Below are 114,952 nucleotides of genomic sequence, written 5' to 3'. Positions count from 1 at the left end.
AATTGAATCTTCAAAAGAGAATGAGACATTTTCGAATTTATTGGCATATTTCGACTCTTCTTCTGGTGTTTTACCAATCGTGGACAAATTACCGTATAATATACAAGAGAAGTGGACAACACGTGCATCACAATACAAACTGAAAAACAATGTACCATTTCCACCTTTTTCGTATTTTGTGCAATTTATCAGAGAGGTTAGTGCTGTCAAAAACGATCCTGCGTTTATTTATAGTAATACTGAAGCATCATATTCTAGAAAAACAAATGATACACGGAAAGTTAACCATGGCGCAACGTCAGTGTTTAACCGAAAAACAGATGTTAATATTAAACAGAATGAAGAGAAAGAGGCTGTACGTTGTCCTATTCATAAAGCCAATCATCATTTGAATACTTGTCGAGCCTTTAAAGCAATGACTTATGAAGAACGTAGAAAGTATCTGAAGGACAATAAGATTTGTTTCAAATGCTGCCATTCGAGAACACATATGTCAAGAAATTGTACCGTAACGGTAAAATGTGAACATTGTGGAAGTAATTATCATATAACCGCTATGCATTTATCTGCAAAATCTAGTTCTCCTGACGGGGGGGGAGAAATCATCTGAAACAGCGCAAAATGCTAATGATCATACAGTGTCATCCAAGTGCACGTCATTATGTGGATTTAGTGGTAAATCATGTGGAAAAACCATTCAGGTCCGTGTGTACCCAAAGAACTTTCCAGATAAAGCCGTTTATGTGTACGCTATATTGGACGACCAAAGTAACAGGACTCTTGCTAAGACTGAGCTGTTCGATCAATTAGGTATAAATACATCAGCCATTCAGTATACTTTGTCATCTTGCGCTGGGCGCACTATCATGAACGGTAGATGTGCAGAAAGTCTGATAGTTGAGTCATTGTCTGGTAACGGAAAACTTGAAATACCTTCAGTAATAGAGTGCAGTGCAATCCCAGACGAAAAATCAGAAATTCCGACTCCGGATATTGCTAAATCGTATCCCCATTTACGGGAGATAGCTCATCAAATGTTAGATTTGAATCCAAATATAGACATTCAACTTTTAATTGGAAGAGATGTCCCAGAAGCGCACCACGTGTATAGACAGTTGACAGGACCGAAGGGCACGCCATTTGCCCAGGAGCTCTTTTTCGGTTGGGTAATTATAGGCGATGTTTGCTTAGGCAAAGTGCACAAACCAAAATTTGTCAATGTTAATAAGACTAATGTAATGAACAATGGTAGAGGAACTATATTTGAAGCTTGTATAAACACTTTGTATGTAAAGGAAAACACTGAATTGGCTCATATTAGAGATAATGTTCATTCACAAAGGTGTAATAATGACCCATTGTTTATTAAAACCAAAGATGACGACAAGATTGGCACATCAGTTGAAGACCGCTTGTTCCTTAATCTCAAGGATTCAGAATTTAAGAAAGATTCCAATGGGCACTGGACTGCACCCCTTCCTTTTAGACCAAATAGACAACGATTGCCGAACAATAGGAGTCAAGCATGGAAAAGGGCTCAAATACTCGATAAATCGTTCCAACAAAATCTTACTAAAAAGACTCATTTTGTTGAATATATGCAAAAAGTATTAGTAAGCGGAGCAGCCGAGGTAGCTCCTACAATCACAGACGAGGAGTGATGGTATCTTCCCCTTTTTGGCGTTTACCACCAGAACAAGCCAAACCAGATAAGAGGCGTATTTGATTCCTCAGCATCTTTTGAAGGAGTGTCTCTCAATAGCGTTATGATGTCGGGACCAGATCTAAATAACAACCTACTTGGTATTTTGTTGCGTTTTCGCAGTGACCAGTTTGCGGCCACTGCTGACATAGAACAAATGTTTTATCAATTCTACGTGAGAGAAAAAGATAGAAACTTTTTGAGGTTCTTTTGGTACAAGGACAATAACCCAGATAATCCGCTTATAGAACATCGGATGTGTGTCAATGTTTTTGGCAATAGCGCTTCTCCTGCAGTGGCAACATACGGATTACGTAAGACAGTTGAAAACTCCAATGAAACGTTCGGCTCAGATGTTAAGACTTTCGTTAACAGGGATTTTTACGTAGAAGATGGAATCATTTCCTTGCCTAAAAGTGAACAAGTAATTGATCTTATGACAAGAACACAGATGGCGCTAAAAACAGAAGGTAACATAAGGTTACACAAGATTACATCGAATAGTAGCGACGTAATGAAGGCTTTCCCTACCGATGATATTGGAAAGGATCTCAAGAATTTAAACTTGTGTGAAGACTATTTTCCGGTACAACACAGCCTGGGCCTCGCTTGGGACTTAAATAGCGATAGCTTTATATTTACCCCATTGCAAGACGATAAACCCTGTACCCGGAGAGGTATTCTTTCGTCATTCAATAGTATTTTTGATCCGATTGGATTTTTGTCACCACTCACAATTAGCGGAAAGATTTTGTTACGAGATGCATCTCCACCGGGTACTGATTGGGATGATTTTTTATCACAAAGTTTTCAAGAGAAATGGAATGAATGGAGAATCTCTGTTTTGTCACTTCGAGAACTTAGTATACCGCGCATGTATATACCTATGTCAACCAGTGTTACGGACAACTTAGAAGTACATATATTTTCAGATGCTTCAGAGAAGGCAGTTGCGGCTTCGGCATATTTAAGAGCTATCGACAAATATGGGAACAGTACCGTAGGATTTATTATGGGAAAATCAAAACTAGCGCCTCTTAGCGGAAACACAATACCAAGATTAGAATTGTGTGGGGCTGTCTTGGCAACCGAAATTGGAAATATAATATCCGAAAATTTAGATGTGCCGTTGGACTCTTATCAAGTATTATTCTGATAGTACAATTGTGTTAGGATATATCACTAATCAGACAAGACGTTTTCACACCTACGTGTCAAACAGAATTGAACGCATTCTGAGTGTATCGTCGCCAAATTAGTGGCAGTTCGTCCCAACACATTTAAACCCAGCAGATTGCGGCACACGTTACTCAATTATGTTGATATGGAGAACAACCCATGGCTTCTTGGGCCGAAGTGGATGAAGAACTCTGACGAAGAAGCTCAATGTGATGTCAAAACATTATATCCGTTAGTTAGTCCGGATAATGATAAAGAGATAAGAACGGATATAAGTGCGTCGAAAACTTCAATAAATGCGCTAGCGCCAGTAGTGGGGCGTTTTGAAAAATTCTCTAGTTGGAGACGACTTGTGAAAGCTATATCATTTCTGCAACATGTGGCTCAGTCATTCAGTTTAAAAAATAAGTCATGCCAAGGTTGGCATTTTTGTCAAAATGTCATGTCAGTTGATAGTTATAAAATAGCTGAATTGTTTATCTTGCAGGAATGTCAACAGGAAGTATATTCACAAGAGATAGAATATTTGGCTGGAGGCACAAGAATTTCAAAACAATCATCTTTAATGTCTCTTTCGCCATATTTGGATTCACAAGGTTTGATTCGTGTAGGAGGACGTTTGGAAAAGGCAAAGTCTTGGCTTCCTACAGGAGAAATTAACCCAATTATCGTTCCGAAAAAAAGTTACATTAGTAAGCTTCTTATAGACCGCTATCACAGTTCAGTGAAACATCAGGGTAGACATTTAACCGAAGGTGCGTTAAGGAGCGCAGGATACTGGCTAATTGGAGCTAAACGATTAATTTCTTCATTCATACAAAAATGTGTAATATGCAGGAAACTTCGAGGAAAGTTTCAGGAACAAAAAATGGCGGACTTGCCTACTGATAGACTAACACCAGGGCCTCCGTTCACATTTGTAGGTTTGGATACCTTCGGTCCTTGGCAAGTGTTAACTCGTAAGACCCGTGGAGGTTCAGCAAATAGTAAAAGGTGGGCTATTTTATTCACATGTATGACTACAAGAGTAGTTCATATAGAAGTGATAGAATCATTAAGCAGTTCCTGTTTTATAAATTCACTTCGTAGGTTCCAGTCATTACGCGGACAAGCCAAAGTGTATCGATCCGACCGTGGGACAAATTTCATAGGTGCCACAGATGATTCAAATATCGAAGCTATAAATGTTGAAGATTTGACAGTTAAAAACTTTCTATGTGAATCTGGTTCAGTATGGAAATTTAACCCTCCCCAGTGTGGGAAAGGATGATAGGTGTCACACGAAGAATATTAGACGCTGTTATCTTAACTTCTAGTAGTAAAAGTTTGACTCATGAAAGTTTAATAACATTCTTAGCTGAAGTGACCGCAATTATTAACGCAAGACCCAGTGCGCAGATATCATCAGATCCGGAAATGCCTTTGATTCTAAGTCCATCAATGCTCTTAACTGGAAAACAAGACTACTTACCTGTGATAACGGACACATATAATCTCAAGGATATGTATCATGCACAATGGAAACATGTGCAAGTTCTATCAGATATATTCTGGAAGCATTGGAGGTCAGATTATTTACAATGTTTGCAACAGAGACGTAAATGGCACGTTGACAAGGACAATATCAAAGTTGGTGATGTAATTCTTATGAGAGACAAATCTGTTTACCGAGGAAAGTGGCCACTAGGCATTGTGGAGGAAGTTATCAAAAGCGATGATGAAAAAGTACGCAAGGCTCGCCTCCGCATCTACAAGGAAGGTAAAGCTGTTACATATACAAGACCGATTAGTGAGATGGTTTTATTGGTAGACTGATTGTGAATATTGACTTCTTTGTAAGAACAATTTATGAAAAGGTTTTAGGTGAACTGTTGTTTGTATTGTTAGTGTGTTTTTTCTGCTGAAGGAATGTTCTTCGATAGCATTGATTTTTCGTAATAGTCAAAATTATGACTTATTTTTACATTTGGTATATTTGCATAAATTTGTTAGAAAATAATATCATGGGAATGATATTAGACGGGGAGTGTACTGTTACCAGTGTTGATTTTTTATTGTTTAAAAGAAATTCTATCGATTTTTTATACGTTTTCCCGGACTTTTTTGATTGCTAGATTTTTTGTACTTTGAAGTTCGTTACTTTCCCCCTTACTTTTTTGTTTCCTAAATTGAAAGCATGAACGTGGTCACACGCATTTAAAAGTATCTTAAACTACGCCGACTCACAATGTAAGTTTATAATTTATAGTTTTTAATGATTGTATGATGAAAGTTAATATGTTTTCACATCAAAATAAATATTGTGTATGTGTATATCAGCCAAAAGTGAAATATGATGATTGTTAATTTTGTCACTGTTTTTACAAAAGTATGGAAAGCCATTTGGTGCTATAATTTTTGAATGATTTGATCGAAAATTCATTTTGATACATAGATTTGAACTGTTAGTTTTATGATTTTTGTAGTCATGAGTATGATGAGTTAGCTAAGGTTATTGTGTTTGTTTTTTGTAGCTTTTTACCAACATCACAGCACATATATGTAGACTCATACTATTTCATGGTTTTCGGAATAAATGATTATACCTGTTTGTGGCTTATGGTTATACTATGCACTGAGGCAGAACAATAAGACTATTCATCCCACGGACTTCCAAAATGAGAAAAACTCTTACATAATATAGGAAGCTATAAAAGGCCTCTGGATGAAACACATAAAATGTAGTTTAGTATAATTTTCTACCTATAATGTAATTATTTGAAAATTCTCTAGTGACCTCATTGTAGTACTACAATTATCTTCCACAGAACACCAAAAACAAAAATGAATTTGTTGAAAACTGTAATTTTTCATCAGCAACAATTTTCGGCTAATACGAAAATCGAAAGCCATAAGACAATATATGAAGGAGACCAACGAAAACAAACAGAATGCATGTGTTGTTGTGTCAAGCATTCCCCCCACTCGTAATTCAGATTATTGGAATACAGAAAGTAGGTGTCCGCTAGATCTAGAAGCGCCCACACGTGACACTCATAACTGCCAAGCTTATGACTGCATATGCAGTCATTCTGTTCAATAGTACGAGCGAAATGTGTGACGAAAACAAGTAAAAGCTGGTAGGTATGAACAATGAACATGAAAACTTAAGTTTTCCGACAGTACAAACTCGAATCAAAACCCGGTGTGATAACAGGTTACTTACGAAAAGGAAAGTAGGATACCTCTACGCATACAACGCCTGCTGTATTGCAAGTATTATCAGTCATCAGTCAAAAAAAAAATCGGCTAAAGATCGCTCAAAATTATAAGAATTATGTCAGTCAGCAATTGTGATAATCGAATTATAAAGATTGAATTACTCATGATATTGGCTGTAAAACTCGTTTAGTGATGATACTTTATTTACACTTAAATGATCATTGTTTAATGGTTTCTGGGACGTTGTTGTATCTCTAGTGAGCACAAGGGCTTGAAAAGCGACCAAATTTAGTTTGCACAAAGGCCAGAAATACCGTAAGCCTACATCCATTAATTGAAAACACAACTTTAAAGTACTGATTGATTCAGTCGAGGATTATGCCAGACAATGGGCGTAACCTGTAAAAGAAGAGGAAAATACTCTTCCAGAAAGAGTTAAGTCTGTGAGGTCGTTGTAAAAAATATGAATACACATGCTACATCGATCTTAAAAGACCCAAATGTTGTTAGGCACCTGTCCTACCTCGGTCCATGAAAAATATTGTATTGTCCTCTCAGATAAAGCCCCAAACAACATCTTTTTTTGTGTGTAAATAGCATTACATAAACTGCTTGATAAAGAAATTAGGTATTGACAATACACCGCGAACTCAACTTACAAGTATACACCCACAACATTTACTAAAGAGGAAATCCTGAATATAACCATAGATCTGTACCATGCTCCTTTGAGATTTCAACCAAAGATGAAGAACTGGATCTTCCTTCATTGTATTGGATACTAGTACCTTAATTACATGAGTGTCCTACTTTGTCCCATAAAAATATGGCTTACGTAGATACATATATCTTGTTTAAGTGAGGGATGATTCATACTTTGTAAAAAAAACACTCTGATTCTAACAAAAAGCCTCTGAAACTAATATTATCAAGATGTATGATTTTTTGAGTGACAACATATTTGTATTCGTCCAAGTTGTGATGTTAAAGTTATCCCTTTTGATATTTTACGGACGCCATCTCAAGTTGATTGACCGTTATGGAAAATCTGTTACACAGATGACAATGAATATGTTTTAATTGTCGTAACTTTAATCTCGTCCTCTTGTCCTCATATGTGACATCAACGAATTACACTTATCACCGAAGTGGTAGTTACATGAGCAACACGACTGTGACATGTGGAGCAGGATCTGATAACCCCCTCGGAGCACCAGATTTTACGCCCGGTTTTTGGTAGGGTTCGTGTTGCTAAGTGTTTTAGTTTTCTATGTTTTGTATTGTTGACCGTTTTTTTCTTTTTGTTGGTTTTTGTTTTTTGCCAGGGCGTTGTCAGTTTGTATTCTATTTATAAGTTTAAAATATCCTTATGGTAATTTCCACTTCTCATATATGAAGTTTGTCGTACAAGCTTTGTTTCCAAATGTCATTGGTGTATCTTCTATAGAAAAATGATACATTCGAGGGCGAATAAAGCGCCATTCAGGATTTATCTTTATCAAGAAAGCTCAAACCTAATTGCATACACTACACTGAAATGCAGTCGAGTTTAGCGTTTGATAGTTCATTGATAACATTCTGGCGTATCACAAACAAACAACTTGTAACGTCTCATTTCATTGGCCGAAAGATTCAAATACAACAACAATCGTAGTGTGCACGTGAATTGACACAGGTGATCTGACCGACAATGGAATGTACTATGTTATTACGAACGTAAATAGTTTACAAATCTTTGGTCAAAAGAATTGAAAAAATGTTTTGTGAATTTTAAATATTATACTGGAGTTCTTTATGCATGCTGCAACACAATTATTTTGTACCGCATTATGAAAAATGTAAGGATAAAATAAAATACATGTGCCGCTTTTATACGGATGAATATATGAACCACTTTTAATTTCTTTCATACTGACGATAGGTTATTATCCTGACAATGTCGTAGTTACTTATAATAAGGATCCCATAATACTGATCCATTACAATAATTTATGATGGGTTGCACATTCCTCTTTTATTATTTTCATGCTATAAAACAAACACACAGTAGCTAAGCGTTTGGTCATTCAGAAATAACGTATCATAAAAACAGAGAAAATTGTCCCCAAAGGTAGAAACAAAACAACAATAATCGTATCATTTGTGCACGCGAAGGCATGTTGGTGTAAAAAGGATTGAAATGTTACATTGGCGAAGATTATTTCTTTTGCATGTGTGGAACTAAATAATAAATAAATACGTGTGAGAAATGTCGTAGTTTATAAGAAACAATACAAATGTACTGTTTTCGATTTTAATTGGATGAACAGTTATCTTTTAATTTCATACCGTAAGAATAGAGCTTTACATAACATTATTGAACTGTCCGCCAAAGTGATCTATGGTAGTATGCATGCGTATTTAAAATGAAATACAAAATCATCACATGTATGATAAACTTATAAACGAAATATCAAGAAATTGAGGATGACTAAATGCATGTACAAGAAGGAACTCACCTTTTTATCAATACATTTTATGAATAAACACGCTTTTTAAAACTGATTGTTTTCTATGTTTCTATTTAAATATTTACAGTATAAAATTTACGTTCGTTTTTCAACCGAGAATAGCAAAACAGTTAATTATAAATTAATGAAGTATATCGCTGGAGTTTATAAAGTACATTTCCTTCCACTGTGCCATGGTTTGCCATCTCCATTTTTTCTAAACAAAGCATGGTTGGTTACATGTTCTGAATTTACTTAGAATTTCGGGATTTTTATTCAAAATCAAGTAAACTGAATCAGAAAAAAAATCACACTATCCTATGTCGAATACCTAAAACTTGCGAAGGAATATGAATAGTGAACATGAAAGTTTATAACACAGACCCATTTACTAAAAAAAATCGAGCAATATCTTAAGTATGTAATTTGGTTATTACGGTTTCATTTCAAGTACAACGTAAATTCATCGAGTCCATTGAGTATACTTGAAGAAAAGTCAAGATGAGCAACTTGGCAAAAAAAGGCAGGATGCAGATTTATGTAAAAGAAAATCAAGATAAACTAGTAAAAAAGGCAGAACTGAATAGACTGAAATTTAAAAAGACGGGATAGTAATTACAACTAAAAAAATGCAGGACAAAATGTTTCATTCAAGTCCCCCCCCCCCCCCCCCCCCCAAATCAAAATAAAATGGTAGCTCCCTACGGACGACATCAAAAGATTAATGTAGGATAACAAAAACTTAATTCGAATAGTTTGGGGGTTGGGGTGAAAATTGCTGTATTTTTTGTTTATTTGACTCCGATTTTACATATATCCATATTGGTCAATCAATTTTCCCCAAATTAAGTTAAGAGGGGGGGAGGTCAGTGAAAAAACTATGTGAATTAAGTTTTTTTTTATCCTACATTGAACTTTTGATGTCGTCCCTTAATCCAGAGAGGAGACAGTTGAATTAAATATTTCGATGGGAAAAAAGTTCAGATTTTAAAGTTTGAAATTTTACTATTGCTCAAAATTATAAAATCAATGAATTTTACACGCACATGTATAAAAGCTAGAATTGAAATCGGATAATCAAGAACACAATCATGTACGCGAATACGACGATGGAAGCTTTTAACGACCTTGACCAGCTACGTGAACATTGATCAGTTCATTCAACGTTATAGTACGTGTGTTCTATTTTCGCAGGTGTGAGGTCGAAGGTTTGAACTGACCAATGAAAACGATCGTTCCTTAAAGAGTTAATCTAAAAAAGTTTGTTTGACTGATTATGTCGCACGACCTTTCGCTAAGCTTGGTCGCAGTTAGGTGTAGGAACAAAAAGAACCTTAAAAGAACAGCTACAATTTTATATACAAATGTTAGTCCAGAATTTTAGCATAACATTGAAAATATTCTTAGTGGATTTTGTTAATGTACTACATGTATAGAATTGAATGCTGATTTAAAAAAAGATCGAATCGAAAGAAAGTTAGGAATCCCATTTTGCACGAAACGGACATATATCTATCAAAACAAATATATCTGTTTTCTGCATTATGAACCTGAAAGTCAAATAATAAACACAAACATCAGCAAACATTGTTTTATGATATGAAGGCAGTTTTATCCCAAGTGAAATCAATAGAAAAATGTGAAATTTTCATAATGTTCAAAAGTAGATATAGATTTCAAAATAGATAGCTCATGAAATATTTATTACATTTCAATAATTATTATATAATATATGATTATATTTTATTGTTTCCTGCTAGTATTTCTATTAATAATTCATTCAAACGATAAATGAATAAAGTTCAACTAGACGTCAAGCAAAACAAAAATTGTTATTATTTCAAAAGACATTGAACCGATCGCCACAAGTACACGAACATTTAGAAAAGATAGTGTTGGTTAATTGGGTGTGGGTTTTGTAACCAAATCAAGATCAGTATCAGCATAAAAACTGGTGGTAATATTCGTAGTAAGATTAACTGTTTAGTGTTATGATGCGCACCGGAAGTGCGCATAATATTCATCTTTTTGCATGTGCATTTTTTGCTTTCCGTGCGCACAGTATGTGTGTGTGTGTGTAAAAGCCTTCGTAATTTAGTAAGTGACACTAAAGAAAATAAGAAAACTGAAATTTTCAGTCAGTATATATAGGGGCACATGTTTCATGTGATCGGGCACAGAAGACGTAAGTTCGTTTCGTTAGATATATATAGATGCGCGGGATAAACGCTATAGTATATAAAAAAAAAGATACAGAAGGAATTTTCAACTTTTCTTTTAAATATTGTTATTAATGTAAATATGATTATAAGAACCACCATAAAATCAAATTAGATTAATACCTTTGGACCAAATTCAATTAGACAATGAAATTTGCTATTCGTGCTCTGAAAGAGAATACATGTCGAGCTTATGATCTGTCCTAGGAATGTGTACAAAAATTGATATAATACAATATTTTAAATGTAAAATGTCAATAAAACGGCAACTTACAAAAACACAGCTAAGTTCAGTTTACAAGTCAATAAAGCTTCACCCTGAATAAATGACAACCTGGAATCCAATATTTATTTTTTAAAACAGTCGTCCTTGTCGGTCTATGTTTTTTTCATTCGGTTTAATCAAGTAACCTATAACTTGCAAATTCCGAAATGTCAAAAGTTTCCTGTTTCTATCTCGGAAATACGGAAATGGGAATTATTTGTTTTGTAGAAATTTGATAGTGATTAAATAAAAGTTTGCATTCATAACAAAATCATAACAAACGTACAATGTCAATTCACATTTATTGACATTAATTCATTCCTGCACTATCTTTTATCTGTTATTCATGCAAGAACAAAATAATTGTCTACTATACAAGTAGATGATACATTAAAAAGGGCAAATAACCGAAAAACGTTTGAAATCATAAATACTTAGAACAGAAAAGGCAGGAATATGAAATAGCAGGATGACTTCCTGAAAAAAACAAGCAATACGACGATTCGGTATGCAAATGTTTCATTCTAATGAAGTGCCATATTATACGTCTTGTGAAGTAACTTAATAATACATTCAAAATTTGGTGACTTTGATGAACGCATGTATCTCATCAAACTTGACATAAAGGATATCTTAGATATAGTTCAGACTGCTTTATATCTTGAACTGACAATGATGGCAGTTAAATCGTTTGTATTCTTTTTCTAATTGTGACAATTTCACATTTTGTTGAAGCGGTGCCTTTTATAGCTTACTATACGATATGGGTTTTAATCAGTTTTGAAGAACATAGGGCAACCTATTATACATGTAGTTGTTTAAATCTTCGTCCTTCAAGAATGACGTCGGTGAGCAATTGTGATACTCGATTTATAACGATCGAGTATTCATGATGTTGAATGTAAAACGCGTTTCGTGATAATAATTTGTTTTTCAGTCGATGATTATGCCAGACAATGGACAATTCGTGAAAAAGAAGATCTTTAAAGACCCAAATGTTGCTAAGCACCTGTCTGACCACCGTGACAAATATGTTATTGTCCCCGCAGATAAAGCCTCAAGCAACATCGTTTTTGTGTGTAAAACACATTACATAAACTGCTTGATAAATAAATAAGGTATTGACAATTCACTCATCTGATACCCCACTACATTTATCAAAGAGGAAATCCTGAATAACCATATATCTGTTATATGCTCCTTTGAAATTTCGACCAAAGACGTAGATCTGGATCTTCCATCATTGTATTGGATAACTAAATTACATAAGTGTCCTTACAAACAACGTTAAAGATAAATTGAAAGAATCGGGCTTACTTTGTTTCATTAAAAACTATGTTTTATTAAAAAAATATTTTGATTTAGTGAAGGATGAACCACACTTTGTCAAAAACCACTCTGCTTCTAATAAAAAGTTACTGAAACTGATATTATCAAGATCTTTGATTCCATGATTGACAAAATATTTGATACGTTTAGAAGATTTAAATAAAAAAAACAATCGACATTGCAATGTTAACCTACCGTGTTCCTCTTCTTTGCGACTTGTTCCTTTATTCATATGAGGAAGACATCATACAGGACCTTCGTTGGAAGAATAAAAAGAAGCTAGCAGTATCCTTTAATTTTCACGTTCCGCTATTTAGACTATGTCCTTATACTAAACAATTCCAAGTTTTGTGACTATGTTCGAACACATCTATATCAGGACTTACATCTAGTAATTGACATTGATGATTGGTTGAGAACGAAACTTTCCGACAAAAGAGATGATTTAAGCTTCCCAATTGTAAAATTTCTAATTATATGTAGCAAAATTCTTACAGCGCCTGCATAAGGAGTATATATATCCACGTGATACGTTCTTCCAGAGCTTGCATTCCCTATCATGATTTCCTTGATTGAGGGTTGCTGCTTACAATGATGCTATCAAACCAAGGGTAACAAGTTGTGAAGTTAAAGTAATCCCTTCGAAGATTTTACAGACGCCATCTCAAGTTGATTGACAGTTTGGACAGCGGTATACTACTGTTGCCTTTATGGCAAATATGTTTCACAGATGACAATGTATATGTTTTAATTGTCGTAACCTCAATCCCTTCCTATTGTCCTCTTATGTGACATCAACGAATTATAGTTACATGAGCAACACGACTGTGACATGTGGAGCAGGATCTGATTACCCCTTCGGAGCACCAGAGATTACGCCCGGTTTTTTTGGTGGAGTTCGTGTTGCTAAGTTTTTTAGTTTTCTGTGTTGTAGACCGTTTTTTCTTTTTATATTTTATGATTATATTTGATTGTTTCCTATTTCTATCAATTATTTATTCAAACAAAACACAAATAAATGTTAACTAAATCTCAAGTAAATACAAATGTTAATATTTTAAAAACATTAACCCATTGTGAAGCATCACCACCGGGTATAGGTACCCCCGGAGAGGTAGAAAAAAACAAATGCGAAGTCAGGTAAGGTCAAATTCTTCTTATTTTCATTATAATATTATACATTTTACTAACAAGTAAAGTTTTGTGAAACGGATTCCTAATAATATAGAATACTATTTAAGGCTGATCATGATCCCTAATTGGCTTTCTCTCCCTACAAATCGTCACAATTTGACCGGTTGGTACCTATTCAAAAAAGGATATGACCATTTCAATTTTTTTTAAATACATTTTTTTAATATCCTTCAACTATTCATTTGACGTTTTAGTAGAACAAAGTTTTATCATATTTAACATGTTTAAGCTGGAACAACACTGTATTTCGAAATACACTATTGTTTTCACAGAGAAATTCGTGTAAATAAAGCGGATAAATGAATTGTACGGCGAATAGTTTTTACTGTATGAGGAATAGATACTCTTTGCTATTCATCGCTTCGGGGTTACCTATATCCGGTGATAATTCTACACAGTGTAACCGTTTCCCGCAAGTACACGAACATTTGGAAAACAAAGTGTAGATTAAATGGGTGGGCGGAGCTAAAAACTTAATTCTTACCATGGGTTGCTTTAATATATGATAAATGGAAACATGTGACAGAATCAGGTGATTCATTTTGTAACCAATACATAATAAGTATCAGCATAAAAATTAGTGGCAACATCAAAAAGATTTGCTTATCGTGCCCACAGTATGTGTTTCTGGATCAAACTTCGTACTTTAGTAAGTGAAACCATTGAAAATAAGAAAACTGAAATTTTGAGTCAGAATAAGGGCACCAAGTCTCATATGATCGCGCACTGAAGACGCGAGTTCGTTTTTTTTCTATATATGTGTATAGATGCGTGCGATAAACGATATAGTATCAAAAATATGACACAACTGACTTTTCATCTTTTTTTTTAAATCTGGTTATTGATGTAAATATGATTACGAAAACCACCATAAAATCAATTAATATAATTAGTTTTGGACCAAATTCTATTAGATTAAAGAAAATAAAATTTAAATTCGTGCTTTGAAAGGGAATAAACATCATGTTTGATATGATATGTCCTAGGAATGTGTACAAAAATTGATGTTATACAATAATTTTAATGTTAAATGTCAATAAAACAGCAGCTTACTACAAAAACATAGCTTAGATCAGTTGACAAGTCAATAAAGCTTTACTTTGAATAAATGACAACCTAGAATCCGTTCTTTGATTTCGTTTCATCTAGTTTAATCAAGTAACCTTTAACATGAAAATTCCGCATTGAAAGACTTTCCTGTTTCTATCCCGGAAATACGGAAATGGAAATACTTTTTTTGTAGAAATTTTATAGTGATTGAATAAATTATTCCATTCATAGCCAAATCATAACAAACATACAATGAAATTTACAGACATTGTCAATTCACATATATTGACATCAATTAATTCCTGCACTAACTTTATCTGTTATTTATGCAAGAACAGATGAACATACTATACAGATGAAGGCTACTCTAAAAAGGGCAAATAATCGAAATATTAAACGCCAAACGCATTAAAGTTTGAATCATAAAAACCTAGGGCAGAATATAGGCAATGCCATGAAAGATCAACCTTATTTCACGGAGAAGGAATACAACACGATGATCTGTAATGCAAATGTTTCATTCTAATGAATTGCCATATTGTACGTCTTGTTTAGTAACTTACTTATACATTCAAAGTTTGGTGTCTTTGATGGACGCATCTATTTCATCGAGCTTGACATAAAGGATACCTCATATACAGTTCTTCCTGTTCCATTTCTTGACTTAATCTAGAAACTGATAATGAGGTTATTTGAAAACTAAACTAAATCGGGCTGTTTGTTTTCTCAGTTTCATATTTTTCATAGCTTTTTGTACCTTAGCTAGCTATACGATATACGGTATGGGTTTTTAATTAATCAAGGCGACCTATAGTTGTTTACATCTTCGTACTATGGTCTCCGGTGGATAGTGGTCTAATTGGAAATGATATCACAGGTCATTATTTAAATACTCATGTTAATATCTAAAAAACTCAACGGAGTTGATGCTTTCAGTAGCCACAATCGCATGTCTGTGAATGACTCTTTTGAAGGATTGAAATTTAATAAAATATTCATGAGACCTACATAAGGAATTTTGCTAAATATGTTCATTATTGATTCAATGGTCACGGATTCCTTAAGCTAAGGATAGCAAATTCTGAATCCGATTCGATTGGGACCAACATCAATCAGAGCCTTAGCAGTTTGGTGTTTAAGTGAAGAAATAAAACTGTAGACAATTAGCAATAGTTGAAAAAAAACTAATATTGAAGTAACCATGATAAACTAATATTGAAGTATCCATAAAAATATTACATTTCTGAAGGCATCCTCTATTTGGTTACAAGTATTTTCTTTATGTTTGTATTTGAACTTTAAAGACTTGCTATTATTAAGATTAAATAAGACAAAGTAGAAACATATTCTGCCTAGCTTATAGACGGTTTCATGTTATGTACATGATGTAATGTCTAGATCGAATGAAAAGTATTCTTAACAAGTAACAAGTACTTTCTTTTCAAATTATATTCGACGCCTTAAGATGGGAGCAAAATCTGTTTGATCATATCTAAATGTACTAAATTTGACGTCAATAGTCTGACAATTCTGAAAATTGAACACGCACTTGTCTCTAACAAATATACATACTTGTATATACCTTTAACTTGTAAAGGTACGTAGAGTATTTTCTCAGTGACAAGTGCCTGTGAAATTAATAGTAGATTATTATCCACATTAAGGCCACATTCATCATTGCCTGTCCCAAGCTAGTAGACTGTTATTCAGTTGTTGTCGTAGTTTAATGCTTGTCATATTTGTTTTTCGTTAATTGTTTTGTTATAAATCAGACCGTTAGTTTAAAATTGTTTTACACTTTGCTATGTCGGGACCTTTTATAGCTGACTATACGGTATAGGATTTGATCATTGTTAAAGGCCGTATGATGACATACGTTTGCTTAAATCCACGTTATTTTGGACTCTGGTTGTTAGTGGTCTCATAGGCAATAATACCACTCTCCTTATTTTCAAATTCATAAAAAATGTGACGGATAAAACAAGTTTATAAGCTCTGAACTCCCCCAAATTGGAGTAACAAAAAAGTATTATAACAAACTGAAGTTAAAATTAGTTGAAAGGGCATGTATCATCAGATCGGCTTTAATAGATATAAGAAGATGTGGTATGAGTGCCAATGAGACAACTCTCCATCCAAGTCAAAATATATAAAAGTAAACCATTATAGGTCAAAGTACGGTCTTCAACACGGAGCCTTGGCTCACACCGAACAGCAAGCCATAAAGGGCCCCAAAAATTACTAGTGTAAAACCATTTAAACGGGAAAACCAACGGTCTAATCTATATAAAAAACGAGAAACGAGAAACACTTATAAGCACTGAAAATCTATCAAAATGTCAAAAGACACAAAGTTCTTGCAGTTACCGAAAGCTAATTCAAAGCCCACTATCAACTAATAAAAGGACAGACTTAAATATCAAATAGTACACCTCAAACGGAGTCCGTGTATAATCGGTATACACAATCTGGGAAAAGAATGACTTCGTGCAATACTAACTATGCGACGATGTCGCGGTCTAATCTTACAAGAGACTGTTTAGAATGTTCGTCTAAATTGAGATTTACCTATTGTTTCCTATTCCCCGTCTTGACATATTTTAACTATGTGGATCGAAGGTCGGTGATGAAGCACAACAGAAGACTTTTCTGTAATTGAGATTTGCTAATTTTTTTTTTGCTCTCCTGGTCGACCTATTCCAAATACATTAACGAGTTGAGAACATATATATTCCACTTAACCCATTTGTTAAAACGCATTGGAATGAAATGGTATGATATAGAAAAAGTGAAAGTTCCGTCAGAAATATCAAATATGATACTTAAACAGAGAAAAATGTTAATATTTTTTTATTGCAACTGTTTTGTCTAACGATTATTGGAAGTACTTTATTTAACATTTTACACGCTGCAGTTTCAATAAACATGATGGATGCACATGCAAGTTTGAGTCCACTTTCAGTTAATTTGTTCATAGGTTAGCTGATTCTGTTTTACAAGAGTTGACAATAAATGATCTGAAAAGAAAAAAAAATCAGTATATAAATAAAATCATTGTCAACCATTTTATTTTTTATCTCTTTCAATTTGTCACTGAAATTTCATAGTATTTGAAAACAATAATTATTGCACGGATGCAATGTAACACCGAGTTTATTTATTCCTCTGTTTTTTTCGCTGCGTTATTGCAAAGATGGAAGAATATCGATGAAGAAATATACTTAACTTTAGGAAAGTTAGGCTATATTCTAACAATCAGTGTCAATATTAACTAGCTAGTTATGACTCGATCTTCAATTAAATGTGATAATTTGATTATTTATTCGCATTCATTTCAAATTGCATTAAATACTAAATGTTAGCACGCGTACTTTCATAATATTAGTGTCATTAACAAATTAAAAATAAAATACTTAGAAGGACATACAAACACTGAAACATCCACAGACTTAACGAAAAAACCACATTCTATAAGTGCCTGTCCCAGGTCAGGAGCCTGTATTTCAGTTGTTGTCTTGGTTCATGTCTGTCATATTTGTTTTTCGTAAATTAATTTGTTATAAATTAGGCTGTTATTTTTCTCAATTGAATTGTTTCATATTTTTTATGCCGGGACCTTTTATAGCCGACTATACGGCATGGGCTTTTCTTATTGTTGAAGGCCGTACAGTTGCCTATAATTGATAACATCCACTTCCTTTGAACTTTGGTGGAAAGTTGTCTTATTGGCAATCATGCCACATCTACTCATTTTTATATAAAACAACCTGGTTAGTAAAACTTGCAACAGAGTTTAAATGCTCTTGAAGGGTACTTTAGTTATTGTATGCATTTTATGCGGCGCCCTTCCTTTTCGACTATTGGACAAAACAAATGATACAGATTAAAAATCTGTAGTATAAAACATTTTGCGAAATATCTGAGGGACGCTCAACCATTTCACTTCTTTATCAATGTATTGGTGTAATTCAAGCAAGTAACTTGTTAACGTAAGCGCATATTCTACTTAACTTTTTGATAATATAAAGGATAATATATTGAATGATGAATCCTTTTTGAAACTCTAAAATACACGAAATTAAAAGAAACCGCTGAAAACACTCAATCGTCGCGGATGGCAATGAAAACAATGCTAATCGTAGCGGATGGCTATGAAAACACTGTTTATTTTTCGCGGATGGCAACGAACAAGTGCACGTAGTAAAGTATCTTTTCACTTTTGTTTACCTGCAACATATTTGCATCCTATTCTTCGTACACATCTAGCCAGTATTCTCAACCAGCTCTGTTTTCCTGTATTTATCCATCGACTTAACATATTTAAACACCGTTCTCCTTCAGTTTTACCAGAATTATGAAAATCGTTGATATCTTCCAACGAAAATCCTAATTCAGTAGCAAGCTCCTTCCATTTCGCTATTATATGAGGGCTTTTGATGACAGTACTCAATGTTTTCTCTACGCTGTGTACTAGTGGAAAAAATATTATGAAATAATTTATTAAAACATAACTACTGTCTATATATCGTGTAGAAAATAAATGTAGATACAAATTCTGTAGACTCAAGAATCAATTGTCGTAAAATGGTACGTTCACGGCAAAAAGTTTAGTTACATATTTCGTACAGATACAAAAATGTGTCTCGAGAGCCTGAGTTTATCCCTTACATTAGAATTGCAGCTAACTCTACCAGTTTCATGTGGAGTAGCTTCCAGTTATTCATATTTATATCGTACGATTCCTTGTTTTCCAGTTTTGATATATGAATGCCAAACTTACTCATCAAATGTTTGCGATTGATACAGTAAATACTTTCAAAACATGTTTGAATTAAGACGATATCTTCAAGAAGAGTTATGAAACTGTTTATATATTATAAGCACGTTTTGATTGGTCCAAACTGTTTAGCTCAGAAAATGAAAAATATCCATAGAAGTCAATCATCATGGTATATAAGTATAAGGCGTTTGAAAGGACAACATTGTTCAGCTGAAAATAGATAAACCTTGTATTCTTTGATATTGATGAACTATGAAAGCGCGACAACTGTATCAGGGCAATATGTTTATTCCACATGCTTTACATTTTGTATATATGGCGATGAAAATACAATATTTTTAACTCATCGAAAACGCTCTACTTTTATGTATATTTACAAGGAAGACTAACAATATCGGTACATTTTGCATTTTTATTTTACTAAGAAATTTACATGAAATATTCAAAACTATATCACAAATATATATGTACGCATGACTCTTGGGCTTTTTAAATGCTTACACTTAAATATTGCAATGTATATTACCTGTGGCTACCTTTGTTTTTTCTGTATTGTACTTTTCGTTTTCTTGTCGTAACGTATCTGCTATATCATGCTTTCCACAATTTTGCAAGACGTTGATTAACATAGAAGCCTGGAAGACGTCATATTATAAAATGAACATGCATTACAGCGGAGGTATTTTTCAATAAAAACACCCCAAAACAAATAATGTTTTCTTTACAAAATTAACGCTATTCAAAATTCTAAAGGTTAGAAAATCTTTGGTTATCTTCTTGAAAAATGGCAGCAATCTGTCATTATGCGTTTTGCACTATGTTAATTTTTCCATCAAGGCAGAAGCTTAGCAATGATGAGACAACTTCTTCGGCATCAAATCCAAAGAGTTGACTGGGTTATAGAAATTTAATCACCTCTGGACTTCTCCCGTTTCAATAATATATTGGGGCGTCCGCGTTCCGGGTTGTATAAATACGGAACCACGTCCGGTTTGAATGAGGACGTGAAATCCGATGTCTCGTGTAGAGATAGTGCCAACCTCTCTCTTTGAAGAATCCGTGCAACAACTCTCTGAGGGGTCCATAGGTGTCCTGTTACAAGGCATTTTTTTTCTATTCTAATTCAACATACCCCAATTTTCCCGTGGAAATCCAAACTTTTCATCCTTCGTCCCGGTCAACCAACCCCCACCTTACATAACCTAGCTATTGTATTTATTCAATCATCTAGGCACTTCGACATTTGAAAGTGGTATAAATGTATTATGTATTATCCGTCATAGGTCGATTACAAGATAACATAAGTGTGCCATCTGTTTATTTTTGATTTTTCTCACATACGCACCCGTTGCATCATGGTGCACTTAAGTACAAATGACAAAAAAAACTGTCAACATTACCCATTTATACATACATGTATTTATATCCGAGCGGTAGCATAACGAAACAAGATATTTTGCTACACAATTTTCATTTGTACACACGTGGCTGAAATATATATATATTGATAATGCTATTTCTCATACAAACATGTATTCATATAACATATTTTCCGATTATAATAAATTTTAGCATATTTACAGTGATATTGCGACATCATACTTTAACTGTTGTAGTGAAGTGGCCATACTGATGTTTTCATTTATTATTCAAACAATACTGGGCTGGATAATTTTCATAATTTCTTTTTTGGTGAACTATTGGCCAAACTTCTGCCCAAGCTATAATATAAAACAGTCCTCCCTTATTATCAAGAATGGAACAGATATGTTATATGGACATCCGAATACTTCTTTATTACCTTTTCTTTGGCATGAGGCATGTTTTTAAACCATGTAAACAATAAATCTCTCACAAGCTGTTTATCGCTATTTCTGTTCAGTCTTCTTAGTGATTGCAGTCTGGCATTTGTTATTTGCAATGAAGTAGCAACTTTCATCCATTGTCCTGCCAAACCGTCGGCAATGGAAGATAGAAACTGAAGTGTTACTGGACCTGTTGATATTAACATTCATGTCATTATTATAAAGCTGAAATCCTCATGTTCATACTTCCATAAAGTGCATAAAATTTCACAATATTCATAAAATAATCAAGTTAAGTTACATAGCATATAAAGCACTTTGTAGTAAAATCTGTCAGTTATTAAGTTATTCAGTAGGTTGGTAAAACAGTTACGGTTTGTTTTGGGCTCTCAAAAAAATGCACAATATTTCCTTATGATCATGATGATTTGGAAGTTTTTATGCTTTAAAAGGAATTTAATGAGTTTTTTTTAAGTTCAGTTTAAGGGATGTCCATTTTGTTTTACTCTAAACAGGATCAAAGTGAACATTCTGCCCAACAAAATGCAGTTAATAACTGTGTTTGTACAAAATTGAAATACATTTTCGCACGGCTTTGTCACCCGAAATAAATAAGCCAGCATAGCAACAGGTGAAAATGTAGATTCCAAAAGAAATAAATCTTCCTTCCCACCCCACCCCCCTAAACAAAATGGTTGTCCCCCTTCTATGACAAAATCGCATTGTACTTACACAACAATAAAAAAATAATAAAGATCAGTCGTATTACTTTCGATTTGCCATGTTCGTGAATACTTTACATTTGCCATGTTCGTGCATTTACTTTTCATTTCCTTTGTTCGTGCATACTTTACATTTGAAATGTTCGTGCATGGTACGTTAGAATTGCCGTTATTGATATCTTTCAATAGTTATTAATAAATACAACCCATAATTATATTTTGACCAGACAACAACACTACATAGTTACTTAGTATTACAAATCTATAGGCACAACAACTAAACATACAACATTCTCTTCTTTCGGTAGGTCGGTCAGTCGATCTCTCTCTAAATCTCACAAACTTACTAGACATAAAACCATTGCTATCCAGTGCTTGCAATTTTTTTTCGAGTTTCCTTTGTTAAAAATCACGGTACTAACAATATCGTATGTGACTAAATTTTTTTTTAAATGAATGAATCATCGGCTATTATAGATATTGCAAGACAAAATATAACTTTTATGAAAGAAACATCCAACCAAGAACTCTGTTATTTTTTAATAAATTTAACTAGTAATGATAAATTAACTAACCTTCTTCAATAACATTTAAGTTCGTTTTGATTGGAAGAGGCAGTGAACCAATCTGGTGCTTTGGTAATCGTACTGGAATTTCTAGTACAACATTCCAATCATGTCCATCAATAGTTTTTACTTCCTCAAAACTTGAAGGAACAGTCTTTAAACTGAGCAATTGAACAAACCCGTAATAAAAATCTAAACTCCTTTGAGAATAATCATCAACTACTTGCAAATTCCAGTTTACTCGTGTACCTTGTGATCCATGAAATCTAAATATATGAAAACGTTTCCCTATTGATGTTAAATTCCCTCTTAAATTTAGTGAAATTATATCACCCTCTTTCAAACTTGCATTTTTTGAAGATATATCGTAATCTTGTTCTTGTCGTCGACGCCATCTTGTAGCGTATCTTGACCTCAAGTCACATGTCACGGTCAAATCCTGTATCATATTCTTATTCTGCATTACTGAAATTACAACTCGTTGGTATTTGATAATTTTTAAAATGTTTAATGCTATTGATTTGATACTTGGTCTTGTAGCTTCTTTCCTTGTTTCTACTATGAGGCATCTGTAAAAAAGGACATTATAAAAGGCTATATATGAGGGTCTGGATGAGGGGAAAAGAGGGGGGTTGGTGTTCTTTATTTCTGTCTTCTTTAATTTGTTGGAGCATTTTTCATTATCTTTAAAATCAAGACTTATTCTGTAAATTTATTTCTTTAATCTCTACATGAAATCTGTAATCTGTATTGTAATACATAATTCTTTTATTTTCGACAGTTATTCTTCACATTTCTGCACCCCATTATTTTCTATGCTTTATTTTATTTGCACACATGGTTCTCTATTCGTTATTTTTGTTGTTGTTGTCATTCTTTAATCTGTAAACCCCATCCGGACCCTCATATATTACATGTATCACGTGCGTTTTGTTTAATTATATATAACAGCCAAAACATTAACTTCTTGACAGTTATACCTTTCAGGGACGCGCAGTTCATTCTTACTAGCTTGGTCGTAATCCTGTCGTCCTGCTTTTAAGTTGCTTAGTCTATGATTTGTTCTTTGGTTTGTAATATCATGCTCAACCTTGAAGGCAGTTAATTTGTGAATTTATTTATGTTTATTTCACTTTAGATATTCCTTTGGTTTCAACTTTGTATTGTTGAATCACTTCTTCGTAGCCTTCATATATCTTCTTGTGTACAACTTGATAAATTTTGTTGCTAACACGAATTCAAATTAATTGATATTATAGTAACAAAGATGCAATCATATGCAGCGAGTTTCAAGATAACATTGTTCTATAAGCGAGAATGTTTTACTTATCGTAACTTTGTATATTTTATTCCGATTCAAAGAAGAAATATATTGGAAAAGTGTTATGTCGTTAGGTTAATGTTTTCAAAATCAAATTCAAACAGTCTTTGACAGATGACCAACAATAGATTGACACTAACAGAAAACAAAAGTATTAACCATAAGTGATTATAAATAAAGGTACACAGTTGTGTAAATTAAAATAACACTTTATTAATTTCGTGCGGCCGAGGCGCCTTTCATGATGTACCTCCATCAGGGACGCTCCCCTTTAAACATTTGAGTCAGGACTGTATAAATACTTAAAAGTTTTTTAAGCGATAGTTCTAAAAAGAACTGAAAAATAAGGAAGAATCGACTAATTATTATAATTTGAACTTACGTTGTTTTTTGTTCATGTATACAAAAAGATACTTTATTGTCTTCTGTGACATCATTATAGGTCATAAGCTCACATTTTATTCGTTCACATCCACCAATTCGTATCAAATGACTCTCTGTTTCAGACCAAGTATCTGCCATAGGAAAATATTTTGAAATGGTAAAATGTAATGTCTAGCGTCAAAAGTTGAAATATTAAGAAATTGCGCGTTCGTATACTTCCCTAAATATACAATGATATGTATAAACAATTACTGATAGGTGTAAAAACAACAAATGAACTATTAAACCATTTAATCATCGGTTTGATTTCAACAAAGTACTGGTAAAATATATATAACATAATATTTCAAAGACAATCATATAGTATCTAAAAGAAAAAAATCTTAATCTTAATTATTCTATTGTGCTGTATTTGTGTTCTGTCGTAAATTGATTTTAGGTGTTCGTTGTTATTCTGTGGTTTACATGTTGAAATGTACTATTATATCATTTATTTATGTATTTCTCTGTCCTGAATGTTCTTGCATTTATTTGTACTGTATTTCTGTCACGTAATGTTGTCCTTTTAGAGTTATTTTTAACATTGCCATATAAGCGGGAGGTTTGGCTATCCAGAAAACCAGCTGGTTAAACCTAACATTTTTTCATAAAATGTCCTGTACCAAGTCAGGAATATGGCAGTTGTTATCACATAGTCCGTTTCTATGTACATGTATGTTGGCGTTTGTTTTTGTAGCAGTTCAGTGTTTCCCTCAGTTTTGGTTTGTGATCCGGATTTGTTTCAGTTAAATCGATTTATGACTATTGAACGGTATACTACTATTGCCTTTATTTAAACAAATTGGGACTCAGTGCCAATATGTAGCTAAACTTGTTTTTGTATGAGAGGTTTCATTTCAGCTCTGTTTGATAAGATATGCATCTTGTTGATTGAGACTGTAATTAATATCCTTTGTTTGGAACAAGGTTTTTGACAAAAATATATTCTAAAAGTATTGTCTGTCAAGCCGACAGACAATATTTTTAGCTGAAAGTTTCATATGATGCAATTAACAGAATTTTGAAACCATAAAATCTCTACAATGATAGCTCTTAACAAAATTTAGTTCATGAATTTTCTGCCTGTTTCTAAAATGAAGACATTCTTAGGTATGGCATTCATTAACCTTATTTTTGTTGTAGAGTTGAAGCCATAAAAATAGTATTATGTTAGTACAGGCTTCTAAACGTTCAAACACGAAACTTCACGTGATTGTATTCTCTTGTTCACGATTAATTTAATAATCAGTATTGAAATAGTTCCTTACCTACAAAATCATGCATTGCACATTTTGAAAGTCTTGACATAGTGACTATTCCAGAGTCTTGAGGACAAGGAGCACATGATAAGCGGTTTTTCAGAGCATTGAGACTTGGTCGTTCACATGGAAGACAAATAAACAGTGGCTGAGGATTCCGATAACTTTGTTCTATGATAACAACTGGACTTGCTCCAACCAAAGACTGGCAATCATTTTCAGAAGAATCTCGAGTTTCTGCTACGATGTCAACGCTTATTGGCAGAACCTGGTGATAAATTCAATGATATGTGTTTGAAAGTTCTGTTTTAATTAAATCATAAATTGGTTTGTATGAATTCGGAATTAAATGTAATTAGTCTTTCCACTACCTATTCCCAGGAATGAGAGGAAACGAGCTTCTGTTCCAACATTGTCTAAATATGCATATCGAGAATGCCTTCATTGACCCTACATCATACAAGTTATACTGTCAATATCACGCTTTATCATTGATAAACAGCTGTTGTGTTTAAATTGTGTCTATTTGGTGGTCTTGGGTCATTCGTTCATTGCTTATTCACGCATGTCCTTGTTTTCATCAATGGATATAAGTATCGTCTTTAATATTGCAAACACCTTGGTAGGTAGGGGAGAGATTGTTTGGGTTAGTTCTTTTTTTTAATCATTAAATATGAATATTTGAAAACATAATTATATACATGTGCAGAAGGTAAAAAAAACAATAAGAAATTCAATATTTTTGAAAAGTTCTAAGTATTTAAAAAACAAAATAGTTTGGGTATTAACAATGCCACGACTTGTACTATATACTACAATTTTATCAATAACGGAACTATAAACAACTTTCATACAAGTGTAATGTTTTCTTCGGAAAATGCCTGTACCAAGTCAGAAATATGAAAATTGTTTCGTTCCGTAGGTTGATATAGTCTAACGTTTTATTTTGTCAGTTTTTATGGACTTCCCCTTTTTCAATTTACCTTGTGTTAATATTGTTTAGCATATATACAGAACAACTATAATACCGTAAATTTAATAGTAACTGTGTCAGTTTTGACTCGTGATCCAACAGGACTTGATACTGTAACATCACTATCAATCCTCGAATCGTACTCTTGAAGGTTTTTATCAAAAGTAATATACTCAGCTGCAGGTCTGGCAACAACTACGTAAACACTTTCCTCTTCATTACTAAGATTAGTCTCCAAGACAGACAAATCCTACAAGTTTGATTATTGAAATGTTTATTTCGTGTAAGTTATAATGTTTTATTTAAATCAAGAATACATAATTGCTATTAATGGTTAACAGAGTTTTTTGGAAAGAGTTCCATTTAATCCCCTTGGTTGACTATATAGGAAAATGCTCCATTTTTGTTTCCAATTGTACATCAAATATATGATAGCCATAATAAAGAAAAAAGAAATAACAGAAAAATTCCAAAATTGAACTTTTTCAAACAAGCAGCATAAATCTCGGTCAATTTAAAGCTGACATATGTACTAGTATACATTTCTCCGCCATTCCAAAAAAAATGTGTTACTATCTTGACAACAAATGTTTATGATATATTTGTGTTTTTGGTTCCTGTCACATTGCCCCTTTGTTGATATGAATTATCATTGAAATGGTCAAATTTATTAATTATAGATTAACTGTTTACAAAACTTTGAATATTTCAAAATACTATGGATTTTCTACCCCGGGAATAGATTGCTCAAGCTGTATTTGGCAAAACTTTAGGAATTTTGTATCCTCAATGCTCTTTAACTTCGTACTTGATTTGGCTTTAAGATTGTTGATTCGAGCGTCACTGATGAGTCTTTTGTAGACGAAACGCGCGTCTGGCGTAAAAAAAATTTAATCCTGGTCTCAGTGATGAGTTTATTTGTTCATACATAAATAATAAGATTCTAATTGATAAAGATGTTTCTATAAAATATCCAAATATTGGATGCTTACCGAGCACCGTCTAAACAATTGAAATCTTATAACTTAACTGCTGTTCTCTGTAACATTTGTTTTATGAGAATACAGTATTGATATATAAAAAAGAGTTCTCTGAGTTAAACTTACCAAATCATTCTCATCAAAATAAATATTTTCAAAAGAATCAATGCTTATCCATGAGTTAGTTTTTGAATTGAGAATCCTTAGAACTGGCTCATGGAAAAATCTCATGTTAGATTTATTGAACGGGACTGCTACTTTTACGTATCCCTGTAATTAAAATTGATATAAATATGCATAATTAGATTTATATCGCAAAAGGTGAATAAAAGCAAAAGGCAACGATATTACATGAATGTGAAGAAAAAAAGAGAAGAACTGAGTCATCCTCATCATTATCATCATTGTCATTCTGGTTCAATACCACTTCTAGTTGGCGGTAAGTCGCCGAGGATATCAACAACACGGTAGCTTTCAGTAACACTACAAGTCATTAGCGAAATCGCGGACATGTGAATTGCACAAGCATGTTTATGTTCAAATTGTGTGAATTATCGTATAAATATGTCATAAAGAATTGCTTCATTCCGTTTGTCATGAAGTAGTTTTACCAGTCTAAAATCCATTTAATTTAATTTTTAGCACGAAGTTGTGAAATTCCTAGTTTAGGTATATGTTGTTTCATTCAGGTTTGGTTTGGTGCGTTGTTGTTTGTTTTAGTAATATGTTTATTGAAATCATGGAAACAGGAATATTGACATGAATACCATGACTGGAAGGACACCAGTAAACGATTTTTTTTTCATAAGTATTCCCCCCGATAGTCCCATCTTGATAATGATAAGTGACAAATACAACGTACACTTTGCATGCTAGCTTTAAAAACCAGGTCATACTGGTTAAACTTATCTAGAAGTAATTAAATGTGCGCTATCAATATTACACTATAAAACAGTCAAACTTGTTTCTATACTTCAATAACTATATGAACATTTACCCCAAGATGTCGTTTAATGAAATTGGATACCCTGCGTTTATCACGTTTTTCAATAACATATGGTAAAATCGCTGAAAGACCCCCCCCCCCCCCCTCCCTCCCTCAAGGTGTATCTAATGCATACATTGTTTATCTTGTTCATGATAGAACTTTAAAACCAATTTAAAATTACTTCGCACATAGGGATGCTACTTATATCCTACACAAGTATTCACAATTTTAAGTTTTACATTGACTTTCAGATCGCTTTTATAGACATGATCTGGACGTTACAGTAAACATGACTTACCTCTCTTACTACATGTTCGCCCCGAACTTTAATTTTTACAATATTTCCAATCAATATTTCATAAGTTTCGACTGTGTTTGGAAAAGACGCTGGTTTTTGAATTTCGCAATCGAATGAAATAGACGGTTGCTTCCCTTCGTCGACTAAAACAATACATCCTACGGTCTCATCTCCGAAGAGGTCATTTGTTTTACACCTAAAATTGAATAAATAGTTCGTAGATTTTACAGGTTAAAATGCGAAGCACATAATTTCATAAAATAATGTTAAAACATTAATGTTGTGTGCATGAAAAATTTTCAAATAAAAAAAAAATGCTATACTTATTATTTTTTCGAAGCAGAAGTAAAATTTCATTACGAACTGACAAACACCATCCGTTAAATGTGTAGTAATTGATATTTCAGTCTTGGAAAATATTATTTATTTATTAAATAAATAAAATTGGATTGAACTAGCTTGAAGTAACTGCGTTAAAATGTGTAAATGTTATGTCTTGTATACTCCTGCATAACAACCTTCCCATTGTTGAAGACATTGTAGCTTGACCGTAGAAGATGTGCATCGTGCACTGCACACAACAGTACATATATACAAATTTTCAATATTGTATCATATGTAAATATTCTCAGATGAACTTGATTGAAGGCCTTAAGAAGAAATAACAACAAAATGATTGTTTTCTGCTTTGTATTCTTTGTATTCGCATTTCTACCTAAACACATTGCAAACATTTTTTAATCTCTTACTTTTGAAATCCGACTTTTTACTGAGATACTCTGATGCAGGAAAAGAAAGAAGTTTTCTCCATTAACGTTAGAATAATGTCCAGTATGGGATTAAAATTGTTCAATTTCACACCAAAAAAGTTAAAACATCCAAATAACAGAAAATCGAAACCTTTAAAAAAAAACATGTGGTGCATTTTTTTTATTGATAAGTATATGTATAAGGTGGATGGCGGAAAAGCAACATCTTTGTCCCGTTTCAAAACATTCATCTCAGGCGCGACAAAGATCAGCTATATATCTGAGAGCACAATAAAGTCCATTTTTCTTTATATGTTAGGTTCAAGGGCAATACTTCTTTGAAAGTAAGGGAGAAAAAAGCTAAACAAAAACCGTCGATTTACAACTCATCCATATTTAATAGTATATAAAAATAAGTATGTCTTCGAATGTGACCTACCGAATTAGACTTATCACCGGGTTTGCACTTTCATGAGCAACACGACGAGTGCCACATGTGGAGCCAAAGTGCTCAACCTTCCGGAGCACCTGAGATCATCCTTAATTTTATTTAAACGGGGGTCGTGCCGCTCTTGCTTTATCTTTAGTGTTGTTATTCGTGCTTTTTATTTTTTTAATGTCAGTGATACCTATATCGGAAACAGTCTGGTCTATTCTTTGTCATGAAAAACTTATTTCAATTTTAAATTTCAAATTCGGTCAAGTTTCAGGGTTAGAAAATTTACATGCCCGATGGTTTATGAGTTTGGTGATGTCTTAGGGTTCATTACCAATCCTCTTTTGCGTGATGCCTTATCACATGATATAACTTATCAACACATTGTAAAGGAGTAAAACGCCGGGTGTCACATATGGAGCAGGATCTGCTTACCCTCCCGGAGCACATGAGATTACCTCCGGTTTTTTTTGGCGGGGTTGGTTTCGCTCGGTCTTTGGTTTTCTATGATGCGTTTTGTATACTGTTATTTTTTTGTCTTTTGATCGTTTCTCGATTTTTGCTATGGCATTAACAGTTTGTTTGAGTTTGAACCTCTCTTTCAGTATCGAAAGGCATGATAAGTATAATTTTCCTTAACTTCGTTATGTTTTGGAGGATGGAACGACATTCATTCGTACGTATTTCACCAAAAACGATGACAGAATAAATACAACTTGAAGTATATCTGTATCGACAACCCCTTAATGTATCTGCTATGGAAAAAAGATGGATGAAAATAGATGCGAGATGAACGTCAATGGGACAGGTACATTTCTATAGAAAGTTTTTATAAAACTAATAAGCGAAAAAACAACTTACACGTGATGTTTAAATCGGGATACATTTGCCTGCCATACAAGATCTATGACGTCATCGAGAATAGTAGAAATAACATCATTTGCAATTTCTGAAAAGATATTTTAAGAATAGTACACATTCAATGTTGGAATATGAATAATAGATCTCTGAGTAATTCATTTAATAATGTGCAAACTGAATCTATTTAAAACAAAAATATTTTAAATGATAATATCTGTAAGATGTATTGTGGTATTAATGAGTTGTGTCATAAAGCCGTTATCAAAAATATATGTATGATATGTCATCAGTCACGTTATTAAAATGATTTATAAAAATGATGATAACTAAGTCTTACAAACGTATCCCTATAGTACATTACATGTTGATAAAACTTTATTAATTTTTCAATATCCAAATTGCAATGTTTTTCGATTTATATTGACATTTGTCGTAAACTTTGCATTTACATTTTAACATTTAACAGATATCAACAGATTTGATCGCCAATAGACGTTGAAATAAAAAAAAACAAACATAACTATACATTTATTTCTCTGAATACCAGACGTCATGGACAATAAAATTTACGATAAATGTATAATTGATGACTCTTTAAAACATTCATTATCTTCTCCTGACACATGATAAAAACACTTAAAAACGGAACTTTTATTAATCATATTTTCACATTTTAATTTCAAATATGCAGTAAGAATTGCAGGAGAATGAGTAGGTTTCACACACATAAGGAATTTAAATCTACATGCTGGATGCTATTACCTCTTTCTGTATAGTCATATTCGCTAAATGGTGTCCGACTGCTTAAAGTACTCGATAAAGTAAAGTCAGTCCTCCGAGAATTTCCTGATAACATAACAGATTTTCGGGGCTTTAGTTTATCATCTCCTTCGTCAATTTCTTTTTCAGTTTGGAAAACTTCATCATCGCTTTCCGCTGCATCTGAATCGCTGTCGTCATCAACATCGGGAATTTGGAGGTCATCTTTAGATTCTTCTACATTTACATTTCTGATATCTTTATCTAGTTCATTGTCTACAAATTTAACTCCTTCACTGTGTAAAGACATTTTTGTATGTCTGTCCTTCCTAAATTCCGATGTATAGTTACAAAATTTATCTCGTGTGCCGTTACCATGCTGACCCAGTATGTTGTTTTCCTTAGAAATACAGATATTATTTTTAGACACGGTCATACATTGCGTGTTCTCACTAATTATTGTCTTAAAACAGGTATTAAAGGAATTATAACTATCATTCTTTTGGTGTGTTTGGTACATTCCCTCTAATATTGTGTTATTTATTGTGCATAATTTATTATCAGTCGAGGCTTGGGAAAATTTGACGTTTGGAATATTTCTAACATTACACCACTGTTTCGACAAAACATTATTGCGGATATCACGAGTTTTTGGACGAGCTTTTAATTTACTCGATCGTAGATGATAACCGTCATTCTTATTTTGACCTCTATGTTTGTGACATCTACAGTAACTGTATAGTTCTTCTCGACTTTTTGCCAAACTTTTGGGTTTCGATTTCAGTTGACTACCGTTATTATTGCTACTATCCGTGTTCAATTTTACGTGACATTTTCTCAAAGAATATTCATGTTGTATTTCATCTTTTTGTTTCAATTTCGGGTCTCTAATTGTTCGGGGTTGCAAGCTTTTCTTTTTCTTGATTGGTTGTTCCACATTGTAAGCGTTTTTCTGATCATCGACAATCGTTCTATATGCAATATAACCAACAGTACCGTTTGGTGTTTTACCATTTTGGTACTTTTCATTTTTCTTTTTTAAGACTTTACATTTAATTGGCGCTATATCTTCTTTTAATTCTCTGTCAGTACTTTTCTTAAAACATTTTTTATCCTTTTCATTTGTTGTAATGATATTTGAACTAACATAGTTTCCTGTAGAAATATCATAATCACGTATACACTTGCCATACTCGTCGAGTCTATATGATGAATAATCAGCCAGTTTGTCTAAATTTTCCATAGTTTCGTACTTTTTAGTATCATCACATAAACTTAGATCATTATTACTGCACGTCTGAGAATAGTTTGCATTCCCTTTTTCGAATGACCTTGTTTCCTTTACAATAGACGTTGCATTTTGGTCGTCTTCATAAATATTATCATAAGGAAGATTCTTTGAATATAACATTGATAACGTTCTTTTGGGGTTTTCAGTCACATTAATGCGGTCATATTGCAGAGACACGTTACTTGTATAATCTTTGTTGCTTTTAAATCCTTTATTTGCACTTAACATCATATCATCTTGTACGCTATTTATGTTTGTCATTTTTAATCTATATGTCAAATTTTTATCAGTTGTGGAATTGCCATCAAAACAGTGTTTACGCATTTGATCTTCTATCGCAACAGATATTAGACTTCCTTGATTATTGTCATTCTGATTTTCCAAAGCACAAGAAATATGTGTATTGTCCACAATATCAGCATATTCAGCTTTTTTACTATTATCCGTACCATGTTCGACATTTTCTGAATTATTCTCATAGCAGTTACGTGTATAAGCTGATGTCTTCATTTCAGAATAAGAGTCACAATTTTTCGGCTCATCATCGTTTGGTTTGTTAGCATCTTTTGTTTTTGAATGAGAAATTTTTGGGTCATTTTCTCGTTGTAATGCTTTGACTGTACTATTTGGTTTATCTGTTTTTTCGAGTGATGTTTTTTCGTCACGACGTTTGATTTGTTCGCTCATTTTATCAGTATCAGTCAAACTGGATTCTTTTTCATCTTCTGAAAGTTCTAATATTTTTTCATTATCATTGCATTCAGAATTATTTTCTAATAATACCTGTTCATCCGGTTCTTTGCATAGCGCATCATTTTTTATTTTGGCAAACTCATTAAAATTTATGTGTTTGCTGTCAACTTTGTCTAAAAGTTGAGTTTTTTTCACGTTTTTACTTGAATGTTCTTCTGATAATTTATATTCAACTATTTGATTGCTTTGTTGGTGTTCGTTTTCTTCTTTTTCATGAACTTGACATTTTCCAGTGGTATTGGAAATTTTTGCATTGTTTTCAACTTTCGGTTCGCCATCATTCTTTGTCAAAATTGTATCTGAAGGGACCTCATTACTTATTTCAACAATGTTGACATTTGAATTGTGAATTTCGTCTGTTAGTACTTTAGGAGTTAAACAAGAAGAAACAGCTCTACGCATAATGGTCAAATCTCTATATACGTCATGTAAAGTGTATTTCTTTTTATATTTTAAAGGTGAGAATACATTTACACCAGTATATGGTAATTTATTTGGAAGACTCAAGTTCTGACCGTTTTGAGCAAAATTGTGCGTAATTCCATTTTCCGTTGGAACAGTAAGTCGACGACCTTGAAATACAGATTCACTAAAATTCCGTTCAATATTCCCATTTGCATTTGAAATTAAAACATGTCCATTGAGATTCTCTTTTGGAACTTTGGATGCAACGATCGTGGACAGTTGTCTTTTAAGTTTAGGTGTGCTTTGACTTTTTCTAGACGCTAAAATAGTGGCCGCTGATGGCCAACGTTTTTCACGTTTTAACTCTCCTGTATTTTGGCACATGTCAGACCCGAATATCTTTCTAGTTTTTGAAAAACGTCTCGACAATCGACATTGTTCTACTTCTTCAGACAGATTAGACAGTGTTGTTTCTCCAATTGTCATTTCTCGTGGTGCACTGACAGGATACATGTTATTCGAAGAAGAAGTAGACGGCATAGACATATTTTCAATACTCTCTGGCTCCAGCAGCATCTTTCGGATTCTTTCTTTTTTCTCATCGCTCAAGTCCGTCCTATTTTGGCAAATTTCTAATGCTAGTCTCTGAACGTCATTCATTGTTTCTTGTATCTGAAAAAAGGAGCATTCAAACATGTTAAAAACAAAAAAAGCCATAAATTTGTGAGAGCCTGTTGATTACAAATTTTGTTTTTGGTAATCTTTATTCCTTGACATATATGGTACTAATATTGATTTATGTGTAAACCGGAATTTAAAAACTTCAAAGGTATGAATGAAAAAGTTCATAAATAACAGATGTAAGAGTAGATGTTGGCACATGTCACTAGTAAATGAATTTTAGTCTTAACCCGTTATTTTGATCTTTACATCAAGTCTGAACAAGCTTGCAGTCAATCCAATACTGTTCAGTAGGTTTTCGGACAATTCATTATGATGTTGATGTGTCCATGTATATAACAACTATTGAACAGTCTGAACATAGACTGAACATATCTTAATTGACTGCAATCGAATTGTCGGAAGCGTTCTAAATTTACCACAGTGGATACATCTGAAAATGCCTTTACAATATAATTGTCCAGTCTTTTAAGGGCATACGATACAGTTTTGATCCCACGGTGATTTTTTTACGAAAATTTGCATATATACTTTTTTTTCATCTAGTCAAGTTAAATTTGTAATAAAAAATATACCTTCATGTGCTACTTTTACAGATAAATGGGGTTGAAATTTTAGACATTTACTATAAACTTTCAGTTTCTTGGACATTTATTCCTTTTGGACAGACATTCAAAACTTTTTTTTTGTTTCAAAAGAAAAACACAAGCAGATTTTTGTAAAGATATCTGTAATATCTTCTGTACATACGTATGTAATATTTGTGTAACTATTTTGTGAAATAATATTTTTTAGAGATTTTAGAAAAAAATCCGGCATTTCTTGCTGTATATTTATCTAATTTTAAATTTTTTTTTTATCGGTGATTATTTTGTTCATGAAAATTGGTACAAATAATCTTCATACATAATGCAAAATGTCATTTTTAAAAAGAGGGGTCCATGTACTCGTGTTCAAGCTAATGGTTTAAAGTATGTGGAAAATACACCGTTTCCCCTATATATCACACAACATATCAGACAACAACAAAACAAATAACAAAATTACATAAAGAGAACACATCAAGTCCCAAACAATAGACGTATGACAGAAAGACCTATAGTTTTAATAAGTCCATAATCTTAACAAATAGGCAATGAATTCAACGGAGACGACATTTTCAAATGGTCATAAAACATTAAGAAGAGTAAAACAAACGACGATATGTCTTGTTGAATAGTCAAATAGTCATATTGCAGGGCTTATCTAGTACTGTCAGTAATAAGATGTTTTTCATTTTATATCGAACTACTGTGATCAAGAATAGTTTTGTTATAGTAAGGTACAATGAAATCCATCTATTTAAACATTATATCCTCATTACACTATCCCCAGTTGTTCTCTGTGTGAAATCTTTATCTAGTTATTTGTTTTGTACAACATGAAATATTTTCAGCACTGCATACAAACCAAAGATCAAAGACAATTCCAGTTATATTTCTAATCAAGTTATAGACACAATGCATCTATGCATATTATAACATGCAATATAATCACTGTGCATTTGAATGTTACTAACAGACAATCGGTCGATCTGATGCATTAATAATGAATCAAACTATTCATTACTTCCTTCATTCGAATGCAAGAATTCGATCACAAATCTATTAATAAAATTACATCCCCTAAAAGGAAATGGGAAGAAAACAAAACTAAGATTTAAGGTTCACTTATTTTCTACTTTTATATTTAAGTCTTTATTTTTGCATATTTTACACAAATATCCTTTTAGGTCTATGTCATTCTTCCGCCTTGTTTTCCCTGATTAAATTTTACGTACTTCCTTTGCGATAACGAGAAAAAGGTCAGTTGACAACAAAAGTATCAAGTGAAAATTTACACAAGGATTTGAATGACGCAACACGAAATCTGATTACATATGAATATTAAATGTTTCGCTTTAAATTGTAAGTAACAATCTTTTGGTTTCTTTTACTTTTCCTTACGATCAGGAAAGTCTTCCAGTGTGACCAATCTAATATATATGAATAATTTTAAATCTTGAATTAGAGGGGTCAACACTTTTGTGTTTCATTCAGGGGAAAATATACAAGAAATTGATACAGGCTTGCAGGAATGGATTACCGTAGCTATATTTGGCAAAACCGTTTGAAATTTTGGGTCCACAATGCTCTTCAACTTCGTAATTTATTTTGCCTTTTAAACTGTTTTTATCCGAACGTCACTGATGAGTATTTTGGACGAAACGCGCGTCTAGCGTACAAAATTTAAACCTGGTATCTATGATGATTTTATTAAAATGTATCAATTACTTGAAATTGAATAGACTCATTTTTTTAAATTTGTGTTGTTACATAGTTTTAAGTAGCGTTTTTATATTCAATCTTAAGAAATAATTACTTGAAAGAGAGAAATAATTGTTAGAACTTCTTCAATATAATGGTAATGCTTCATTGCTATTTTAATAGGATGATTTAGTCCATTTACTAGTTTATATTTTTAGTCTTAAACGGTCATTTTGATCTTAAAATCATCTGAAAAGTCTGAAACTAAAAATGTCACAAGTATTGCTTTAAGAATTTTAGTTATTTATCAGTTCCTTTCTAACAATAAATTCGGTATTGTTCAAACACATTGATTACAGTGAATCCAGTTGTGTTATGTAGCATTTCAAACAATTCTGTTTGTTGTTGTTTTAATTTTGTATAGGTAGGAAACAGTTTTCGAACAGTCTGAACAGATCTTATTTGAATTCAAGTGTATTGTCTAAACAGGACTGAATTTATCAAAATGGATAAACCTAGAAATAAACTGAAAGACTGAACATGACTTAAACATTTATTGTTCTATCTTTTATGAGATGTTCAGTTCAAAATTTGTTTACTAGTGATGCATAGTAAAAGACGTTTACTCTTAATGGATTGACAAAATTCTAAATCAATCAAACGAGAAAATTAAAGGTCTAATTTATGTACAGTACAATAAACGGGAAAAAAGCATGATATGCAGTAACCAACAACAGAACTACTGTTAGATAGAAGGGACATGGTGATTAACAGAAAACCAATCCTTATGCTGCACATGCCCAACCCAAATCAAAGGAGCAGCGATTTTCATTGTTTTTCTATAAAATTACATGCCTTGAACACTGAGCAAAAGCTTACACCGTATTGCAAGTTCAAGGCAGCAACTAGCAACATAAGACTTGATATGATAAAACAATATGAATACTGATATATGACTGACGTAGGTTTTGTTAACACCTACATGATGTTGTTTGGTTTAGCGAACTCAAATGGCCTTGTCATCCTATCTACTTTAGGAAATAATGATCTCACCCTGCAAATTATTCTGATTGTTTAACTATTGGAAAATTCATAAGGCATTAACACGTAATGCATGCAGTATTTATCCCTAGATAATTAAATTGATTACATTTCACAAATAAAATAAAAATGACAACATGCGCTTCCCATATTGCAATTAGTGGTCAATATAATTTTGACGTAAGAAAGAAACAAGAAAGGTGATCTGTAATGCTCAAACTCCAAAAATTTTAATGTATTGTGATAATACACTTAATACACACTTAAACAAGAAAAAGAAAACACCATTTACTGTATAGGTTAATAGTTCTTAATCAGATAGTAAATTAAATACAAGTATTAGATACACCTTGAGTGCGTTAGCGGAAATGGGTGCATCTAATGTACACCGATATATTATTGCCAATGCAGAATGATAGTTTTCAATAATTTAGGAGGGGGTCTTTCAGCGATTTGATCATATATTATTGAAAAGCATGATAAATGAAGGGTATCCAATTTCATTTAACGTCATCTTGGTTTAATCATTGATAAACCACTGTATTTATGTATTAGTTTACACGTTCATAAAACATATTATGATAGATTTTGTTTCAGTACGCACACCTCTTGTTTCTGGAAAACCCTTAATTACACGTTTGGGAAGCCAATGCATCAATACCTAAAATATCCCAATCAATTGTATATTAAATTCTGACAAAATTGAGCAGATAGTAAGCTAAACACATACTTATCAGATAAGAAACTTAGCGGATAACAGTATTTTTTTCATATACATATATAACAAAAATATATGATTTGAAATACAATAACAACAGAATATTCAGTACAATAACATTAACGATACCAACTTTAATTCAACATTAAGCGTCTCGTCAAAAATGATGGAGGCCAAAATAGTTGAAAGTCCAAAAGCTAATACATACGTTTAAGAGCTGATATAACAAAAAATGACTAACGTAAAGTTAAATCCGAACATAGAATTATAGCAATGCATATGGCAAATAAATTCCTTAATGCAAAAATGAACAATATCCTAGATTGGATGCTTCATAACTGGGAGGGTGAAAGAGGAGAATGTGGGCTCCTAGCATGCCTAGGTGGACAATGTTTTTGCAAGGATTTTAAACATCTACTCTATCCTCCTCTTAACTATGTGTTATTTATTTCATCTATAGCTCTAGCTTTATTTCGAACTTGAAGTCCAACTCTTACTCGATAGCAATATTTTTCCATTTTAATTTTTGTTAAAAAACTGTTAACTGTTAAGGGTTTACTAAGTATCATTTTGTTTTTCCACAGATATGTTTGAAGATATATATCGTGCTGGGAAAATTGAAAATGAAACAGCATGTACATTGTCTTCGTAATCATCAACAATCAAGTTATCGACAAAGATTGCATTTGTTATTAATGGAAAATGATCTATTCCAGTACCCTTATCGGGGTCAATCAAGTAAATTTTGTATGATTAATATTTTTAGTATTTTATCATAAAGTACTAGTAAACTGTATTACACTGTATTTTATTGTACTTTAATAACATTGTAAAATAATAACTTGTTATTGTATTCGTGAGGACAGACTAACATTGGCACAACATACGAGATGAGCTAACAACTACAGCCTTAACACTGAACGAAATTTGACTACAGTAGATTTATATAATCAGTCCTTCTTTCGACAATCCTATAATTTAATAAAAAAAAAATGAATTTAAAAATGTAGCAACTGGTTATTTGGACTATAGTTTGAAAGACATAAAACGACAGCTATCTTCGATCTAGAGTTGAATTTATCTCTTTAAATAATAAAATTGTGCGGCAAAAGGGTTTACCATTTTCCAAACATACGGGTAAACAATACAGCAATCTATGCTTACAGTATATAAATACAAAGACTAACCAGATACTAGTTACCATAAAAAGGGTTGATACATCCGTTATCTTCAGACCACGTTCGATTTTCTTTTGTGATGAAAATCATGCGTCGGAGGATAATTCATTGAACTTTGAATTAGCTGAACACCGGGAAGTATTTTTCCATTATGATTAAAACGAACAACGAACTTAAATCATCCAAATACTTTTAACGAAATAAGTAAAAACTTTATCTGCAAAGAGGATTCGACAAACATGATATTTTAACCACAAAATTCACATATTGATTTTCGAAGTTTATTGTAAGCAGAATGACATTTGAAAATAAACAGAGCAAAGACAATCATCATTTCGAGATTTCTTTCAAATAGTTATCCTGTAGGTCATGTTATCACACGTGTATTTGGCATTGTCAGCCATGAAGCACGTCGTGAACTGTAAAGAAAAGATATGAACTATCACACAATAAGCCTGTAACTAGAATATAAACCGTGGACTCAGAGATGTCGCGCCTGTATGGAATGTCGATTGTTTAGTGCAAATGTTCAAATTTGAAATGTAAACTTTACAAAACTTTCAAAGTCAATGGATCATGACTTGGGGTGGGCCAAAAAATATCGATGGCAATACTATGTACCTATCCAAATACAAATATACAACACGTGTCATTGACTTGGTACCCTTAGTAGTTATCCTTCAACTTATATAATTACAAACGTTTACATGTAAGCTGTGCAAAAGTTTTAAGTCAATGGAACATGACTGATAGGGCCAGGCCAAACAATATCTATGGAAGAGAGATGTACTAATGCTAACACATACCAAACATCACTGAAATAATTTTAGTGGTTCCCCTTTGAATGACCTAGTCACAACACGCCATCGCAGACGAAGCAAACAAATTTTAGCCTCTTTATGACTCCATTAGGATCCTTGAAAGATAAGAAATATAACTGATATAAATAAGAAAATGTGGTATGATTGCCAATGAGACAACTCTCCATCCAAGTCACAATGTATAAAAAGTTAACAATTATAGGTCAAAGTACGGCCTTCAACATGGAGCCTTGGCACACACCGAATAGCAAGCTATAAAGGGTCTCAAAATGACTTGTGTAAAACAATTCAAACAGGAAAGCCAACGGTCTAATCTATATAAAAAACGAGAAACGAGAAACGAGAAACACCCATAAACCACACCAACAAACGAGTTTATAGAACTAGGATAAACCCAGGCAGATCATTCATTGACAAATCCATGCGCACATATGGTTAAAATATTTGTAATGCCAAAATGCTAAGTTAAAAGAATATCTGATAAATATGTTGTAGTTCAACAGGTAAAAACCCAAGCAAGTTGTCTTCTTATACAAGCATCACTATTTTCAATTCCTCGTTACAGTGATAAAAATCTTGAACTATCTTTAATCAATCACCAAAATCTTTTTTTTATTGTTTCTACACTCTTTTATTCCTCACTCTAAAATCGAAAAATGCCTGTAGCAAGTCAGGAATATGGTAGTTGTTTTTCACTTGTTCCGTTGATTGATTGCGTTTGATTTTTCAGTTTTATGGACTTCCCCTAGATGACTTTGCCTTGAAGTTTGGTATTTTGGTATCCTTTTGTTTAGAAATATAGTCTACAACTACTTATCAAACAGTGATTCCTCAATAAAAATAAAAGAAGCATACACATTTTGTACTTATTTCTTCCTCTATGTCGAGGAAAGCTCAGAACCACGATGATTTCGTTGGAAATTATTGAGGTGAAATTATCGAAGCAATGGACTTTTCGTAATCAATAAGTTTATATATATTCCAATGGGAAGTAATAGTACATCCACCTTATTGTTCTTGTACCAATACGAATTAGATCGTTACATTGAAATTGACGCGTATTGACTCAAAATTAAGACCTATGATACATCTATTTCACTTTCCTGCTGACAACTTCCCATTATTGAGTAGCAAAATGTCGTTTAAGTCAAATGCCCCACCCTGTGTCCTGTGCGTATCTCAGTAAGTTTGGTATACCATAAATTGCTCCCATTATGGCAAATAAACTTCGGTATGCTCTTATCTGAAAAAGTACGTCTGTACGTTTTGAGGAAGAATGACTTAAATTATCTATTTGTCGCAAACACAGCATAGTTGGTCGACACAGTGTCTTAAAAGAGTAGGAGATAACAAGGGGGGCAATCAAAAACCATCAAGTGAAGAAAAACAGACAACACCTGGCCAAAAGAAAACAGGGGAATTAAACAGAAAAAGAACACTTGAGCAACGCGAACCCAACCAAAAGCCTTGGCTGAACTCAAGTGCTCCGACGCTTAGTTTGTGAACTAACGAATGACATTTTAACTCAATCTTTGACCCATTTGATATTATTACCCGTTATATCATGTTTCTGGTTGAGACATGACTTTGGAATCGTATGACGGGTGATGCATACAGAGCAGAATTTTCCTTTTGACGTAACCAATCTCATTCAACATATGATTGTTTTCACCTGAATTCCTGTATGGTTTTACCTAGAATTATGATGTATTTGCTAAACATCGGAATACCACCTTTATATATTATACATAAGCGAATTAATCTGTCGTAAATTACACCTGTTAGGACGGTATATACATGATTGGTTTTATCGATTAATGCATCAATGCATTAATGCATAAAGATGACGAACCACTTGATAAACAACTTAACTCCAGTATCCTTTTGATTGTAATTTTTTATGAATGTAAATGGTTTTGTCAAATGATAGATCGATTTTTGATATGAACGGTATATAACCTACCACCTGCCAACAAAATACAACAGCGATATGACGCGACGACCTCATATAAGGTATACCTTTATTGAATCCTAATAACTGCCGTACGGTCGAACTGTAATTTAAAACCTATAAATCTATTTACTTTTTAATTAGCTTTCAAAAGTTTAAATAGTCGAACTGATAATGCACATGACAAAAGACCATTGAAAACTATTGAAATGAAGTTTACAGTCTACCAAATTTAAGTGACATCCAAGCATAATTTTCGTCAATAGGTATTTTAGATTTCCATTCATTGTCTTTTCGCTTTTACTTTAATTTACAAATCTTTTATTTAAAATTCTTAGTCAAACATGTAATTTGAAAGTTGCAAATAAGGTTCAGTACACATGCTTAAATTTAAGATTGAAAAAGGGTATACGGGATAACAAAATGTATACGGTACAACCTGAAAAAGGGTGAGTAGAAACAGACTTGTAAATGTTTCATTGATAACAAATTTGTTTTTCTATATATGGATGATTATTTTGTTTTTATTCTGATTCAATATGATCTCAGTACACTCTTATCGTTTACTTATAAACATATTGTATGTACGAACTAATTATCATCAAGATTTTATAAAACAAACCCCTGCCTTTTTTACAAGTGAGTTTTAAACTTCCGAAATAAGCATGCGTACCATCACGGGTAATTGGTGAAAGATGAGTTAAAAATCAAATGACTATAATTTAAAAGTAAAATTGAAATTTCACACATTTTGACCAAATGTTGGCTCCCATTTGTTTAAATTCTTGATAAAAACTGCTTTCATCAAAACAAAATAAAAGATTTTTGTTTCTAGGATAGATGAGTTTGGTGATCTTGACACCCATATCGTTGATGCCATACCCAACCAACATGTCAACCGTTGATTATTCTGATTCTAAGATTATTGATGTTTACTTTGAACTCCTTAACAATCCAACGAACGAAATGTATTCTTAGCAATCGATATATATTTTTGCACATCTATTTTTCTTTTATGTTGTTCTTTTTTTTATTTACTGTTTATCTTTAACGAATAAACTATCGGAGGCCTCAGGGAATGAGGGAGGTACAAAGATGTATCCCTCAATATCAATTTGGGTTTAAGTTAGTGAAATGGTTACCATACGGTATGGGTTTTTCTCATTGTTGAAGGCCGTACGGTTGCCTATTATTGCTTACATCCACTTCATTTGAACTTTGGTGGATAGTTGTCTCATTGACAATCATATCACATCTCCTTATTTTTATATAACGTATAATTATTGTGACGTGTTTTTCTGTCATTTTTTTTTTTTAAATGTTCTTTAAGTTTCTTTATCACTCCAATATTGACCTTCATTGTTATAACTTTTATCTGTTAGCAGTATCAGTGATCATTCAATTTGGCTTTATGCAAATAACATAATTAAAAGCTTAGGAAATTCGATATGAGGGAAGTGTACTTTCAGAAAAAAAAAACCACCAGAAGCGCAAAAGACTCGGCAAATGCATAAATATCTCTAAATTACTTATTCATTTAACGTATTTCACCGTAAGAGATGAATGTTACTCATTCGGATCGATTCACTAGACACTAATTATATTAAGCAAACTAAGATTTAATTGTTGTATCGTTAGTAATTTTTCATAAATATTCCATTTGAACTTTTTCTAACTGATTTTCTTACATTTACATAAAGAGTACCGTGGTCATAGATTTTTAATTCCATCTGATTATTCGGAATGAAGCATTTGGTCTACATACTCACTTCCTTTTCTTTTTTTTTTTTTTGTATTTTGAAACAAATATGTTTATACATTTGTAACTATTGGTCCAGTTTAACTTGAAATTACACAATTAAGTCTAGATATCAATAAGCCCCTAAGTTTTATATTTGTTCGTCGGATAAATAGAGTAGAAGTTACAACAAATTTCCACGAACTCTATTTAGAGTGATTTAAAAAATATGTGAGTATCTCTGGAATGTTAGTGACTTGGGATTTGAAGTAGGAATTTTCTGAAGATTACCAGTATGGGTAAATTTTATTTGATAAAACCATCTGACTTCGTACTCGATTTGGCCATTTATCTTTTTGATTCGAGCGTCACTGCTGAGTCTCTTGTAGACGAATCTCTCGTCTGGCGTACAAATTATAAGCCTCGTGTCTTTGTTAAGTTTTTCTACATGTAAATATGATCATGGGTCAGAAATGAGGATATTGCTCCAGAAATCCGCCAATTTTGTGGCGAAGATCATCACGATTTTTTTTTGTTTTTATAAATTTGCATCTGAAAGACAATACAAAAGGGTTTTTTTCGATATAGCTGTGATTTTGGGATGCCTCTCTTCCTAATTTTCGATAAATCTTAAATAAATTGCTGATTTTTTAACAGATGCAGTTCAGAAAACACTGTACAGTTATAATTTGTAACATTTTTAGAATTATAATATATTGTTGTTAGAACCTAAAATTACTCACATGAAGCTATCATACTGTGAATCTTAGGAGCAATTGATATACTTTTTAAATTGGTCCTTGTGTAAAATACACTTTGGGAAAACTGACACGACCTTTGTATCCTCTGGATGGCTCAGTAGATCCTGCAACATATATGACACCCGTTGTGTTGCTCCTGACAAGCACAATTGGTTAATAAGTCTCATTAATTGATTGAAATAAGGACTGGATTGTGGCTCCGACCATTGAAAACCCCATTAAAGATACCAGGCTTATAATTGTGTACACCAGATGCGCGTTTCATCTACAAAGACTCACAAATGACGCTCGAATCCAAAATTTAAAAGGCCAAATAAAGTACGAATTTGAAGAGCATAGAGGTCATCTGTGACACAGTTATTCCATAACGGTTAACCAAATCATGATGGCGTCCGTTAAGCTTAGGAAGCAACCACTAGGAACCCATGGTTCCATCAAACGACCAATGAACAAGATCCGCCAACAAAGCATGTTAGCAAATTCAGTCTGTGAAAGTTTAACCCAACTCTGATCTAGGTCGGACGAATTAAAACATTTACAGTGTACCAAAATTGATATCCAACTTGAAAGATTCTTTACTAAAAATACAAATGTCACCGTACGCGTACAATACATAAAAACATATATCTGAAATAAAAATTAGCCAATGTTTGATAAGTGGCTCGATCTGTGATAAAACTTAAAGATAGCAATTATAGCGTCTTATACTCTTCTGAATGATGAATAATTCTCTTTGATACCTCGATGACACAATAAATCAATTGCTTAATAAGTTTTTATTTTCTGAACAACAATGAAGTGGTTAGTAAAACAATACCATTAATCTTTCTTTGTATTAATTCCACAACATATATTGACATAACGATTTTTATTTTATCTTAGTAATATATTTCAGTTTAGACAGTATTCAAACAGACCTATTTATTGTAAAATCGTAAGCACAGCGCCTTGATTACTTGAACATACTGGAGATAAATTCCTTTCACCCTGTTTAAAGTGCTCATATCTACATGATAAATTATGTGTTTGTGTAATGCATAATTTTCATTTAACTACTTTTATGCGATTAGTAAGTGTAAATATTTGAACACTGAATTATTTCCATTTGTTAACGTTTTATTAAACTTAAATCTAAAATAGCATTTAAAATGTTATACAAGATTAAAATGACGATTCGATGATCTTTATTTAGTATTGTTAAAATGGAATTTAAATAGAATTGGGTGTCATCTACTTTATATTTAAAAACAACCATGAATGGTACATTGGTACATGTATATATTGACAAATGATATATGTTTTATGCTGGTGTACGTTGAATGTTCCATATATTATTACAATGACAGTAAGTTATTATAAATATTTACTTTATTTTGTAAAGAAAAGTTTCTGTTTTTTACACATTGCTGTAGATAATTGTCATATTATATTCTTATCAAATGAAGTTTGCTTAATTGTGTTTCTTTACCGACAATTTGCTCTATTCTGCAAGATTTAAGGTGAAAATTGTTTATTAGTATGCAGCTTTTCATGTTATATGGAACGTTGATGCAGAGGTACCCAAATACACCACTTTCCATTCGGTATGGTCATTCTCGTGTGGATTTTGTTTAATATGTAACAAACAACGGAAATCTATTTCAATTTATAACTATCAAAGATACCATTTCTAAAACGCTGATATCGAAATAATTGTGAATATCAGATGATAATACATGTGTACGGGAAAACATTAAATCTAGAGGTACTGCGAGCAAAGCTCCTTGCAAAGTTCATGATTTGATTAACGAAATCCAAAAAAATAATTCGGATATAACACGTAATAAGAGGTGCAGAATAACATTTTATGGTTAAGATTGTGATAAAGTTTCAATAAATTGAAATACGAATGGAAGGGTTTTAGGAGGCGTTGCGGAGAGAAAATGGTCGAACAAAAAAAATAGAAGTTGCAAAAGTACATCTTTTGATTCAGATTGTGTTATAGTTTCTCCAAAATTTTTTCATGCCGTCGGTCAGGAGCAATTGCGGATACAAAAGTGAAACAGGAGGACGATTGAACGAACGAACGAACAGACTCCCCCATCACTATATACTGCCCGCTTTATATATAATTTGATAGAAGCTCTACATAACAGAGTTAAAAATGAACCTAAGTGAATCTCCGAAAATATTTTTCAGGTGTGATGCAGTAACAGAATAGATAAAAAGACAATGATCAAAGAAGAGAATGAACGGATTTATAACTAAAAGCCCCATATATCAACAACGTCTTTACATCATTAATAGAAGTGGAAGCGGGGATGCTAGTTTCCTCCTTTTAACTCCCGACAGGTCGGAAATAAAGAACTATCAAATCAAGACTGATCACTGGAGCGCATCCACTGGAATTTCGAACTTTGGGGTCGCAGTCCATAAGAACTTTTTGTACATAATAGGAGGGTTTGATATAAATAAGGCTGTCGCCATAAGAAAAGTTTCTAGGTAAGTACTGTCTTTCAACACAGGTATTTTATGAAGTAACATAGTATAAACATTTTAGATTTACCGAACAAATATTTAAAGGCTTATCATTTAAAAGAAGAATCCAAAGTACACAGGGAAGCAAAAGGATTGCTGTTTATCTAAAAAAAATAAAAACGTCATGAAAATATCAGAAGATTTTAAGGGGCAAACAAACACTAAATGTAGGAAGAACAGATAACAACAGAACATAAAGAAAAAAAAAGACAAGTTAAAGTCCTCAGAAAATGTAAAAGACAACTGTTACAATAAAAGATTGAGCTACACAAATCCCACTTAAACGTAGGGTGAAAGTACTCAGTTGCTCCGGAAGTGTTATTATCTCCCCTATCAAATGCTTGTAACGATGTGTAAACAAGGGCCACAGACGACACGTGCAAAAAAAAAATACACAACAGAATTCAAGTTAAGGATGTTCGCTCCTCTTGTTTTTGAATTTTTACCAGATATTCGGAATCCTCTGGTTTAACCATATAGTGCCAATCAAATTTTGCCCATTAACCCCTACTTTTCTTTTCATTATTTTATAACATATAGTTTTAAAAGCCATATTTGAAAATCTTATAACTCCTTGTTATTTTTTCAATGTTTTTTTTTAAAGGAAAAAGGTGCCAATGTTAAATATATGAAAATTCTAGAGAGAATCATTTCCCGCCAAATATTCAATAGCGTTTATCTCAAAAATAAGCACACTGACCCTTTATTTTTTTCTGCTTTTTTATTTCCTTTATTTACGTACTATCAATTTATAAAAGTCCTTTTAAAAGCTTGTTATTTTGAAATAGAGAAGCGAACATCCTTAAGTCATCCGTCATCAAATAGATGGCATTGCCTTATCTTATACAACGTGTTCTACTTTTGGTTGTTGTTTTCTGTGTCTATCTTGCCCGGTGAATATCTCAGGGGAACCGGAAATTAAAAAAATAAGGAATGGTAAAAAATGAGACTAGAAATATTTTTTTCTGATATTTGCTTTCCTGACACACAACAAATGATACGTAAAACAATTCTATAATGGAACAATGAAACTACTAAGCTTATTGCATTTATATGTGAAATAGGTTAATCTATAACACAACTGATTGAAGTCAAATCCATTAATTGATCGAAACTAACTGTATATAATACTTTTAATTGATCTTTGAAATTAACAACGTTGCTATGACAATAAATCGTAATAATCCATTCCATTATTCTATTTAAATTCAAAAATATTGTAGTAATGTAGTAAGATGTCATTAACTTATAATGAACTTCCACAGAAATGCACTTGCAATCTCTACGCACTAAATGTTAATCAATCGGGAAACCTCGGCAGATTCCGCTACCCTACATCTTAGATATGCCGAGGTGTGCCGAATGATGCGTTAATGCACGAGTATTGTTGTTTTAATTTACTTGTTACAATGATATACGAAAAGACGACAACAAAATGTTGTCTTCTTAAAAGATTTACAAACATGCATCATGATGAATCACTTATTAAACATGGTTTTATTCCATACACATATAGAGTAATTGCACATATATAAAGACTGATTTAAATTAGTGTTACTGAATATGTTATTTATTGTGAATTTTATAATTTATCAAGCTGTCAACGTGGGTGTAAAATTTACATACTTTCTTTAACATATTTATATATGGAATTAACTTATTATTTAACAGAGATCTTGTTTATAAATATCACGTCATTTGATATATTTCAATTCTTAAAGTTATCTGCGGCATAAATAAAAATCTTAATTTCTGGCAGAAAATATGTATAAATTAAAGTACACTTCCATCTGGAGTTTATCCCTTTTAAAAAAAACCTATATAAAACAGACCATATTTAAATTTTATTAAACTACTAAATCTTGAAAGAACTTGTACGACATTACATGTACGACTCAAGCAAAAAGTTATATGAAACTGACATTATCCATATGCTTGACGTTTTGATTGACAACTTATTTGTTACATTTGTTTGACGTGTTTTTCAGTAGAAATCGGTACATCTGTGGGAACCAACTGTGTTTCTCTACTTACCTACTTGTTCGTTTATCGTATGCGATAGATTTGTCACTGACAGTCATACCACATCTCTTTATTTTTATAATTCATTCAAGAGCATCTCAAAGAGAATGAAAAGAAGCTGGCATTATATTTTAATTTAACGTTCTGCTATATAGTTTATATAAGAATAAGAAGATGTGATATGATTGTCGATGAGACAACTCTCCACAAGAGACAAAATGACGTAGAATTTAACAAATATATATAGGTCACCGTTCAGCCTTCAACAATGAGCGAAACCCATACCGCATAGTAAGCTATAAAATGCCCCGAATTGACAAATGTAAAACAATTCAAACAAGAAAACTAACAGCCTGATTCATGTACAAAATAATAAACGAAAAATAAATATGATATACAGTAACAAATGACAAAACCACTGAATTACAGGCTACTGACTTGCGACAAGCAAAAACAGAATGTAGCGGGATTAAACATGTTTGCGGGCGCCAACCCCCCCCCCCCCCCCCCCCCCCCCCTAACCTTGGACAGTCGTGTAGCAGTACAACGTAAGAACAAACTATAAAAATCATTTGAAAATGGCTTAACTCATCAGATCGATATAACAAAGCCAAAAAACAACTACATGTAACAAAAACACAGATCGGATTTGCCATAGAATTTATACAACAACAACAAAAACACAAAGTACAGATCTGAGAGTCCTCGCAGTTACTGGAAGCTAGTTCAATGCAAATAACAAGTAATATAAAAATCATGTATCTAAGATTAAAATATCAATCAGTAAACATCCAGCATCCAACGGATTTAGTACATTGTATAAAGACGTCTTTATAATGTAATTACCAGTCAGAGAAAAACATGACCTTTTGCAATTCCAAAATATAGGTATCGACAGATTGTAGAACCGTGAATGTGCATTATTAACAATAATATTCAGTTTGGTTTTCATACTAATAAAAACAATATTTAAAGATCTAATTACAGTGTTGATTTGGTAACCTTTTAGAATTAGTTTATTTAAAGAATCGATAAGTTTACCGGGCTCGGTAAACAACATCACCTTAAAAATTAGGATGTGCTATATCGTTTGAAATAAACTTTCTACAGGTACAGCTAAACTTTCAAACCAAATCTTTGTATCTAAGGAAGAACTAAGTAAAAGGTTTTAACTAATATGTGATAACATAACGGTACTACAGACACGGGCATAGCGAACGAGTTGGGATGTATAAACACTAAACGGCGCCAAAGAAACACGAGCGTCCAAAAAAGGAAAATTAATAATCGTCCCTTTTGTCGTAAATGGCCTCTAACTGTAAAATTCAAAGTTTGGTGAGTATGTGAACATATCTATCCCATTGAACTTTAGATAAAGATAGCCACATTAAAAGTTTAGTCTTCATGTCTTGACTAATAATGAGGGCCAGTTGAGTACTCAACTTAACGACACAAGAGATGATGCCAATATCCATTGTGAGCTTTCGATTTTTGTATACCAGCATTCCAGCGATCAATACCTGCAGGATACAGAGTATATATCTCTCAAGTGATATGATATTCCAAGGCATACATTTCCTATCATAGTTTCACTGATAGGGGATTGCAAGATTTACGGAACCGTCACTATTTGAATGACCGTTCAGGATTTACTGTGTCACAGATAGCCAGTTGGCAAATTTCGTAGCAACAACCCGCCCGTTTGACCACCCCCCCCCCCCCCCCCTTGATACATCACAAAATGCTACTTATCACAAAATTTTCATTATTACCATGATCAATACGATAGTTGTCCCTAGTCTAGAAGGAACTGCTTAACCATTCAGGTCACCAGAGTGTATCTTGGGTTTTTAGTATGGTTTGTGTTTCTCATTTTTATTTTTCGGCTTGTTTTGTGGACCGTTCTTTTTCGTATTTTTTTTCACCAATTTTGAGTCGATGAATTAGAAATGATAGTAAAAATTTCGGAATGATTTCTGAATTTACAATAATTAAATGTAGACTGTTGTAATCCCTAAGGTTAAATTGATATTTACGATTTTGGCTATTATGTTTAGTTTTTTTTTTATTTTGAGGTTCGTGAAAAGTTTTTTGTCTCGAGCATTCTAAAGTTTTTCCAGAAACAAGCGTTCTGCTCACTAAAACCGGTGTCATGCGTTTTATTCTGGTATCCAATCATTTTGAAGATCATGCACTTTCTGACCTGCGTGTTGTGCATCAATCTTTGAGCTCACACCAATTTTGGAGAAATACTTTTAATATTTAGAAGGATAGAAAATATTTAAAGATTTAAAGAAATGAAATAATCAAATGAAAATTTAAACAAAGATTGAAAATTTCCTATTTATTCCCATTATTTTGAGGTCATTGATTTATAACCTTTCTCAGTTATTTTATTTCCTGGTTTTATTATGCAATTGAAACCTTGATAACTTTAATTACAAAACGATGCAATATCTTTTGTTTTAATTTTGTATTTAATTTTTTTTTTTATTTCTCTTCTACCATGGTTAAAACAAAATGTACTCATTTGATTACGAATCCAAATTGACAAAATGTGTTTACTTGTACCGAGGAAATATTCTAAATGTCAGTGAAATGTTCAGTGACTGAAATACAAATTATCTGGTTTGTTTTTACGAGCTTTCGTAATCACTTCACACGTTAATGTATGCATTCTATTACACGGAACAGTGAAACAAGAATATTAAAGATATATCGCATGATCCAACAATTTCAACATTCATTTATCATTTATTTAGATGGATACAAACTGTTTGTTATAATCTGATTTCTTTTAAATCAATGGTTTTCCTTTATTTGTTGATTTATTTATCATCTATCAATAATATCTGATGCGACCTTGACCTTTGACCTATTGGCCCTATCACCAAATTTGATGTGATTATGTCAAGTTTATCAAATTAAGTTAAGTAAAGATTTTCTTTGTTGCTCTAAAGACATCGTCCGAAAGTTGAAATATTGAAAATTTGAAAAACCTCCGAAGTATAAAATTGTAGATTATTGGTACGTACGGTCAGTCCTGCTTATATTATGCTATACACCATATGATATCAAGTAGTGTAAGCACAACTGATCGTTGATAACGTTCTGACGATGTATTTCATAAAAAGGCATTCCATACTAGATTTCGTAATTTGACTAATCCAAATTATCTTTACTATGTTTGTGATTGGACAGTACTTGTAACTTTCTGTGTGTCCTTTTCCCCGGAAAATAATTTTGATCAAGAGTGAGCATTTATATGATGCCTCTATAATAACATTAGTATTTACATCTATAAAATGATTTAAAGGTTTAACTAGCTGTAAATCAGGTTTAACCACCATTTACGTCAAAAAATGCCTGTACCAAGTCAGGAATATGACAGTTGCTTTCCATTTATTTCGTTCCGTCGGTTTATATAGTCGAACGTTTGATTTTGTCAGTTTTTATGGACTTCCTTCACCCTTTTGGGGTTCGGTATTTTTGTTAATACTTATTTACGTGGAATAGAATCCTGCATACATGTATAAATGTTCATGATGATTACTTTTTCCCCTTTTTTTCTAGTTCTGAAGTTAACGTCTTGTAATAACTATATATTTGATACCCTGGCCAAAGTCAAAGTGCATTGGTTAAGAAAGTGAAAGTAGACTGCCAACAGCAGGCACCAAATAATAGTTTCCATTGGTCCTTTGGTGACCTTACTAAATAAATGAAACTAATAAGAAACATTTACACATGCATTATATTAATTGATATTTGCTTTACGTCCAGTGTACATGCATTTGAACTTTATTTAGACACAAGACTGTACTCAAACGGAACTATCGATACTGGAAATTAGACAATTCTACATTAAATTGATTAAAACTACCATATTTAATTACTGTCTGCATTACCTTGGTAAATGATCTTACACAAAGTCATGTTCAACGATTTCCGTCACTAATTACAATGATAGAGTTTTGTTTGAATTAAAACAATAACCCATGGGCAAACTTATAAAAACAATAATTAGAAATCTGTTACACCTTTGAACTATATTCAAAATCAAAAATCTCTTCAAACTTTGCTATCGATACTAAAATAACAATTCAACATTAAAATGATAAACACTTCTGAATCAATAACTTCGATAACAGTTATTGCATGCAACATTAGAAATAACTTTGAAAATATTCCCACATTACGTTCAATGGTTTTCATTGGTAAGTAAAACAACCAAGTTGTGCTTCCATTGGTCTAATTTAAACTTATTTTTTGGGAAAGAATTTTGAAAGAAAAACGGATGCATCAGGCATCCGATTGGTCAGTAACGAAGTGTTTTAATTTTCATGGTGCTTAAATTGTGATGAATAGAAATTGCTGTTACAAAGTAATTTAAAAGTTTAAGCATATTTAAGTGTACAATGTTTTGCAGGTATGACCCGTTATCGGGAGTGTGGGTAGATCGAACACCGCTTGTTGCAGCTAGACAAAAGTTTACAGTTTCAGTATTTGAAAACAAAATATTTGTTATTGGTAATTATTTTGTACTTATGGTGTACAGTTATTAAATGTATATGCATTCTTTTAGAATTTACATTTCGAGGTTTTTTCATTGTTTTGATTGAATGTATGACACCGATATCAGTGTATATGACACGTGCCTTCAAAACGCCCATTAAATCAACACGTGACGAAAAGTTTGTAAATGCAACCAAAGAAGAAAACACCCAAATAACTTTAAATTAAGGAACTGCAAAAAATTACAAATTCAAGCTTGTTCAGGGGAGTTACAACAATTTTCAATTTTTCGTAGAAGTCCAGAGACGAAGTTTATCGTCATATTTTCTTTTGGATATTATGTATAAAGGAGAAAAAAGATAACACATATAGTTTTTGATTTCGTGAACAAAACCCCCAAATGTTTATTTCTTCTGATTTTCGTAAGGTTTTAATTAAAATAGACTATTGATACTCTATGAAGTCTAACAAACCAAAAACACATATGCTTTCATTCTTAAAGAAAACATATAATATATATTTTATTTGGTACATGTGTTTAGATTGTGTTTGTAAGAGTTATTTGTTTGATATACATGTATTTAGGTTTATTGTTATTGTTTGTATGCAGGTGGTGAAGGGGATGATGGGAAAGTTTTGTCTTCAAGTGAAATTTACAAACCGGAAGAGGATTTATGGGAAGAAGGACCGAAACTAATATCACCACGTTCTAATCTGTGTAGTGTTGTATATCAAAACGAAATTTATTGCGCTGGTGGGTGCTATGGAGGGAAATGCCACAAAAGTTTCTGGTGAGTAGCTAATACTAAAAGATGAATAATTCTAATAAATTCAATTGCTAAACTTACAAACTCCTACCTGTCAAGAAAAAGATAGTACATGCAAGTTCTTTACACATTCAGGGAATTTAGGAACATTTAGTCGTCAATATTTTATTATTACAAATAAAATGTGTAATAATCGATACATATTTAGAATGTAGCCTACAGATTGTTTTCGTTATTAATTGATTCTCGATTAAAATCCAAATTCTCAACTGACAATGTTTGTTAATTATAGTGAAATTGGCAAACGAGGGTTAAGAGTAGTTGCTTTTTCTATTTTATTTCAAAGACAGAGATCAAACGTCATGACCTATATAAATAACAGTATATTTATCTAATCGTCTTAAAAGAACAATGAAGTTAAATTAAATTCTCTTTTATTTTTCAAAATGGCCATGGAATCAATATAACATGTTTTTATAACCTATTGTTATTATAGACAATTAAGTACGAAACAGGTTACAAAAGGTGACTGAAGAAGCTGTTTGACCAGTGTGGTTATATGTTTACAGTAGCTTTTCACGTTTCTCTTTACCACACGAAATCTAAATTTATAATTCATATTAAAGTACATGATGAATTATTTAAAGTGCAGGAAGTTTAAAACTTCCAAGTGATGTTCATCAGACATCTACCAACGCTTGGTCATACTGGTGTGAATCAAATTAAAGGTCAGAGGTCAAACGTCAAGGTCACCAAACGAACTACGAGATATTCAGTCTATTTTCAAATGATTAATCCAAAGATTTGTTACAGAGAGTTTTCAATCCAATTTAGTTTCAAAGCTTAAGTCAAAGACCAGTAACCATGGTAACAATATACATAAAGGAAATTTAAGCTTGAAGACACAATATACATGATATATATAGTTGCACTTTTTTAAACAGTATTCATATTCATATTATAAATAGTTCAATACTTTTCCATTTGGAACTTGAACTCTATTTAATTTCAAGATCTTATGTTTATGGTAGACGTTATCTAAAAGCTTTGAAGAAAACAAATCATCCTTTCACGGGCATATCCTTCACTTTTATCCCACATTAATATTTCATAATATAATGCTACCGATAATATCCACTATTAATCAAAACTTCCAACTTTTGCTTTTGAGAAAATTGAGGTTAAAAAGGAATTAAAAAGTAAAACAAAAGAGCAGACGTTGAAATATCTCGCCTGCTGAGATTCATCACTGAACCATTATGGTTGCATTTATTTTAAGACATCTTGAAGATCAATGTTTTACTACAATAAAATGATTAATTGCTTAAATTATCTGAGAAACATACCTTGGTATGACATTCTAGCTTTAGCCAACGAACTATGATTATGAGAACAAGGTCATATAAAACGTGTACACCTTACAGTAATTTCAAACACCAACCGTAGTTGACCTATTGATTATAGTATAAGAGATATGTACTTGACCACGAAAACTTAACAGTGATCACTGATCCACCAAATGAGGTTGAGGTCTACATGTTGAAACCGGTCTGACGGACATGGAGACCTTGCAAGGATCTCATATACCAAATACAGTTATCCTATTACTCACCATAAGCGAGAAACCGAAGTTAAGCAACGTCGAGCTCGGTTAGTACTTGGATGGGTGACCGCCTGGGAATACCGGGTGTTGTAGACAAAAGAAAATAAAGATAAAAAAAAAAAAAAAACCATAAGCGAGAAATTCATTTGAACCCCCCAAAAACCTAAAAAAAAAACTAACAGTCGATTAACCATGAAAATGAATTCAAGGACAATGGACACATGACAGACAGGAACCTCGTAACATTTTACAAGGTATAAAGCATCCAGGTCTTCTACTTTCTGAATATACGAACGAATGTTATTTTACAAATAGTTTACGCCACAGAATCCCATAATGTCATTGTTGAAATATAGTAAAATTTGAAGGAAAATATTGAAAGGGTACATTAAAAAATGCTGTTTTCCTAATGAATACCAAGATTGGCTACTACAATGACTTGTTACTGTAAACATGACTACTTGTATTATCAAAGGTTTTTGTTGACCCTTAAGTGGAAGTTTTATGTTTATAGCTGTAACAACCAGTTTTAAGAATATTTACTCTCAACATTGTCGATCTTTTCTAAATGTATGTATCGAACAAAAAGAAATAGGAAACCAAAATCATTAAGAAAAGTATTATAATAGGTCACCGACTTTATTTTCGAGAATAATAGGATCAATTAAAGAAGTAAACATCTCTGGAACGTCTAGAATGTCGTAAATGATGATAATTATACTTACCATGCAGTCACATCAATATTAATTTTATTACATACATATATTATATATAAACCCTAGATAAAGCCGACAAGTAAAGGCATTACTCGACTAACAGAAGCTATTGTTTTATAGCCTAGTTGGCCGAGTGGTTAAGTCGCTGGAAGTGGTGATGTTACAGGAGCAAGGGTTCGAATACCGCTGAGGAAAGAACAAAGATTTGCTAACGCAAAATTGCAGTTCTATATAATTTAAAATTGTTGGGCTGAATTAACAAAGATTTGCTAACTCAAATTTGCAGATCTATATAACATTGTTGGGCTAAATTTCAGACGAGATCTATAAGTTAGAAAATGTTGCTAACGTTGATGAGAAAAAGTAGACTGGTGGAATTTTAGACTTTATCCGTCGTCTCACCAATTTTAAAGCATAATTATTAAAAATTCATAAAAGCAAAATTAAGTGCAATATCTTATTAAAATAAATAGTTAAACTTCATTGGTTATATCATTATGTACAATAACAGAAAGTGGTTCAAATACACAGATACGTACTTGTTTGTCTATGCAGGTATAGTCACAGATAACCAATCATTCCCAGTATGGTTTTTCTAGTTTAGTCCTCCAAACACATTTGTATGCAAGAAATTATCTTTCTCAAACAAAAAGTTGTACAGTTTGCATTGTCTTTTATAGTTTTAACTTATTTTATTTAGATTTATTTCCTTTGTATCAGACTTTGAAGTAAATGAAACCGTAATGTATAATCCCTATTTTCATCGTTCGTAGCAATATTTTTTTTCAATTTCGATTTACCGTAATTTTAATTGGTTCTTCGTGTACATTTGTACTCAGCATGAAACATTGTCTTTTTATATTGTCCTGTCACTCAGAAATCACTTGGATACTATACCACAAGTGCTAATCCATTTTATGAATAATCATTAAAAGTTGAAATTTTTCCAATAATATATATGACTTAACACTTAGATTGATACCAGTTATTGAGTTTATTTTTAATCTGATGCAAAAATATCCATCATTTTCCACTTTTTTATTTATTTCAATCATACTTAACAAGTTCAGAAAAATATTAATATTGAGAACGGTATTTTCCACGTCAAATCCCAATTGTGAGTGACATAAACATATTTTCAATATTCAATCAATACCAGTGCTTAGACAACAGTATTTTCAATTGGTCTTAGGAAAAATAACTTCACAACGTACGATCACTAACATATTAAACCTCGTTAGTCAATAACACTTCATTTCATTTATCATATTGTATAGTTGGTTACAGTTCCACGAGGAGTTTCCGTAAACTTAGAATAACATTTATTGAAGTTGGTGACAAACTAATCATCCGTATCCATTCCGCACAGCGGTTATTTTTGTAATTTTTATTTTGTAATTCCATTCCAAAGTTCGTCATCCTGTTTACCGTTTTAAGTTAAGTTTCTTAATCGAGTATTTATATAGAGCAAAGTAAAATTACTGTTTTTTTTTTCATTTTCAATGTCAAATGCAAAGTTTGTTTTTTAATTGTATGTGCTGTTTAATTATTTAGATGTAAAACCGTACTTCTTTTTCTGAAGCGCGATTCGTTTCGTACCATGTATGTGCATTTTGTAATCTACAACAGTTGAATTCATCTATAATTATAAAAATGAAAAAAAAATCAAAATCATAACCATAGCATAGATCTATAATAGTGTATTACAGGTGGTAAAATGCTGTCAGTACTTTTAACTTTCAGGTAGACAAGAAACAGATCAATAGCAAAGGTGCTGGTTGTAGCTATTTGCTAAAATATAAATATGTTTACAGGGGAGAACAATTCCGTTTTGATGCGGGATAAACCTTGTAGTTCTGTTCGGTTTTAAAATCTAAAAAAGCATCATTCAATTACTAAATTTTGGTTACAACAGCTGCAAAAAAGTCTTGGTAAAGAATCCACATTTTTGACTTTCTGTGCACAAAACGGCAATGTAAGTTGTCCGTTTGTAAAAATTCACAAAAATCCTATCATTACCCTAAATCATCATTTTAGGTGTTCAGTTCAAACTTGCAAAATATGTAAGTTCGATGGTCCAATCGACCAACAAACGTGGCGCCACTGCTGCTAAAATAGAACATATTGATATTAAACCTGCCATAAGAGATTTTTTGAAGATTTTGCTGTTTATATGTGTATATGTAGTAAAGAAATTTGGCTGTAATTGAATCCTACCATTCCAGTTTAGGTTAGGGAAGGGTTGGGCGCCCGCAAACATGTTTAGTCCCGCCACACTCGTGTTTGCCTGTCCCAAGTCAGGACCCTGTAATTCAGTGGTTGTCGTTTGTTGCTGTATATCATATTTGTTTTTCGTTCATTGTTTTGTACATAAAACAGGCCGTCAGTTTTCTCGTTTGAATTGTTTTACATTTGTCATTTCGGGGCCTTTTATAGCTGACTATGCCGTATGGGTTTTGCTCATTGTTGAAGGCAGTATTGTGACCTATAGTTGTTAAATTCTATGTCGTTTGCTCTCTGGTGGAGTGATGTCTCATTGGCAATTATACCACATCTTCTTTTTTTTATATGATAAAAAATTATGATAGGAGATGCAAAATGCCATTAGCTTTTAAAGATTACGTAAATCTTCATTTGAAATTAGATCAGTAAATTAGGGCTTTTTCAAATTTAAAAAGCTTACTCGTTTTGAACAAATGTAGATATTGCAAAGACAATGTTTTGATATAAAAAAAACTCTATAATTCAGTTGTAACAAAACATAGAATAAATAGGAGATGCATGATGCCATTAGATACAAAAGATTTATAGAAAGTTTCATTGAAATTAGGTTATTTCTTTTAGAGGAATTGCAAGTCGTGACAAGAAGTCTATCCCTCTTGTAGATACAGCAAAGTCTATGTTTTGATTTGGGAAACCCCAACAATCTATAATACTAAATGAGGCGACCTAGTTAATAGTGTCGCTTAACCGTTTTACGGATCAAATCGATCGTTATGTCACTCTACCCTAAATGTGGTATAAAATTGAATTCTGTTATTCTGTTATCGGGGAAAAATGAATTCCGGGTGCAAGTAGCTATTTAAAGTGTCATGTGGGTTACTTCCAGTGTATCTTATTTGTAGATTTGTTTTCTTCATTTACACTGGAAAGATTATATATAGATGCAGAGACCGTTATATTGCTTGATTTGGTGTTGATTGCTTAGCGTCCGGGGGCAAATATGTCAAGTATGTTCAGGACGAAAACAAATTTACTTTCAAGCGCAAAAAAACAAAAGTCGTTATTTTTGGAGACTACAGCTTGTTGGTCCTAATTTAATTTCGTATGTTCATGAGTCAAACTCGATATTGGTTTATCTTGCACCAGTATTTCTTATTTAAGCGTTCAGTTTTTTTACAGATCTCACCTATGCTAGAAATCTATTTGGGTCATTAAAGTTGTAATTTTTCCTTCGACTACCTTCTGTATTAATTTTTATAGTGATGTATCTGTCTACGTTTGTGTGTAAAAATGTTTTACTTATTGGGAGACTTTTAGCTTTCTATATAGTAAGAATTAAAATAAAGGTTAGAATGTCAGGGTTGTTATTGGTTGCCAAACAATGCTTTCGAACTGGTTCACCTGTTTGTATTTGTATCTACATTTTCCGTTTACGTGACAAACCAGTGGGAAATATAGAAACGTCGTAATTATTACACAATTACAAGAAGTTCTCAGTGGAATTGACTAGTTAAAACACCACGATTTGTACCGAACTATTGCTAAGGTATTGTACTGTCCTCATCATATAAACTTCATTACCTTCCAAATTGCGGATTAATTTTCACTTTAAAGACATAAAATGGTAGAAATCGGAAGTTATTCATTCGCATTTGTATAATATCCATCGATTACGGAATTGATGTGATTTCAAATATAAAAAAAGTATTGATTTTAGGGATGGCATTGCTAAGTTGTATAGAGATCCTTCATTAAAATTCACAGAGTTCTTTTAATCTTGGATACAATCAACAAAAATAGAATTTACAACTATGTAATGAAAATTCCGAATTAGTACATATATTTGATGATTCTATTTAATCTTCGGAAAAATCGGCATAAATACAATTTAGTGGCACTCTCTGATGAACACCAAATTCATATCAGCAATGTTCAAAGAAATTTATGAGAAAATCATGTTTATTATTGTTCATAACTATAGCAATTCATCATAAAGTGAAAAGTCTCTTTATTAGGGCAAATATTCATTTGTCAAAATCAAATGTGACAAAAGTAATTGAACGTAAAATAACTTTTTAATGAAATAAAAAGGATTGCAAATTAGGTCTTCCAATACTTTAGAATCTGAATCAGTATATCTGCTTTCATTCTACATGTAATAATATTTATTGTTTATACACCCTGAAACATCCTCGGATAATCCTGAAATTCATACAATTGTAATTAGAAATCTTGTATGCATATGTTGGATGCACATGTGCATTTTTTGTACTGTTTATATATAATTTTTACATTTTGAAATGCAGATTAAATTTATATTGCACAACATTTAAAGCAATTGGCTACAACAAAGATTTAATAGGACACATACATTGTAACAGTTGTTGCGTAGTAATATTTACTTCATCGTGTTTAAAAATTCTGGATGCCAAAAAAAAAAAAACCCAACCTTAATTGCACGATCCATTGTCTACTGTGTACATAGAGAATACTTTTTAAATATAATGTAAAACTAATTGGATTTAACCTTGAAGTTCTACTAACAAATTGTATGAAATAAAACCAGAAATTAGAAACACTTTCATAGTTTAAGCTCGTTGTACTGCCCAGTAATATAAACGAACTGCGTTCCAATATCCCGCGTAGTTTCACATATTTTTTAGGTTAATTGATAGATGTTAGGCTTACTGGGAATGATGAGATGTAAATTATTTTTTTTTTATAAAAAATAATAAATGACTTGGCAAATATAAGTTTAATTGAAACAACCCCTGGATGAATTCTGCTGCACACAAATTATGAAATAATTCCGTAAGACTTGTTGCCCATTGGAATGCCAATCGTGTGTTTAAAAATCTGTCCACCGAATTGAACTATATTAATAAGTTCTTAATTAAAAACTCCTGCATTATAACATCTTTTTGTGTACTTTTGGTTTGTAACAATGTTTTCTGACAAAATGAGTTTTCTATCTATATGTTTTACAAATATTGCACAAAAAAGACATTGGTAATCATCAAAAACAGTAGTACACGAAAATCAGACCACACCTACTACAGCGCCCACTTGATCTAAGAAAAAAAACCCAAAGCCATAAAAAAAAAAACACGTGGTTCGGAAAGGCTTACACGACACAGGAACAAAACCTGGAATGGCGAAACTTCGTGCGAGCAAGAATTTCTGTATGAGGGTAGGTATGCCCTTTATCGTCAAGCGTCAAACGTCCGTTTTTCGCTACCGTTAGCGTCATTTAATGAGCCTTAATTTTTTATCGTCATTCGTCAAATTTCATTTTGTAGCTACCGTTAGCATCAAATGGGGTAAAATATTTTACCGTCATTCGTCATGTTGAGTACCCAATTCCTACCCTCATGTATCTGATTATTAAATCTGAATTTTTATCTTATTATAGGGTTTTTGAAAAGAATAAATGGAAAGAGTTAGATCGTGATTATCCTCAAAGATTACCCCATAGCTTAGATAGATTTTGTTTTGTTTCCCATGGACGAAATCTGTATTTTATTGGAGGTAAGTTAGTTCAAAATCATTTCAAATGTCCAAATTATTTTTGTTTTGTTAAATATAGATTCTTCGATTGCGTCGAGTCTTATTTCTCCACTTGAGACAATTTAATTTGAATAGTATTTGAAAGTCTAATTTGGAGAAGTATCGTATTGCACGAGATTCCATGGAGGATAGAATGGAGAATGGAATCGGGGAATGTGTCAAAGAGACAACACCCCGACCAAAGAGCAAAAAACAGCCGAAGAACATCAATGGGTCTATAACACAGCGAAAAAATCGCGTACCTAAAATAAAAAAAAAAACAACACACAAGACTAACAAAGGTTAGAGGTTCCTAACTCGGGACAGGCGCAAAAATGCGGTGTTAATTTCTCTGAAGATTTTTAGGCGATATGTGTAGGCAGTTTATTTTTCGTTGTCAAAGATCTGCAAAAAGAGGGTTTTTTTTATATGACGTCATTATAGACATGATCATCCCTTTTCGTGACGCACCAATAGCCCGACAAACCCCAAAACATGAACATTTGACGTCAATTTTGAATTTTTGACAACCAGTCGGGGAAGTATTCATCGGCTTGGAATAAAGAAAAATGTTTCTCTAATTCTTACCCGATTTAAACTTTCCCGACCTGCTGATTATTTGTTTATAACTAACGTGTGGTTCGTTTGATCTCATTTATTCATTGGTCAAAATTCAATTATGACGTCAAGTTTTCTTGCTTTTCTCTTGATTTCCCATTGTTACGTCACGAAAACAGGCGACCATTCCTGATGACGTCGCATATAAATAACAGATCTTGTTGGAGATCTTTAATTAAATAGATAAAGTCTGCTTTAATGTGGTCTATAAGTAATCATAAGAAAATCAGATTCCACCAAGGAATCCCGTGCAAAACTATATTTCTCCGCTCTCAACAGTTAAATTTGAATATTTATAAAGCCCGACAAGCCTCGCGGAATAGATATGAAAAAGTAAGCTGTCTCGAATTGGAGAGGTGAAAGACATCAAAGGGACATTCAAACTCATAATTCGAAAACAAACTGACAACGCCATTGGAAAAAAAATGAAAAAGACCAAAAGACAAACAACAGTAAACAAAACCCAATATAGAAATCTAAAAAATGAGCAACACGAACCCCACCAAAAACCGGGGGTGATTTCATGTGTTCCGGAAGGGTAAGCAGATCCTGCTGCATATGTGACACCCGTCGTGTTGCTCATGTAAGTGCAAACCCGGTGATAAGTCTAATTTGGTAGGTCACATTCGGGGGAAAGGAGGACGGGATTGTGGTTACGACGATTTGAACATATCCGTCGTCATCTGTGAAGCATAGTAGAGAAATATCGTATCCCACTCGATGCAGTGGTAGAATCTATATTTATCCAACAGATTAATTTTTGCCATTTAATACATACATAATTCATGTAAATTATATGCCAGTCAGAAAATTTAGTAAAATTACACTGCCGGAAAAGACCTGTTCCATGTGATCTATACATTTATTTCAGAATGGGAAGCCAAAGGATGTATAAGTACCGATACGAATAAGAAAAAGCTACCGCCACTCTCACGTATAAATTATTTCAAAACAATTGTCGACTTTCTTGTTGACTGGTATTCTATATATTAACAGTAAGAAAATAGTGTTATTTGTATTTTTATGCCATGGAAATAAATGTAATTATCTTGCAATTTTAGCACCTTATTTGAACGCGTACATGCAAGACCTAAATTGATATGGGAACTTTTATTATATTATCTCCATAAATGTTTAATTTCATTTCCCGTTCAAATAATGACATAACTCTAATTCAACTGCGACATTTAACAGACTCGAGTAAATTTATGTTCATACTTTTCCCTTCTAGTTTTTGTTTTGGTTGAGGAAGCGGACTTTTTTAATGGTAAACTGCTGGCCTTAGCATAGTATCCGACAATTTGTTCCTTACCTACAGATCAAAAACATCTAGTAAAATTACGTGTTGTTGTCGACTTCGTGTACGGTTACAAGTGATCAACAACATAACGAAAGGGAAATATTTCATTATTTTCTTATATCTGTTTACTTGATCAAGGTAACTTTATTCTAGTGCAAAATCATTCTCTTTTGTTTATTAAACGTAACCATGTGTTGGCCATTGCAAAATATCTATTTCTAGAAAATGTCTCCATAATCGGTAAAAAAAAATGTTAACATGAATCAGATTACAGTTAGCATGATGCATTATTCATGAATTTAGTCTAGTGCTATTTAATTGATCAAAATATTATATGGCAGATAGATAAATGAATATCAAAATAAAATAGATAGAAATAGTTTATACTACACGCAGCATTTGAAAATGATATTTTATATTAAACTTTTCAATGCGCGGCTTGCTGAGAGTTTGAAAATTAAAAAATTTTACTACCAAAAAAAATTAATATTGTTGTAAACGGGATACACTGGAAGACTATGTTTCTGTTATGATTTAATGTAAAATGCCGCGTGCAATGGATAATTATGTTTGAAAATTATACAGGACAAATGTGAAGGGCATCAATGCCCATTTTTGATCAAGAAGATCGGTTTTTGAAAACTACACCAAATATGCTAATAATGAAGGAAAATGTACAAAACCAAGGAATACTAACGAATAAGACACTGGCATATATCACGAAGATGAAAAAACATTATGATTTAAAGGATGTTTCTTCCACATTTCCTTGTTGTCTCTTCTCATTTAATTAACATGTGGTTAATCGGAAACTAGTCAGAGCCCGTTAAAAGGCATACATAATTGAAGAAATTCCAGTATTATCTTATTCAAATAATTTTTTGCAATGCCAGTTAACATACATAGAATAATTGCAATATGGAATTCAGCAAACAACAATCAATTATTTTAAACATTCACAATCTACAGTGCTTATTCCTTGTCCACGCCTTACATCTGATTTGTACATTACAAAATGGGTATCTGTTATAAAAAAAACCTTTCATACCATTAGGAACAAAACTAAATATACACGCTTATGTTAAAATGCACATTGATAATACCTACAACAACAGTAATCAACTGCTTAAGGAATAACACAGCTTAAAAATACAGGAGAATATCAACAAGCTTTGTTAACTAAAAACGTTCAGATAATTATAATAGTTTATTTTCTTATTGTTCAGATGTCAAATTACAATGAAAAAAAAAATGTAAATAGATTCTACCACTGCATCAAGTATGATACGATATTTATCCACTCAAGACAGTTAAATTTTCAAATTTAAAACGCGAGGCTCGCCGAGCGTTTTAAATATTTAGAGTTTAACTGTCGAGAGCGGATAAATATTGTATTGCACGTAATTTGGTGGCGGAATCTGTTTCTCTAATGATTTTTAGACGATATGCAGACCAAAGTTCATCCTTCTTTTCGAATGATCTGCAAAAATATGTGTTCTTTCTATGTGACGTCATCCGGCATGGTCGCCATTTTTCATGACGTCACAATAAGAATTTTAGAGGAAAGCAAGACGTCATAATCGATATGTAAACAATGAAGAACTGAGACCAAACAAACCACACGTTGATTAAATAAAAATAATCAACAGGTCCGGAAAAGGACAAATCGGGCAAGAATAAGAGAAAAACTGTTTCTCAACGGAGAAACGTATTAGCTATGACGTCCGCCGGTGAAAAAGAGACCAGTTCTGATAGTTTTATGCGTCCGTCAAAATTTTGACGGGACGTATTATGGTATATATACAAATGTCCGGCGTCCGTCTGTTCGGCGTCCACATGTCGCACCGTAACTTGAGAACGACTTATCCAAATTTCATGAAACTTAACATAGTTGTTTCTTATGATGGTCAAACGATCTGTATACTTTTTTATGAAAATAAGATTAAAACTTTTTGGATTACGGGACTTTGTAACTAAAACAGCGGGGTGTTTTTTTTCACATGTCGCGCCGTATCTCAAAAACGATTTATGATTATTGCTTAAAACTTAACACACTTCTTAGTTATATTAATCTAAAGATCTGTATACTTTTTGGTGATGATTCAAAATTTTATTTTAAAAGTTATTGAGCTTTTTGTAAAAAAAGGGGGGGGGGGTCACATGTCGCGCCATATCTCAGAAACGATTTATAATTATTGCATAAAACCTCACACACAAGACGACGGGCGTATCATGCGCTCGTGGCGCAGCTGTTTATTTATTATGACATCACAAATCTCACTAGACTTCAATGAAAAGAGAATGAATGAACTGATATTGATAGGGAAATCCGTAAATTTGAAATATTTTCAATCATGAGATTGGTATAATAAGTGAAAAGATATTTCAACATTGCTTTGGTTGTGTATAATGTATCCAATAAAATAAAGAATTTTTTAATTGGAGGTAACAGGGAAACAAAAGTTAACTAAGCTTCTTTTAGAAATTAATTTTCATATACAATTGCCTGTATTGGAAAAAAATTCTGTTTTCATTACCTTTAACAAACACTTATCAATTAAAAAGGTTGAACTTCGTTGAACAAAGATTTAAAATACTACAAATATATGACGCCTTAGCTAAAGATGTTGGATTCTATTAACAGCCAAATGTCCTTTCCCTGAGAAAGTTTCGGAAAAAGAAAAGAATATATAATATCTTATGTAATATACTCTCAACATACGGGTCTTTCGTCCTAATTTGCCCCGAACAGACCATCGAACCCATTTAAGAAGCATACATATCAAACACTTATATTTCCAAAAGTCGAATTATCAATTTTTATTATTTGAATTTTAGAAGAAAAAAAAAATCAAATGGAAGCAACACCTGTATTAATAATTTATAAAAACCTTATGGAAATGGCCTGGTTCACAGTTAAATGGTTTTGATATACCTAACCTTTTCTAAATTTTCTTTGCGCAATCACACAGATACAGTTATCCTACACATGTGTTGTTTTCCTAGCAAATAAATCTAAAATCTGAAGCAAAGGTTGTAATTGGAAAATGCGCTATTGGTCCAAAAAGTGTTGCACATTATATATGAAATTTAATGAAATGAATGTTTAAAAATTCATATTAGATTTTTACTATTTTCTATGGAACACTTTAAAGTCTTTCAATCTTTACCTACATGTAAATTCATAGTATCACAGTCAAATGTGTGTTCTAACAATATTTTAGCTTAGTTATAAATAGATCATCGAATTATAAACGCCCGAAGATAACCCTACTCCGCAACTGTTTGTACTTTTTCCCAAAATGTATAAGAAGGACTTCGTTAAGCAGAACCAAATTTATGTTGGAAGTGAAGGTATGTATTGTCTTTATAAATACACATAAATTCATTTTGGTAAGCGATGTCCTTCGATGCAACATTTGACAAAAATATATATAAAAAAAAACGTGCAATTGTGTATCAAAATCCCTTTAACAAAAACATGTGGTGCCGAATAACTTTTCGATTTCATGACAAATATGTAAAATTTTGAAACAGCATTTCAAGTATTTTGATATAGACCCACTAACATTCAATTTCCAGTAGGATTTGATCACTTTTACTTTTTAACCTAGGGAGTGAAACATTTCTTTAAAAATAACTGAAGTTAACAATTATAAGAATTCAATTCATGTTTTGTTTTTCAATTAAAAACATATCTCCATTTATTGTGAATGGCAATTTTGAATGGTCAGATATGATGGTTAAATATAGATGTCTAACAAGAGGTGCACACGAGCTAAAGCATACGAGTATCTGAACACGAAACATGTATTATTTTACAGGAGTATCGTCAAAAATGGAGAAAGCAAGCGGTAAATATAGATTCATGACAGAGAGGAGGATGCATTCATACACTACAAGTGTGTCTGCTTTAAGTAGGACAGAACATGGGACCGATATTGTTGGTGAAATGATTTCTCCTTGGCATAACCAGTTACCAGCAATGACCTATGGAAGACACAGCGCTGGTGCTATAGTAGTAGGTGAGAATTGTTACCATTTAATTTACTCTAACCAGTCTCAGCTTTCTTTCCATTAATTGATTGATTGTTGGTTGCTTAACGTCCAGTGGATTTCTTTCGAAATGAAGAAACATTACGGTAATACAAATAATTACGAACTCCGAAACAATGGCAACGTCGTCTCTGTTACGTTACCCTGACTTTATCAAAGCAACGTCTCCCCTGCTTTAGAGTTTGATTTATCATCAGTGATAGCCATTGATCATCCGAGAGATGGGAATATTTTGAATCACTAAGGAAATGTAATTTTTGTTTAATTAAAGTGGCTTAGTTTGGAAGTGTTTGGAAATGGTTGAAACTTGTCTGAAGCTCCAACCATTAAAAACGAGAGGCTTTAAATTTTTGTTATCAAAACAACATAGATCGCAAATTTTGTCAGAAAATATGTGAGCTGCCCTAGATGGGAGTTCGTTTTTTATTTTATACTATTTCATTTATTTTGTTCTGTGATGAACATGTAGAAAAAATATAACTCTTTTTACTGTTGAATAAAAAAAACAGATAATTTTTCGACAATTTTAACATTCAACTTGACATTAAAGCCGACCCCGAAATAAAATTTATTGTTCTTTGAATAATAATAAACAAAAATAAAACTGTGTGAAGATAACACTTTATAAATTGTATTTTTCCGTAATATATCTGTTAGAAGATTTAGTTTTCGATACTGCAACTTTAATCCATTGTATACAAGTTTTTTATTTTCAAGTTTTTAGGAAATGTGCTCCATGTTAAATTTGCATAAGCCATAGTTGAATGATGACCAATTTGTAAATTTCCATTATTCATATGCTTACCATAGCTTGGGCTCAGATGCTCAGCTGGACGTTTTTATTACCTTTTCTCCATGTTTGCTATAATTTTTTCGTATAATGTCTTAACTATCTAAATGTGCTCCTATGCAAATTTCTACTTTTTTACTACAGTATCACCCACAGATAGCTTTTGCTGTAATCATTAAATGAAGCTCATATGATTATTTTCTGGTGTTGTCTAATTTGTTATACTGAGCTTTAATTTCTATTCTTCTACTGTCATTTTTATACTCATCTTATGAATTGGATTACACTATTTAGGAAAGGTAACCAACAAATCACTAAAATGTATTTTCAAAAATACTTTCGATCTTTATTCACAATTAAAATATCACAGCGTCATGTGTGTTCTTTGATTATCTTAAAGTACTATGGCTAAATTCTAAACATGTTACAATTGCCTAAAAATAGCTGAAAACTGCAAGTTTGATAGACAAATGTTTTAGTATTTATATATTAAAACAAAACGTACAAGACCACCAATCATATCCAAAATAAAAAAAAATCATGAAATATATAAAATTGTTGAAAAATATTTAGATATAAAATAAGGCGATATGGTATTACTGCCAATGACACGACTATCCAAGAGTTCGAACGAAGCGGAATTGAATATTTTTCAGTCTATTTAATATTCAATTGCCATTAAGTTTTTAACAATCTTCTAATTTTTAACTTGGTGAATGAAAAAAATCGTTTACTCTACATAGTAAAAATATATAACTTAAATACTGTGCCTTTAATTTAGGAGATAGAATCTACGTGTTTGGAGGCTCATTAATGGAGACAGGACAGGCCGTTCGTATTGTTGAATACTACAGTATATCACGAGGTCAGTGGCAAGAAGACTTTAGATTTCGAAAAGGTATAGTTTCTTTTAATATTAAGCTGACAATAATGCATGTGCTTTGGTTTTATTCGACATTATCTGGTGATTAAAAGATATATATTATGAGTGAATGCTACTAATTAGAAAGCTGCATGCAGAACCTCTAGTATTTTTCGAAAAATGCTTAAAAAAAAAAGGCTTCTTTTGACAAAAAGAAAAATTTCGAATAAAGTGAATTTTGTTCACATTATATTTAATGTTATGCTTCTGTTATAAAAAGATGTGCATGATATGAATGGTAATGAGACAACTCTCCACCAGAGACCAAATGACGAAGAAGTTAGCAACTATAGGTTTACATACGGACTTCAACAATGAGCAAAGCCCATACGGCATAGCAAGCTATGAAAGGCCCCGAAATGACAAATGTAATTAATTCAAACGAAAAAACTAACGGCCTGATTTTTGTACAAAGCAATAAAAAAACCAAATATGATATACAACAAAAAACGACATCCACTGAATTACAGGCTGGTATAACAGATAAACAAAAGACACAAAGTATAGATCTGAGTGTACTCGAATTTACCGAAGGCTAGTTCAAAGCAAATTACCAGTAATAAAAATAAATCATGTACTATATAAGATTTAAATGTAGATCCGTAAACACCCAATATCCAATGAATTAAATGTAAAGATGTCATTAACAGTCAGAGAAAAACATTACTTTGTGCAATGCCAAAACATAGGTATCGACAGAATGAAGGACCGTGAATTTACGAACATGGTAGTGTATAGCTATAATATTTAGTTTTTGATTTATTGATAACAAAATCAATATTAAGACCGATAAAAACCAAATTCAAAAATCTATAATTATAGTGTTGAATTGGTAATTAGAACAAGTTCATTTAAAGGATCGATAAGTTTACCCGGATGTGTGCATAACGAAAACAAATATTTAAATTCTTCAGCTATATAAAAATAAGATTGTTTACATTGTTGCAATAAATCAATACTTGTTCTTTTTTTAAGATCACGGTAAGTATTATATGTGAAATTCTTTGATCTTTTATTATACCGTAAATCTTTTATTTTATATATTTATTTTGAGTGATTTTGGTTTTGGTTCTTAAACATATACTTTGGTGATTTTGTTTGCTATTGTGTTTGACAAGTGATATATTTAGGGTTTGGGATGATGTTTTCACGACATTTGATATTCTAAAATTAACCGAACTTATACGTTATATTTGTATATTCAGGTCACACAATTTATTTCTTATTTTTCGTCGCAGCTCCGCATCACAGCACACGAATACATAATCTGTTTTTTTGCGGAACTAGTACAATTTTTCAAGAAATGTTTTAAAGTTTTAAAACTTCTTGATCATGACAAAGTTTTGTGGAAAGGAATCGTTAAGTTTAATAACAAGAAAGTACAAATAATATCAATTTAAACAAAGTATTATCGTTAACTTTATATCATATCATCTTTGGTTGGATACCTTTTTGTAAGTCATATAAAATATGTTACAATGACTTTGTATACATATGTTTAGGTAAGTAATAATGATCATCTGAACATATTTTTAATATAAAAACTATATAGTTACTTTCTTAGGTCAAAAGTGTTTCCACTATCCGAAGTCCCCCTATTATTTCATATAAAAACACATTTCTAATAAAAAAATTCGACTGAAAATATTTCCTATCCAAATTGAATGAATGTTCATGCCCCCGCCGTCACTGGAGGTATTACTCTTCTCCGTCCGTCCGAACGTCCCAAAATTGGTTTCAGTTCTCTAACTTTAGTTTGCCTCAATCAATCAATCAGTCAATCGAGTTATGCCTCTTTATAACGGGATATGCAAAGGGGGCACCATCTGTGTCCCATGGACACATTTTCCATTTATTTTTCTCATTAGTTACAGGAAATGTCTGCAGTTTCTTGCAGTAATTGTTAAGTTCATTTATGATTTATAAAGATTTTTTTAAAGACAAGTATGAATTTCTGCACAAAAAACATATGGCTTTATAGGAAACAATTACACTTAATTTCAAATTTGTATACAAATAATGATTTCTCAGTAATGACATGTCATTAAAATATTTCAAAATAACTATGAAAAAACTGTACACATTGGTCAGTTTAACATATAAAAAAGGTCATCCAAATCGGACCTCAAATTAGTTTTAGACCATGTTTTAGAAAAGTGTTTTTATTTGAAATAATGCGTGCATTTGGGAAAGGTGAAACATTTTTGACCTAACACTGTACAGATACAAAAACGTATCACTAAGATTTGTTGCAATACATTGTCTTGATATTATTTTTTTTTTCAGGAGATGTTTCAAATGTTACTTGTGCAATATTAGAGGTTCCTACTAAATTAGAGGAGGAAAATCTTAATGAAAAACTGCGATGGGTAATGTGGTAGTACTACGAATGATTAGATACGTGTTCAATATATACTCGGAATTTATTCGGAAACAGAGATTTTGCATTCCAAGAATCATCATGTGTTGTAATTTAAATCCTTTGAAAAACAAACAAACAAATTCCATTTGTGACAACAAAAACTGAATGTTTCATTCTTGCTTGGTTAATGGTTTTTTTTTTTAATTTTAGGTTTAGGTAGATGATCGGATCGTTTTTACAAATTATATACAAATACTTGTTTCAGTAAGTCTCTTTGCCCATTCCGTAATTGACCCTGTAATATAATTCTATTTGTACGAGTTATTGCCCTTCAGAGGATCAACAAGGAGCTACCGGAAAAGCAAATTTACGAAGCACTTTTGATATCGATAGTTATTTTTAATAAACATTTGTTGGAACGCTTATAAATCACATACAACTTATGCTTTAGATGAGCAGCAAATCAGTTTGTCTGGTTTAGGTCAATTTACAGTAAATGGGTTGTCCCAGATTTTGGTCAAATACTGTAAACAGCTGATAAACGTTGTTCGCCGATGTATCTGCTTTCTATTCAAATGTACATCTATTTCGAATAATTTCATTCAATAATATTTCAGAAATTGTATTAATTTTTTTTCGGTTTTCAGTTATAATAGTTCAACTTGCAAAAGTTTTATGCAAAATTTTACCAAAATATGTGACATAACATATTTAATGTACCAGTTTATAATGGTAAAGCGATTCAACTCGTGTAAAGAGTGTGTAATTATAGAACCAAATCGGTAATGGGCAAATAGACTAATGTAACAGAAATTCATTCGCTCATTCGAAAAAAAATCTTGCCAATATTGATCTGAATAAACATTTGAAAAAACTCGACAAGATAAGATATGGCCAATATTTGACCTTTTATGTTTTAAATAGTTTTCATTTCTAATATTTTTGCAATTTAATGCCATTGTGATCTTTTTGATTGTGTGTACGTTCTTTTTCTTAAATTGTGTCGGCCAATGTACGAGGGTCTGGAATGGGGGCCTTCAGTTATGTAATTTGTTAAGCCGTTTTTCTCTATTCTTTTTAAATTTTGCCAAATATTCTCTATTCATTATATTTTAGCACCTCATTATTCTCCATTCTTTTATTTTTTGGGCCTATTTTTCTCTTCTTTATTTTTTCGCCATTTATTCTGCACTTTTTGCCCATTATTGTCTATTCTGTAAACCCCATCCAGACCCGCATGTACATTTATGACTATGTAACGGGAGATAATCCAAACACTGAAGTCCTGTCAACTGAAATCGTTTATTCGAGGTTTTGTTTTCAAGAAATCATAACATATAATATAACAATTAAGAAAATTCGGAGAAATAAGTCAATATCTGTAATGTTAGTCACTATATGTATGTTAAATGCAATTTTGAAATTTGTAGCTGTTTAATATACATGTATATAGTTTTATGTGATATTTATTGTAATTTTAATGTATATAACTTTAGATTTCAAGAAAAAAAACAGTGCTGTTGGATAAATTACTTTATACAATCTGTTAAGTGTCACAAACACAAACTTAATGACATTTGACAATATAATTTATAAGCTGATTTTACCGGAGGAACAAGGAAAACATGCTGATTTTAACGGACATGCATACCAGCAACGCCAATTCCTTAATTTTATTCGTTTGTCAGTTTGTATAATTTTCACAGGGTGCAGTTCTTTTGAAAGGAGATGAAGTTTCCACAAAATGCAATTTGTCAAAAAATTAACTTTTGTTTATTAATGTCACTAAAATCTTGCTTTTGTACTTCTAAGAAAATGAAAAGAATTCAGGTGAATTTGGTGTTACCTCAAAATATATGGTAGCTGAACTTGTAGTCCACATGATTAGCTCACCTTGCCCCAAAGGTCCATGTGAGATATCGCCATCACCGATTGTTTTTTTTTCTTCTTCCTGACAATCAAACAGCATAGTCAGATAGAATATAAGGGTTAAATGCATTTACTGTGTAATATGTTGATAACCACGATAGAAAGAGACAATCTGACAGGGCAACAATGCTCAAAAAGTCGAGATCTAGCTTCTCCCTAATTTCGACAAAATTTTCAGATGACTCCTTATATTTTGACAGCTTAAGGTCACCGTTCGGCCTTCGACAATAAGAAAAACCTATACTACATAATAAGCAAAAACAATTCCCAGTCTGTCATGACAAAATGTAAAACAATACAAACAAATTAATGTAAAAAAAAAAAAAAAAAACGAAAAACAGATATGATATACAGCAACAAACGACAAACACTAAACTACATGCCTCTGACTTTGGACAGGCACATGTATAATGTGAAGGGGTTAAACGTGTTTGCGGGAATTATTTACTAGTTTTTGTCTATTATCACTAAAACTATAACAGATGGGTAGCGTCTGACAGCAGTAAAAAGGATCAGAAATGAAAGTTATACAAAAATGTCATATGTTAGAAACCATCGGATGACTCCCTATAAGAGTTTTTGCCCATAACTTGCAATTTTTTACTTATTTTCTAGTTTTTGCCTATTATGTCAAAAATTATAATAGACAAGACAGCAACAATTATCAGCAATACCATATTTATAAGTCTGCTTATCGCACCGCGGGTAAATTATTACGTTGTGATTGGTTTAACGCCGTCACGTGGTGACCCCCTATGGACCCGTAGGGGGTTAGTAGATTTCATAGTAGGTTCATGACGTCACGGCTACTGTTAATGGTGACGTCATCTATTGATGTTTTTTTGTATTTGTTTATTTTTCTGCAGAAAAAGTATCGCGTGCGATAAATTCGTTATACGGTTCACTACTGACCCCCTACAGACCATAGAGGGTGAATTAAATCCATAGGGGATTCGGCCGTCGGCCTCACCCCCTATGGATTTTACTAACCCTCTATGGATCCGTAGGGGGTCAGTAGCGAACCATATAACTTATATTATATGACAAAAACCATTATATGACCCCATATAGTAATATTTGCCCTAAGACGATTCTGTTCAATTTTTTTAGTTATTTGCCTATAATTTTTTTAAAAACTGTAATAAATCGGTTCAAACTGAAAACATTAAAAAAAATAAGCAATACAAGATGTACAAAAATTCAAATATGACTTAATACATAGGAAGACTCCATATATAGGTTATTGCACTTACATGTCGATTTTGGACTAATTTTCGAGCTTTTGCTTAATTTTTCACTTTTTGACAAGTTGGCGATACGGGCACTTAAGAGACTCTTGTTCTCAATGCTATATGAATTTCTGCTAGCATGTTTTTTTTCAATCCGTGCACGATAACACTCGACCACGACAGCCATATAGAAGAAAAAATATGCTCTGAAATAATTTTTTAAAATGAAATTAATTGTACTATAAAGTAAATAGAAAGATTATAAAACAGTACCAGATTCTTCTAGGTTTAGCATATTAAAATTTTCGACACCAAAAAAATAAACAACATACATTTAAAAAAGAAATCTTACTTCAATGCAATAAACAGTGACCTAATTAATATGCTTAAATATAAAAATATCTCAAACATCTGTTGATGAAAAACACGCATTCAGATATTTTCTTTAGGAAATATCAGTTGAACGAGGTAGGTAACACGAAAAACAAAATATTCCCGAAGTAAAATTCCTAAATTGTTATTTCGAAAAAATGGAGAAAAAAAAACAAACTTTCAAACAAAACACAAACTTTTCTTCCTGATCTCAGGTTTGAACATGGATTGATTTTCAAATCGTTGGTTGGTGTTAAAACAAACTTTTATGCGATTTGGGCTATTTTACCTCAGCTCTAAGGGTATAAAATTAACATCCATATACCCATGACAATGAACAAGAACTTTTGCTTATCTTTTTCATTATAGCGCACCTATACTAATTGTGGTTTGATTTTACATGTTATCAATCAGTTTTAATTTCTTTGATTATGAGATTTAATCGTGAAGCCATTTCTATGACTGTAAAAAATTCAATACAATAAGTAGAACTGTGAGCTATTGCTGACTAAGGATATTCCGCTTTTAAGTAATCGTATTCGGTAAATAGGAATCTGAAGACAAATTAATCTGAAAACGGATCGCAGGTTAAAGCATATTCATAATGTAAAGACTGATATCAAATAACGAGAAGCTATCATTTGTAGTTAGATAGTACTAAGGATTTTAATCACAAGGAATAGATTACCTTAGCAGTTTTTGGCAAAATTTTGGATTTTTGAGGCCGTCAATGCTCTTCAACTTCGTCATTTATTTGGCCTTTTTAATTGTATTTGATTCGAGTATTTTGATGAGTATTTTTGTAGACGAAACGCGCGTCTGGCGACCAAAATTTTAAGCCTGGTATCTATGGTGAGTTTTATTTGTAATTTTACCGATTATGTTCCAGTACCGATTGTGACATTTTGATTCGGATTGTGGGCGATGCATACATAGCAGAAAAAGTTTACCCAATAGACGCACCCGGTCTTACTCATGCTTTATTTGGAGTTCATTATCTTCTTCTTCTTCTATACGTATTAACTTCCAATTATGGAACACCTACTCATTGGAATTATTTCCGAATGAGGAGTTATAAAAAGTTTATGTTGCACACATAAAAGTTTATAGTAAAACTAAGAATATATACACTAAAATCCAAAGTTCACGGATTAAAATATAAAAAAAAACAAAAAAACAAAAAAACAAACATTATATTCCCTCATTTTTTTTTGTTACCTAGATTTGTATCTTCTTAATCGATATATGAGATTTGAACAACGGTAAACTACTGTTTCCTTAATTGTTCAGAAAAAAGGAAGTGTTTCTCATTACCATTGGCAGTTTATTCAAAATTTTGACGCTGTTGCTAATTGTTTTGATTTAATCAAACTGTTCAATGAACCACAGTCAAGTCAGCACCGTTAATAGTGAGAAGGGAAAAATAATGCGAATTTACAATCCTATTAGATTTGAATTCCATGTCATGTATACTATTATGCTGCTTATTTCTATACATATTTATTGTTATCAGTTATGTTATACATGTAGTTTTGAACATGTCCAAATCAAGTTGTCATACTATTCTTTTTAAAATGTCGTCTATATTTATAAGAATCTGACATCAAATTAAGTTATAACTTGTTTTATGCAGTAAAATATATATGAAGTCAATAATTTTTCATGGAAGATAATCTGGTATAATCATTCCCCCCTTTTTTCTAAAGAAAACTGTGGTTGAGCTTTCTTATTCCCTTTAACATTTTAGGAATACATTTTTTTCACTGAGTATAGAACTAAACTTATAGATACCAGGATTGGTGAAATTTTGTACGCCAGATGCGCGTTTCGTCTACAAAAGACTCATCAGTGACACTCGAATAAAAAAAGTTAAAAAGGCCAAATAAAGTTCGAAGTTGAAGAGCATTGAGGACCCACACTTCCTAAAAGTTTTGCCAAATACAGCATGTCAGTATAAAGAACTCTCTTTTGCATGTCAAGAAATAGACATTTTATAAGAGATAAATGTTTTGTAATTCAAAATCTTAAATTGACTATTTCATTGCAATCAAAGATTTCACATTGAATAAAAGATCTTGTAATCACGTGGAGGTAATTAGATAGAAATATTTGACTGATAAAATACACACGCTCATCTATTACACTTTGCAGGATCTATCTTAACGCTATAACATAGAAGGGGAAAAACTGTTTTATATCTTATTGGAATAACAATCATCTCTCAAACAGAGACTGATAGTACAAGATATTCTCAAATAAAATATCACCATATAGTACTCTCTCAAATAGAGACTACTAAAATATATTATACTCAAGAAGGATAGCAAATATAAAGTAATCTCTCAAATAGAGACTGCTTATCTCAGTTGTTCTCAAATAGAATAACAAATTAAGATACCTAATTTCTCAAATAGAGTACTAAATTCATAAGCAATGAAGAAACAAAAAAGAGGCTTTAAAAAGGAAAACAAAACAAAAAAATATTGGAGTAAATTACATACTCATAATAGAAGGAGAAAACAGTTTATAAAGAACAATCAACACAATGCAAAAATTGAGAAAGCGTTAAATTATATAGACATATTTACTCAAGAAAACCTAACCAATGATGAAATACTTGTTTTAGCAAAAGGTTTAAAATTTATTCCTAAACCTGGAAATAAAAATGCGAAACAAAAACTATTACATGATTTCGACGAAATGTCCAGGAAGATGAGATGTAAATTTCTATTTGAAGATATTACCAATACATATACATACCACCCATTCAGGAGAAAATCGGGATATAAACCGAAACATGCAAATAATACAATTGAAAATTATCTATTTGCGACAAAACTGGAACTCATCAAATTGAAAATGAACAAAATTAGAGACAATCTAAGTAAAAAGGAAAGAATAGCTTTAAAAAATTTACGAGCGAATAAAAATATTAGAATTAAAAAAGCTGATAAGAACTCATCCACAGTCGTTCTTGATAAGAAATTATACATTAAACAGGCAATGGTTATACTCAATAACAACATACATTATGAACAAATCCAGGAGTGTCATACAGAAGATATTTCAGAAACTATAAATGGAATGCTGAAAAAATTACATGATAATAATTACCTTGATAACACTACATATGAGTATTTAACAAGATACGAAAATAAAAGACTAGGAAGATTATATACTACCAAAGATACACAAATTAAATCAAACTGATCGAGACAAAATAAAAGCAAACAGTGAACACTTAAATGAAGTTCAAATCCCTGGCAGACCAATTGTATCGTTATGCAACAGTCCTGTTGAAAGAATTGGTCAATTTATAGACTATTTTCTCAAACCAGTTGTAAGCACATTTTGAACATATACAAAGGACACGACCGCTTTTATCAACAAAATTGAAAGTGTAAGAGTACCTAAAAATATCATATTATTCAGTTTTGATATTTCGAGTATGTACAATTCACTCACACACAAAGAAATAATTGAAGCGGTCGATAGAGCATGGCCAAAAATGCTCGAAATTAAATATGATATACCTCTGCCACCTAAGAATGAAATACTCGAGCTGTTTAATTACGTACTAACAAATAATGAATTTGAATTTAATGACAAAATATTCCAACAAAGATGTGGGATTCCTATGGGAAACCCAATGAGTCCTAGTTTAGCTGACATTAGAATGGTTGAAATAATTTCAAAAATACTTGATTTATTCCCGTTTAAAAACAATATCACTCATTTATCAATTTATCGGGACGATGGCTTTGTCCTATTTAATTCCAGTGAAGATAATCTTATGGTTTTCTTCGACATCGCTAATACTATTCACCCATTAATTAGATTTACACATGAGATATCATCAGAAAGTATACAGTTTCTAGACATAACTGTCTTCAAAGGTGAACGATGGGAAAAAAAGCAAATTTTAGACGTCAAACTATATAGAAAACCAACTGATAATTTTCAATACCTGGAACGAACATCAACCCACCCTACATCCGTATTTAAAGGATTCATTACTGTAGAAATTATTCGTTTTATAAGATCTTGCAATAACCTAAATGACTTCAATAAAGAAGTCCAACTGTTTAAGTCTAAACTTCTTAAAAGAGGACATTACGAAAATGAGATTGACAACATTATAACTAATACAACAAAACGAGAAAGGAAACAAACTTTGAAATACAATTATAAAAATAAGAAAGCGGTTCCACCGCTCGTTTTTGTTACAAGATTTAACCCAGCATTTACAGGAATCGGAAGAGCTTTAAGGAAACATTGTCACCTAATCGAACAAAACAGAAATACAAAAACTATGTTTCCAAAACCACCGATTATTGCGTACAAAAGACATAAAAATCTAAAGGAATAATTAACGAATTCTAAAATGGAAAATGATATAGTCGTATAAAATCAAATAAAAGATAAAAATATCACACACAATAAAATTACAGAAAAGCTAAAATAAAGAGAGAAATAAATAACAAAAAACAGAAAGAAACAAAAAAGAAAGAAACGAACTAGAACGTATGAACAGGTGTCGTATCCCCATAAGTGAAATCAAATTGGAACCATTCTAAATATTACAAGAAAGAAAAATATAGGCTAAGGATACCTGATGAGGATAAGCCTAGGTCTCATGACCATAACCGAAACACCTCCTTTAATATTTGAAACACAGACTAAATCTGGATTTCTATTCTAAAAATACACACACACACCAATTATACTGCAAACATGCAAGTGCAAATTTCTTAACAAAATATGAAAATAAATGCTGAAAAAATATAATCCGTAACAAGAAACAGTTATGATACACATTGTACATAAAAAAAATGGACTTAATTACGAAGGATTTTGATATGATATACTGGATTGGTCCTGGACCCGATTGATTTTAAAATATATTATTTGGAGCCTCGCTTCATTCCGTGGTCTAACCTGAGTATTGTCTTGTTAATAACAAGACAATCTCCATATATGCTTATTATAACCCTTTGTCGAATTGCTTATCAAAACCATGGTAAGGGACAAAAAACTGAAATATAGATTTGAAAAACTATATAGAACAACTCTTGACCAGAGGAAGGGACATTGAAACTACATTAAACAATTAAGAAAAGTAAAATGGAGTATCAATAATTTACAATGAAGTAACAAATAATTATGTCCGAAATAAATGTGCCAAATGAAGGGAATACAGGAAGTACTAAACAGGATATGTCAATTAAAGTCAAATGACAAGAAATATTAATTGCATCAACAGAATGTTATAAAGTTCCTGACTTATACATACAAGTCACTGGTTCTAATTTGATTCTCATGGGGATTCGACCACCTGTATATACGAATATTACAATAATAACATGTCCAACAGCCGACAAATAATATTTTTTTTCTAAATGAAAAATACTAATTGACTATAACTATCAAACTATAATTCTTGAACTGACCAGTAAATAATACTATTATTTTAATAGAGATACGAGATATATATATATATATATACAATGTAGGTAAAGGATTTTCTATTTATTTTCATTAGTAATAGCGATCCAGAAGATGAAAATAATACATTATTATGTGTATCTGTTACGGGCACTCCTGAACTATTTTAAGATATAGTTTAGATTAGGTGAGGTCAACAATACACGTGCATGTATCTGTGACGTATATAGAATCAACCAATCAGCATACGAGATATTGTAATCACGTGGAGGCAATTAGATAGAAATATTTGATTGATAAAATACACTTACTTATCTATCACACAGTGCAGGATCTATTTTAACGCTATAACACAGGAAGTTAAGGACTTTTTTGTCTTGTTTTTGTAAAGAAACAGTAATAATCACCTCTCAAATAGAGATTGATAGAAATAGAATAACAACTTATAATAATCTCTCAAATAGAGACTGCTATTAATAGAATAGCAAAAATAAGGTAATCTCTCAAATAGAGACTGCTTTAATAGAATATCAAAAATAAAGTAATCTCTCAAATAGAGACTGCTTTAATAGAATAGCAAAAATAAAGTAATCTCGCAAATAGAGACTGCTTTAATAACTAATTTGTTCTCAAATAGAATAACAAAAAAAAAAAGATATTTAATCTCTCAAATAGAGTAATAAAAGCAATGAGCAAACGTTTTACATACAAAAGACATAAAAATCTAAAAGAGAGTATTTAACGAATTCAAAGAAGAAAAATTATATAAACAGACGAAATCAAACAACAGATAAAAATGTCACGCACAATAAACCAATTGAAGAGCTTAAATAAAAAGAGGGAAAAATACCAAAAAAACAGAAAGAAGAAAAAAGATGAAAAACGATTGTATAAAACAGGTGTCGTATCCCCATAAGAGAAATCAAATTGAAACTATTCTACATATTACAAGAAAGGAAATATATAGGCTAGGGATACCTGATGAGGATAGGCCTAGGTCTACATGACCATAACCGAAACACCTTTTTTAGTATTAGAAACCAAGACCTGATCTGGTTTCCTATTCTAAAAATACACACACAATAATTATACTACATGCATGCAAATGTGAATTTCTAAAAATATATGAAAATAAATGCAGAAGAATGTATTCCATAACCAGAAATATTTATCATACACTGAGTTTACCAGCTCGAAACTACTCTAATGCACATAGAAAATGGAATTAACAAGAAATGATTGTAACAGGATGCTGTTACAAAGTCTCCCAAACGAAGCTCCCATAATTCGTAATTCCCAGGGTTGCCTGACATTGGCAAAGTCCAGTGAAGTTATATGCATTAGTGATGCCTGGGGACTAACCCTGTATATCATTCAAATCATCTTGGCATGACAAACCAGAATATATATGGTTTAGGGGTGGGGATCTCGACCATTTACAAGATACTTGAACATTGGGGGTGGGGGAAACCCCTGGGGACTGACCCTATACGTCATTCAAATGTTTGAGACATGACGAACAGGAATATATATGGTTTAGGGTTGGGGATCTCGACCATTTACAAAGTATTAGAACATTGGGGGTGGGGGGAAACCCTGGGGACTGACCGTATACGTCATTCAAATGTTCGAGACATGAAAAACAGGAATATATATGGTTTAGGGGTGGGGATCTTAACCACTTACAAGATATTAGAACGTTCTTAAATGGCATGGGGTGGGGGTGACCCCTGGGGACTAACCTTGTATTTCATTTGATGTGCTTTGTCAGGACAAACCAGAATATATATGGTTTAGGGGTGGGGATCTCGACCATTTACAAGATATTAGAACTTTCTCAAATGGCAGGGGGTCGGGATGACCCCTGAGGACTAACCCTGTATATCATTCAAACCATCTTAGCATGACAAACCAGAATATATATGGTTTAGGGGTAGGGATCTTGACCACTTACAAGATATTAGAACTTTCTTAAATGGCATGGGGTGGGGGTGACCCCTGGTGACTAACCCTGTATTTCATCTGATTTGCTTTATCATGACAAACCATATTTGATGTATATAAAAATAAGGAGATGTGGTATATTTGCCGATGAACAACTATCCACCAACGTTCAAATGAAGTGGATTTAAGCAATTATAGGCCACCGTACGGCCTTTAACAATGAAAAAAAAACAATACCGTATAGACGTCTACAAAAGGCCCCGACATGAAAACTATGAAACAATTCAATTAAGAAAACTAAAAGCCTAATTTCTTGATAACCCTCGAGAATGTTAAATTATGCACGAGGAAAATAAGAATTTGAATGTAAAATAAGTTATATTAGGATGGATAAGGGAGTAAAGAATTATGATCAACTTCTTGAAATCTGACAAAAACAAAATGTTTTCTTTAATAAACGATTCATAGCCGATAAATCAAACCTGAGACTAATATACTGTACAACACTGTAGTCTCAGATCATACTACTCAAAGGTCTATTAAACATCATACAAAAAGTCATGTCATAGTAACTTTCCTCATAATCGGATAATTCAGTGAACAATGAAAAAAAAAAAAGATAAGAATAACTGGAGTACAAAATTAATGCTTTATTTTCTTTAAATTTGGGTAGAAATATTATACTTTCTCAAACATATACATTTTTTTTCAAACGTAATTAGAAACCGGTTCTATATGAAATAAAGTATTATCTGAAACTAATTTCCTTTAAACTACTCCTAACTGTATGTATACTATAAAAAATAATCTCATTAAAGATGGGGTTAAATGTGATCTAACAAGACTTTAATTGCAAATAAACATAACAGAATAAATTCTCTTAAGTTAGAAGTAGAAAATGTTTTAGATTCGCGTTATTCTTTATTTAATTCCAACTGTAAAACATTCAATAAATTCTGATAAACTTGAAATATATTGTATTGTAAATTTACTTTAATGTGAATTAATTTTCAGATCTAATTAATTCAGTAATTTCTGACAAACTTTTAGTAGAATTTGCCTTAAATTTCAAGTATATTTCTAAACTAAAGTAGAAAGGAATTTATTGAAAAAATAAATTTTAGTAAACGCATGCGTTCATGCAGTGGCAGAGTCATCCCAAAAGCTATTTATTTCCATGTATAATTTACAACCTTGACTATATACTTTCTATGAACTAAACCAATAACAAAATATAATATCAAAAGACGTCATTAATATTAATACCAGGTATTTGGATACAAAGACGTGACCAACTATGTATGACTATTTTGTAGTTTTTTTTTAACCTTGCTAGACCTCCTTATATTCTATACAAATAATTGATAATTAATTAATTCCGGTTTCTTCCCAATACGAGTTCTCATGTTACTAGAATTGACTCCCTTTGACCATTGTTGCTGGAAGAAATATCGTTCGATTGTTAAAAGATATATATGTATATATCTATATTAATCACGAAAACTGACCCTTTTCAGGCACTGAGCCATCAATTTGCAGGCTTTTTGCTTCATTTGTAAATTAGTTAATGAAATTTATGTCTAATGATCAAAACAGTTAATCATTCTTGTTTTTTGTAAGGAATATAATTCGTTGTGTTTGCATTTTGTATTAGACTAAATGTCATTTCTATCATTCATATTTATGGTTTCATTTTCGTTTTACATATGTAAATATATCCATCTTATAACGGTTCTCCCACTTCGACATGAGTATGACTTGGTGTTTCCTGCAGCACCAATATGTTGTCAAATTTTTAACTACTTCACAATCTGGGAAATGTCTTGCCCCCCAAAAAAACCTTTAAAATGGGATAAAGGGGGATATAAAATAACGGCAATAGTAGTATACTGCTGTTCAATAGTCATAAATCGATTTAACTGAAACAAATCCGGGTCACAGACCAAAACTGAGGAAAAATCAGAAAATATTTTCAGAACATAATTTCTATTTTTTTCTAAAAATGTGGAAACATCTCTGTCATCTTTGAAAGGAATCAGGTTCCCCTTGAGTGCAAGTCTACCATCAGACATTAAAGTTTCACCATCATATTTCTCGTAAATACAGAAAGATTTCCCTAAGGTTCCTGTCTCATAACACGAATTTTGGTGAATAGAGTATCCATAGCTGCCTTAACTTAAAAAATCATCAAATCTTTCACCTGAAACAACTTTGATGTTGAAGATACTGCACCCAAAACATCAAGCATGGGATGAATATATTTGACAAATTTAACCTAGGCAGGTCACCAAGAATAGCCTTTGCCTGCCAAACTTCATCAGGTCGTTTGGATTTATTTAAAATGTGTGAGACTGTAATATGCCAACATTGGCAAACAGTTTTAAGAGCACTGCTTTTTGTAGCTTACCAATCTGACAGCTTTTATTTCTGTATGCATCAACAATTCTTCATCGACAGTTTTGGATAAGTTTTAAAGTTCAACTCTTCGTTTTGGACTAAAGGAACAACATTTACAGATACGTTTCAATTCATCTTCAATTTTTTTCAAATATCCAACACCCTTAAATGCTTCCAAAACTCCAAGTTCCAGTTTATGGGCAACACAGTGCATATCAATTTCATTGTTGTTAACCTAGTCATTTATCTGTTTGGCAACACCATTTCTAGTCCCTATATTGACAGCTGCACCATACATGTTAACACAGACAACTTTTGGCTGACCTTCAACCTCATTATTACTCAAAGTTATGCCACACTTAACACACCTAACTTTATTGCAGCATATACACCAATTGCAGTTGCATTTTCCAGATGTTCAATACTAGCAAGTGTAGTAACAGTTACTGGTTCGTGTGTCTCAGGGTCAACATATCTAATAAGAACACTTTCTTGTTCTGTTACTGATGAATTTGTCTGACAAAATGGATATGAATCATACCAGCTTCATATGTTCTTTTGGTTTTTTTTCTGAAAGAAGTCCAGACATGGCTTTTAGGAAATCATCACAGGCATCCTGTCAAAGATGGTACTTGCCTATTTGCATCCCATTTTCTATTTGAATGTCACATATAAAACTGTAGTCAGAGAATTGGCGTATGTTTTGACAACTGCATATGCTGTATTAAAGAGTTTTTCATACCTATCAACCTCAAACTAATTGACCTTAGCCAAAGCCTTGTCCATTTCCAAAGAAATCTGTTTTATTTTATTGTTTTCTTTTAACTGACACGCTTAGTGTTTTGCTGAAAATTGATGGGCCACCAAAGTGTCCCTTCTATCTACGTCTTTGCCAACAAATAAGGTTGACTTTTGATCTGCAAAGGTTGGATGTTGTCTACATATTATGCCAAAATTCAATTTTATTTTCCGAATTTCCTTCCCTAAAGAGCCAGGGAGAATCTGAAATTCACGATGTCTAAAATTCTTGCTTCCATTTTTTTTTTCATACTCCTTGTCCTTCTCCGCTTGCGTTTTCCGTCTTCTACTCGACTCGTCGTTCTTTTTGTCTTGATTGCCTAGTGTTTTTTAGTTAAGTCTTTATCCATTTCGATACAAAATCTGGAATAGGATCCAAGTTATAGGATACCAGTCCAGTACCTACGAATGAAGTCCATTGATAAATCTACCATCTTTTAAATGGGATATTGTACCGAGATGAAAATTATGTAAAGATGCTCAACATGCAGACATCTTATACGTTCGGGTATTTCACATCCAATATTTTATGGTAATATTCTTTACAAAGCACAAAAATGTCGGCATTCACCTCAACAGCTAACCAAACCTTTAAAAGACTTATTCGGAGGGGATATACATGTAGTTACGATACTGTCGTCAAGTCATTAAGGATTGCATATTTTGGTATTGATATTGATTCATTCATAGGGTCTTTGCATCGGAAATAAACACTGTTGTCTGCTCTATGGTCGGGTTGTTGTCTCTTTGACACATTCCCCATTTCCATTCTCAATTTTATTTACATTTATTCTAAAACCAGTTATTGGCATGATACGGGTTTTACGGACACCATCATGAATTGGTCGAGCTATACGATGTATCTTTGTCCAAACTAACTAAGGAAATTTTTACCACGTGTTAGATTGTGGTTTGACATTACGTCGTCTGATCTTTTAATTACCGAATGTGACTTATTCCCGATTGTGACTGTTTTGCTGAGTGTGAATTCGCATTGCTATACGACGTTTCACGGTACCTTTCTATCCAAAATTCATGTATTTAGTTTTGATGTTATATTTGTGATTCTCATCGGATTTTGTCAAATGTCTTATCGTTTGTAGTTGTAAATCTTATTTTTTTCTGTTGTATTCGTGTGTTATGGTAAAGATTATTAATCACCTTGTTCGTTAATTAGATTTTAGTTTGGGTCAACTAAATTTATACGATTTATTTGGTTTACAGTTTGATTTAGAAGAAACACCGACATAGCTAGATAATACTATTAATTTATTACTACCACATTTTATATTAATTAGTATTGTATTGTTATTGTTATTGATAAATGTTATATGAGTATTATAAACCAAATCTATCCTAATTCTATCCTATTTTGGGGAAATTTCAGAAATTTAAATGTGACGTCACCCTTTTTTTTAGTGTTGATCTCTTTGGCTAACTCGGCTGTGAATTTTTATGTGCTGGTTTATGTTGTTTTATGTATCCGTTTTTATTCTGTAGTTAGTCACCACTTCGGTGTTATCATGTATATCTATTATATAGTCATTTTTATAAATTTACTGTTTACAAAAGTATGAACTATTCTAAATACTAAGGATTTTCTTATCCCATACATATAACCTTTATAGCCGTATTTGGCACAACTTTTTGGAACTTTTGGTCCTCAATGCTCTTCAACTTTGTACTTGTTTTGGCTTTCGTACTTTTTTTATCTGAGCGTCACTGGTTAGTCTTGTGTATTAAATTTTAAACCTGGTACCTTTTGTTAGCTATTATTCGTATGTTTCTCTGTCCTATATGTTCTCCCATTTATTTGTATTGTAGTCCTGTCATGTAATGTTGTCATTTTAATGTTATATTTAACATTGCAATAAAAGCGGGAGGTTTGGCTAGCCACAAAACCAGGTTCAACCCACCATTTGTTTCTTAAAAATGTCCTGTACCAAGTCAGGAAAATGACAATTGTTATCGTATAGTTTGTTTCTGTGTGTGTTGCATTGTCGTTTGTTGTTTGTTCACTTCAGTGTTTCTGTTGTTTCGTTGTCCAAATGTACTACATTGTATTGTTTATTTGCGTAATTCTCTGTCCGTAATGTTGTACTGTATTTATGTCATGTAATGGTGTCATTTTAATGTTATATTTAACATATTTAACATTGCCATAAAAATGCGAGGTTTGGCTAGCCACAAAACCAGGTTAAACCCACCATTTTTTTCTTAAAATGTCCTGTACCAAGTCAGGAAAATGGCAATTGTTATATTATAGTTCGTTTCTGTGTGTGTTACATTTTAATGTTGTGTTTCTGTTGTGTCATAGTTGTCCTCTTATATTTGATGTGTTTCCCTCAGTTTTAGTTTGAAACCCAGATTTTTTTCTCAGTCGATTTATGAATTTCGAACAGCGGTATACTACTGTTGCCTTTATTTATGTTCTTCTCATATATTTTATGATGGTATGATACTAAAACCCTTACGGGAGGGATTGTACTTGATTTTCATATGATGAAGACATAATCTTTCAATCAATTTAATTGAGGTCTGGAGCTGGCATGTCAGCGACTGCTAGTAGTCCTTTGTTCATTTATGTATCATTGTCATTTTGCTTAGTTTCTTTTGTTACCTATTCTGACATCGGACTCGGACTTCTTTTGAACCGAGTTTTACTGTGCGTATTGCTATGTGTTTCTTTATTCTACATTGGCTAGAGGTATAGGGGAGGGTTGAGATCTCACAAAACATGTTTAACCCTGCCGCATTTTTGCGCCTGTCCCAAGTCAGGAGCCTCTGGCCTTTGTTAGTCTTGTATGTTTTTTTTTTATTTTAGTCCATTTAAATGTTTTGGGAGTTTAGTATGACGTCCATTTTCACTGAACTAATACACAATTTTATTTAGGGGCCAGCTGAGGACCACCTTCGGGTGCGGGATTTTCTCGCTGCGTTGAAGACCCATTGGTGGCCTTCAAAAGTTGTCTGCTCTTTGGTCGGGTTGTTGTTTCTTTGACATATTCCCCATTTCCATTCTCAATTTTATCAAAATTGTATTATATCTAAAGGGTATTCATTAAACTTTTAACCTCTGTTAGATTTTAAGTGATTCTGAAATGTATAGGGTAGATGATTGTGTGAGTAAATGGTCCAAATTTTATTTTCGATTTTAACCAGGAAGTTTATACAATGACCCTATTAATACTCAAAACAGTACTGCTCTCTTACACGCCGGTCATGACCCTCCAAGAATTCACCAAGAACTCATGAAGGGGGCTACAAGAAGAAGAAAGTAACTGAAAATTTGCAGTCTAATATAGGGAATAAAAAATCTGCCCCTCAGTTTGGATAAAATTGCATTAAGAAATAGGGGAAAAATTGGGTCCCCGTTCCTGCCAATGGTAAAGTATACCTGAAGGAATTAAGCAACAAAATCTTCAATTTGTTGTTTATTTGATGGACATTGACTAACTATTGGATAATTACAAAGATTTTTTATATTTATCATATTGATGTCATATTACAGGCTATTATGTAATTATATTAAAGAAATACATGATTTTCCTTAGTTTGGGAAGATATCTAGTCCAAACTTCATAATATTGGTTGCAAAGATGTTTCATATGACAGACAGTGTTAGATTGTTCAGTTTTATTCCATTTTTTCATTTAAAGTACATTTTACCCTTTATTTATTATCATTTTAACTGTATAAAGTGTGCGTAATTTGATACCACCTCAACAAAATGATGCAAAAAGACAATTTTTGAAATGAAATATAGCCATCAATAAAACTGATCAATTCTGTAGTAAGCTTGATATATAGTTAGGGTCAAACAGTCCTAGTTTTGTACTCTTAAGTAATAGTGTCTGTAATGTGCGAGATATGAGATGGTAAATAAAAAATCAGCTAAATTTTGACAGTTTTCATTAAAATAGTCAATATTTAGAGAGAGTGTTCCATTTTCTAATTATGAAAATAAGCTTGTTTGTTGCCAGACTTGCTGATCTGACTCCTTCATTCATAATATATTAATTTTTTGCAAAAAATTGACAAACTATAGCATACTTATTGTTTCAACAGCAACACACCAAAATGTTATACTATTATAACATGGTCCAATGCACTCTTTCATGAGGTTTTCATGTAAATATTGAATTCTGCCACTGATCATGTATGCATTTTACTAGTATTCTTCCCATATCAATGCCTGATTTTCTTATTCTTTGGTTGAAGCTGAAGAGAAATAGAGATTTAAAACACTGTATACCTACATCAATGATGTCTCATTTTACATATATTTGCATATCGCTGAAGCTAAAATTCAAGTTTTTGGTGATTATAATATAAAGAAAATGCTCTTGTATAACATTTCTTCATCAAAAAGTTATCTTAGAGCTAAAAAAGTTGTATAGGTCGAAGAAAAATTATTATGAGCTTTCTTTTGTCAAAATTGAATTTTGACTGAAAATATGCTGTATTCATTTATAAGATTTTAGTTTGGGTCAACTAAATTTATAAGCTTGATATATAGTTAGGGTCAAACAGTCCTAGTTTTGTACTCTTAAGTAATAGTTCGTCTGTAATGTGCGAGATATGAGATGGTCAATGAAAAGTCAGCTAAATTTTGACAGTTTTCATTAAAATAGTCAATATTTAGAGAGAGTGTTCCATTTTCTAATTATGAAAATAAGCTTGTTTGTTGCCAGACTTGCTGATCGGATTCCTTCATTCATAATATATTAATTTTTTGCAAAAAATTGACAAACTATAGCATACTAATTGTTTCAACAACAACACACCAAAATTTTATTCTATTATACCATAGTCCAATGCACTCTTTCATGAGGTTTTCATGTAAATATTGATTTCTGCCACTGATCATGTATGCATTTTACTAGTATTCTTCCCATATCTATGCCTGGTTTCCTTATTCTTTGGTTGAAGCTGAAGAGAAATAGAGATTTAAGACACTGTATACCTACATCAATGATGTCTCATTTTACAGATATTTGCATATCGCTGAAGCTAAAATTTAAGTTGTTGGTGCTTATAATACAAAGAAAATGCTCTTGTATAACATTTCTTTCATCAAAAAGTTATCTTAGAGATGAAAAGTTGTATAGGTTGAAGAAAAATTATTTTGAGCTTTCTTTTGTCAAAATTGAATTTTGGCTGAAAATATGCTGTTTTCATTTATAAGATTTTAGTTTGGGTCAACTAAATTTATACGATGTATTTGGTTTACAGTTTGATTTAGAAGAAATACCGACATAGCTTGATAATACAATTAATTATTTAATTACTACAACAATTTTATATTAACAAGTATTGTAATTTTCATTGTTATTAATACATGTTGTATCAGTATTACAAACCTAATCTTGAACTCTATCCTATTTTTTAGAAATTTATAGAAATTTAAATGTGACGTCACATTGTGTGTCGATTTCTTCTGCTAACATATAATACGTTGTTCGGCTGTGTCTTTTTTATGTGCTGATTTAGGTTGTTTTATGTATTCGTTCTTATTCTGTAGTTAGTCACCACATCGGTGTTAACATGCATATCTATTATATAGTCATTTTTATAAATTGACTGTTTGCAAAAGTATGAATTATTTCTTAATACTAAGGATTTTCGAATCCCAGGAATATAACCTTAGCCGTATTTGGCACAACTTTTTGGAACTTTTGGTCCGCAATGCTCTTCGACTTTGTACTTGTTCTGGCTTTCGAAATTTTTTGATCTGAGCGTCACTGATGGGTCTTATGTAGAAGAAACGCGCGTCTGGCGTTTTAAATCATAAGCCTGGTACCTTTTGATATCTATTATTTGTGGGTGTCTCTGTCCTGATGTTCCTCCATTTATTTGTATTGTAGTCCTGTCATGTAATTTTGTCATTTTAATGTTATATTTAACATTGACATAAAAGCGGGAGGTTTGGCTAGCCATAAAAACCAGGTTCAACCCACCATTTGTTCTTAAAATGTCTTGTACCAAGTCAGGAAAATGACCATTGTTATATTATAGTTCGTTTCTGTGTGTGTTGCATTTTAGTGTTGAGTTTCTGTTGTGTCGTTGTTCTCCTCTTATATTTGATGTGTTTCCCTGAGTTTTAGTTTGTAACCCGGATTTGTTTTTTTTTCTCAATCGATTATGAATTTCGAATAGCGGTATACTACTGTTGCCTTCTTTGGTGTGAAGGAGTGGCCTCTTCTAGATATAAAATGCAGAAAACAAAGACTTAGACCAAAATAGTTTGATTTCGTTGAAGATAAATGATTTCTTTCGGCAAATAACATGATTTTTCTTCCTTTTGAGATGATTATCTGGTCTGATAGGAATAGGATCCCAGTTACAGGATACCAGTCCAGTACCCACGAATGAAGTCCCTTAATAAATCTACCATCTTTTAAATGGAATATTGTACTGAGATCAAAAATATGTAAAGATGCTTAATATTGTATTATATCTAAAGGGTATTCATTAAACTTTCAACTTCTGTTAGATTTTAAGTGATTCTGAAATGTATAAAATGGATGATTATCTGAGTAAATGGTCCAAATTTTATTTTCGATTTTAACCAGGAAGTTAATAAAATGACCCTATTAATACCCAAAACAGTAATGCTCTCTTAAATGCCGATCATGACTCTCCAAGAAACTATGAAGGGGGCTACTAGTAGGAGAAAGTATCTGAAATTTTGCAGTCTAATATAGGGAATAAAAAATCTGCCCCTCAATTTGGATAAAATTGCGTTGAAGTAATGATGGAAATAAGTGGGTCCCTTTTCCATCTTAATGACACTTCCGTTAAATGGTGGCTAAACCCTAATCGACGAACCATTGTCATTTGACAAAGACAACGCAATGTTTATGTGACCCAGGTTCGCTTACTTATTTTTTGTATTTTGGTTATCGATCTATTTCCGGTGTTATTTAATATTAATTGTCATGAACATTGATGTTTTGACTTAAAATATGTTTTTGCTTGCTGATCATTGGTTTCTTTTACATAAAATTAAACATCTTTTTTTTTCAAGTTTTGAAAGTAATTCTATATTTTTGTTTAAATTGAAATGTGTAAAGTATATTTTTTTACTTGTCCACGGGCAACACAGACAAAAAAAATTGGCCGGATGTTCAAATGTACGAATCGGGCATGGCATTTCCACACCCTAGTTGCCCGTTAAATTGATACGTTTAATTTTTTTTCGGACGAAAAGGCTATAAGACGGTAGTTCGTCCCGTCAGAAAACATGCTATCCACGAGAAAAAGCCAACATGACATCAAATGTACGTGTTCCACTAAAAGTCTATCTTTTCGTGAGATTTATTTACAAATCTAATTTTCAATTTGCTTTTTATTTAAGCGTATATATCAAAATTGCAGACCTATCGATAGTTATTGAAACATGATAATGATTATTCAATTAAAAAAACAAATAACCATCGAAACAGTTTTTAAAACAATTTTAGGATAAAGCAGGCTAACTGAAGGATATCCAATTATTCATGGTGTAAATAATGTAATATCAGTTAGAAGTACCCATCAATATATTAAATTCATTTCTAATCATTAAAGCAGGCCGTACAAAATCATTCCCACATTATCCTCTTGTCTAAATACATTTCCCGTTTCCATCTAGTATGTTCTAAGTTTCCTTGACTAACAATATGTAATCGTTCAACACGGTACAGTATATAAACTCATCATAGATACAAGGAATGAAATTTTGTACACCAGACGCGCGTTTTGTCTACAAAAGACTCATCAGTGACGCTCGAATCAAAAGTTAAAAAATCCAAATAAAGTACGAAGTTGAAAAGCATTGATGACCCTAAATTCCTTAAGTTTTGCCAAATATAGCTAAGGTAATCTATTCCTATTTCTATACCACAACCTATCAATAGAGAGAGTCGCGGTTAAGTTCAAGTGATGACTGTAGACTTTCTTTATATTGTGTTTAGTTAGTGAGTGGTATATTCCCTTATTTGAATTCCTGTAGCTAATTTTGACTTCATATCCAACTCATTGTACTGATATTCATTGACATCTTGGTTGGGCTGCACAGCTGATCGACCAGGCCCTAACAATAGCCATTGTAACAGAACCAATCTCCGCTAATTAATCGTGTCATGGTGCATCTAACGTCTAATTTGGAAATCATCAAAAAGACTTGTGTTAGGTCATTAATGACTTTAACCATCCCCAGTAGAAGCACGTATATTTATATATGTTACTGGTGTTTGAGAAGTACGTCATCAAGTCAATCCTAATATACTAAATTATATTTCCATTTTAATGTATACGTGACTGAAATATAGTAAGTATGTGTACTGATATCAAAATCTCTTCTGTTATTACGTTGGAATATAGATTACACAATGCCAGTTGTCTACATGAAACAGGAGAATCATTTTTCACGTTAGTGCAAAAAAAAATACTGGTTCGAAAAGCTTATGAAATGTAAATGTGTAATAAATCATTATACATACAATAATACATATTAAACAGAAAACAGAATACAAAGCACTAGTAAATCAATTTAAGTTTGAAACGGTCATTTTGATCTTGCCATCACAAAAAAAAAGACTAGACAATAACTTAGTCAGTCATGTTTAGCTTTTATCAATTTCCAGACTTAGTCGCTGCTGTAAATTCGGTACTGATCAGACAATTCCCCTGCAGTCAATTCACTACTGTTGAATACCCTTTCATACAATTCAGTATGATATTGATATGTACATATAAATAACAACCACTCTACAGCCTGAACGTAGAGTAAACAGATCTTAATTTACTGCAAGGGAATTGTCTAAACAGTACTGAATTTATCGTTGTAGATAAGTCTAATATTTGATGTGTTTCCCTCAGTTTTAGTTTGTAACCCGGATTTATTTTTTTCTCAATCGATTTATGAATTTCGAATAGCGATATACTACTGTTGCCTTTATCTAAAATTGACTGAAAGACTGACAGTTACTTAATTCATTGTTCAGTCTTTTAAGAGCTATTCAGATCAAAATGTTTACCAGTGAAGTAAAAGATACAGTACTTTGAAATAGGAGAACCAGGTGTTGGTGAACCATTTTAACTTTTCAACATTTAAAAAGAAAATGTAAAAACAACCGACACAAACAATCAATGACATTAAGATTTATTGATGGACTGAATGTGTTTACAGCCACTTTCCGCACGTTATAATAGTTGTCGTAAATTGTATTGTTATTATTTTTCCATTATGAACTATCCATTTCTGTGTAGCAACATTCCAGGAGCGTATGTAGCATAAATCTACCACATGATATGATTTCCCAGAGCTTGTGTTTCCTGATTTGATTTTCATCATAGAAGGTTTCACCTTACGAGCATGATATTGCATCAAGGATTTCAGGCGGTTAATGATGAAGTCATCACTTGACTAGTTTACGGACCGTTACCATAGATTTGTTAGATGTGTTCTAACCGTAAACCCATCCCTTTTCCATCAAACGTAACTTGTTAGCTGATTTAAAGTTAAATAAGCAACATGTCGGATCCCACATGTGAAGCAGGAGCTGCCTATCCTTGCATTGCACCGGAGATCACCCTTGTTCTTGTAATTATTATTAAGGTCATTGTGTTATCTGTTTTCATAGGTATTTTGATCTTTCCCTTGTTTTGTGATCCTTCTTTTTATCAACGGAGAATGTACAAAACGGTCTTGGATCTATTTCAAACTGTTATAATAGAATACAAGATAAAAATATCTTGTTTAACTGAAGAGACAATAATATTTTGTAAAAGGTTCCCCGATTTTCATTAAAAGTTATCTGAAACCTACATAATCCAGATGTTAGACTTTTGTTTATTGACAACATTGTTGTTACGTACAGAGGACGTAGTTTTTATCTATCAATCGGTATACCTATAGGAACTAAACTTGTCTGTAGGCTTGCCGGCTTGTTCCTTTAAACTTTGAATGTGGGCTTCAACCACGAGTTTCAAAAGATATTGAAAGAAGCTTACATTAACATTTTCTCTTTACCTCACTATATTTAGTATCGTTATTTCAATCCGGTTTTCAATAAAGAAAAAGAACAGTAAATCAACTAGCCTAGCAGAAATATATGAACCATAGGCTGACAATTTAATCCTTTGAAAACTGACTTATTACTTGCAATAATAAATTTATCTTTTATTTTAATTGGAGGGGAGCAAATAAAAGAAGTAAATAGTCATGGTAACCTAGGTCTAAATTTTGAGAGTGATTTTAGTTGAAAATTACAAGTAACTGTAAGTTATAAAAACAAATCTTGCTCTGGACTACACTTGTTAAGATAAGTTGCTTATAGTTTGAATGGAAATACAATTAATACAATCGCCAAATATTCCTCCTTTTTAAATTTCTTCTGACATATGTCATAACTGTACTTTTTCATTGGAAAATTTTGAAACAGAAACTTATCGTGCTTGTTTTATTGCTGGGTGCCGACCAACAACTTCTCTTCAAAAAAGGAAGCTAGTAGCATAAATTTTCTAAATTGTATAAAGGGGTTTCGCCTAGTTATAAATTCGATTTATTAAAAAAAAAGTATTTTATGCGAATAGTTATATCATTCCTCGGTACAAAACAGTTTCATCTTATAGAAGTGTAATACCATCTGTTGTTAAACATTGGAACAAACGATTAAGTGATAATCAAGTTTAAATCTAAACGCGATAATATATATTGACTAGCTACCCCTAAATACTAATAGTAGGATTCTGAAACGAGGTTAGAATAGGGAAGAGACAACAGTAGTTAACCGATGTTCAAATTTCATAAATCCGTTCAAAATATACAAAAAGATAACAAAAAAAAACCCAAAAAATAACACTGAGGGACTAACGTGAACTCAAAATAAAGCAAGACCTGTGCATCGACAGGGTAAGCATTTGCTAGTATACATGTATCGCCAGCCATATAAATCTCCTTAACTAAAAGTGTCAGCCTCTGGGTGAGGGATTTTCTCGCTGTGTTGAAGACTAATTATTGGCTTTGGGCTGTTTTCTGCTCTTTGGTCGGGTTGTTGTTTCTTTGACGCAATCAGTTTTATGGCTTAGTTTGATATAATAAATAATATGAATTAGAAAAAAACAAACTAATAAGTATAATCTGAATATAACAGAGTAAATTGTTTTAATGTTATCTCCATAAAAAGAAAAAAAAGGCGCCAAAAATTATATAAAGGCCTAAAACAGAATTACAGACTTGCAGATTAACGCAAAGAAAAGCTAAAAGAAATATTTTGATATAAAAAATATGATGATATTATATTAAATAATATTAGGCAATAATGAGACATATATCATTTAGTAAAATTTAGTAAATTATGAAAAACGCTAAAAGTAGCAGGTCATAAAATTAATAAACAAAACATCTATAGAGAGGATACCTTCGTCAATGGGTTTCTGGTGGATAATTGTCTCATTAGCAATTCATACTATACTTCATAAAGATAAAATTCAAATCATCACGTGGCAAAAACATATGTAACCATCATAACCAAAGTCACAAATGACCATCGCCATTTAGAATATTCTGTATTTTGTCGATTTATAGATATGCTTAATGGACAGAAGGTTATAAATTTATTGGACAAAACGTCAGAATTTATCAGATAATGATCATTATATATATATATATATATATATTAAGACTCAGATCAACGTCCGGTCTCTAATCGACGTCCGTTCCTCGTGTCCAATATATTTTTACCCTCTGATTTGCGTTCAATGTGACGTCATGTATTACCAAAACGACATCCGATCGATCGGAGTCTCCTCTTATCGATCAACAAAGTAGACAACTTCCCGTCCCAAATAATCAAGATAATAAAAAAAAGGACAAACATCAGTAAATGACAATAAGACAAACACGGACATCATATTACATGTACATATATATTGATAGTTTGGTGAAAGAAGCTTATCCACTCGATCTACTATACGTTGTCTTATTCCGTTCATATTCATATAAATTATTGACATGTGAATATACGACTATGAGACAACAACCCAACGACAAATATAATAGAAAGACATATAGGGAGCAATATACAGTCTCAAACAAAAGACAGCATACAGTATAGTCACTTGTTGAAAAGTATTATTATTTGGACTCTGCATTCCTTTTTTTAATTTAAGGTTTAACCAACCATTTGATTTCGAAAAAATGTCTGTTTCAAATCAGAAATATGACAGTTGTTTGCATTGAATAAAATTGTGACGTCATAGCGGCAAGTCCGTGGGAAGGCCGTCGATTAGAGAAGCCAAATATTGGACGCCGATTTGACAACAACAAAAACAAGACTTAGATGGGAGGGTCATTGAATTGGCCATCGATTAAGAATCTAATTTCATTATGACGTAAAATTTGGACGTCGATTTGATGCGCGGACGTCGATCTGAGTCTTTTACATATAAATGTGTTTGAGACAAATTAATTATGCAGTTTAGGAAATTGAACATCTGATAATACAAAAGATCATTTTAAGGCGGCACCATGTCAATATACAGGCCATTTTAGCAGCTTCTTTTCTTTACATCTTTGATTGTTTGCCAACACCTGTCGAGCAATGCAACTACGGACGCGTTGCGCAAATACGGCATACTGCTTATATATGCAGACAAATACTTTTATTTCATATCTAAAGAATTGCTTTGTTTGATCAGATAAGGACGAGGAATTGTCGAGTCTTCCGTTTTTAACATGTCGTGGGAACAATTGAAATAATTGGGAAGATGTCTTGAAAAAAGTCAAAATGCATGTAATTGGGAAATACGAAAGCGGGGATATGACGTCCTTGATTTTAGAAAGCTGAACTTTTAACAAAGTATTATTAACGCCTGCTTTTCAACACAAACTGCTTTCATCGAAATTAAGAAAAAGATTATAAAAGGGTGGATAGTATTTATTGGATAAGTTTTACTAGGTTGACTGTATTTGGGTTGGTATAAATAGTAATATTATGTTTGTATAATTCCCGATGTTTGTTTCTATTTTTAGATTAGGAATGACAGTTATTTAACCATAGCGATATTTAGTAGGGCGTTCAACTCACACGTATCATTTGAACAGAACTGGGTGTGTTTTTGTAAATCTTTCTCATATGGTAATCTATGTTATTATAAACTGATTTAAAATGTCACACCCATCTTGGATTTCAGTTAAGCACCAAACACTCAAAGTATAGGCTACCCTTTAGTTTGACCTTGTATCATTTATTAATGACGTGGTTAAAAAAAATTTAGACAAAGAAGCTATTTGTATGTCTCTCTTATATATCAACCTTTGATTAATAATCTGAGGTAACAATTTTAGAAATTTTTATTTACATTATATATTCATATTTTCTCCTTGACTTTGGCAAAAATGAGGATCTTTATCGATCTATGATAATTTCGACAAGTTTGATCAAGGTCAAAAATGTTTTCTTCAGAATGACAACAAAACGTATTTAATTGGATACACTATATTCCAAGGGAAGAATTGTAACTTGTTCATAGAAGTTCTATGAAGAAGTGAATTTGCAAACTAAAAATATAAAATCATTAGAGTTTATGAGAGAGAAATGTCAGAAAAAATCAAAACATAGTCGAATAGGAAAACATATGTCCATATCCAACGGCTAATCACGATAGGTACGAATTTAATTATACAAAAATACAATAGAAAACCTAAGTTTATTATAAACTAGAACAATAGGGGAAGATGCAAACTGTCTTATAATGTAAGTTCTCCTAAAATAGACAATTACGGGAAAATTATAACATGTGTGAATTATAACAAATAGATATACACAAATGCTAAATGTAAATTAACTCACTATAGATACCAGTCTTACAATTTTGTACGCAAGATGCGCGTTTTGTCATCAAGAGACTCATCAGTAACGCTGAAATAAAAAAAATGTTAAAAAGTCCAAATAATGTTCTCGTAACATTGAACATATACATACAACCTTATGTATAATCCAACCTAAAGTGTATCAACATGTAGTGTTTAACCTTGATACGTCAATAAATAATGATTCGTTAAGATAAATATTTCTAAAAGCACAATTAATTCATAACACTATATATAAATTCTAAATTTACGTCGATAAGTAATATCATAATAAGAATAAAATTTTCCAATTGAGAGCAGTCAACAAGGACTATATAAGTTAGATGCTATTTCCGGTCACTGATCTTCATCAATGTGTACGCTCGGACTAAACGCGTCTATTGTAATAAATAATAAGTCTGGTATATTGCATGAGTTTTAGCAACCACATGATTGATGCCACTGTTAATTTTCGAAATAATTCTTACATACCATGTTCTATGCTCATTTTAACAGTGGTAGGCATTATATTTGTCAATATCTTTATACCGAGCGTAAGCGAGGTGTAAAATGTTGACAAATATAATGCCTACCCATGTTAAAATGAGTATAAACCATGGCATGATAGAATTATTTCGTTTCTAATAGGAAAACTTTGAACTTTCATACTTCGAAGCGGACCTTTAATACACGTTAGAAAGGCAGCAATTTTCATATGATGAACCAAAAACGATAAAAAATGAACAGATACATTTAAACTTAATTTTAGATTTTTTTTTATTTAATTTCATAGCAAGCAACACCAACACAGATGTCCATTTTGATCTCCGGCGTTGTTTAAAATTCAAATGACGTTGCAACTTCAATTGTGAAGTCAATCACGTGCGGCCCATGTTTTATTTGAGTTAGAACATGGCTTTGTTTCCAAAGCGACAGAAGAACATCATATTAGACTGACATATCATCCCAGAGGGTTATATCAGCCAAGTAGTTGGATGGATGATCGGTAATGTGGTAATTTTCTGCAAATTACTGTAAAACAAAATCTTTAAATAATTCAAAACACAAAATTTGTCTACCTCCAGGCATAGACCACCTTCGCCAGATTCGGTGGCATTTACATGGTTTTTTGTTTTGCAATTTTTGTTTTCAATGCTGTTAAGCTTCGTCAATTATTTAACCTTCCAACCACTATGTTTAAATTCCCATTAATGTTTCAAATGTAGACAAATAATCTCATCAGAGATACCAGGTTTAAAATTTGTACTCCAGACGTACGTTTCGTCTACAAAACGCACGTCTGGTGTACTTAGTTATAAACCTGGTATCTTTGATGACTATAAGGCGATTACATTCATCTCCATACTTTTGTGTCCCTGCATGCGCATAAACTGCTGACTGAAAATTAACAAAATTTATCATGCTATACTGTCTTTTGTAATACATGGATACATGGGAATTAACAGTATGCAAAAAATTGTATCGACCTATTGGAAGAAAAACAGCAGGAACTGCACCCTAAAAACGGAACCGTTTTTGTACACATGAATAAATGATATTAAGTATCTCAATTATGGGGATTAGATTAAGTGTTGCATAGAACTTTACTAACAGCCACCTGCAGACACAACTAAACAAAATTCTGTCCGACTGTATGTTTTCTGTTAATTTGGTTATATCTGAATATAGATTCATTATATTAGCGTATTCTAGTGACGTGACATAGCGTATTCTAGTGACGTGACATAATCCAGTCGTGAGACATTCAAAATACCACCTCAAGTCAAATGAAAATTTATTAGCGTGACTGAGTCACGAAGCTAGCATACACAGTGCAGTTAGTAATCCTCACTTTTTATTACTGTAAGCCCCGAGAATATTGCGTGCATTTATTATTGCGATTTTTGAAGAATGGACAACATTCGAAATTAATCATTGTGATTATGTATATATAGATATATGTATGATATATCAGAATGCGAGTTCTTATCGTTGCAATAATCACCAATTCGCCTTACACGCATTAATTAAAATATCGCAATTATTTCTGAATTTACAGTATTTAGATTGAGTGATCTGGGGAATATTTTCGAAATGAAACTGATTTCCGAATGTCCTACCCGTCATACTACTCGGATTTATGTCAGCACTTCCCTTTTAGGACGCACTAACACTAAATAGCTACAACAATAACGACAGAAATTTATTACACGTCTTATCATCACCTCGTCTCTCGATTCGTATAGCTAGATCAAAGATGAAGTAAGTTTAACGGTTGCTTAGAGTACATTGTCTTCTTTAGTAGCAACATGGGACGCATCAACTACATTGCAGTACGCTTAATATTTTTTTCAGATTGATTACGTTTCGGCGGATATATTTGAAATTGAAATTATTTTGTTAATTTGTGATGATTTGATGGATAAAAGGTGTTTTATGTATGTATATATATTAATAACTAAATGTAAAATGCAGAGAGCATCATGCTGGGAAAATTCGTTCAAATATGCCAGTCCTGTTAAACATTAAAATGAAAAGCTTACACTTTTGGTGGACATTATGTGGAGTGCTTCCTTTCTTTATAAGCACATGGTTTCTGCGGTATGACCAAAAACAAATAATACATACAAAAACAACATGCCACAATGAAGTTTAAGGAAATAAGATTTGATATATTTAGACCAACCAAAAATATATTACATCAACGCACTTCTAAACGAATTAAATTATGAAAAAACTAACATAACTGTGTCCATGAAACAGAAAAATGATGAGAAAAAGAGATTTGGGATACACATCAATATGATCCTGCAGTACAACGAAAAAATAAATAGATTAACGACATCTAGTGGGTAACATAGACTTCAACATTATACTAGACAAGTATCTTAACAATAGATGGAGCTTTAATTCGTCCTCAGTCTCTTAATTAAAGAATTATCATCGAAAACTGCCATCAATACTTAGTTCTCAAAAAACGAAAAATTTCGATATGACATAAAACGACCGCTGACAATATTCTGGACTTGTGATAGGTACATTGTTATGTGGCGGTTCGGACCTTCCCCTTTTAATTGTGTACAGTAGATAAATAAAAGGTACACAAAAGAACGTTTAAAAATAATCATTACAGGAAAAGGATTTACTCTAAAATGACAGTATAAAAGAACAAAAAATCACAAGTACAAACAAGAATAATAATATTTACAATATTATAGCATATTGCTTGAAGTTACTGAATGCAACCTAAAAATTCTTAACTGCTGATAAGAAACCATTGTGTCATACACTCTAATTAGATCAGGACTGACAGTTATTCAACCATAACGATATTTAGTAGGGCGTTCAACTCACACGTATCATTTGAGCAGAACTAGGTGTGTTTTTTTAAATCATTCTCATATGGAAATCTATGTTATTACAAACTGATTTAAAAGGTGACACCCATCTTGGATTTCAGTTGAGAAATGTCAGAAACAATCAAAACATAGTCAAATGGGAAAACATAAGAGCATATTCAACGGCTAGTCACGATATTTACGAATATAATTATACAAAGATAAAATAGAAAACCTAAATTTATTACAAATTAGAACAATAGGTGAAGATGCAAACTTTCTTAGAAAATAGACAATAACGGGACAATCATGTGTGAAGTAAAACAAATAGATATACACAAATCCAAAATGTAAATAAACTCATTATAGATACCAGTCTTACAATTTTGTACGCAAGATGCGCGTTTTGTCAACAAGAGACTCATCAGTAACACTGGAATAAAAAAATGTTAATAAGTCCAAATAATGTTCTCGTAACAATGAACATATACATACAACCTTATGCATAATCCACTCTAAAGTGTATCAACATGGAGTGTGTATCCTTGATAGTCAATAAATAATAATACGTTATGATAAATATTTCTAAAAGCACAATTAATTCATTACATTATATATAAATTCTAAATTTACGTCGATAAGAAATATTACAAACAAGAATAATAATATTTACAATATTATAGCATATTGCTTATCAGAATATTGCTTGAAGTTACTGAATGCAAACTCAAAATTCTTAACTGCTGATAAGAAACCATGCTGTCATACACTCTAATACTCTTTTGTACAAACTACTTCGTAAAAGATTTCATACAGCAACATCAATAACCTAACCATAGAGGGTCATGAACACAATCGTATGCGATAACTAGAAGAAAATGCAAAGTAATACAAATGAATCATATTTGAATTGTCAAGAGTTATGAGTGATAAGATTTCATACAGATACATCAATTACCTAACCATGGACGGCCATAAACACAATCGTATGCGATAACTAGAAAAATACAAATGAATCATGTTTGAATTGCCAAGAGTTATGAGTCATCGAATTGATGGATATCGCAAAATGCCAGAAATGAATGAACAACAGTGTTTTAATTATAACATTGACGTTTATCAATTAGTCTAGCCACTAAACTAAATAAAAAGATTTGAAGGACAATTCCAACTCGTTTTTGCCTTATCAAAAAAAGTAACCAGCTGTATACGAAATACCATCTTTAAATTTGTTATTTCTGTGTGTGGAACCTTATTTCTTCAACAAAGTTCTCTTATATCTTAATACTACAAAAGGAAAACATATGGCTAGGGATACATGATGAGGATAGGCCTAGGTTCATACGACCTTAACCGAAACACCTTTTGTATAATAAGGAACATCGACTTAGCTCTGTGATTATTTTCTAAGAATACACACACTATTTAGATTACAAGCAAGAGCGAATTTCTTTAAAAGTACAAAAGTAAATGCTGAAAAAATATTCCTTGACAAAAAAATATTATCATACATTGAATAAACCAATTCTAGATAACTCTAGATACATGTATATAGAAAATGGAATTTTGTTTCAAAAGATTATAATAAGATATACTGGATTATTCCTGGACCCGACTGATTTTAAAATAATACATGCATTTGTAATTATATTAGGTACTAGTAAACGTTTTGAGTAATGTATGAATTCCTCACCTTAATACGACAAGAATGTTTAAAACTGCGCATGATGTAGTTCATATAAACATTCCATAGAATTGTTGTTATTTAAGTTGCCGTGGAAACTTGCTCGATAACACATTTCTGTACTGAAGCTGAAAACATCATGTAGCCTTTTATGGTACATATGAGGTTTGTGTCTGCCCTGTTGAGAAAATATGTCACAATAAAAGCGCCAAAAATTGACAATTTAGATCGACCACTGAGAGTTTTTAACAATTTAAGTAGGATAATCATTTTTCAAAGATTATATTTTTGCCTTAAATCGTATAATACTTAGTAGAATATTGAATTTTTGGCTTTATATATTTCCTTTCGTTGATATATACAAACATGATTTCACAGTAAGTTCAGAGAAATTAGTTCAAAAATGATGTATCGACAGTGGCATGTATTTGTCTTTTACAGTTTGAAATAGATATGAGCAGTATAAATGTAAATGTTTTGAATCTTTTAAAATTAAATTCTCATATGTTGAAATAAAGATAGATAACAATTCGAACTCAACGGCTTATTTGCACTGGAAAAGCTGTGTCTGTGCCTAATGTAAAGACAAATCGAAAGTCTAAATCTGTATTTTTTCCCAAATTGTTGAAATTAAAAACATAATTCATTAACCCGAGTTATGAGTTTGTTCAATCAGTGAATATATCAACATATTGGTTTTTCAAACATTAAAAGAGATAGAAGATACCATGGAGACAACATAAATCATAAGTTGAAGAAAAAACGTTGAGAAAAATACAAAAATACAAAAACAAAGCCGACAAAAACACAAACAACAGTCTTCTAACACTGGAAAATTCTGATTTTTATTCCGAATTGAAGAATTGATTTCTTGAAATTTGCCTATCATTCAAATTTCAGTTCTACGCACGACAAAAAAAGAAGCGGAAGCAAGCGAAATCGCAAGCATTTTCCGGAAAACAATTTTGAATGGATTGAGTGACCTAATTCAGAAGTACAAACAATATCCTTAAAATAGGTACTTTATTGGTAGCGAATCGTACACACAGAATCTGTATTTTTGTCTAATTCATGTAGTAGTTTCTCTGTCAAAATTGGTACATGAGAAAAGTTACAACCCTTTATTGTTCGGACTAAACTTAAAAAAACTCATGAAAGAAATCATGAAAATTCTATCCCTAAATTGTATCCTGTTAAATTTTCCTATGTATTCATTCAAGTTAATATTATCGATATAAGTTTTGATGTATATGTAAAATGCCGAGTAGTTTGAAATTCGTATAAACATGATTTTCAAAAATTGCACAAAGTAAAAAAATATTATTGAAAAACTTCTTGGTTGAACTGGCTTAATTAATTTTGAACAATATATCACTTACCTATGTTTCAAACTAACGTCTAAATTGCATAACTATTATTATTTTTTACAAACGATGTACAATATTTTTTAGTAAAAGAAAGAAAGAATGAGATGAAACTTAAGTTAAGATTTGTTCCGAACGGACGGATTTTTCTACACGTCCTACGATAAATTAGTACAACGATTGAAAAGGACAGGGAGAAGTAGAGGCAATTTGTTGTGGCTTTATGTCCCACTGAAGATAAATAGCACTTGTAGGAAGAAATAACGGCCATATCATTTATTGGGACAATTAATATTAGTTTAAATAAAGTTTTAGTTATGGCGTCCAAAATTAAGGAAACATACATTAACTTTAGGTATATTTTTGCAGTAACTACACCCCCGACAATTCCTCTTCATCGTTTTATGGGTAAAATATGCTTTTGACTTTTAATCATAACATTTTTTTTAAACATACCGGAAATAGTATTATTTTATTAATTGTAAAAATAAGGTGATTTGGTATGATTGCCAATGAGACAACTCTCCACAAGAGACCAAAAGATACAGAAATTTACAACTATAGGTCACCGTGCGGCCTTCAAGAATGGATAAAACCCATACCGCATAGTCAGCTATAAAAGGCCCCGAAATCACAAATGTAAAACAATTCAAACGAAAAAACTAATTGCCTGATTAAAGTACAAATAATGAACGAAAAACAAATATGATATACAGCAGCAAACGACAACCATTGAATTACAGGCTCCTGACTTAGAACTGGCACATACAGAATGTAGCGGGGTTAAACTAGTTTGAAGGCGCCAACCCTCCCCTAACCTGGGACAGTGGGGTAACAGTACAACACAAGAACAAACTATAAAAATCAGTTGAAAAGAGCTCATCAGATAGATACAAAGCAGAAATAAATTGAACAAAAACACAGAGTGGACGTGGCAGGGTACTTATAAATCCCCAAAACAAAAAGACACTAAGTATTATAGATCTGGGAGTACTCGCAGTTACTGACAGATAGTTCAAAACCAATATCAACTAATAAAAAAATTCATGCATCTAAGACTAAAATATCAATCAGTACACATCCAACATCTAATGGATTTAGTGAAAAGACGTCATTAACAGTCAGATAAAAACATGACCTTGTGTAATGCCAATATTCAGATATCGGCAGATTGTAGAGCCATTGTAAGTTCATGTTGCTTTTTTGTATTCATTTTGTTTTCTCTTGGAAACAAACCACAGTTTTACTGGATTTTTTCAGAATCAAACCACTTATAAAATAACACGTGTATGTGCGGTTTATTCTAGCTATTCCTACATTTTGAATTTTATAGGTAAAGTAGTAAAATTTTACGTTAGAGTTCCCAGAATATTTATATAAACAATGGGATTATGTAGGATTATAAAACCAAGGTAAATCCAGGTAAATCTTGTGGAAAATAAAGAAAAGGAATAATTTATATTACAATATTTTATTTAATATTTTCATAGCAATAAAATAAATAATATTCAAAAGCACAATATGAATTTATAGGCACAATGTTATTTACAAGCAATTAAAATTATTTAGGTGAAAACATTAATATATACAAGTAAATAGTATCAATTGAAATATAAATATATCAAAATTGTAGTAATTATTCTTTGAAACAAAGCACTAAATTTTGAGTTACACTACATATTCATTGAAAAAAAACCCCGAAAAGTACACTAAACTGACATTAAAACAGAGCACTAACACAGTAATACATTGTACTAAATTGAACACACAAAAGATACAAAGTCTTAATCAATGTGCAGGAGATGAGAAGCAGCATCTCAATACTGGACTGGCGTAAGTTCATCATTCTGTAACCTTGTTTTCGATGTTTGAAATTAAAAAGAAGATGTTGTATGATTGCCAATGAGACAACTCTCCACAAGAGACCAAATGACACAGTAATTAGCAACTATAGGTCACCGTACGGCCTTCAACAATTGAAGTCTGTCATCTATTTCCCTGTATTTTCTCTTTCTTTCACGTTTCCCACCGGCTCAGGATTGGGTAAGTGTGAGAGCATGGAAGGCTTCTTCTTGTTTCAAAAACTTGATCATGCAGAAGATGTTTGGTAAGGTGGCTTGACTAACTTCTTCAGGGTACTATGCCAACCTTCTAAATGATTTGTTGATCTAGGACCTTCCGTTGTGTAGTGATTCCATAGGCTTTGGGTGTTTTCTACCCAGTAACTTGTTACATAGTCTGTGAAGTTAAGAGTTGGTGTATCAGTATTTGCAGCATCGATATGCTCGAGTGCGTTAAACCAAACATCTTTGACTGTATTGGGTGATAAACGTGGCAGAACTGTAGCTCTTCGAACAAGTTGGTGAATGTCGCCATTTCACTGTATGCATTCTGCATAGCCAGAAATTAGTAGTACTTTTGCTAATTAATATTCATAATATGTAAATGAGAATTGTACCACGTGATAATAGTTTGAACTGGACTGGCTTGATATCATTAAAATCTTTAAAACACGGATATTATAAGTTGCCCGTCACAGAGTCCTTGTTTATAATCACTCTGATATTTCCGTAAAGTTGTCAGGCGGTCAAAATCAAAACAATGAACGTAGTGAATTTTTCGTGTTTTCGTGAGTTTATTCTTCTTGAAAGAGTGGCATTTTAACTTTACGTGGGAACCTAGAGTTCAACGACTACACATACAAGGTTTGGACTTGCTTATTCTTTGGACATTCAAGTTTCAAGTTTCATCCCGGCAACCTGTTTTTGTAATGACCTTGTTAGCCAATTTTCAACACGAAGTTTGCAAATTTGACGTTTCAGCCATTTTAGTCTGTATTTTATACTGCAATGTTAAAAGCCTCTCGCTTCGATTTTTAAAATAGCTCAGGAACCTTGATTTTTGCAACGACAGTCATTATGTTTCGTTTAAATGGTGTATATTGTTGTGTATATTTATTTTCTGTCCGGGCAACCTGTCTATCACTTAAATTAAAGTTAAAACAGACATTTTTTTCAAAATTCCCTATCATTTCAATATAATTTCCGTGACCCGTATCCGATTTCTTTAGTATAATATTCAAATAAGCAAAGTGGCGTTGATTTCTGGATATGGCAAACCATGCTTCTGTGCATTTCTCCAGATACACTGAGTGTAGTGAAAAAAGCACCCTTTAATGTTGATTCCTTGGAAGATTGAAGTGGCTGCGTTTCTGATGGCTATTTCGTAGTCGGGAAACGTCATGGCTGGTTTTAGTAGTATGTTGAATTCTTTGAAGCTAAAGTTGAAAGAGTTTGAAAATGCTTTAACTACCTTTTCTTTTAAATGTTTTTTTTTTCCAGACTTTTAAATGCTTTAACTATCTGTTCTTTTAAATAGTTTTTTTTCCAGACTTTTAAATGCTTTTACTACTTTTTCTTTTAAATCTTTTTATTTTCCAGACTACTAAATGCTTTTACTACCTTTTCTTTTAATTAATGTTATTTTTCAAGAAATTCCATATTAGAAACACTCAATTATAACACTTGATACATGTTTTCAAACAAAAAAAAACCCATATTTTACTGTACATAAATTTCAATTAAATTATTTAATTTCTACGGGTAAATTTACCTGTGACCTAATTAGACACTAATGACTAAAACAACATATTTTTCAATAACAACATCTATTTTTCTTCCCATAATCTCCCATGTAGGAATAGACAGAATAGTAAAATACAAAATGTAGGAATAGCCAGAAGACACCGTATGCACACCACTGGATAGCAAGTCATTTCGAAACTTGGCCATTTCGTACTCAAAATTACCATTTTGTACCCAACGTTTACCACTTCGTACCCACGATAAAAACCATTTCGTACCCCATGGGCCAAATGCATTTACCATTTCGTACCTCATGGACTATATACATGTTTACTATTTCGTATCATACATTTGTAAAAGTTCTTAATTTTTTTAAGATATAAGCAGCACTTGCAAATTTTAATAGTTTTATTTACACTTTGTTTGTTTGCAGGATTTAATATCCTTGATCAATTTTTCAACTCTTAAAATATGAGGTTAAATAACCAACAAAGGAATAATTATCTGCAACTGCTTTTATAGTTATAACAGTTGTTTTTGTCAGGAAATGCAGTGAAAAGGGACACAAGCTGATATTCACACAAGAAGAAAGCCATGAACAAAAATGTTGCATAAGAATTTGCACCTTATGTAACCAATCAAAGAACTTGCTATGGCTTTTTCAATTTGAGAAATTACAAGTTCATTTATTTTGCATCCTTATATCTTACCTTCTAAATTTCAAAAATGTTTGGTCAATATCTTTTTTTAGTGTGTATTGCATATTTTCTAAGTGTATTGTTTTAAAAATACAATATATACATTTAGGTTCAACTACACCTTATGATAATCAATTGAATATATCTCAATATTTAGGCACACGTCGCAATTTCAAATGGCACGTGTATTCATTTTTTTTTAATCCAATTAGATAGAATGCTACCTTTTTAAAACAATACGCCAGTCTCGAGTACGGCGCGTGTCTTTAGTTACAAGTTTACAAAGTAACAAATTCAATGTTATCGACAGAAATGTGACCTGTTACTAAAGCCTAGCTAATACTTGAAATAAATATCATAAATACAAAGTTTTACAGATTTCCAAAAAAATCGTTTATTGACTTTATTCCTATATAACATCTCATAGGTGCTTTAATTTTAAATTTTACGCATTTCTCGTGACCTCTACCATCTTACATAATAATAACAATAATTAAAATAATAAATAATAATAAATAATAATAATAATCATAAAATGATAAATAATAAGCTTACAGCAAAAGGTCAATGAGACTATTTTAACCAAGAAATGAAACACATATAAATCTTCCACGAGGTTCAAAATGGCATACATACAAATCTTTCATGAGGTACGAAATGTCATACATATAAATTTTCAATGAGGTACGAAATGGTATACATACAAATCTTCCATGAAGTACGAAATGGTATACATACAAATCTTCCATGAAATACGAAATGGTATACATACAAATCTTCCATGAGGTACGAAATGGTATACATATAAATCTTCCATGAGGTACGAAATGGTATACACACAAATCTTCCATGAGGTACGAAATGGTATACATACAAATCTTCCATGAGGTACGAAATGGTATACATACAAATCTTCCATGAGGTACGAATTGGTATACATACAAATCTTCCATGAGGTACGAAATGGTATACATATAAACCTTCCATGAGGTACGAAATTGCATACATATAAACTTCCATGAGGTACGAAATAGTATACATATAAATTTTCCATGAGGTACGAAATGGCATACATATAAACTTCCATGAGGTACGAAATTGTATACATATAAATTTTCAATGAGGTACGAAATGGTATACATGTTATATTCCATGAGGTACGAAATGGTCAAGGTACAAAATGGTCAGGGTACGAAATGGTTTTTGCAAGGGTACGAAATGGTTAAGGTACGAAATGACTATAATTCCACCACTGAACGGTTTATTCCCGATTGTCCCACGTTTTAAAATTTTAGAGTTCTGATTGTCCCACATGAAAAGTTCTGATTGTACCACATTATTTTTATATTTTAAATCTTCTTAAATAAACAATGTAATTGTTGTTTGTTTTGCAATATCAAATTAAAATAAATTATTGCATGAGCATACCTGAAGTTGATATCAATTTTATAAATATAAATCTTAATTGTTGATTAAATTATCATTAAAATGCACTTTTGATTAAACATATATGTAATAAATGATATCTATAATGTGAAGTTATTAATAAATCAAATATTGATATATTTTTTTTTATTTTAAGGTTGTTATTTAAATTTTAAACACATGGACGCAATTTTGTCTTCTTTACATTTTTATGAGCGCTCAGACTGAAAGGTCCAGAGACTGATTTAGAAAAACCATTCACAATGACAATGTTATATAAGCATAAGCTATTGTGTTACCTAATACTTAGAATTGACATTATCAATTTAATAAAAAAAATAGAATGTAAGGTCCCAACATATACTTTCACTTTGGGAAAAGAGATAAAGTGGCCCAGTAATGTCATCAGTGTCATCTGAAAATATACAATTTCATTAAAAAAAGATGAACTAATTGCTGTTAAACGTCCAGTGGCAAGTTGAATGCATAAGCAGGACGAGAACATGTTGGTGTTAGATGAATATGAAACCTTCTTTGATTCTTTAAAAAGAACTAGACTGACGCAGTCATCAAGCCGGATTTTTAACATGCTAGTTCACAAGATAACAGTCTACAGGAAGACATGTCACCCTACACAGACATATTATTCGGAGTAAGGACTGACCAGTCTTTGCTCTTAGTCGAAAATGCTACGTGCTTTGAGGAGAAGCAGCAAATTCCAACTTTCCATTCTTAGGTTTGAACTGGCTGGGGATCAATTTCTTTTTATTGTGTTAGTTAGACCAGATATCTATACAATCAACATATTTACACATTATTTCGTTTTATGTTTATGACTTTCTAATTGTAATTACCTGCTTCACACTTTAAAAACAAATTAATCACTATCAAAACAATTTCCAATTGTCCCACATTTAGACTTCCCAATTGTTCCACACACATCTTCCCGATTGTCCCACAAAATTTCATTACTTTTCTACCTGTAATTTCAAAAAGTGGGACAATCGGGAAGACACCCACTGAACGGAATGTAACATCATATTTTAAGGTGACATTTTTACGAACTGATCATTTGCATAAACTTATTCCTAAAAAATATGAAAATTATATGTAGTAAGATCTTTGAAATATCGCCTTGATTAGTACTTTAAACATTGATTTTATTTTGAATAGTCACGGTTATCCATTTTATAACTCAAGATGGGTACTTTGTGTGTCTTTCGTGGTTGGTGATTAATACTGATCAGATCAGTCAAGCCCTTTTACCTGGTGTTTAACGTTTGTTCTTTTGTAACACCACTGTCGATGGAGGGTTGGGCGGCTACACACATATGTGTATTCTTGTCTGAAGCCAGTAGACTGTTTTAGTATAGATTAGGCCGTTGGTTGATTTTTTTAATTATAAAAAATTTTGTCATCCAGTAGGTTTTTATACCTTACTACACGATGTGGGCTTTGCTCATTATTGAAGGCCGCACGGTGACCTGTATTTGTTATTTGGTCTATTATGGATGTTGTCTCTTTGGCAAGCATACCATGACCTTTCTTTGGTCGTATTTCATCGAAATTATTAAAAAGAAAAAAAAAACATCTCCTTTTACATGTACATATTATATATACGAGATGCGATATTTTATATGGTATAATCCTTGTTTTGTTTTTTTTTACAAAAACACGATATTTTGTTTACATATTAAAGATAATAATACATACATAGAAAGTATGAGATACGGATTATCACAGGATTTATAGTTTAGATTGTCTATCTTGTATATGACAC

General features: G+C 32.1%; 2 protein-coding genes across 3 annotated transcripts; one reads left to right on the top strand and one right to left on the bottom strand.

Annotated features, from left to right (window-relative positions):
• Nucleotides 1-17,499: 17,499 nt before the first annotated feature.
• Nucleotides 17,500-34,663, bottom strand: LOC127730035 (uncharacterized). The gene is made up of 12 exons (XM_052238079.1): nucleotides 31,552-34,663; nucleotides 30,790-30,877; nucleotides 28,744-28,939; nucleotides 27,584-27,727; nucleotides 26,533-26,727; nucleotides 25,514-25,772; nucleotides 24,205-24,337; nucleotides 22,511-23,070; nucleotides 21,210-21,403; nucleotides 19,935-20,043; nucleotides 18,856-19,098; nucleotides 17,500-17,645 (listed from the first exon to the last, which is right to left on the bottom strand). The coding sequence occupies exons 1-12, from the start codon at nucleotides 34,655-34,657 to the stop codon at nucleotides 17,587-17,589; spliced, it is 5,286 nt and encodes a 1,761-aa protein (XP_052094039.1). The 5' UTR covers nucleotides 34,658-34,663; the 3' UTR covers nucleotides 17,500-17,586.
• An 8,348-nt stretch (nucleotides 34,664-43,011) lies between these two features.
• Nucleotides 43,012-74,583, top strand: LOC127730039 (kelch-like protein 31). 2 transcript variants are annotated; one of them, XM_052238082.1, is made up of 8 exons: nucleotides 43,012-43,121; nucleotides 47,350-47,652; nucleotides 54,137-54,237; nucleotides 54,833-55,013; nucleotides 62,944-63,059; nucleotides 68,820-69,020; nucleotides 70,623-70,739; nucleotides 73,050-74,583. In XM_052238082.1, exons 2-8 carry the CDS (start codon nucleotides 47,399-47,401, stop codon nucleotides 73,142-73,144), a joined length of 1,065 nt encoding a protein of 354 aa, XP_052094042.1. In that variant the 5' UTR covers nucleotides 43,012-43,121; nucleotides 47,350-47,398; the 3' UTR covers nucleotides 73,145-74,583. The 2 variants fall into 2 exon arrangements, with proteins under 2 accessions (XP_052094042.1, XP_052094043.1); XM_052238083.1 differs by lacking the exon at nucleotides 43,012-43,121 and adding an exon at nucleotides 46,413-46,516.
• Nucleotides 74,584-114,952: the final 40,369 nt, after the last annotated feature.

The sequence above is a fragment of the Mytilus californianus genome, unplaced genomic scaffold (assembly GCF_021869535.1).
Source record: "Mytilus californianus isolate M0D057914Y unplaced genomic scaffold, xbMytCali1.0.p SCAF_2, whole genome shotgun sequence".
Classification (NCBI taxonomy): Eukaryota; Metazoa; Mollusca; class Bivalvia; order Mytilida; family Mytilidae; genus Mytilus; species Mytilus californianus.
The sequence above is the reverse complement of the archived record's forward strand: the minus strand, read 5'-3'. Positions and strand labels throughout refer to the sequence as shown.

What these genes read in the sequence shown, in the direction of transcription:
- LOC127730035 (XM_052238079.1), bottom strand. Translation starts at nt 34,657, where the DNA reads ATGAATGACGTTCAGAGACTAGCATTAGAAATTTGCCAAAATAGGACG. An exon ending in GCGAACATGTAGTAAGAGAG is followed by an intron (nt 27,728 to 28,743) that starts GTAAGTCATGTT and finishes TTTTAATTACAG; the next exon opens with GGATACGTAAAAGTAGCAGT. An exon ending in AGGATGCAAATATGTTGCAG is followed by an intron (nt 17,646 to 18,855) that starts GTAAACAAAAGT and finishes TTTTCTTTTCAG; the next exon opens with ATCATTTATTGTCAACTCTT.
- LOC127730039 (XM_052238082.1), top strand. Translation starts at nt 47,399, where the DNA reads ATGAACGGATTTATAACTAAAAGCCCCATATATCAACAACGTCTTTAC. An exon ending in AAATCTGTATTTTATTGGAG is followed by an intron (nt 63,060 to 68,819) that starts GTAAGTTAGTTC and finishes ATTATTTTACAG; the next exon opens with GAGTATCGTCAAAAATGGAG. An exon ending in AGACTTTAGATTTCGAAAAG is followed by an intron (nt 70,740 to 73,049) that starts GTATAGTTTCTT and finishes TTTTTTTTTCAG; the next exon opens with GAGATGTTTCAAATGTTACT.